The sequence below is a fragment of the Carex rostrata genome, chromosome 29 (assembly GCF_964058835.1).
Source record: "Carex rostrata chromosome 29, lpCarRost1.2, whole genome shotgun sequence".
NCBI lineage: Eukaryota > Viridiplantae > Streptophyta > Magnoliopsida > Poales > Cyperaceae > Carex > Carex rostrata.
Window position 1 is genome coordinate 6034155 of NC_135946.1, and position 106445 is coordinate 6140599.

Consider the following 106445-nt stretch of genomic DNA (forward strand, 5'->3'; position numbering starts at 1 on the left):
AAAAGGGCAAATCTTTATAAGATCTCTTTATCTCCAATTGTTCAGGTCATATAACTGCCATTTAATTATTTGAATCAAACAATGCACCACAGTTCAAAAAGTAAACCAAATAAAACGCCATATATATTCTCTGAATTCTAATGTAATGGTACCACATCAAACAAAACAAGTCTTAAATAATATGATAACAACTGCATACAGAGAATGAACAACATCACACAAAACAAAACAAGTCTGCAATCCAAAATATACCAATCCAAGCTACTGAAGAAACAAACTATAAGAAATAAATTATTGTCGATCACCTTATTTGAAAAACTAAAAAACCTACCCCAACTTTCTAAGATAATCAAAAGTTTTGTGGCAAACGGGGGGTCTAGGATACTGATACCCTTTTTGAATTACACAATGCTCGTAAACCTGAGTTTCGTAAATGTCAGATTGGTCAGGATTGGTGCAGTTCTTCGCCTCCACCCAGAGTAAATATTTTAATTGAATTTCAAAACCTTTAAATGTAAATATATAAGATCCATTGACGACCTTTATGAACTCGAGGTGTGCTGTTGTGCTTTTGTCATACTCTGAAACAGCATAGCTGCAAGAGATGGTGCATATAAGGAAATTAAATAATTATGACATGACAACTCTTTTAATTAAAAGAAGAAACTTATGGAATTGGGTATGTTACTCTGGTTTATATTATTTTTATTACAGAGTTAAAGGGGTGAATTCAATCTTAATCATTGCAGTGACTAGTAACTTACTCCTAGACAGAGAATATAAGGGCATCCTTCTCAAAAAAATCACAAATTTCATGACCAAAAATGGTTTAAGAAAATCATATTTTTCAAGCACAACTTCAATTGTTATCTTTTCGATAAAATGACCATTACAATTACTGAATTATGAAACATATGTGAGTGTGTAGAGAAAGAGAGAGAGAGAGACATACGAGCCATCTGCTTGGATTGTCGGGTGTGAGGCATTAGGAATAGGTAACCATGGGTCACTGGAGAAGTCTAACTTGCGAGGGGTTGGCCGAGCCATACTAGAGGCTAAGAAAAAAACATGAAGAATAAGAACAAGAAAAAATAAGCTTTTGTTCATGTTACTTATCTCTCTTGATGTTTTCTTATTGGGTTTGAGGTGAAGTCTATGAGTTCTACATATAGTGCTTGCATGTATATATAGTAACAGGAGCTCAGAGATGATTAATAAAACTACTGGTGATGTTATGTTCAAATTTAAGCATATTGATTATAATTTAATTAAATTGAAGGAATAAATTATATTACTGGTGCATGATTGAGAATTAGTCTTTGGTCCAATAGCAAAATAAATGTCTTCCATCTGAAAGGTCGAAGGTTTGAAATCTGGATAAAAAAATCATTTGTGGATATTAAATAGTTGAAGAAATAAATAATCTAGATGAAAGAACCTATTGGTGCATGATAAACTTGCGATGATAAATAAATAAAATTGAGAATGAATAATCAACAGTTGTAATTGATTACTAGTATCATACTCATGCCGGTATAATATATCCATTTGAATTATGTGCTCTCACAGTTGGGTATTGAGATTGCAAATTAATTAAATTTTTTTTCTGGAAGAAAAAGTAACAAATTGATCTATACGAGTAAATCACCTTTTTATATACTTGTAGATTTGTTATTGCACAAATGTCTGGTCCTTTTAAATCAGTTTAGTCTTTAAAGTCTTCCATTTATATCAAGTTGATCCTATTTTTATCATCAGTCAAAGCTACAGGGAGATTTACATTAAAATGCATGCATGTGAATATCATTTTTAATTAATTCAATGATACGAGCATCGATGTTAAGTCAAATCTAGTGCAAGATTCGAGGCACTGATGTTAATATACTTTGAGGTTTGAGCTATAGGGAGATCTATACGAGGTACTGGAAGATTCCGAAGCATCGACTTCTGTGATTCAAAGCTTTTAACCTTTTTTGTTTTCCAGCGTATCAGTATTATAATATTATGAAGGAAGAATGTCTTGTATACCTATCAAAAACCTTAAAATTATATATTTTCTGCTCTACAAAACCTAAAAAACTCACAAATATACCAAATTTATTGCTTCTCAAGTATATGGATAGTAAATTGCATGCATGTAAATATTAGTTTTAATGAATTCAATGATACGAGCACCGATGTTACTATACATATTTGATTGATATTTCTCTAGTCCATCTGGTTTACCCCAAATCCATGGTAGCTAGCTAACTAGCTGATCCACGCTATATAATATTAATTCTACGGTATGTGGTGCTTCCCTTGATTGGTTAAGAGTAGTATTAATTAGTTACAATTTAATTTAATTTGTCAGACTCCATTTTGTTAGCATCTTTGAATTTGTTAATTTTTAATCTTATCATGTTATGTTTTCAATTAATTGCTTAATGTAAAGATTCTGTTTCTCCATTTTATACGTAGTTTTACTGTTTTACATTTTTGTATATTTATTGGAGTTGGTTTATAACCTTCAAGGTGTTTTGTTGTTCCATTACTGTAGATTTGCTGGTTTATTTATTGGAACTGGTCTGGTGTAGCAGGTGGCCTGATGCCAGTATCACACAAAACTGAAACAAGGGACAAAATGTTGTAGTTTTATATTTACAAGGGCTTTTTGATGTAGATGTTGTGTTCTTTGGATGAGGTTGAGATTGAGTACACCATTGATAAAACTAGGGGGGATTAGGGAAATTATCCAAGAAAAATATCATATCAAGTACAAGAATAGAATATTAATACCCATGGTTTCAATTCTTTCTAGGGGTAAGCGATCATAAGTTATTCCTGAATAGGGGTGCAAACGGGTTGGATATTATCCGACCGTATCCGACTCTGTATCCAAAAATTTAATACAGATATCCAATATCCGAATATCCGTGCGGATACGGATACGGATATGGTTTTGAATTTTAATTATCCGTATCCGAATAGTAGATATATATTGTATAATTTAATATGAATTATGAAAAAAATTATGTTATTCACTATTATAAAAAGCGGATATCCGTATCCGGTTAATATCCGATCCGTATCCGTATCCGGAAAATAAAAATGGATACGGATATGGTTTTACCACTATCCAATCCGTATCCGATTCGTTTGCACCCTTATTCCTGAAGGATATACTTGGTAGTTTGAGCAGTGGTGACATCTCACTCACATCTTATTTGCTTACTTTTAAATGCAAAATTATGGCGATGTCAAATCCAATCTCAAAAGCAGGGGCGGAGTCAGAATTTCTGCCTATGAGTGTCAAACTAAATGGGAGTTAATCATATTCATGTTGCAACTTGTAAATGAGTTAATTTTACAATATATGTAACATTTTACTGTAAATTATTAAGAAAATTGAGTATAACTACAAAAATCATTAAGAAAGGTAAGCTTGTGCAACATAATTAAGACTATCAAAGTTTATTTGGAAAATCATGAAGACATGTATTTCTTCTCTATAATTAATGCACAGCAGGTGGAGAGATCTACATGGTGAGGTTCTCAATTTCATAATTGACAAGTACAAATATCTTTCCAATTGAAGAGCTGAGAATTGAGGAGAGAGAAGTATATATGGTTTGGTTTAGTGGCTGAGAATTGATGCATTCACATTTTATTCGCATGAACAATTTCTCTGTAAATATGCAAACGCACACATATAGCTAGAACATACCTACTTTTCAATGTGATTGTATTTCTCTTTATTAACATGGACAATATAGATAGTGACAGGGCTGCTAATTGGATCGGTTTGTTCATGGACAACCGGGCTGAACAAAGTTGGGCCGAAGTCTAGACAAACTATAATATAAATGGTCTTAAAATCAAGTTCATATTTAATTGAAAAGAAGAGATTCATACCGGTCACAGACTGAACATCACAATAACCAAACAATTGAGCGCTCTCTCTCAGTTAAGCAATCCAATTGAAAGCCCGATTGAGAGCCCATTTGAGCAACAATCAATCGATCCGACGATCTCTCACATTCTCTCTCCATCGCGCCGCAATATAGCATAATCACTCCATCAATAATTTACTAAAAAAGTTATTTGACTTTATAGAAACAATTAGAAAGCCGATATATTTTCTATTAATTAAGGCAGCGTAATATATCACTAGGCCCATTATATTTTATCAAAGGCTTAGGATGGGGTACTACGAACTTTTTTTTAAAAGTCCATACAACTTTTACGGGCCAAATTATTATTGGGCCGTAATCAAATCCATTTTTATAGAAGATTTTTTAGGCCCAAAATGAGAATGACTTGCCTATGTTCTATTTCACTCCTCGAGGGGTTCTTTTCACTCTGGATTCTTGATTTCATTTCGATTTCTCTTCTTCTATCCCATAGGATATAAAAACACTCGAAATCTTACTATTTATAATATCAATATCGGAATTTATTTCAAATATAGATCGGGTGTGTTGAAGAAATCTACACAGATTTATCCACTAAGTTCGAAACTCTTGATCAAGAGGAGAACCAAACAATAGATATATTTAAAAGAGTGTCAGTTTAGTAAACGGAATATCTGATTTAATTCAATAGTTCAATTTAAAAAATTTCAATTTAACCTATATTTGGGCTATGGTGATCGAGTTGCCAAGTAATAGTCTTGCTTTATTTCACGCTCACATTTTTTATATTTGAAACTTTAAAGAGACAATTTGAACTGCTCAACATAATCTTCATATTGAAATGTGCTAGAAGACCAAATTTATCATTTCTTTTCAAAATTGTTTACTATTTTTTGAAAATATTTCAAAATCACTTTTTTTATTGTCTAGAATCCGGTCAAAAACAACGGTTTTCTACCTATCTAAAAAACTAGAAAAAAAATTCTCAAAAATGTAAAATTTAGTCTCCAAGCACTTTTCAATATAGATATCATATTGAGCAATTTGAATCGACTATTTGATCTTTGACAATGAATATATGAGCATGAAGTAAAACAAGATCCTTACTTCGCAACTCACCACAGCCCACATATATATATAGAGAGATTGGTTATTCTACTTTCATAAGCATATGAGAGCATATTCTTATAATTCGTTTTTGCGTTTTTAATGTTTAAATGATTGATCTTAAGCGCTTAACATGTTCTCCATTTTAATACGTGTTTGGAGACCAAATTTTAGATTTTTTGAAATTTTTTTACTATTTTTTTAGAATTTTTTAAAACAAGGTTTTTCATATTATTTTTTTTATTTTTTTATGACTGTTTTGAAAAATTCTAAAAAAATAGTAAATAAATTTCAAAAAATATAAAATTTGGTGTCCAAGCACATATTAATATGAAGAACATGTTAAGCGCTTCAGATCGGCCATTTGAATATTGAAAACGTAAAAACGAGTTATTATTTATGGAAGTAGAATAGTCAACCTCTATTTCTCTCTCTCTGTATATATATATATATGCATCTCTTTTCAATATTGTGGGCTAGAATGAATCATCTTGTCTTGTGGGATCACAATTTCTACAACCAACGACACATGTTATATAACAAGTCTTCGTGCAAATCTACACAAAAATAATTCTCACTGCAAAAGTAACCCACGACCTTCACCTGATGGGTCCCACTTACCAGCCGATTAACACACAGTCACATATATACTTTCCTTTTTTTTGTTAGGTTGGATTAATTATTGAGTAAACAATTCCTTATGCATGGAGGTCCATAAAAATAAGCCCATTAATTGAAGGACTTGCAAGCCCATTGATCTGCAAGTACTAGTACTAAATTATATTAATTGCCAACTTTGACCTATGAACACTTTTTCATCTCATGACTAAATATTAAATTAGTTGTATAACGACATACTTATCACAAAAAGAAATTAAAGGAGAGTTAAAATGTACCATCCCTTTTGTGCACCTAACGTATACCCTCTTTTCATATCTTTATTTTCAAAGTTTAAATAGTGGATATATTCGAATCTTCCAACGTGTTCTTCATATTAAAATGTGCTTGAAGACCAAATTTTACATTTTTTGAAAAAATTTTACTATTTTTTCAGAATTTTTTAAAATCATCACTTTACTGAATTTTTATTATTGTTTAGTTTAATCAAAAATTCTGAAAAAATAGTAAAAAAATTTCAAAAAATGTAAAATTTGGTGTCCAAGTACATTTTAATATGAAGAACACATTAGAAGATTCGAATCCACTATTTGAACTTTGAAAATAAAGATATGAGGGGAGGGTGCACGTTAGGAGCACAAAAGGGAAGGTGCATTAAAAAAATTAATTAAAAGGTAAATTAATTAAAAGGGAAACGATAATGACAAAGCTACAATTAAAGCTGATCTTGCTTACATTACAGGGTTGATTTTAGCTACATGAAATCATGTCAGCAAAAGAACAAAAAGAAAAAGGAGCAACAAAATTAAAATACAAAAGAATGAGGGAGCTCCATATATCTAGAGAACGTCAGACTACACATATAGAAATGGGTGTGCAAAAATCTCTATATATAAGAATAAGAGTCATGCAATCTTTTTTCCTACCTGTACAGAAAAGCTTGTTTTCAGTCTTAAAACCCATATAACGAAAAATCTTCTGCACCAATATCATTATAACAAAATCAAATTACCTTTATTATAAATTAAATCATATTAACAAATTAACTATCAGATTTAACCTATCACATAAGATGAAAATTGTATTTTAAACCTATCAGATCAGATGAGACTAGAATAATAATGATAAATCAGATTAAATTTAACAAAATAAATAAGATTAACAAAGAATAACAAAAAGCAGATTAAAAAATTTGATCTAACTTAAGAATTACATTAATCATATTAAAAAACAGTTAGATCAGATTAGACTAGAATAATAATGATAAATCATATTAACAAACTTCAATAGATTAAATAAGATTAAAAACATTGCTCTATCTAACCTAAGAATAGTAGAATACAAATTAACAAAAAAATTTATCTATTATTCTAGTTTGATGAATAAAATGAAAAGGATTAATATTGTACCTAAAACTTATTAGATCATATGAGACTAGAATGATAATGATAAATCAGATTAATCAGATTAACTAACTTCAACCAGATTAAAATATTTGATATATCTAACTTAAGAATTACATTAATCAGATTAACAAACAAAAAGTTCCAATCAAATTAGATATTAATACTGAACTGGTCTGATTTAATGAGACTGGATCAGATCAGATTGAAACCGAATTAAAATCAAATTAAATCAAATTATGAGAAGGATAAATTGCAAATATATTTGCCTTCTGCACCACGTCACTCGACTTTTTAAAAAAATCAATCCATACTTTTTCCCTCTTGGATGAATAGTTGCTTATCATCATCCTCTCTCTCCCTCTGTATATTTTATGTAATATTATAAAAAATAAACATCAATTATTACAAATTTAACAAATTTTATTAATTAGGACTTTCATAAAAAACTTGATACAATAAAATTATTAAAATAATTAAGAAAAATGTAATGAAATTGACCAAATACGATTTCATTTAGTTATTAAATATTTTTGGTTTCCTACAAAATTTTATTTTTATAATGAAAACTTTAAAAAAAATCTTGAGGATAGTAATATTTGTTCAAACAAATTCATACATATGTAAATCACAGAACTTTTTTTTTTGAGAGCCAAATCACAGAACTTTCAACTGGCATAATTCACTTATAAACTATTATAATGAGCATTTTTTACATGAGTCTATAGCATTTTTTACATGAGTATATAGCATTTTTTACATGATATGGATTTATATTTTATTTAGAGTTACATCTTTTGAATGAGCGTATATTTTTCTTTGCGGAACTCTAGTTAACTACTAGTAATAGATGCAATATTAATTGTTACCATCTAATTAACTATGGAAAATTTATTATTTTCTAAATTAATTTAGCAAAATATTTCAACAAAGTTTTAAAATACTTGAAGGAAATTAATTAGCTATATGTTACAATTCACAAATTGAAAATATTATAATCTCAATTTTTTATAAAGACTATTTTATACAACAATGATTGTATCTGAAAATATTAAGAACTAAATTTCTTTTACAAATTCTGAAAAAAATGATGTACATAAAATTTTGAATGAAATGTATTATAAAATAATCAAATTTACAAGAATTATAATTAACGATGAAAGTATTTAGTAAACAAGAAGGTAGCAAAAATAAGATAAATTTTTGTTATAGAAGACATAGTTAAAGTTCAATTTTGAAACTTTGCTGCCTCCTTTAAACAATTTTTTTGAAGATATATTTAAAAGGACTTATATAGGTAAAATTCTTCAATTTCAAAAGTTTACAGCATCATTTCTACAAAACTCAGGGTATTTTTTTTTCTTCCGTTAGTAGTTACAGAGTACGTGGGGCACAATATAAAACTTTTTTGTAATGTTAACATAAAAAAATAAAAAATTAATTTTTAGTGTACTGATACAAATTTAAAATAAAAATAAAAAATAGTCTATTTCTCCGTAAAAATTGGGTACCCTAGATCTATGTTTTGCTTACCCTTAGATCTGATTTTTTTTTTTTTTTTTTTTTTTTTTTGGAGGAAAAGCCCTTAGGCATAGATGTGGGTTTTGACTATGAACCATAGTCCTAGTGAAATTGGAATTCGTATTCTCTGCATTAATTCAAAAGGAATCTTTTGAATTAATGAATCTTGACCATATAATATGTTTTAAGATTCATGCAGACTATATCTACACTAATATTAAAGGGCCCTCAATATCATAAGCAGAGGATACGCTCCGTTTAAAATCAAATGTTAAAATTCATTAACTAAAAAATATTCCTTTTAGAGTTAATGCAGAAGATACGCATTCGTGAAATTGGGCAAGTCGCTCCAAATTTGCTTAATAATTGATTTTCAGTGATTTAACGAAAAAGGGAGGGAAAGAAGGGTATGATAATGGAACTACAATGAACTTGTTATTTTAAATTTTTGAATGAATAAGTCTAATTTATTGTCCTTTATATTAAAACTCATTTTAAATTTATAAAGTTTCCAATTTCTCTTAATTTAAAAATAAATAAATAAATAGTTTGTGTAAGAAAAATGATCAATCTTCTAATCAGTTATTTTGCAAAGGTATATAGTTTATTTCTCAACTTATGATACATACATAATAGCATTTTGGCATACATTTGTGTGCATGTGACAAGTAAGAAAATAAACTACTTATTCTCACAACCGGCCAATTAGAAAGATTGAATATTTCCCGTAAAATATGTTATTTCGAGAAAATGAAAACTAAAATAAAATTATAGATATTTGTTTTAGTACGGTTAAAAAGCATTATTGGGTTTGTACTTCAATCATGTCCCACATCCTTGTCTCCATTTTCAAAGTCTGAACATTCGATCTGAAACGCTCAATATGATGTCAATATTGAAAAATATCTATTACTTTTCTAAAAATAAAATTTCAGGGACAATATGTACTATATTGCATGGCACAGCCCAAATCTTAAGTAAACATGAACTATATATATGCATCTCTTTCAATATTGTGGGCTAGAATGAATCATGCATCTTGTCTTGTACTTAGGCTCACAATCGCTACAACCAACGACACATGTGATATTCTTCGTGCAAATCTTCACAAAAAATAATGCCCACTGCAAAAGTAACCCACCAGGCCACCACCTTCAACTGATGGGTCCCACTTACCAGCCGATTAACACATGGTCACATATATACTTTCCCTTTTTTTTAGATTGGATTATTGAGTAGATATATAGCAATTCCTTATGCATGGAGGTCCATAAAAATAAGCCCATTAATTGAAGGACTTGCAAGCCCATTGATCTGCAAGTACTAGTACTAAATTATATTAATTACCAACTTTGACCTATGAACACTTTTTCATCTCATGACTAAATATTAAATTAGTTGTATAACGACATACTTATCAGGAAAGGAAATTAAAAAATTAATTAAAAGGGAAACGATAATGACAAAGCTACAATTAAAGCTGATCTTGCTTACATTACAGGGTTGATGATAGCTACATGGAATCATGTCAGCAAAAGAACAAAAAGAAAAAGGAGCAACAAAATTAAAATACAAAAGCAAAAGAAAGGAACTAATATATTATTACGTGACCCCTTTGCAAAACTTTTCTCTCTTCTCCTCTGTTAGCCTCTTTCTTCTTTTTAGTATATGTCTACATCACCTTCTCTCTCTCCTCTCTCTTCCCTCTGCATCAAGTTCTAACCTTTTGACCAAAAATCTAACTTTTTGCATGGAAATGTAACAAAGTCCATGAAACCCCCCACAACCCATTTTGAAATCATTCCATACCAAAGATTGGTACAGTCTGAAAAGCTGCCTGGTGGTAATAATAAAATGGTGCTGCTTCATAAGCACTAGTACTAGATCCTGACCCAAATGCAACTTGACTTGCATGAACGTTGGAACCATAAGTGCAACTACTGCTGTTGTTATCTGACTGCTGTTGCACTGTCACCCCATCACTTGTACTCCATGCACCACAACTGTTATTACAACCTGTTGATGCATTTGAGAAATCTAAGTTTACCCCAGAGGAGAACACACCAAACCCTAACCCCAATCCTAGTCCTTGGTTGGTCATGTTCTCTTGTTGCATTTGTTGGTTTTGAAAAGCAAGCAAGGACCAGTAATCCATGTCGGGTTTGGCCGGCAATGCCGTAAATGCAAGTGATGATGATGTGGTTGCATCTTGACCGTCCATTGTAATATTTTGCTTGATATTATTGGTAGTTTGATCTGATGAACAGCTAGGCATCTGGTCAGATGCCTTGGAGGCACGTGCGGCTGAAATCGAACCGGCAATCGGGAGATTGCTATTGACGATGCTGTCCACGTCATAACGGCTTATCTCGAAATTGGTTACGGCATTCAGGCCGCGGAATTTTATGGCAGCTATGTCGTAAGCTTCGGCTGCCTCTTCTTCGGTGCCTTCAAATTTATAAATTTTAATTTGGTTAGAGATAAACATCTCAATAAATTTTGTGTGATGATATAATAGGTTGCATTGATCATATGATGTGACTAATAATTGTTTAATTAACATTGACCACACCTTTGGAACAAAAATGTCAAGAGGGGGTCATCTCTTGCATTTAATCAAGTTAGAGAATCTAACAAGTTTCATAATAAAGTAAACAAGAAGCATGTGTGAGCTCCTAAGATCTTTAGGGATTTTGTTATTAAGCTATACACAGACAATTCATGCCATGCAATTTACTAATTAAATATATGTATAGTAGCGTCAAATAAACCAAACGTGATCTTGAGCGCCTCCAAATAATGCAAAATAAAACTACAGTTGAATAACATGAGCTAATATATATAAACATGCATGAAGAAATGTGTAATATATATGTATACTTACTAAAGGTTCCAAGATAGAGGTCTTTGTTTCCTGCCACCCTTCCAATTCTTGCTTGCCATCTCCCATGCTGATGGTGTCTAAATATAAAACCAAGCATTAATTATATATTAATTAGACGTCCAAATTAAATAAAACTAGAATTAATTAATTAATTGCATATATATGTGTAATTTATGAACTGGTTAATTAATTAATTACCTGGTGACTCCTCGGTAGATTGAAGCACCTCTAGAGAACCCACTACTCTTTCTGCATATATGCACAAAACCACACTCAGAAACTTTATTAATTTAATTATTTAATGCCCCTACTGCATTAAATTATTATGTTCAACAGTGTCAACAATGGAAATGCCTGACAATACATGCACAATTATTTTGGCTTTTCTTAAAAATAAGTTTGGATGCACATAAATGTGAATAGTTCATTAACAGGTCCATACATCTAGTTCATGCACATCATAGATGATTCAATAACAAATCATGAGACATGCCATGTGATTTGAAAAGCGTAGAGACTAGAAAGGATACATGTTATGTACGATAACTATCAAATAGGAAGTAACCTTCTGAGAGAAGCAACAAATTCCTGCCTTGTCATGTGCTTCATCTCCTCTATTTCTTTCTCGTAGTCTGTGACCTGACAACATGTCAAATCATACGAAATATTTCACATCAATCAATGTACTTGTTCATATTTCCTTAAGGATATATATATATAAAGAACAATGTAATGCATGTATTATTATGACTATATATATATATATGTAGGTACATTTAAAATAAATTATTAAGAAGAGGAGGACTTACTGGGAAATTAGTGGTGGTGGTGGGGCCCCAGTATTTGAGCGCTGCCAGATCATAAGCCCTAGCTGCTCTCTCCTCTTTGTCATACCCACCTGAAATTTACATTTTCAAATGTTCATTTCCTATGCTCAAAGCAAAATTTAAATTTGGTGAAAATATTAGGTTGAAATTGATAAATGTACATACCCAAATAAACTAGAAGCACGTCCAACGGTCCAAGCAACATTCAAGCAAGACAGCCACGTAGCAGAAAATAAATAATAAATAAAGCGCATGTTAGCAAATATGCATGAGATAAGGAAAAAATGAAAATGAGTAATTACTAATTTAACACAAGAAGTAATTAATTAATTACCTTGGCGACCTTTCCGATTTTGCCCCTCGCGTCGGCAGCTATTGTCCCACAGGTGCGCCTCGTATCTCCCAGTCCACCTGTGCCTTTATTCCCAAAATACCCTCGTTATGTCAGTAATTGTTATATTTATATTATATATATATATATAAACAATGCACAATGAGAAAATTAAGAGTGTTCAATGGTAAAGAAACTTCCTTATAGTTGAACTACCTTATTAATTAAAATGAATTTTAAATATTTTAAAGTCACAGGGGCATATATGCAAAAATGTATTACTACAACAAGTAATGTAACATTTATTAATTAAATAATTAATTACCGAGTAACACCGCGGTAAATGGAGGTCCTTTGACCGAAGGAGTCGACGCTCTTCTTCACCTCCGTTGGCTGCGGGAGCGGAGGCGGCGCTGAATGTTTCTCCGGGGAGAATCCGGCCGTGACGGTGCTAAGGTCAGAGCTATACAGTCCCTCCGACATGTGGGACCCATGAGCTGTCATTCTCTCCTCTTCCTCCACGGTACCTACACATGACGCATACATATCTATATAAATTAATATAATCATGCATGATTAATGTATCTAAGTGCATGCATGCAAAGCTTATCCAATCCAATGTGAAAGCAAACAATATTTTGCTTTCATTAGATAAGTTATATATATATGCATGGAGAAGCTGACATGCAAATTAATGAAGTTACTCAGCCATATTTGCATGCATGTGTGCTTCTTGTGTGTATATAATTAATAAAATAAATGAAATGAAATACATACTGTGGTGTGAGGGATTAGAGGAGAAAGTGTTACGAGGGAGATGAGAGAGAGAGAATGAAAGCCAAGAATTGTCGTGAGAAGTTGGATCCATCTCCAATATTTCTTTGTTTCTGCTTTGTTGTTGTTTGTGTGTATAGACTATAGAGAAGATGAGAGGAGTAAGGAGAAAGGAGTAAGGAGAGCAGAGCAAGTAGCAAGCAAAGCAATATATAAGAAAGAGTTAGAGAGAAACTAGTACTGGACCCACATTAATTTAATTTAATTTAATTTAATTAATTCATAACACCATTTGAGTTGGGGACTAACTACTGGCTAGTGCCTAGTAGGGAACAATATAAATATATAATATATATATATTAACCTTTGAAATTTGAAAAACGATTGAGTTGGGGAGGGAGGATGGATCATAAGATCATGTACACGAGGGGGAAGAAGTTGTTTAATTTTAATTTTGAATTATGTAATATATATATATAAAGTTAATTTGAAGTACACTGTCTGTAATCTGTATTAATTAATATATTAAAAAAATAATTGATGAATGTTGACTGCCTCGGTAACTGCGATCATGCATGCTCCCTCCTCTCATAACGAATAACTTTATTGCATGCATTGTCATGATCTCCACCGTACATTTGTAATCAGATCTGACTGTCAGATTTCTAATCGACGACCTCTGATTAAAGCCATTCAAGTTTCCTCATAAATATATACTGCATTCGTACAAGTCAAATCGATCTATGTATGTATCTATGCTATTAGTTAGGTCACTCGTCAGATAAAAAGATAAATGATAATTTTGAAAGTATCCGTGTGTGCGTGGGTGTGTAACTGTGTATGTACCGAAATTTTTAAATATACCACAACTTCAAAAAAGATAAATCAAATTACTATGTTTACTGAAAATTTTGAATTTTGATACGGTCGCATCTCCTAGATGCGGTCACTTTTCTGCGGGCCACATCTAGGGGATACAACCACCTTCTTTTTTTCTTTTTTCTTTTTCCTTCTCGTGCAGCAGTTCAATCTAAACAAAAAAAAAGTGGCCGCATCTAGTGGATGCAGCCATGACCGCATTCCTTAGATGCAGCCCAAAAAAGGTGGCCGCACCTAGGAGATGCGATCATGTGAAAATTCAAATTTTTCAGAAATCGTGATTGTTTGGTTTATCTTTTCTGAGAGTATGGTATATTTAAAAATTTCAGGTGTATGTATAGAGTAGAACTGAGATGTTGTAAGTTCGCCAAGTCTCTTTGTGAACTTAACTCTAAAATCTGTTGAATTGACTTCAAACGACAAATCTAAACTATTGAAATCATTCTACCTTATAAGTGATGCGCCTACATGTGAAAATATTAAAGTTTCGAATTAATTTAATATAAAATCAAGTGGTTAAGATTAGAAGGTTTATAAATTAATTTTAATGTATTCATTTTTTTTATACCTTAATTTTGATCATTAGACTCTACAAAATTAATTTAAAATTTTAAAATTTTCGCATGTAGATGCATCACTCGTAAGGTAAAAGGATTTCAACGTTTTGATTCGTTGTTAAAAGCCAATTTCCGATAGATTTTAGAGTTGAGTTCATAAAGGAGCTTGGTGAACTTTGGAACACCCTAGTTCTACGCTATATGTATATACCTGGTAATAATGGAGTGTTAGTAGCTAGCTAGTTAGGACTGTTAATGTATGTGGTAAAAGCTATGTTGTATGGATACGAGTACGGACGATACGTGATATCGTATCGGTCTATACGAAACGAGTATCGATGTGGTAATTATATAATGCGTATCAGACATATATGAGTACGGAATTATATATGAAGTATTGGGAATAATATAAGAGTAATATAGGGTAAAAGGTAAAAATTTGCATATATATTTTAGTTTTTTAGATTAGGATTAGCAACCTAAGAGATGCTGTTCATATTCAGTTGATTTTGCCTTTTTTTTTCACCTTTGACTGTAATTAACAACTTACATTAATGAAATAAACTTTAAGCCAGTTGGTCAATTTTTTTAATTGACAGTGGTAACAAGGTCAAATTTCTTGGAGGTGGAGATCCATTTGTTTATATATGAAAGAGAAAAGGAAAATGAGTTCGTTGGGTTTTTGAGCTAAATGATTAATTTTAAAAAAAAAATAGAAAGTTATTGAACAACGCAATGATCCCAATACAAACGTAATTAATGTTTTTTTTAAGATTAAGTCCGTAGGCAGAACGTAATTAATGTCTCTTCTAACTTTAACGAATTTGGTGTAATTTAGATTTTATTCCTTCAATAAAATAATATAAAGGTTTGAATCAAGTATATATATCTTGCCCTAGCAAGCTATATTAGAAGTAAAAACGGAACAGATACTTATATAGTAGTCAAGTCATATGCGTATTAGTTTTTACTTTTTCAGATACAAATTAATACGGATACATATATGTATACATATTGGATTGAATACTTATTAAAAAAATATAAAAATATTAATGAAAAATATTAAAGTTTATAATATTTATTTCAATATAATGGTGAATAACATAAATTTTTACATAGAATATATCTAATTGTATAATATATATCTACTATTCAAACTTGAATAATTAAAAGAGATGGGTTATGGTGAGTTGCGAAGTAAAGCGACTATTTTACTTCACGCTCATATTTTGCGATTTTTAAGTTCAAAACGTCGATCCGAACCGTTCATCTTGTTCTCCATATTGAAATGTGCTTGGAGACCAAATTTTATATTTTTTGGAATTTTTTTACTATTTATTAAGCAATTTTGAAAGTCGCTGATCTGATGGTCCAGAAAATTTTACTGTTTTTTACTGTTCACAGCAAAACAGCAATTTTTAAAAATGCTTAATAAATAGTAAAAAAATTCCAAAAAATGTAAAATTTGATCTTCAAGCACATTTCAATATGGATTAAACATCTAACGGTTCAAATCGGTCGTTTGGACTTTCAAAATAAAAATACAGCGTGAAGTAGAAACGCGTTTTACTTTGCAACTCACCGTAGCCCACCTCTCTCTCTATATATATATATATATATTTTATTATAATTATAGTGCATGCATAGCATACCAGCAAAGAGAAAAAAAACATGCAATTGGTACGAGAGAGTGCCTATAGTCTATAGCAAGATAAACCCGGGAAAAAATGCTTTTCTTTCTCTGCTTTATTTTTCATGAGAAAAGGGAAAAAGAGAAAGAAAAAAGAGGAACTGATGTATTGGTGGAGGGAAGCAAGAGTATAACCAGGAGACATGGTGGGACCCTTGTCAGTCAGACCAAACCGAGCTATTTCAATTTCCAAACATCAAAAATTAACATCTTTCTTTCCATCTTTTTTTTCAAAAACCTTGAACAAAAGTATACACAATTAAAAAAAAATTAAAAAAACTTGAATCACGCCGTACACTTGCCGCTTCCCACCACGTTTGATTGTCGCATTTTACATTTGTGCCACCTATATTTAATTTATCTCTCTTGATCTGTTTCATCAGAGAAGACTTAATTAATTAATTAATTTAAAACTTGACCCCTTGAAGGCTAATTTTGATTGATTATGTAGAAATGCTAGAAAGGAATTTTTGCATAGTACTTCTTTAAATTCTATTCTATTAGTTTTGATTTATTATTATCTACAAGAATGAAAAGAGTATCTGCGAAGGTATACCGACAAAAAAATATTATTTCTATTAGTGGCAATAGTATCAGCGAAGGTATCGCGGATATATATTGTCTCATTCTTTATAGAATTAGATTGGATAATTGGCCATAGTTAAATATACAATTTTAAGAGGATTTTTAAAATTGATACATAGAATTTTTCAAAACTGAGATGTGAGTTTATGAATTATGAATGCATTAATTGTTGAGCATTTATATAACTAATTGACTTTAGTAATTTTATACTATTGTATTAATGTTGGTTCATTTGACTTTGTAATTTTTAATCTAGCTTCCATTTAATCTTACAACAATTCAGAAAAGAAATATGTATAGCATATCTCAATTCTTTCCTTTCTATAACTATATTCTATTTTGAATTTGAAATGGAAACATTTGTATCAAATGTTATTTACCCTAACTGATATATAATAAATCGTTAATTAAACTGTAAACTATATATTTAATTATTATTTTACTATCTAAATGTATATATGTTATAGATTGCATAAATCTCATCTAATTGTCGAATACAAACAGGTCGGGCGAAGACATGCCCAATGAATGAGGTCAATTGACCCTCAATTTTTTCTATATTATTTTCTATATAATTCATAGTATAATATCATAAAACTTACTATCATTCTCAACATTAAAAATATATATATGTTGATTTTATTCACATTTGATCCTCACACTTTAAAAATCTGATTCTACCCCTGAATACAAAAATTTACATTTTACTTACATTTATGTAATTAGTCAAAGTAAAACATGAAGGTTTAGTATTTGCACATTAATTGACAAAAACATTGTACTAGAGAACAAAAATAGACTAACCGACTTTCTTGAATTGTAAATATCAAATGTAGCAAAGCAAATCAAATCATTTATTAGGGGAAATGTCACCAAAAAACCCCTGAAAGGTGAATAAATTAAAATTAATTGCTCGGTACAATTGTGCAAATTACAAAAAATAAAGTTAAATTGTAGAAGGAAAAAGGGGAGGAGGGAAAAAGAGAGGAGTGGGACAGTGCCGACATGATCTGATCGGATTCACATGACTTTGGTCAAAGAAATCGGACGGTGGTAGGACCTGCCACGTTGTCTCCCTTTTATCCATCATTCCTTTTGCCTCTTTTTAATTACATGCGGCCACAAAAATAGGGTTCATATGGGAACAAAACTTGGAATGGAATATACTCTATACAGGCTACACGTACCCCACTAATTTCACCTGATCTTAAGGCGATGCGCTGTGCTAGCTCACTATTTTTAATATATTCTAATTAAATCTTTTATTAATTGATTGTGTATCTATATATATATACTATCGGTATATTACCCGAAATATTCGCTGAGCTATTTAATTTTTATGGTCAAAGATGGACAAGAACCTACGTGGATTTGAGGGCTAGTGAAAATATTTCAGTTAATATTAATTAATATTCGATGAAAAATTTTACATGTCACAAGCTCATGACCTCTTCTTATCTCATGCATTAAATTCTCTCTAAATTTAGCTTCTATCTTACTATAAAAGTTTTTCCATCATTATTAGCAAGATATTGATATATGTACTAATGGCGTCATATATTCTTAGCAAAGATTGTTTTTTTTTTGCAAAAATAAATAATCATAAGAAACATAATCTATTGTGCAGATTAATTACAACAGATGGTTGATTTTGTACGAAATTCAAGCTTTATAATTTTGTTGTGAATGTATTATTTAAAAATAAAATAAAAATCAACGGTTCACATTTCATATTTGGAACTCAAAATTTAAAATTATAGTAAGATCAATATCAATTAAAGTTTATGTATGACAATCAAATCCTTTGTCATTAAATGAAGCATAATATATATATAGCTTAATTTGTAAGGTTCCATAAAAATGAGCAACACATTCAAATGTAATCAACTCTTGTACATGTATATTTACCAAATGTAGTTACTTTGTAAATTAAGTTAGAGCTAATTATGATAAACACAAAACAAGTCCACATGAAACATGGTCATAGAATTAAGATAATGTAGAATCAACCCAACTAACTTTGAGAATTATGATTTAATAAATTGAACCTTGATCATTAACAGCTTGGAGAAATTAACTATGATTCAGCCAATGTGAGGTCTTAATTTCTAACTTAACATAATACTACATAACCATCCAATAACAAATGGATCTCAAAAGATTAATTATACTATGGTTATATTAAATTATACATGTGTTTTGTCAAGTTTGAAAGATATTTCTGTGTTCATAACCAAGCAATTGGAATTAATATAGCGGTAAGAAGGGGTGATAAGAAAGTGGGGTTAAGAAGAAATGGTCCAAAGGTCAGAAAAGGTTGAGTTAGATTAATGTAGATAGCATTAATGGGACAGTAAAAGAATCATTAACCCCACACATTCACCAGTTGTTCACAGTTAAATTAGTGATGAAAAGAAACCCTAGTAAAAGATTCTTCCACAGATTTCATTGACCAGTAGTACACTTAAACCAAGTACGCACGCCAGCTCAATGCATTCTAACATGCATATATGGCCAAGCATGGTATTGGTGATCAAAATGTAATTAAAACCAAATGCAAAAAAAGAAAGTTTTAGATAAGAAGCTAGCTGGATAGATAGAGTTGAACTAAAAAGTAGGGAGCATGGAAATGCAAGTTGGAGGAAGAGGTCAAATTAAATATTAAGAGATGCTAGCTTCAAAAATATTTACTAGCTAGGTTAAGTAAGAGAGAGGTAAATATATAAATAAATTAATTATGTATTTCATATTGAGAGACTTGATTACACTAGCTAGCTAGCCTCTAATTATAAGTTACAAACCAATATTAACCAATGAAAATATTAGCAATTAACCTAAATAATTAAGCTAGCTTCTGGTTAGTGGCCAATCAAAGTACACTGTGGCCTGTCACTGCCTGTTAAAGTTTTAGTTTGAACAAGCAATCAAGCATGGTATTGGTGATCAAAATGTAATTAATTAATTAATTAATTAAAACCAAATTCAAAAAAAAAAAAAAGTTTTAAATATATAAGAATTAAGCTAGCTAGCTGTAGGAGGTAACTAGAGTGAGCATGGAAATGCAAGTTGGAGGAGAAGGTCAAATTAAATATTAAGAGATGCTAGCTTGAAAAATATTTACTAGCTAGCTAGGTTAATTAAGAGAGAGGTAAATATATATATAAATAAAGTAATATTGTAGGCTTGTCGCTTGAAGTGTACGAGTTGAGAATTAAGTCTATCAACCCCACGTTAACCCAATTACCATGCATCACTAACAAACAAATTAACAAACAAACGACTGTAATTAGCTAGCCAGACTAATTAATTAATTACTTTATAGTAATTAATTAAATTTAACCCCACCAGTGAAAGTGTGAAACTGTGCCACAGAGTGTGCAAGTGGGCAGTGGTCACGTGAGATGTATAGTATGAAACTGTGAATTGAAGAACAGCTGCCGCAATCCGCCTGTCACCGCCTTCCCACGTGCGCTTCGACTTAATAAACCGCTGTTCAAATACTACTATTGGCCAACCCTTTACGAAAATGAACGGTTCAGATTAATTTCAGTCAGATCAAACTCAATCCGATATTTATTTTGAAAATTTGTGTCAAATTAAAAGAACGGTCCACATTTATTACGGATTCTTTTTTATGACCTCGATCTGCAGGGAAGTTTAAAATTATTTTCAAATATAAATGCAATATATATTGAATAACACTCTTTGAAACACAGTGCCCGACGACGTACTTGTGAATTAAACTTTATTACTTTCTGTGTGGCGAATGATTCAATAACTAATAACCTGCTTCTTCACCGAACATTACATGTAAAAAACCATCAGAAATTCATTTGCAGAAGCCATCAGAAGAATCTTTCTTCTGTCACGTGTTGATTGGTTGAACTAAATTGCGTGGGTCCCACCTGCTCCAATGGTTTACACGAAACGAGTCATGATCAGAACCCAATAGCATGCTGTTTTGTCTCTGTTTCACCTTCGGACCCAGTTTCTACTACGGTTTTATTTTAAAGGTGAACATCTGTAGTTCGTGATTCGATTGATTTCAAATTGATACGAAAAGAAATCACGATTAATTCATTCGATTGAAGTTTGTTATGAAACAAATCGAACTAGTTTGGTTCGAATCTATTTCAAATTCAAACTCAATAAATTTGATTTGGTTCGATTCGTTTGCATCCCTAGTTGTGATTGGTTTTCGGAAAAGAGGAAAAACCAAAAAACATTCCGAAAAATGAAAAAAAAAATCCGAAGTTTTTGGATTTAAGTTCTTCTTTTTCGAAAACTCTCCCGAATTATTCTCTTTCCAGCATATTATATTATTTTATTTTTAAATTATAAGAACCCAAATATCATATTTTCTTCGAATAATGAAAGAGTGCTATTGTAGCTCTCTTCTGAATTATAAAATTATGTTTGATAATATTTTTTTAACAGTAGATTGTTGCCACGATATTAATTAGTTCTCAATTATCAATTTCATTTTAAATTGAGGATGAACAAATAAGATATTAACTGTTAAAAAAAGAGCCTAGTGTCAAAGTGTCAAATTAATTAAAGAACTAAAGTTCGATTTCATCCAGTGAGAAAAAAAAATATATATCCTTTTAAATATTAAATATTTAAGTTTGCTTAATCTCCAACATTTACTTTGAAAAAAATATCAATTTGATTCGATCTAGAAATATCAATTGTGATAATTAAATACAACATTAATATAGAGGTTTTGTAATATCTTTATTTTGAGATGACATAATATAATATGAGGGCAAGTATTCTCAGTAATACCGTATGGGTGGAACTTACTATTTTACGGTTCAAATTAACTAAAAAATGACGTATATTCGGAAGTAGCGCAAAACCAAATTTTATTTTTTCTTTGAGATTTCTACAAAGTTAAAAGAACAATTTAGATTCAATTACTCTACTGAACAATACCTCCGTAGTACTTGGAAGATACGATTATCATAACATAATAACATACAATTCACATTTTCTTCGTACCCAAAAAAGGAAATATTTTACAATTAGTGGATCCGTTCTTTTGAACTTGTCACGAATCTCAAAGCTCACTAATACTACTTCCGGAGCTAGTTCGAATTTCAAACCGACTGAAATTAATTCTCAAACCGTAAAGTGAAGAGGATCCTCTGCGGTATCTGAGAGGAGCTGGATCCAACATAATAGAGGTTATAGATAATATGCTACAATTTGCTGTTATTCTTGAGAAATAACAGAAATCTGCGATTCTAATCTCACCCGTTTACATCTTTATAAATGCGAATTAATTTCAATCAAAAAGCTTTTTTTATACGCGAATCTCAATCAATATCAACCGATAAAATTGCTCATTAATAACAGCTGCTTTATTTCCATAGAAAACTAAATTTTGAGGAACTTAAAACACATTTTATAATAAGTAAAAAATGGTTAACAGCGCTTAACACATTTTTGTACTGGTGCCGTGCCATTTGGTGTCAGATGTTTAGAAGAAATAAACAAAATGATTACATGTATATATTTTTTAAGGAAGTAACATGTGATTTTAAAGCTAGCAGTGCGTATCCAATGGAAGGGAAAGGAATCTGGTCAAAACGTTGAAGGGAGGGGGGGGGGGGGTCATGTACTCACGTGGCAGGAAAAGAGAATATAACTTTGAAATGATAGGGACACGTCATATTTTATAAGGATAGGAACAAGAAAAAGATGTCACACTGTGTGACTGCATCATGCGATTTCTGTATATATTATATTATTTATTAGTAATATTACTATATTAGTTAGGGGTTAAGTGAATGTTAGGTCTCTTTTGCTTCTCTTATAGGGGCAGCTCACCTTAATTTAAGGCATTTACTTAACAAAAGCATGGCCTCTTCATGTGCATTTTCCCTTCCTTTTTTGTGTCAATTTTGTCTTTCTTAATTTGATCCTTATGTTGCGGACATTTAATCAAATCTTTTTTAATAACATAATGCTTATAATGAATGTGAGATTAATTTGTACAACATTTAGGGGAATATTGTTTAATTTGTACTATACTTTTACCTAGAAAATGAGACCAAAACAATATATAATTTTTTTGTTACACTTTTTTTATATTGTGGGATAACAACATTTTGTGGAATATTGTTATCCCTAATTAACTATCTCTTATATTTCATCTACATTTATATGTTTTTCTTCTAAAATATAGTTATTAAATGTACCTAAAAAACATTTAGCTAGCACATTCTTTTTCTTATATATGAATATATAACCTTCATAATTATGATTTTGTGTCTCTTAATTATCACATGACCATAGGTGTGATATTTACTATACTAGTGACATATTATTTTATAATGTTAACATTTTTATATAATATAACTAAATGTCAAAAAAACATTGTTCTAAATAATCAATTAAAGGCAAACTTTCAAAAAAAATAATCAATTAAAGGCTAACATTTTTGTTCCAAATAATCAATTTTTTGTGGGCAATGATTAGCTCTATTTTCTATTTTTTTTTTTCTATTAAAGGTTTTATTTTCTTTCTATTCAATAGACAATGCATAATCGTTTCCATGTAAAATTTGGATGCTAAATTGAAGCCATACTCAAAGAGACGTTGAGGATCAAGAATTCATATCACCTAAGGTAACATCATATTTCATTAAAAGATCCCGTGCATTCTACTTTAAACTAAATTGGTCCGGATTATGATTCCAACATAAATAGAAGGAAGCTTATATGAGTACCCGCGCTACAGTATTCGCACCTAAACTGCCATATATAACTGTTTGTGGGGACCAAACTGCCATAACTGCACTTCAGATCTGTAACTTTTTTTTAATATTAATAGTCAAATCTTGAAGTATGTAGTCCAAAGAAAACAAGTATTTATATCTATATAGTAAATAATGTAAATGATAAATTAATTATTTTTAAATAATCGTACCCGCACTTTTTTTTGAAATTTCTAATGTCGTACCCGCACCTAAACTGCCATAATTGCTTGTGGGGACTGCAACTGTTCTAGATCTGTAAGTTTATTTTAAAATATTAATAGTCAAATCTTGAAGTATATAGTTCAAAGAACACAAGTATTTATATATATATAGTAAACAATGTAAATGATAAATTAATTATTTTTAAATAATCATACCCGCACCTATTTTTGAAATTTCTGACATCGTATCCGTACCTAAACTGCCATAATTGCTTGTGGGGACCACAATCGTTCTAGATCTATAACTTTTTTTTTAATATTAATAGTCAAATCTTGAAGTATATAGTTCAAATAACACAAGTATTTATATCTATATAGTAAACAATGTTGTAAATTTTACATAATTGCTTGTGGGGACCTAAATTGCCATAATCTTGTAATTGGATTCCTCCTCTTTTTACATATGACACTGAAAGTATCAACATCTAAGTATTGAAAGTATTTATATCTATGCACTGAAGTATTTTTTTTATGAGGTCAACTATTTTTGTTAGAGAAATGTTGACGCGGAATTAGTGCCGAGGCTTTGAAAGGGTGCTGCTAGGATTTTAGAATAATAATTAGTTGAGACTATATAATATCTTTTTAGAATAATAATTAGTGGGGACCATAATACATTATTCCTCTAAATGCAATTACTGTAGCACGGGTACTGTAGTGCGGGTACAGAAATGATTATTTAGAAATATTCTGTTATCTCATATGATACAAGTGATTACATATATATATATATAAAAAGATGTATCCCTTTATGATTCACATATTCATATAAATTTCTATTAAAGTTCTTTTACTTTTAGAAGAAAAAAAAATGAAATTTAAGTTTTTAAGATTCACATAATCAACAAAAAGTTTCTATTTGCTCTCAAGATTAGAAATTTAGCTTTGAAACTTGAAAATAGTGTCACCCACAAGGTAAATAGTAATTCTTAACGAATATAATAGGTAAATGGAACTCGTCCCAAGGAAGTTTGGAAATTACTTATGGGCTGTAAATAATTTATGGGCCTCCACCAAACATTACTTTTAAGGCTTCTTTATCTCAATCCATTTGCAAATCCATATGAGAATTATCAAAATTGTTGATGCTCTCACCTGCTTTTCTATTCTTACAACTAAGAACTGAATCTTGTTTTGATTAAAATTGAAACAAAATCTAAATGTCTTGTATCCACACAAATACCACTAATTTTACTAGAATTAGTTTGGCTAATACTTCTCCAATAGCTGTTCCACACAAAATTATTTTTAATTCCATTTTATTCTGCATAATTGCAACATTCTCAATTATAAATTAGTTGCTACATAAAATATTAAAATCTAGTAAACTCAATAGTAATATTGAATAATGCAGTCAAATTGCATCTACAATAATGGCAGATATATTGTAAATAGTTGTATGAATTTTTTATTGCTAAATTTAGGATATATATATTATTGTTCCTCCAAAAATTCAAACTAAAGCAAGATATACTCTCCAACGGTCACAATTTTGTTACCTCCATCTCATCCTAAACTTGGCGCCACAAAACCCTAAAAAAAGCAAACAACTTCAATCCAACCATGCATGCTAATCCAATTAGTCACCATACAACTCACAATCACCTTATATAGTTCCAATCCTCTCTTCCCCTTCCTCCAACCCAACAATTCACACACGGTATCCGATCCGTCTCGCTTGATCGATGGCCTCCAACACCATGTTTGCTGCTACCTTCATGGTGCTATGCCTCGTCTCTTGTGCCTCTGCACACAACATCACACGACTCCTAACGGACTACCCGGAGTTCGGTCTCTTTAACTCTCTACTCTCCCAATCTAAAATTGCTGACGAGATCAACCGACGCATGACTATCACTGTCATGGTCGTCGACAATGCCTCCGCCTCCGCATTGTCCAATCTTGAGGCCGACGACCTCAAGAAGGTTCTCTCGATTCATGTCATCCTTGATTATTATGATGATGCCAAGCTCTCGAAGTTGTCCAAGAACACCACCTTGCTCACCACCCTCTTCCAGTCGTCTGGTGTTGCTAACGATCGCATGGGCTTTTTGAACTACACAAAGCGTAAGGCCGACAATAAATTGCTCTTCGGCACTGCTCAACCTGGCGCTCCTCTCAGCTCCGCCTTCGTCAAGGTCGTCGCTGTTCGCCCCTACAATATCTCTGTTATTCAGGTAATTTTAATGCTTAGCTAATAAATTTATAATCTTATTATATTCAACACATCATACAGAAATAAATTGTTTGTTCGTATGTATTGTATAACTACATAGGTTACCAATGCTATCATCCCGCCCGGTCTTGGTGGAAATCCTCAGGCGGTCCCGGTTTCTCCTGCGTCTCCACCGCCAGCTTCTGCACCTGAGGCAGCCCCCGGTCCGGCAGATGGACCTGTAGCAGAATCACCAGATGATAGTGCGGATGCACCGACACCAAGTGCTGATGCACCAGCTGCTGATGCTCCTGCTGCAGATTCACCAGCCGATTCACCGGCTGACTCCCCGACAAAGTCTACAGCTGACAGCCCGACGGCTTCTGACGATGAATCCGACAAGTCATCGGCTGGGAAGGCGATGGTCGGTGCTGCGAGTTTGATGGGGGCTCTTGTGTTGAGCGCTCTTTGGTGAATTTAAGTTGGCTTTTGATTTGAATTGTTGGGTTCTTATATATCTAAGTTTGCTTCGATGCTCTAGCTAGATCTTGGATAATTGTTTAATTACCTTGTAATAATTCAGACTATAAATTTCAAAACATATGCACTCGCATTTCTTCATTAATTGTGGTTAAGAATTACTAGCAAATTTTAATCTAAGTTCATGAAATTATAATTGAATAATTAATTAACCTTGGATTTCCTCATCATTTCCTTATAATGTTATTATACAGAGTACGTGTCTAGCTACTTTTTTTATAATACATTAAATCTTCTAATGCTTTTTTCTCGCTTTTTTTTTTTTTTTTTTTGCTGTCTTTCTATTTTTTTTTTCCTTATATATTAACCACTTCAGTGAGGCTACGTACAGTGCTTTTTGCAAAGCACAGAACAGTCTTATTGTGTTATGGATCAATATATTTGTTTATAAAATTCAAACAATCAATTGTAAATTTTTATATATTAAAAACAGAGTAAAAAAAAAAAAACTTAAAACATCATTAATTTATCTTTGTAGGAAAATGGAATGTGAAAAACCAGTAATTGGTATGAACGAAAGAAATGAATTGAAACATCATTCTAAATTTGTATAGATTCGCTAAATGTGCATTCTTAGTAGGAATTATAGTAGGAGGCCCATAAACGGCCCAATAATGAATAGAATACAATACAATACTGGCGGCCCATATGTCTCCTTGTACTCGATTTCTCTTCTGCTCTTTCTTCTCTCAAAATTCCAACCCAAGTAGAAGTAGGGTTTTCTCTTTTCCTTCCTCATTTCCACCTCCATCCCTTGCTCTACCCCCATTTAGTGAAATGTACATCCACCCTTGTCTCAGCTACCTTGCTATTATTTCTTGACAAATTGTCAATCCAACCTGTTTCTTTGCATTGGAATGCATGCTTGTTTCAATTGAATGAGATTCTTACTATTAGCGAGGAGCTGAATATTGGAGGTAAATATATAGTAGGTTCATTCTAAAATATTGGATTGCATCTATGTTGTGAGCATATGTGGCCTGTTAGATTTGTTGGCAATTGATACCATGGGTAAATAGTACCAATTATGGTAATGATGAACTAACTGGCCATTATTTGGTTTTCAACGGAACCAAAAAAAGTTTGGATTAAATGGTTTGGTTTTTCAGTTTAAATGGATCGGTTCAGTTCAATTTTTGAATTACTTTGGTTTTCTATTGTGTAATATGCATATTGTTGCTGGTGGTATTGATCTCTCCTGATTTTTTTTTTTTATAATATTAATGGGGGCAATGATTAGAAAGATAAAGACTGGAGTGGATATGAAACTTGTTACCTCAACATTATTCAGTGAATCTGATTCTGTGTTAGATGGTGTGGTTTTCACCCACAGTGATAGTTTCTCCATTAATCTACACTTGATATGAGCCCCTTCCCCGCACACAGACACACAATTTTCTTTGTTTTGAAGTATTGCAACAATTGATTGTGTTGAAGTTCAATTTTCTCTAAGGAGAACATACTGACAAGCAGGCAATATATTTTGAGTAAGGCTATGGTACTATGCATAGTACAGATTGGTCCGTACTATGGATAAGTGTTGTAAATAATGATATGCGCTTGTCAGACGGATAGGTTACCACCAAGCGATTAACCTGCAATAATCGTGAATAATCTGCCATAATTGGGAATAATCGGCCGATTAGTCGGAAAAATCCGTGACGGTTTGGTCGCCACCAACGACAAATCGGCCGATTAATCTGCCTAAACGGCCATTTTTTACAACACTGCTATGGATCAAGAGCTCGTGAGAAGAACCCCCTAGTTCTACTCTACAACTAATTTTAATACTTGATGATGATGCTAGTAATAATAATAATAATAATAATAATAATCATGACAATAATGATATTAATTAGTAGGGGTGCTGGTGTTCTTTCATGAGCAGAGAAAGGCAATTTTATCTTTTTGCTTTAGCTCTTTTCTTCACTCCTGTTTTTTTTTTTTTTTTTTTATGGTATTAATGGGGCAATGATTAAAAAGATAAAGACTGAAGTGGATATGAAACTTGTTACCTCAACATGATTTTAGATTGTGTTGTTGTCTGAATTTGAAGGAGTCTCTTCTAATTCAATCCAATTTTTTCAAACAACACGAATCTGAGATTTTGTTAGATGGTGCGGTTTTCACCCACAGTGATAGTTATTAATATACACTTGATATGAGGCCCGCCCCCCTAAAAAAATCACCAGGTGATAGTTTTGTCTGTAATATTTTGATATGATGCCTTTTATATTACATCAGATGGGCTTTGATTTTTGTCAAAGCCAGAAAAGAAAGCACAAGAGAGATGAGTTTTCATTTTGTTAAAATCTGGATTAGTTTATTTGCATTTTTTTTAAAAAGGCACAATATTTGATTCAGTTTTCAGCATGACATAACTAAGAGAAATAGACAGGACTTCTATTTTCCTTGCTCAGTCCAGTTGAAATCTGGATTGGTTAATTTTCACTTTTAGAGTAATCATTTGATACTGTTAAACGAGGAAAGTAACATCTGAGTTTGCCAAATCCTATGATATGAAAAAAAAGAAGAAGATGAAACAGAGGGAATTTGAGTTTGGGTTATGTGTGTTGGTTTTAATTTGGCAATACTTGCATAAATCTATTATTTCCTGGTCCATTTTCTCCTTAATATTTTTTCATGAATATTTTTTTCTTTCTTTTATTATAGATTTCATTTCCAATATATCAGGTGATATTAGTGTCAGGTACAAAAACTGAACAAAATGTTTTTTTAGTTAATATGGTTCTGTTGTTCGGTTTTCTTTAAAGTTATGTAGTTTGATTTCTAATTTGGTTGATAGTGTTGCAACAAATGCCCATGCAACAGATTTGAGGAATCATATCATTCCAGAAAGCTAAATGGCATGGCTACTAAGACAAATTCTTTTTGTTTTTGTTTTTGGTACTTCTCTTTTCCTCCAAATAAGCTAAATGGTGTGGCCACTGTAACAAATTCTGTGGTTATTTTTTGTTCTTTTATTTGCCTCATTTAATTTTTATGATATTAATGGGGGCAATGATTTTAATAATCTGGTAACCTTCGCATGGGAACAGTTCAAGCTGCTGTTGCAAATTGGAGGAATGTCTAATCTTGGGTTTAAACAAACTGCCCCAAATTTTCAGGTGAAAACATCTTTTGCATATTCTCCCCAATTTTTTTTTTCCATATTTTCCATATTTTCTGAAAAGAGTATTACCCAAAATTAAGTTTACCGTCTAAAGTCTGGATGAGTTGAGTCTGCATCCTATGAGGTAACAGAATATTTGAGTTTAGATCCGGGCCATCCAATTAGAATCCTGACCAATCCAACCTGAGATGGAATGCATGGCCCCTTTACTATTCTGACAAAGCAGATCTGACGGTTTGGATCTAAATTCAAAATTTCTGTTACCTCAGGTGATGTAAAGGAAAGGAAAACAAAGGAAAGAAGAAGGGCCCATCTAGCAGCCTTCTAAATTATCTCACTGCTTGGTGGGACCTCTTGTCAGACATTCTGTCCCTCATGAGATGATATCTTACAAAAGTTTTAGACTTTTTGTTAGTTATTGGTTGTTTAACCCTATTGGTATCTTTACTTTACAACATGATTTTGTTGTTGTCATGTAGATGCACAAGTTTTTTTAAAGGGACGGATGACAGTATCAGTAGATTTTGGATACCATCCAGAAAAGGTATCCCCTCTTCTTGTTTTTCATTCGTCCGTTTTTTTTCCTTACACTGTAGTCATAATACAATACCCTCAACAGTAACAGTAACAGTACTGGTATTTTTTGTTGACCGTCAACAGTAACAGTACTGGTATCTGAATAAAACCACAGGCAGAAACAATTAATATCAATTTCCCAAATCAAGTCATGACAATTAATGGGTGAAGGTGAACTCAACAAGCTGTTGGGAGCATGGGCTAGCAAATTCACAATCAGGATCAGAATGATTCTAGAACAAAAAGGGCGGAATTACAGTGAAAAACTTTTGGATCATTTAAAACAGTGATTTTAAAACTGATTTAATAAATAGTAAAAAAAAATTCAAAAAATGAAAAATTTGGTCTCCAAACACATTTTAATATAGATTGAATGTTGAATGGTTTGGATCAATTGTTTGGACTTTGAAAATGTAAAGTTCCATTTGTTCTAAGATCCAAGAACAAATGTTTTGATATTAGCCATTCTCTCTCCCTAATATCTATATATATATCATAGCTTTAAAAAATCAAGAAAATATTATACTCACGCTGCATCGCTATAGTCAACTATTCAGAGCATTGACATGTTCAGAAAAGATAAATTGGCACCACCTACTTTGAATTACAAAAAATAACGAGGTGACTACTTCAGTGGGTCTACCGCAGAACAATATATAACATATGGAAGCACACATAATTCACCTAATACATACATATACAAGGAGAGTATATATGTTTACTATGGATGATGGTTATTTTGAAGTGTCCCGTGATCGCCATCTGTGCTGACGTGTTTTCTTCTCGCAGGACGATGTGGGTCGTGGTGCGGCTGCGGACAGATAGGATCACCTCTGGGGCCTACACTACATCCACTGGAACCACTGGAAGGAACGTTACCTTTAGGCGCTACTGCTGGCAGAGAGGCCATAAGAATGAGAACTGAAAGGAAAATAAACTTGACCAAGGTTGTCCTCATTTTAATAAAAGTATATAATTACCAATAATGGCTTTTAGTTTTCCTTTACTGCTGGGTGATGTGAGAAGCAGCTAGCAAGAGAAAACCAGCTGTATTGATGTTGGTCTATTATGCATACTGATGAGATGAATATTTGTATGGAGGAAAGTGATCATAAGTGGTTCTTGACTCAGAATAGCACTGAGAACACTGTTCATGCATGAGACAAATTCATGCATTTCCATCCCTTAAATCTATTCTTCACTTTTATCTTTCCCATCTTTTAAATCACTTTTTCGGCAAAAAAAAGAACCCCAAGGTCCCCAATACTGAATTGGATATGTTTAACTACTTGATAACAAATCTCGAGGAAAAAATATTGAGTGGCGGGCCCCACAGGTGGAAAATTATTGGAATATGAGTTGAAGATCTACTTGCTCTCCATGACCGTCAATTCTAAATTGGTTTACGATGGATACATTATTTTTTTAAGTTAAGTGATTTCAATGTTTAGATTTAGAGTGAGTCTATGGTACTATGCATATTACGATTTGTTACTGTTCTACGGCTCTATATTCGAGTTTTCAAATTTTAACAGTCGATCTGAACTGTTCATCTTGTTCTCCATATTAATATGTGTTTGGAGACCCAATTTTACATTTTTTGAAATTTTTTTACTATTTTTTTAGATTTATTGAAAATCACTGTTTTTGGATGGTCCAGAATTTTCAGATCAAGTGATTTTCTAAATATCTAAAAAAATAGTAAAATTTTTTCAAAAAATGTAAAATTTGGTCTCCAAACACATATTAATGTGGAGAACAAGATGAACGGTTCGGATCGACTGTTAGGATTTGAAAACTCGAATATAGAGCCGTAGCACGGTAACAACCCGTGATATGCATAGTACCATAGACTCACTCTTAGATTTATAAAAAAATATGTATTTATAATGTGATTCTAATTTCTAAATTTACTTCTTTATTCTCTAAATTACTCAATATTACACTACTATTGTACTATATCTACTCTTTTAATTCTATTTATATATCCTCGTAATTACTCTAATATCTTAATCTCTATCTCACACCACAGCCAGATTTGCTTTTTCGACCGCCACACTCTAATAACGATCGAATCTACTCACTATTCCGCTCCGATCGAGATAAAAACTCTGACCTCCAAACTCTAATGATACTGCACTCTCAATTTCAATCGGCTTTGCTCGACTCTGTTCCTTTCCCTCTCTTTCATTCTTCTCTCCACTCGAAGATGTAGAACTGAGAGAGAAAAATATATATGATGGATGCTCTAAAGTTTGCTTCTCTCTCCTCTAAGAATCGTTTTTTTCAAAAGAGCGAAAGTTGGCTCCAAGATCGATCGCGATGGATACATTTTATTATTAGAAACATTTCGTACTTTAGCTACCTACTTAAAATTATATCTATTTAAAATTTATTTAAAATGATAGTAAAGAAATAAAAATAAATATCAAAATTTGTTTTCCAAGCACATTTTAATATGGATATCATATTGAATAATTTGAATCGACTATTTCAATTTTGAAAACAGAAATAAGATCGAATGTGGAATAGGACTACGACATGAAAATAATAATGCATTTTAGTCCTCAATAAAAATTTAGTTGATATTATTATCTTAAAAAAATTAGTTCAGTTTTTGTAAAATATTAAATGTGTGCTTGAAGCAGCTAAATGCCATGGCCACTGTAACAAATTATTTTTAATTTCTAAATGACATTTCAAGAATAAAAAAAAGGGTCAATTTCACTAAAAAATGATTTTTTTTTGCATATTTGTATGTTTTTTTTTTCTGCCTTTTTTCTATTATTTATCTTTTCTAACTTTTTTATATGATATATCCCATTTAATTTTTTGTGCAAATACTAACTTCCTCAAGATCTTTATTAATTATATGATATCAAAGTTTTCACAATTAACATAAAATTTTGAAGGAAACCAAAAGTAATTGATAGCTACAAAAATCATGATTAAAAATAAAGAACTCATTCAAAACCTGTCACTCTAAATAAAATATGTTCTCGTATCATTTAAAAAGTAATATAGGCTCATTACTATAGTTTTCATCAACGGTTTCAAATACAAATATACACATTATATGTACTTAACAGCCAATTCATGTTAATAACAGTACTAAAGATAAATTCCATAGCTCGTGAGTTGACCTCATATTTTTCAGATTTTCAATCTGTCACTTTTTATCTCTCTCACCTCAGCAACTTCATTCTAGCTGAATTCAACTCCTTCACTACTTCTTTGATCCCAATGCGCTCTTTTGGAGACAACTTGGAGCACAAGAGACCACATCGAATCACCGAAACCAAGCAATTGTGAATGTTGTCTGCATTTTCATTCTCTCTTCCATCATTGATTGGGAACAATTTGTGATCGATAATCTCAATAACATGATCTGAGAAAGCCATCTCAACATGCATGTGGAGGCTCAATCCGTCTCTGAATCTTTCGTCAGTGGGGCATACGCCAGTAAACATCTCAAGCAGAAGAATGCCATAGCTATATGCATCTCCTTCAACCGATGCCTGACCTCCCATGCCATATTCTTAAAAAAAAACAAAAGACAAATTACAATCATACCCTTCTACAAATTATGCAGCAAGATCAGTAACATATAGTGTTGTTTTGCCTTTTCAATTCAAGCATACGAGCCGTGCCAAATATTGTGGGAAAAGGAATTGACCTCCCTTTTTTTTCACTATATATGTATGATTTAATTTGGCGTTCTGAAAGCTTGTGCTCACTTACTATTCACATAACAATTTAATATGTAAGAGCTAACTATAGGTTTGGTACCATCTATTAAGATAATTAAGAGAGAGAACATATGAGACTAAGCAAAATTTGTTGAAACTATAAAGCAAACTTTGTTGAAACTATTAAAAAAGTTAAAAATATATAACAAACACACAAACACTTCTGTAAGTTGGTACGTAACTACTTAATTACACACACACACACACACTAATACACAAAATTAATTTCTTATCAGAATATATAAGCTTGTACCTGGGGGAATATAACCGATGGAACCTCTAAGACCAGTTGTACTTCCTGTCAACAGAGAAGACATAGAATCAGGTTGAACCAGAAATCTGGCAAGCCCGAAATCACCCACATGTGCAGTCATGTCTTCATTCAAAAGCACATTGCTAGGTTTAAGATCACAATGCACAATTGGAGCGGGACCGTGGTTATGAAGATAATCCAAAGCTGTGGCGACATCGATTGCGATATTCAGCCTCTCGATAAGGCTGAGACTCCTAAATGGCCTATTTGTACACGTGTTGGGATGCAACCATGTTTCTAAACTGCCATTAGGCATGAACTCAAAAATCAAAGCTTTAAAATCATTACCTTGGTGGTCTATGCTAGAGCATGAACTTAAAACTTTGATAAGGTTTCTGTGTCTGACTTTTCTTAGTACCTCACATTCAGAGAAGAAACTTTTAGAAGCACCATGCTGCTTGAGATTTAGTACCTTCACGGCAACAGTTGTCACATTCTCAAATTTCATAGGAGCTTTGTAAACAGCTCCGAAAGTACCTCTTCCAATTAGATTCTCTGACAAAAAATGATCTGTATCCCTGAGAATGTCATTGTATGACACTTTTTGATACTCAGAATTTTTGGCCACAAATGGTAGGGGGTTATTCTGAGATCTCTTTTTCCAACAAAAACGGGCTATCCAAAACATGGTTATACAAAGGCATATAATACCACCTATGCAACAAATTATTACAATGATAATTTTGGAATGGTGCTTCTTCTTTTGGTTATCTAAAACGCATTTGGGTAGATGCATTTCAGGTACTCCGCCACAAAGTTTTGAATTTCCTCTTATGTCTACTGCACTAGCATTCCTGAAAACCCCATCTTTCGGCAATTCCCCCTCAAAATTATTGAAAGAAATATTCAAATATTGGAGTTTCATCTTACCCATAAAATCGGGTACTGGACCAGATAAAGCATTGTTTGAGATATCAAGATCTTGCAACCCTAGCATTTTGCTCAAAGAGAGGGGAATAGACCCATTCAATTGGTTTCCATCAAGATGAAGTATTTGAAGTAGATGGCACCCATCGATTGTGCTAGGAATTTGACCAGATAATTTGTTATTTGATAGGTAAACTTCTGCTAGATTGTTTAATTGGCCAATTTCTGGTGGTAGTGATCCATTCAAGTAGTTATTTGACAAGTCGAGGCTGATAGAAAGTGAATGAAGATTGAAGAGTTTCTTTGGGATTGAGCCCATAAATTTATTATTTGAAAGATTCAAGGTATTTAGTAGTTGCATATTGCTTAATTCCTCTGGTATACTCCCAGTGAATGCATTATTCTGGAGACGAAGCGCATTCATCAGGGTTAGATTACCTAAGGTTGATGGGATTTCACCAGATAACATGTTTTCGTTTAGGCCTAACCGTCCCAACTTCCAAAGATCACCTATTTCTTTTGGGATAGTGCCTTCAATAAATGTTAGACCTAGTTCTAAGGTAATAAGGTTGGTTAATTTTCCTATCTCGGCAGGAATATTTCCCGAAATTGGATTAAAGCCAAGCCCTAAAATTTTAAGACTAGTAGAGAGATTTGCTATAGAACCAGGTATCATGCCTTGGAGTAGGTTGCTTCCAAGATCCAATACTTGTAGAAATGTGCAGTTGGTTAAAGAATCAAAGAATCTCCAATCATCACCGGTGGCCTTAATTAGATTGCTTTCAATGCTAAACCAAGAAAGTTTTTGCAAAGTTCCTATACTATATGGTATTGTGCCTATGAAATTGTTGGAGCTTAAATCAATCATAATCATGGCTGAACAATTGGATATGGATATTGGAATCTGCCCACTAAATTGATTTCCGAACAGGTATATATGTTGTAGATTATGTAATGCATCACAAAAGTTAGAAGGAAGTTTTCCATCAAGCTGATTGAAAGCGAAATCCAACTTAACCATGGCTGAGAGGTTGTAAATGGAATGTGGTATCTTGCCCGACAAATTGTTAAAACTGAGGGTTAGGTGCTTGAGAGCCTTTAGTTGGCCGAGTGATGGAGGGATGAAACTATCTAAATTATTTTCATCAAGAAGAAGAGCTGATAGATGTGTAAGGTTGCCTAAGGTGCTTGGGATAGATTCTGTAAAATTATTAAAACTTATGTCCAATTCCTCGAGTAACTCTAGGAAACCAAACTGCGGAGGTATGGCTCCTTGGAGATTATTGGTTCTCAGAGAAAGAAATCCTAAATTGGAACAATTACCAAGAGTTGATGGAATGTTTCCGGCAAGGTTGTTCACACTCAAATTGAGAACTTGCAATCTACTCAAATGACCAAGTTCTATTGGGATGTTACCAGTAAGCTGGTTATTTGAAAGATTCAAACTTTTGAGAAATGTCAGATTTGCCAAAGATGGTGATATATGGCCTGACAAACTTAATGAACCCAGAGAGAGAACAGTTACTCTGTCAGGATGGCGGTTGCCGCACCTCACGCCTTGCCATTGACAATAGTGGAGAGAATCATTCCACGATGATAATGCTCCGAACAGGCTATTGGATATGAGAGACTTGAAGGAGAGAAGTGCAAACTTATCAGTTTCATTTGTTGCAAAGCAGTTTGATGGAAGATAGAAAGAGAGCAAGCATATGAAAAGTAAGAGATGTAAACCTCTCATTTTTTTTTTGGGGGGGTTTTGGGGGGTTATCAAGTGTTGTAAGAGGATATATCTGGTGGAAGAAGACTACAATCCTATTTATAAATCAAACAAGTTGGTGGAAGAAGACTACTAGAGTTGACCACAAGTCAAGATATGCGAGCCTATTGCCCATAATTTTCCATTATATCATTCTCAAATTAAAAAAATAAAAGTTAAAAAGTAGAAACAAGACTTGAAGAGAAAATCTATTGCCCATAATTTTCCATAATTATTTCAAACCAAATGTTATTTGAAAATTATGATATTCCTGCAATATTTACAAATAGTTTTTTTTTTTTTGTTAAATGCTTCATAGAGACTATTTTCATTTTCATTTTCACTACATACTGATAAATCTGACTTCAATCATTGAGCGGACGAAATTAAAAAAAAAAAAATCCAATATAATTTCCACCTAAAAAAATCAATATATATTTTTAAAATTTTACCTATCTCTTTAATTAAATATTTGAGAGCTTTATAAATTTCTTTAATTAAATATTTGAGAGCTTTATACATTGCTAATAGGTACATAAAGCTTTATACCACTTGACAGCCTAGAATAGATGCCTAAAGCATAGTAGAGTTTCCATATTGTTTAAATTCAGATCTAGCATTTCAGATTTATCAAAATTTATTCTCAAGCTTCAAAACCAGCTAAAGCTAATTTTGATTGGAATAGATACAAGGAGGCTAAATTTGATTGGAATATGCTTGATAATTTGATAATTAATTAATAATTTCGAGGAAAATTATTGACGGCGGTCCTCACACGTGGAAAATTGGGATATCACTTGAAGAGTTGCTCTCCAATAGTCAGTCAAAATTGGGATATCACTTGAAGAGTTGCTCCCCAATGGTCAGTCAAAACTAATTTGTCATGGATACGTTTTGTAGTCTACCTCCTTGCTTGTCTATACATCCAATCCAGTTCACTTGTCTGTTAACTTATCTGTTAAATTTTAGAAGATTATGAATAATTTTGTATCTATCTAAAAAAATAGTAACAAAATTATAAAAAAATAAATATAAAATTTGGTTTTCAAGTACATTTTTAATGTGGATATCATATTGAGTAGCTCGGATTAACTTTATAGACTTTAAAAACGAAAATAAAAATGTTGGATATGATTGAGACAAAAAAAATAATGAAGCATTAATTTGTGTCTTTCTCGATAAAAATTTAATTAAATTTTATTATCTTAGAAGCTTTTATATGGTTCAGTCTTTTCTCATAAAATATTAAATATGCACTTGTAACTTGATAACTTAGTTGTTACAGTTATATTTTTTTAATTATGAAAATTTTGATTAAAATTAATTCTAACCGCCAATATTATACATTTTACATTTTAGCCTTCTCAATCTAAATTTTATAATTTGATCTATGCTAGAAGACACAAAAATGATACTGGGCTTCTGGATGAAACAATTACCATGATTGAAACACGCAAAAAATGTTAAAATATATTTTAGTCATGTGATAAATCAAGAATATATTGACGAACTGAATACATTAATTCAACTTTTAAGATAATAAATCTTATTAATGGACTGAAAGTTAGTATTGTGTTTAGTAAATCTTGATTCTCATCAAATATTATAGTAGTTATATCATTACATTTATGTCCTTGTACGAAAATATTTTCATTCTATACATAAAAAGGATTACAGGGATGACCTGAAGAGTTGCTCAACAACAGTCAGTCAAAATTGGGATATGACTTGAAGAGTTGCTCTCCAACAGTCAGTCAAAATTGGTTTGTCATGGATACATTTTCTAGTCGACCTCTTTGCTTGTCTATACATCCAATCCAATTGTTCACTTGTCTGTTAACTTATCTGCTATCTAAAAAAAATAGTAACAAAATTATAAAAAAAAAAATATATAAAATTTGATTTCCAAGTACATTTTTAATATGGGGATCATATTGAGTAGCTCGGATTAACATTTTAGACTTCAAAATTTATGTTACCTCAGGTGATATGAATTCTGATGAGTTGGGACATGAGAGAGAAAACAATTTCAAGAATAAGAAAGGGTCAAATTTACAAATTACCTTCTTTTGGATATTTGTATCGTTATTATTTTTTTTCAGCCCTTTTCTATTATTTCTCTTTTCCAACTTTCTTTTCTCATCTGGATGTTAAGGAAAGGCAAACAAAGGAAAGAAGGACCTATTTTGTTCCTCATGAGATGATATCTTACAAAAGTTCTAAACGTTTTGGTAGTTATTGGTTGTTTAACTGTATTGGTATCTTTACTTTCTAACATCATTTTGATGTCGTCATGTAGATGCACAATTTTTTTTATGGATGGATGAAAGTATCAGTAGATTTTGGTACCATGCATCCAGAAAAGGTTTCCCTCTCTCGGTTTTCATTCCTACATTGTTTTTCCTTACACTGTACTCATAATACAATACCCTCTAACAATAGTCCAACACTTCTATTACCTTTGTCAACAGTAACAGTACGGGTATCTGAAAAAAACCCCATAGGCAGAAACAATTAATATCAATTTCCCAAATCAAGTGACAATTAATGGGTGAAGGTGAACTCAACAAGCTGTTAGGAGCATGGGCTCGCAAATTCACAATCAGGATCAGAATGATTCTAGAACAAAAAGGGCTGAATTACAAGTACCTTGAGCAGGATCTTTTCCAGAAGACCGACCTTCTTTGAGCCACAATATGGAACGTTGATTGTTCGGCTAATTGACGGACCTCTTGATCGTTAATTATTAATTATTGAGATATGTATATATTATTCACGAAAAAATAATGTTATTGAACTTGTTTTTGTTATTTGAAATTTTTTAAATAAATTTACTGATTTGTTGTTGGATATGTATGGTGTTATATGATATATATTTATATTGAAATTTATTTTCAGATAAAATTTGATACCATATAGCTATCAAATTGGATAACTTTAAAGTACCTATCAAAAAATATATATCTAATTAGCATTTATCAGGAGTAAACAAAGAATCTTATGGTAAGATTTACTTTTATTGTGTGAATATAATTAAGGATTGGAAGTCAAGTCACTCATCTATTTAATATTTACAAAGGATTTTTTTTCATGTTGGTTGTGTGAATAGAATAACTAAATATCAATATATTCTTATGTTAGTGGAGGTATTGATGTTTTCCATCAAACCTGTTAAGGATCAATTTAAATCATAATAGGCAGTTTGTAAATTAATATTTATATTGTACTCAAATGATCATGATCTTGTAGTTGAAAAAATCATTTTACTTCTTTCTTGAGAAATTTAAACAAAAAAAAAATATTGCAGCAATACTTGATAATCGAGTTTTAAATATCACTGCACATAGATAAATAGATAATCTGAAGCTGTTGGGAGCATATATAGGCTAGCAAATTCACAATCAGGATCAGAATGATTCTACTACAAAAAGAGCTGAATTATTACAAGAATTTTGAGTAGGATCTTTTCAACAAGACCGATCTTCTTCAAATTCCAAACAAATAGTAAAAAAAAATTAAATAGTGAAAAACATCTAGATTATTGAAAACAACAATATTAAAACTGTCTTAATAAATATATAAAATTCCAAAAAATATAAAATTTGGTTACCAACCACATTTTAATATAGATTGAATGTTGAACACCTTGCATCAATTGTTTGGAATTAAAAATGTAAAAATCAAAACTTTTGTTCTAAGGTTCAATAACAAACGTTTTGATATTAGCCATTCTCTCTCTCTCTAAACCTAAACCAAGAAAATATCATAGCTTTCAAAAGTGAAGAAAATATTATACTCAAGCTGCATATATCGCTATAGTCAACTATTTAGAACATTGATCAACATGTTCAGAAAAGATAATTCGGCACCACCATATGCATTCATGCATGCCTACTTTGAATTACAGAAAAAAAAATGAGCATGACTATATACTTCAGTGGGTCTTCCGCAGAACAATATATAACGAAGCACACATAATTCACCTATGATATGGAAGGAGAATATAAATGTTTCTATGGATGATCTTCATTTTGAAGTGTACCGTGATCGCCATATGTACTGACGGGTTTTCCTTCCAGAGGAGGAAGTGAGTCGTGGTGCTGCGAGCGACAGTTATTGAGACCTATACATCCTTTAGTCGCTACTGCGGGCAGAGAGGCCATAAGAATGACAACAGAGAGGAAAATAAACTTGACAAGGTTGTCGTCATTTTATAGATAATATAAGTATATAACCAATAAAGGCTTATAGTTTTCCTTTACTGGGTGCTGTGAGGAGCAGCAAGAGAAAACCAGTTGTATTGTTGGTCTATCATGCATACTGATGAGATGAATATTTGTATGGAGGAAAGTGATCATAAGTGTTCTTGACTGAATTGTTTCATCAAAGTTCAGATTATCACAAGTATCTCATCCTCTCATGTTTAATCCGAACCATCCGTTATAAATTGACACCGATTTCAAATCTGGCTATTCCTTATTAGAGGAAGGATCCACTTACAACATTTAATTCGTAAGTTACAATATTTTACAACAATTCGTTTTAGTGATTTTCAAAATTCAAACAGTTGATCTAAACCATTCAACATGATATCTATATTAAAATGTGCTTAGAGGTTAAATTTTATATTTTTTTGAATTATTTTACTATTTATTAAGTATTTTACAAAACTATTATTTTTCAGTGCTCCAAAATTAAAAATTACGAAATTAAATTATTATAAGATTTTATAACTTACAAATGTTGTAAGTTGATCCCTTCTCTCCTTAAAAATATGTCATATAAATTTTGATTACAAATGTTGTAAGTGGATCCCTTCTCTCCTTCTAAATATGTCATATAAATTATTATCAGGTTTAAATGTCCATTAATCCGATTTTAGATCTCATTCCTTCATATAATTAATTAAATTTTTTTTATTTCATCACCGTCCTTGCAAATGGAACTATCAAATTTATGTGCATGTTATCCACCGAAATTGTTTTATTTTAACATCTAAAAAAAACAATTAACTCTATTTTCATCAAAATTATATTTCATCAGGGTTGCAATTTGAAAATACGGTACCAGTAGAGAGAGACTGCAGTTTCTAACTCTTTTTTTTTTTTTTTTTGTTCTGAAATTTGAACTTACTGTTTGTCAATTTCAAACGCAAATTAGAAAGAATTTCGAGGAAATTTTGTAGCTTTTGTTTGGAAACTGAATATTATAATATTTAGAAGGCTAAATGAGCGGTCTCTCTCTCTCTTTGGTGGAATGTCTCTAAAATAGTTATCATTAGACTGATGGAAGACTAATAATAGAAGAGAGAAAATCTGTCTTTTGTTCTGATAACAAAGATAACATTTTCTGTGTATGCAGATTTGGAATTTAAAGAGAATATTAGTCTAGTTAGATAATTTGAATTCCAACTTTACTAAAAAAAAGAAGTAACAGAGAAATATAATAGGGTTATTAATGTGAGTTATTTATTTAAGGCACATGTTATAATTGAGGTTATGCAAGACTACGTGTGCAATTGCTCAAAAATAAAATTGCATTCTAGTCCACAAACTCGCCTAAAAAAGTAGAAAGGATCCATTTTTAACACACGAAATCCGAGTCAGTGCCATAGTGACAAACAAATAGTTCGGGTTCAGTTCAGTGGGGTCAAAAATTCATTATTCGGGTATAATTCGGAAATGATTCAGCACAAGAAAGGAAGCAAAAAAAAAAAAAAAAAAAACCCCAACCCAATTTTTTTTTAAATAAAAATTTTGCGTTATTTTCGTGTTTTTATCATGAATAATTTGTGATTCACGATTTATTCGCGAATAAAATGTATGATACGTTTTTTGCGTTTTATGCGGAGTTCTATTTAGAAACGTAAAAAAAAAGAATAAAAAACAAATTATTTGCGTATTAAACTCGTATATTGTCACTCTATAACTCCGTACTATTCTAATCTGGATAGTTAATTTTAACGAACGGATGAGATTGATCCGATTTAAAATTTTGAGATTTTTTATAAATTTGGTATGTACGTTTAATCATACTGTAGGGGAGTCGGTAGGTTTACTGGCATGGGGTCTCCTGACATAAGAAAAATGATAAATTAGCTCTCTAAATATTTAGAACACACTCGAGAAAGTGAGCATGAATTCACAGCCTGCAGTCAACCATCAAAGAAATTAAGTCACTAGTCTCTCTATTTATTCAGGCCATATATCCATGTTGAAAATTCTGCAGACATTTTTGTCATTTCTCGTTATGCAAAAGAGGGGTTATTTTCTTCGTAATTGCATTTTAAATGGGACTTATTCGTGGCTACAAAAACACTAATCATACACAGTACCAATAAATATACTGATTATTCACTGCTACAAAAAACACTAATCATACACAGTACTAATAAATATATTGATTATCCACTACTACAAAAACACAAATCATATACGGTACTAATAAATATTCGGCTCTACTCAGCTCTGTTCCTTCTCCTCTCCTTCATTCTTCTCTCCGCTCGAAGAGGTAAAGCTGATAGAGAAAAATATATACGATGGCTGCTCTAAAGTTTGCTTGTCCCCTTAAGAATCGTTTTTTCAAAAGAGCGAAAGTTGGCTCCAAGATCACGATGGATACATTTTATTATTAGAAACATTTCGTACTCTAGCTAGGTACCTAGTTACATATGTTCATACATCCAATTGTCACTTATTTGCAAGCCATCCAAAAATAAAAAAAAATTATATCTATTTAAAATGATAGTAAAATTATTTTTTTTAAAAAATCAAAATTTTTTTTCCAAGCAAATTTTAATATGGATATCATATTGAATAATTTGAATCGACTATTTAAATTTTGAAAACAGAAATAAGAATGTAGAATACGACTAGGACACAAAAATAATAATGTATTGTATATAGTCCTCAATAAAAATTTAGTTGATTTTATTATCTTAAAAAAATTAGTCCAATTTTTGTAAAATATTAAATGTGTGCTTGAAGCTGCTAAATTGCATGGCCACTGTAACAAATTTTTTTGAATTTCATTTTTGAATTTCTAAATGGCATTTCATCAATAAAAAAAAGGGTACGTCAAATTCACTAAAAATTACTTTTTTGGATATTTGTATCTTTATTCACGGCTACAAAAATAATAATCATACACGGTAATAATATATATACCGATTATTCACTACTACGAAAACACTAATCATACACGGTACTAATAAATATACCAATTATTCACTGCTACAAAAACACTAGCCATACATAGTACTAATAAATATACCGATAATTCACTGCTACAAAAATACTAATCAAACACTGTACTAATAAATATACCGATTATTCACTGCTACAAAAACACTAATCATACATGGCACTAATAAATATAATGATTATTCACTACTACAAAAATACTAATCATACACGGTACATTATATATGTTTTCTCAAAAATTCCATTAAATTTGTGTACAAAGCAAGAATGCATGTGTCCTTTCATGAAATATTTTAAATTTCTTAACTTGTTAATATAAGATATTAACTTGCCTAAAAAATAAAGAGTAAGGCTTGGGTGCTATGGACAGCATAAGGTCATCTGTGCTATGGCCCCAAAAACCTATCGTATAAACTTCAAACTTCGGTTTAAGTAGCTCAATAAATTGACTATATAATAAACTTGTAGAATACCAATTTTTGCTATTTTTGGAATTTTGTTACTATTTATGAAAGATGACAAAAAATGGTCTAAAATATTGACAATTTTCTTTTATTTTTAAGTCATTTTTTGCCATAATTCATAAATCATAAAAAATAGTAAAAAAAATTCCGAAAATAGTGCAATTATGCTACAAGTTCATTATATAACCAATTTATTGAGCTACTTAAATCGAAGTTTGAAGTTTAATTGATAGATTTTTAAGACCGTAGTACAAATGGACATATATTATCCACAGCACCCAAGCCTTGCTCAAAAATAAATCAAGGTCCAGCTTTTCACTCATTAACGGTTTCATTCAATATGACAGTGCCAAATAAAAGCTGAATTGAGTAATCCTTAATTTTATTACAAAAAATAAACTCACAATTGATTTCAGATTCATTATGAACTCACAATTGGTTTCTTAATTGTCAATTTCGGTTGATTTCATTTATAACCATTTTCCTTTGTTTTACTTTAATTGTTGAAAATAATTAGCTACACTGTTTATTTTGATATTGAAAATAGCCAGCCGGTTGTTGTTAAATTTCATTTGTGGATAAAATTTTGGACAGGATTGAGATATTATTCATTTTCATAAATGCATATTTAATGTGAATCAGGTGATTTATTCAGGCCATATATCCATGTCGAAAATTATTCAGGGATCTATCTATTGGACTGAATCAGGTGATTTAGTTGAGAGAACAAAGATATTTTTTGTCATTTCTCGTTATGCAAAACAGAGATTCACTTACAACATTTGAAAATTACAATATATTATAACAATTTGATTTTGCAATTTTTCAATGTCCAAATAGTCGATCCAAATGATGAGTATTTTAAGTATAGGATTTTATGTTTATTTTTATATTCTTTAGACTTTTAAATTTATAAACTTAAATATTCATCAAGCTTTTCGGTACTGTTGCCAGGGAATATCGGATAGATACCAGTTTTTACTTTAGAGATTTATTTCAGGTTTTTTTAATTTTTTTTCTTTCTTTCTTTTATTTTTTTTGAAAAATTCATCTTCATTCTTTTTCAGCACTTCATACTCGAAACAATCCGTGAAGAGGAAGAACAAGACATGGAGCATTTTAATGAAGATTCTTTGCAAGGCATAATCGGTGGCAAGATCTGAGACCGATAGATTGCAACAAGTGGATAAAGGAGAAATGAAGAATGTCCTAAATGGGAAACCAATCGGCGTGTGCAATTCCAATGCATGGAGTGGCAAAAGAATGCCGCCCAATCAATCCTCCTCCTAGTCCAAGAAAACGGGTCGAGCCGTAGACCTAAAACTAAGCGCTTCTTAGGAGGCAACTCAAGTCCTTCTCGTTCCTTCTCTCTCCTCTAACCGTCATCTCTCCGCCTCTATGACGGTTCTTCACACAAGTTAAGCTTTCATATTTCTTTTTATTTACTTTCTAGTTTTAGATTAAAGTATTTGGAGACAATGCTTAATTTAAGCTTGGGGGTATAGGAATAAATTGTATCTTTGCATGCATGTTTATTTTTTTGTTTTTCGAATTTTTAGGATTTATAACCTTGATTTTTACTTGACTATGAATAGAATTTATGATTTTGAATTTAATTGTTTGTCAAGATGTTTTATGCAAATTTGTCAAGATGTTTTATGAGGTTATGAAAAATAGAGTCTTGCATAATTGGACTTAATTGTTTGAAAATACATAAAGTATAAAAATTATGTTTTAAGTTTTTTGTGTTAAAAGTTGGCAAAAACAAACTTTTGATAAATTTGAGTGATTGTCGGAAAATTAGAGATTTTTGATACGAATTTTAACGAGTTTTTAGTAATACCCTTATTTGGAGACAATGCTTAATTTAAGCTTGGGGGTATAGGAATAAATTGTATCTATGCATGCATGTTTATTTTTTTGTTTTTCGAATTTTTAGGATTTATAACCTTGATTTTTACTTGACCATGAATAAAATTTGTGATTTTGAATTTAATTGTTTGTCAAGATGTTTTACACAAATATGTCAAGATATTTTACGAGGTAATGAAAAATAGAGTCTTGCATAATTAGACTTAATTGTTTGAAAATGCATAAAGTATAAAAATTATGTTTTAAGTTTTTTGTGTTAAAAGTTGGCAAAAACAAACTTTTGATAAATTTGAGTGATTGTCGGAAAATTAGAGATTTTTTATGCGAATTTTAACGAGTTTTTAGTAAATAAATTTAACGATAATGAAAACTTGGGAATTTAAATTTATTTTGAAAATACAACTTGTATGTGGAAAATAAATTTAGAAAGATCGGGATATCCATAGGTATGATTTAATGCCTAGGGATGTGTGTATTCATGATATATGCAAATGAATAAAAAAAATAAAGGAAAAAAATGGAGATAAATAAGAGTACTAGCACAATAAATCCTACAGGATGCCTTTGAGCTCATCTCTCAAAGTAATAAAAAAAAAGTACTGGCACAATCCTACAGGATGCCTTTGAGCTCGAAGAAAAATAATTTTTTTTTTAAACTTTTGCATATATCAACACACGAAGTCCGCGACTTTCTAACCTAAACTTGATCCAAGCTTGAGAGATTTTTAAAAGAATTTCCGCAAATAAGAGTGCATTTTTTGTAACAAATTTAGATATCCAAAATTTATAAATTCTAAGCCTTTAAGGAAATGAAAGTTAGAGTAATCAAATTGTGGGGTGAATCATAATTAGCCAAGGGTTGCACATTAGATTTGTAAAAATTTACATTAAGGTTTCTAAATTTTTGCAATATCATACAAATTTTTTGATTAAAGAATATACTTGATATAGGGTTAAATTAGAGATTGAATTGTAATCCAAGTTTAGATGTTGCTTGGGGATAAACAATGTTGAAGCTTGGAGAAATTTGATAAGGCTAAATTATATACATATTTGATCTGATTTTTATCATAAAATAACACCAAATATCTTGTATTTTGAATATAAAGATAATAGAATACACCTAGATCAAGTTACTGCGTTTGTTTGGTTTTAATTTGTAGAAAATGAAGAAAAATGAAGAAAAAGCCCAGTACGGACGCACGGTTTGCAATATGACCACACTAAGTACTTAGATAGATTTCTGGACACGCGCCAATTTTAAAAAGGTATAATGAGTTATGCATCAAAATCCGTGCGGACACACCGATCTCAATGCAACCGCACTCTGGTCACACAAAAAAAGTCCGAGCCCAGTGCGGGTGGCCTGGCGCATTGTAGCAGAATACAAAACTGGAGCCTAAACTTAAAATAGCCGTAGATTTTGACTCATAACTCCGTTTTGGTTATATGATACTTTTCAGAAAGCTAGTGAGAAGATCTATAACTTGAGAAGCATAGTATGAATGCACCTTGGTCACAGACAGCCTAAAAATGTATTTTCGACTCATTTTTCTATTTTCGGAACTGCTGGCCATGTTTCAAGGGCTAAAATTAGACATGACAAATCTGGGAAACATGTAAAAATGACACCCACTAACCCCATATTCTAGCCTCTAAATTGGACATGGTATTTAGCTATAAAAGAGGGGGTTCATTCTATATTCAAGGCATTTCTTCACAAAGATCTATTTTATCTCTCAAAATCTCTTCTCCACCAATACTTAGCATAAAATTCTGCAATCAAGGAAGCAATTCAAGAGGAAGGAGAAGACAATTTCAAGAAGAAGGCAAGATTAAGGGTTCTTTATCTAGAGAAGGGTGTAATCTATTTCTCTATTTAACTTCTTTTTGTTTTAGCCAATCTTTGTAATGAATCTTTTGTTGAATTCTTGCATCTCCATGAGAGGCTAGTTCTCTCTAGGGATTTAGGTCAATGCATAAACTTGTTTAATTTTATCTTATTCGGTTATTTGTTTTTGTTATGATTGTTTTATGGGATTTGATTGTTAATTTCTATAATTTATCATTTATGTTAATTACATAGTTTAGTACTTGAATTGGACAAGTCTCGTGTTGGATTCGAAATAACCAATATTGCTAGGATAAGATAGGAGAGTACCAAATTATGAACACAAATACCCTATGTTTGAATTAGGATCTAACCAATTTGTAATCTAAACTAAAACTACAGAAATTAAGGTTAGGGACTTGGTGAAGGATGTAACTGTGAAGTCAAATCCCTACTTAGGACACCTAGATTGATTAAGTATTGATATATATTTTGTGTGAATGTGATTGTCAAATATCTCTTTAGAATGGTAACAGCCCTAAAATTTGAGGAAAATTAATCCAACCCACCAAAATACTTGTATCAATAATTAGTCGAAATAGGCCAACAAGAGCTTAATGGGTCTAGATAACTAGGGTAAAGAACGACCGTGAAGTCCGAAACTATCTAGGCAATATTATTAATTCACGACCGTGACCCATTTTAACACTTTAGGTTAGAAACCTTATCAAATCAAACATGAATTTAAACAAACCGAATAGATAGAATTAACAAGGGATTGTAGACTGAATGCCCCTAGATCTTCCAATTCTTGAAAGCAACCAAGATTCTATTTTACTTTTATTGTTTTAAAACCTCCTCTTCTCGAGTATTGAACCCAAACCTTAGATTGTTAGATCAAAACCCCCATTTAATTTTACTTTCTTGCACAAATCTGAAACGAATCAATAGAGTTAAAAACTAACATTTTCTGATTTTCCTGTGGATCGATACCCAAAGTACTACAAGGATAAGTTGTGCGCTTGCAACTAACTTTTCTTTGAGTATTTAGGTTTATAAATTTAAAAGTCTAAAGAGTATAAAAATAAGCATAAAATCTTATACTTAAAATACTTCTTCACCAAGTCTCTAACCTTAATTTCTATAGTTCCAGCTTTGATTACAAATTGGTTAGATCCTAATCCAAACCTAAGGTATTTGTGTTCATAATTTGGTACTCTCCTATCCCATCCTAGCAATATTGGTTCTTTCAAATCCAACACGGGACTTGTCCAATTCAAGTACTAAACTATGTAATTAACACACATAATAAATTACAGAAATTAATAATCAAATCCCATAAAACGATCATAATAAAAACAAATAACCGAATAAGATAAAATTAAACAAGTTCAGGCATTGACCTAAACCCCTAGTACCTGTTCGGCAGATTGGATTTAGCTTCCTTAGTCTTCCTTAAGGCCTTAAGCGAGCCGAACAGCTGATCCTTACACAGGCTTAAGAGCATCTCCTTAGACCCAGATCTTAAGCTCAGCTTTTTGCTTCCTTAGAGCACGGCCCTCCTTAGGACCTCCTTAGAGGCCAAATTTACATGTGTATGGACAAAATTGCCCTCAAAAGCTGAGATTCTTAAGGAGGTGTCTCATTTCTTTTCATTATTCTATTCTCTTCTTCTCTCTTGAGAGAACGGTTCCCTAGGCGTGAGATAGATTGTCACGTTATAACAATTTTATTACAATAAAAATATTTAATAGATTTATTTAATAGATTTTCCTAAATTTATTTTGGACTTTTTTTTTTGTAATATTAGATATTTTAAAGGTTTAAAAGCAAAGATTACAAAACTTAAAAAAAAAAAAAGGGAAGGACAACGTGGCACCCATGCCATATATAAGGGTATTATGCACATTTAACCTTGTTGTAATTATTAAAAGTTGGAGGGTCTAATATGCAAAATTTCCAAAAATCACATGAAAACCTTTCTTCCTCTCTTCATTTCTTTCCACCGATATTTTTTTGCCCCTTTCGTGTGTGTGTGTGTGTGTGCTCCGATCCAAGAAAGAAAGAGAGAAGAGAGTGAGGGATTGTGGGAAATCGATCGGAAATTCAAGAAATTCGAAGTTAGAATCGAGCAGACGTCTGAAAATCCTTTCTGATTCATCGATTGGTATTTCCTTTACTTATTCTTTCTCTCGAAACCCTAGGTTTTCAATTCGATCGTGTTTTCGAAACCTTAAACCCTAAAACTTGATAATCTTGTTAATACTTGTTTGATTGTCATATAGCAAGTATTGATCAATTATTGGGTAATGGTTCATGTTTGGAAGGCATGCATAACATATGGGTATTGACCAAATACAAAGGGATAGATTGAAATTGATATAAATGCCAAAATTTGTATAACTCATAATAATATCCTCGGTACTAGGTTAACCAAATCGATCGGTATGGTGACAACCTATAGACATGAATGTAGTGTAATTTTAGAAAAATGAGCATGCATGAATCTTAAGTTGAGACCAGAGCATATCATGAATTTAATTGGTTAGTTTAACAATAGTTGAAAAATGATTTGGTTCACTTGATTGCTATTTTTCTTGATTATTGATTGTTGTTCTCCTTTTCGTTGGTCAGATTATATTTGAAATGTTTATATGGTCATATTTTTCCTAAGCTAGTACATGACATGATACAAAGCACTCCCACTAAACATGAGTTTGATTTAAATGACCCATTTGCATGATATGGATGCATAAGTATTTCTTCTAAATGCATGACATGAATACATAACTTTACATGTAAAGCATGATTATATTTTCTAAAGCTAAAAAAGAATTGTAACATGGAATGGTTATAATGGTTATTAAATAAATCAATTAAACGTGTAAAATAGGTGGTAACTTGGTAAGGCAAGAGATTTCCGGATCCTTCGAGACGTCCGATTCATAGGCGAGGGATACGTGACTCGATCAGGTGCGGGGTTTCTGGACTTGTTTGATATTTTATATTCAGAATTAAATTGTGTTTCGATTGACATGTTGTTTATTGATTAAATTGCATTATCGAATTGTGTTGCATATACATTGCATTGCCCAAATTAATTGAAACTCGAATTGTTTTATCTGATTGATCTGCATGCTGGTATGGTTATTATTTGTGTTGATCTGAATGATCTAATTTGGAATTAAAAGTCACCGTGATTTATTTCACCATCGGTTGGTGGATATGGTATTATTGTCTCCTATCGTGGCGACGTTACCCAGGGGGTGAATCCGGATTTGTCAAAGTCTATGCATGGACTTTGACGCCCAGTGTTCTAAAGCTTTAGATCGTCTGGCCCTCGGCAGTTCCCAGTACCGGTTGGGACGAAGGGTAAGTGACTCTGTATTATGATTTTGGTTATGGGTGACTTGTGTATCGGAGGCATTACCTAGGGGGTAATGCGTTTGGACGTTCAATTGGATTTAAATGGATTTTCCGAATATGAAATGGAACCAGACTTTTACTTAAACGGTTAAGCCTGTAACTACAGATGAGTGGGAACGAAATGAGTTCCAATTTGGTGGAACATCTGTAGTTACTACCAGATATTTTGAGCTCGAGTTAAACCAAATATTGTGTGATTGAATTTCATTTTGACAAATCCTGATTTGTGATTTCATTTGGCTAATTGATGTCGGGTTTATGCGTTCATGTTTATATATTATTATAAACTGATCTGAGCTTTATTTGTGTTTTATTTTTGAATATAATCTGTGATTGCAAGTCCAGGAACGAAATGTGGCAAATTTATCGCACTGAGAATTTATTTCTCATCCCCTTTTTGGGTTAATTTTTCAGGTTCCGGTTCGGCAGATCCGAGAGAGGCACGAGGTCGGTAGGCCTGGTTTCACCGCTGCTTAGACTGTCTGGTATTTTGACATTAGAGATTATGTATATAGTTATGTTTTGATTGTGTATATATATAGTCTCTATGTCATTTTGTGATGCGTATCCATCGAGATACGGGTTTGTATGATATTACCTGACCAGCTGGGATTTATGTTATTTGTTTGTTTGGTTGTTTGTTTGTGTTTTTATTTTCTATTATATCGTAATTGCCTTGTAGGCATACGGGCAACCGTATGTCTACGGCAGAAGCACCTGTCGCGCCTCGTTGGGCCGCGGGGTGTGACATAGATGATTGCTTACCATTTCCGACGAAGATTGACGGCGATCTAGTCACCGGAATTTCAATCCGACGGCTCCAAGACGTTTGCACTGAGAAGCTCTCTTCATTGACACCTCAAACTCCATGAACTCTCTTGTTGAGCTGTCAAGGTATTATTCTCTGAATTTTTTTTTTCTCCCCTTTCTATGGTGCATTTTACTATTTTTGTTCAATCTTTGAGAAGGGTCTTGCTCTCCAAGCTACCGAAAGATTTGATTTTGAATATTTTATCGTATTTCAATATAAATTTCTCTCAAATAACTCCTCTAAGTTGGAGGGTTTTAGTGCTGTTTGCCTGGGCTTGTTCCCAGAGAAACATCGTGCGTATGATTGATTGAATTTGATTGTTGGGTAATAATTCGTACTTGGATGTTATTGAGGTTTATTTTCAGAAAAAAGCATACAAAACAAGGATTATTATTATTAGCTAATATTCTGCATTATAGTTTTGTAGAAGTAAATTTCTTTACTCTGTGTTCATTTTCAGTAGCTATGTTCCTTTTCAATAACTTTTGTAGAGAGATAAAATAGATAGAATTGGATGAGTATAGAAAGGATGCTAGTTAGAGACTATAGCTGCACATGATCGGAGCAAAATTATTTTGGCTCTATGTTCATTTTCACTTCATTCTTGTATGAATAACCAATTTTTTATGCATTGAAATTTTCCTGTATGCAGGTTATGATATAGAGGATTCCAATCCCCTTAATTCCAGTAAATCTAAGCCATTCGTCCTTCAATGAGAGACAATTATAAACCAGAAGATACGAAGGAAAATAAGAATTATACAGCAAAGGTTGTGTGTTGTTTAGAGAAGTTCTCTTTGGTATCCAGTGGAAGCACTATTTATTATCATCTTGTTGGTAAAATTAAGTTGAATTAGTGTGGCGCAGATGAATGATTGTAATATAGTTGACTGTAATTAGTTGAGCATGTTTGACAAAGGGTAGTTCGGTCTTTAACATCTCATGTCATAAAACAATACATATTTTATTATATTTAAGCTTTCATTTTTAATCTTGTCTCTACCGAACACTCTCTCCTTAGTAAAGCTTAAATCCTTAAGCTGCACTCCCTTAATCTTGCTTGCCGAACACTACCCTAGAGAGGAAACTAGCCTCTCATGGAGATGTAAGAATTTAACAAAAGATTCATTACAAAGATTGCCTGGAATAAAGATAAATTAAATAGAAAAATAGATTATACCCTTCTCTATATGAAGAACCCTTAATCTTGCCTTCTTCTTGAAATCTTCTTCTTCATCCTCCTTGAATTGCTTCCTTTATTGCATAATTTTACTCTAAGTATGGATGGAGAAGAGATTTTGAGAGATAATATTGATCTTTGCGAAGAGATGCCTTGAATGGAGAATGGATCCCCTCTTTTATAGCTAAAGACCATGCCCAATTTAGAGGCTAGAATGTGGGGTTAGTGGGTGCTATCTTTACATTTTTCCAGATTTGTCATGTCTAATTTTAGCCTTTGAAACGTGGCCAACAGTTCCAAAAATAGAAAAACACATCGAAAATACATTTTTAGGCTGTCTGTGACCAAGGTACATTCACACTATATTTCTCAATTTGTAGATCTTCTCACTAGTTTTTCGAAAAGTGGTTATATGCCCAAAATGGAATAACGAGTCAAAATCTATGGCTATTTTATATTTCAGGCTCTAGTTTTGCGTTCTACTATAGTGCAGCTAGGCCATCTGCGTTGGGTTCAAACTTTTTCTGTGCGACCAGAGTGCGGCTGCATTGAGATCCGTGTGTCTGCACGGATTTTGATGAATAGCTGATTATACCTTTTTAAAATTGGCACACATCCAAAAATTTATTTAAGTACTTAGTGCAGCCGTATTGCAAACCGTGTGTCCATACTAGGCATTCTTCTTCATTTTTGCATTTTCTACAAACTAAAACTAAACAAACGCAGTAACTTGACTCTAGGTGTATTCTATTATCTTTATATTCAAAATACAATATATTTTGTGTTATTTTGTAATAAAAATTAGATCGAATATGTATATAATTTAGCTCTATCACCAAACCGATCAATATGATATTTATATTGAAATGTGCTTGGACATGAAATTTTACATTTTTTTTTAATTTTAACAATTATTAAGTATTTTACAAAACTATTATTTTTCAGTGATCCAGACTTGTCTATTTATTAAGGCCATATATCAGGGTTGAAAATTCTGCAGGGATCTATCTATTGGATTGAAAATTGTGCATACATTTTTGTCATTTCTCGTTATGCAAAACAGGGGTTCTTTTCTTCACAATTGCATTTTAAATAGGACTTATTCGTGGCTACAAAAACACTAATCATACACGGTACATCATACACGTTTTCTCAAAATTTCCATTAAATCTGTGTACAAAGCAACAATGCATTCATCTCTTCATTAAATATTTTAAATTTCTTAACTTGTATATATAAGAGATTAACTTTCCTAATAAATAAATCAAGGTCTAGCATTTCATTTATTAACGGTTTCATTCAATATGTCAGTGAGAAATAAAATCTGAATTGAGTAATCCTTAATTTATTGCAAAGAATAAACTCACAATTGATTTCAGATTCATTATGAACTCACAATTGGTTTCTTAATTGTCAATTTCGGTTGATTTCATTTATAATAATTTTCCTTTCTTTTACTTTAAATGTTGAAAGTCATTAGACTGTTTATTTTGATATTGAAATTTGCTAGCCAGTTATACTTGACAGCCACTGTTAAGGTTTCAAAAAAAAGAAATTTGCCAGCCGGTTGCTATTAATGTTCATTTTTGGATAAAACTTTTGACAGGATTGAGATATTATTCATTTTCATAAATGCATATTTAATGTGAATTCAAGTAATTGGTGTGATTTCAGTTCAGGATCAGTTTAATTTTAGAGAAAAGGTATTATTCCCCGTCTCTCAGTCCCCATAAAATCCCCGCAGCCATCTTATCCACTTTCTAACAGAACTATAACGGTACTACGGCCATTTATAAACCTCTGATCCATGTCTTCATTTTGAAAATCCGATTAAAAAAGGCAGGAAAAGAAAAAAAAATGAATGGCTGCTCCGATCAACCTCCCCACGGCGAGATCCTCGCGCCGACGCCACCGTGTTCGCACCGGAGGCTCCAGCGCAGATCTCCTCCGTTCCTTCGTTCCGATCTCTCTCTCCTTCCTCTACAGATTTAGCGATCTCCCTCTACAACAATGAACCCCTCTCCTCACTTGCGCCGCCGCCGTGTTCCCACCGGAGGCACCAGCACAGAGGGTGAGTCTCCGCCTTCGTCTCCCTCGCAGTCCGACGCCACATTAGCAAGAAGCCTTGCTGCCGCTCTGTGGAAAATGCACCTTGCTTCTGACTTTCACTTCCAGGTAGGTCCCGCTTCTCGAGATCTACCCTTTTTATAACTTCATTATCTCTCTTTCTTCTTTGTCGAAGTTTAATCGAGTGCGTAACTTTACTAATTACTTAGGTCATGAACAATGAGCTATATATTGTTCCTAAGTTTTGATTTGGGAATTGTCGCTTGAGAAAATTAGAAAGCAATTGTTCTGAACGAAATGTGTATTGTCTCTAATGTCGATATATTCAGAAATTGTGGTAACAGGAGCTGCTCCTTAATTTCTCCAAATTTGCATCTTGTTTTGGTTTAGTTTGAAACTAACGTGCATTTTGGTCAAAATTTATCATCATTTCGTTTGAATTTGTTCTTTTGTCACTTCAATTTCCTTCTGACTATATTGTGCACTCCATTTACAAAATTGTACATTTTACAAAACAAATAGCGGTGACCATTTATCAGTTTTTATTTACTCAAAGAACCCTGATCGAAAGAAGTGTGTGATTAGCTCAGGCGGCCATGGCGTTTTCTTCTCGTATCCTCTCCAAATCTCGCCAAGTATCATCTCTCTCGAGTAGAAATTCACCTTGTCGCCACTAAGTATCATCTCTCTCGCCACTGTGATCAATAACATAATCATGACCATTGTGGGCATTCAGCATTCCATTATGGAATTCTGGTAAATGTTCTTCACATTTCAATGATAGTTAGTATTTGGAGAATTTGATCTTTACATCGAAAAATAATTTTAAAGTGACCAATGCGAAATTCTGATTGAAGAAAATTATAATTTTGATTACCCTTGTGCAGGGTATATGGGCTATTACTTCACATATTATTTCTAAATATATCCAATTGAGTAATTTGTTGTGAAGATTGGCTTATGCAAACACAAGTATGTTAAATCTGGAATTTTAAGACATGCTCAGAAGGAAGCAATTGGTCGCTTGCTTAATGAGAATGGGGAATCTAATATAGCTGTCATTCATACGTAAGAGAAAAAATAAATAACTGCAAATGAATTTCTCTACTGTACCAGTAACTTCTAATCAGAGATTCAGAATAGATGCTCGACCAATAAATTAATCAATTGGAACTCCTCTGATCCATGTCTTCATTTTGAAAATCCCAGATTCCTGATGGAATTCCACTGTTAGTTTCTCGCGATCAGAATGGAAAGAATACTTTGAGTTCATTTTCATTTCCCAACCTCAATTAATTAATCAATTGGAACTGAAGAGTTGTTTTCTAATCTAGGCTGTAAGGGCTACCACTTACCTAGAAAAGACGTCGGAGATGACGTCATTGTTGCCGCAGTCTTCTCTATCTCTTTCTCTTGGTTTTATGGCAACAGACAGCCATAGCCTTGTGGAGAGAGTAAGATTCTTAACTATAATTTAACATTTTTTGCCTTGCGGGGTCAAGCAACTCTTGGATGTGAACTCGAGTATGATTAGAAGCTTATGCGTAATTATATCAGTGTTGTTGTTTGGATGTGTATTTGTGCATCTCTTGTATTCATATTTATAAGATTTATGTGATAGGTTTTACATGTTTTATATGATATGTATAAAAATTTATGTGACAAGTTTTATCTTTCATGTTTACAGGATTTATGAAGCACGTGCAGCTACACTGGTACTTTTACTATGGGTACCGAGATACATTAATTTCTGTAAGTGACTGTTTGACTGTTTGACTGCAAGTGTTGTTCCCAAAATTAGTCTCCAGGACCTATTATTAGATTACAATTTGAAGTACCAATTTGGTGAAATTCTATGACTGTTTGACTGCTCCGATTAAAAACTTTGGAGATTGTTGAAACTGTTGGGGTTAGGAGGAAGTCATTCTATTTGGGCAAATAATCACTCCATAGGATAATTTATATTTTTTTTTGTGGACCCGACTTGGTTCAAATAAAATTGTGTAGTGGGATCCATCAGTCAGTGACAATGATGATTGTGTTGTACAACTTTGTCATGTAATTTATAGAAGAATCGAATGCAATATTATTATTATTTTTTTCCAATTTCCATTTTTTGTGTTCTGGAGCAGAATTTTGTATTATTTTGATTCATCCATTTGAAAGGTTTGAATGTCACTTGTTTCTGGATGAAATTGTAAATAGGATCATCATATTATTATTATATAATTTTCTTAGATAATTTGTAATTTAGTAAATATCTGGTTTATTTTATTTTATATATAGCCTAGAACCAATGATTTCATTAATCGGTTCAAGAAGCAACTCAAGTTTCAGAGGTTAAATTCAATTTTGAATTGCAAGGAGATGTTTAATCATGGTTGATGCCAGAACTGATGTATAGGTTGAGTGAATAATTTATAGTTTGTATACATTACATGCTTGTACTTGAATTCATGTATTAGATTTACAGTGTTCAAATAAACAATTTATGGTGTTATGTAATAAGATTTACAGAATTCAAAATAATTTGAAGTAGCATCTAAATGTAGAATAAAAAAATTGATTTTTTTTTACTGGTTTATAGTATTCAATGAAATTGTCTACAAAGTCATGTGATAAGGTTTATAGAATTCAAAATAATTGGAGTTGGGGGACTTTATGTGAATTTTGAAAAATAAAATTTGAAAAATAAAATTTGAAAAATAAAATAGAATTTTGAAAAAAAATTAAAATTTGATTATTTTTTTTTTACTAGTTTACATGATTCAACGAAACTATCTACGGAGTTATGTGATCATGTTTACAGAATTCAAAACAATTGAAAATATCATTTAGATGTAAATTTAAAAAAACAAAATTTAAAAAATAAATTAAAATTTGAATTTTATTTTTACCGGTTTACCGGATTAAACAAAACTATTTACAGAGTTATGTGATAAGGTTTACAGAATTAAAAAAAATTAGCAGTAGTATCTAGAAAGAGATTTAAAAAAAAAAAAAAAATTTGAATTCTTTTTTACATTTAAAAAAATAAAATAAAATATTGAAAAAATTTAAAAATTTATTTATTTTTTAACCGGTTTATAGGATTAAACGAAACTATTTACAGAGTTATGTAGTAAGGTTTATAGAATTTAAAATAATTAAAAGTAGTATCTAGAAGAAGATTTGACAAAAAAAATTTAGAAGAAAAATTTTTAAAAAAAATTCGAAAAAAAATTTTGAAAAAAAATTTTGGAAAAAAATTTTGTTTACAAGATTCGTTGAATTAGTTTACAGGATCTTTGAAAATATTTGGGGATTTTTGGAGGACTGGAGTTGGGGGATCTTTGAAAGGTAACGTCCCCCGGGCTACAGTCCTCCGAAAATCTCCGTGTATAAGAGCCTTCCCTTTTTAGGTTAGTTCTGACGCGCTTTCAACTGTCATAATTTCAAGTACAATATGTATGTTCACAGAATAATATGTGTATGTTTACAGAATAATATGTGTATGTTCACAGGATAATATGTGTATGTTTACAGGATAATATGTGTATCTAGAAGGAGATTTGAAAAAGAAAAAAAATTTGAAAAAAAATTCGAATTTTTTTTTAGATTTTTAAAAAATAAAATAAAATATTGAAAAAATTTAAAAATTGAATTTTTTTTTTTTACCGGTTTATATGATTAAACGAAACTATTTACAGAGTTATGTAGTAAGGTTTACAGAATTCAAAATAATTAAAAGTAGTATCTAGAAGGAGACAAAAAAAATTTGAAGAAAAATTTGAAAAAAGAATTTTGAAAAAAGTTTTGAAAAAAAAAATTGAAAAAAAAATTTGAAAAAACAATTTGAAAAAAAATTCCGAATAAAAATTTCGAAAATAAATTTTGGAAAATAAAAATTCCGAATAAAAAGTTCAAAAATAAAGTTTTGAAAAAAAAACTCGAATATTTTTTACATATTTTTGTTTACAAAGTTTTAATGTAGTCATGGTTAGTTTTTTGTTTTAAAAAGCTGTTAGAGATCTTCTAGATGTGGTCCTGGTCAAAAGTTTAAAAGTGGTCCCAGTCAAAGTAGTTAAAGTGGTTAAAGTGGTGGTTAAAGTGGAAGTTATTGGAGACCAAACATAATTGAAAGTTTAATTTTGACATGATTTGTTTAATTAGTTTACAGGATTTAATATTGATGTTTACAGGATTTAGTATTGATGTTTACAGAATTAGTCCGGAGATTTTTGGGGAACTGGAGTTGGGAGACTGTTAGCTGCTTAATTTTAATACCAATGTTGGTTGCACAATTGAGCACCAATTACAGTTAACTTTTTTTACTTTGAAGAACCAGTCTTTGATTTAGTGGCAAAAGCAATGCTCTTTGTGTGAGAGGTTATAGGTTCGAAATCCGGAATAGATATTTTTTTATGAATATTAAATAGTTGGGTGGCTTCACCACCAATATTTACTAAAAAAAACCAAATATTTTTTTTACTATGGAGTTTGTTGCATAATTGTGGGGGGTAAACTCTAAAGTTAGGTTAAGAAAAGAAAATTGGTTGTGTGAACGAGAGATTCGTAATGTTGGTAGTTTAATTGCACAGCTGAAGATTGTTTTGGTTTCGAATTGATTCTAATCTATTAGCAGATTAAATGGGGAAAATTGGGGACTAGCACAAAAGTCTGGTATACCAATGTTACCAATATGAACTTTTAGGCACTGGGGTATATGAAACATTTCCTTGGTGAGTTACCGTAACATAAGACTGACCTAACACCTAAGGCTAAGGCTTTCCGTAATTTTAATATTTAAACATGGTAAATAAAATAAATAAAAAAATGCTGCATTTCTTATTGATTTGAGGGACCGTGACCAGTTGGGCTTAAACAGGCCGTAAGGTCCAAAATTTAAGGGGAATCTCCATCTTTTGAGTTTGATTTTCTTGTACACCGTCGCCTAATAGTGCAATGTTTGATGACTTTGATGGCTTTGGCGTATACTAAATTTCTTTGGAAAGTCTCAATAATAGCTGAAGCTTTTCTTTTGTGATGTTGTGAATATACTAATTTACGTCCATAAAATTTAATGCAAGTGATGAAGACTTGGTCTAATTGGGAATCTCTCAGATGCTTTATCTAGTTTCACTACTAGAATTCACTCTTTTTTCATGCTCCCGAAAATGGCTTTTACCAATGGATTACCCTTGAAAAAAGCCCAAAAATTGTCATTTTCAAGCGCTACCGTTGATAATACCCTCCTTGGAAATAGTCAGTATTTCCAAGGGGACCGTTGGAAATACTTTTTTCTAACTTTTTTCAAGAGACTACCCTTGAAAAAAGGGCCGTTGGAAATACTTTCAAATTTGGCCACTGTCTACATTATTTTCAAGGGGAGCATCGTGGAGCCCACCAGATTATTTTCAAGGGGAGCATCGTGGAGCCCACCAGATTATTTTCAAGGGGATGGAACATGGGTCCCACTTGAACATTTCCAAGGGTGACACCCCTGGGACCCACTTGAGTATTTTCAAGGGTAGTTTACGGGGGACCCACCCCAGCATATCCATGACCAGCGAAAGTGGGCCCTACTTGGTCAGAAATTGGCGCTATTATTTGAATGGGCCCATGCATTTTTTCCATAGATATACCCCTGGAATTACTAGCCTCCTATTTTTGGTACAAGAATGCTTTTATTGGACAATCCTCCCGGTACCAACCCAGTATTCCTTTACAATCCCCAATTCCCATTCAAACTGAGAACACATCTTACAAATCAATAGAAAACACATTGAGAAAAACATCATAAAGCATTTAATAAGCATAAACCTTTTAATAAGAATAAAGCATTAACATAGCATAATCAACACACATTGTATCAAAAAATGTCGAAAACCCATTACAACACAACACCGTGTACTTGCACATTGATATACACCCAAAAATATTATCCCTTGGAAATATTAAAGACAGTATTTCCAAAAAAAAAAAATTCAACACCTTGCAACACAGTATTTCCAAAAAAATTCTGGTTTTTTCAGAATTTATAAATATATACTGGTACAATTTTACCAGTGAAAACATTTTGCCCTCACCATTGGATCATTGCGGCTTCACTCCTTGCAACCTCTTATCTAGTTTGAGCTTGATACTCACAAATCTTGTTACTCCACCTGTATCTTTTCAAAAAAAAAGGGTACTTTCATTTAATAATTTTTTTTTAATGAAAAGTGATAGGCCTAAATTATATACATATTCTATCTGATTTTTATTACGAAATAACACCAAATATCTTGTATTTTGAATATAAAGTGAATATAATACACCTTGGATCAAGTTACTGCGTTTGCTTGGTTTAACTTGCAGGAAATGAAGAAAAATGAAGAAAACCGAAGAAAAATGCTTATTGCGGACACACGGTTTGTGATATGGCCAAAATAAGTACTTAGATGGATTTCTGGACGCGCGCCAATTTTAAAAAGGTATAATAAGGTATACATCAAAATCCGTGCTGATGCACGGATATCGATGCGGACGCACGGATCGCGATGCAGCCGCACTCTGGTCGCACAGAAAAAGTCCGAGCCTAGTGCGGATCTCGATGCAACCGCAGTGCGGGTGGTTCAGACGCAGTGCGGATCCTAATGCGGATGGACTGTAGCAGTGCGGACGCACTGTAGCAGATGGTGAAGACGCAGTGCGGATCCCAGTGCGGATGGTACTGTAGCAGTGCGGGTGGCCTGGTCCGCACTGTAGCAGAACGCATAACTGGAGCCTGATCTTAAAATAGCCATAACTTTTGACTCGTAACTCCGATTTAGGCTTGCGACCACTTTTTGGAAAGCTAGGAAGAAGATCTACAACATGAGAAACTAAAAAAGGAAATTTGGAGTCAGTTGGACGCACAAAACTCGCAGACAGCCAAAATTACACGGTTTCTATTTTTGGCGCACCAAGGACACGTTTTTACAGTCAAATGTGGACAATGCAATCCTGGGGAAACAATCCAAATATAACACCCACTAACTCCACTTCCTAGGCTCTTAATTGGGCATGATCCTTGGCTATAAAAGAGGGGTTTTATCATCCATCAAGGACATCCATCCTCATCTCTTTTCTCATCCATTTTTTCTCTCTACATACATACCATTCTTAGCGATAAAATTCTGGAGAAAAGGAAAGCTTTCAAGCAAGGAGAAGAAGGGTTTCCTGAGCAAGAAATCGGCAAGACAGAGGTTTTAGATTTGTCAAAGGGTGTATTTACTTCCTTTATTTCATTTCTTCTTACTTTGCCAATTTTTGTAATGGATCTCTCCATGAGGGAGTAGATCTCTCTCTAGGGGTTTAGGTCAATGCATGAACTTGTTTAATTCTATTTTATTTGGTTAATTGTTTTTATTATGATTGTTTTATGGGATTTGATTGTTATTTTCTGTGATTTATCATTTGTGTTGATTACATAGTTTAGTACTTGAAATCGTTGTAGTCCCGCTTTGGAATCGGTTTGTTAGGCAAAAGATCCAAAGAAGTTAGGATGAGAGGAGAGTACCAAATTATGAACACAAATATCTTAGGTTTTAGGTTAGAAGCGACCGTACTTTGATACCTATAACCGGAACTATAGAAATTAAGGGTTAGGGTTTGGTGAAGAACGACCGTGAAGTCAAACCCCTACTTAGGACACCTATATTGATTAAGTAATTAGTCAATATAGGCTAACAAGAGCTTAATGGGTCTAGATAATTAGGGTGAAGAACGACCGTGAAGTCCGAAGTTATCTAGGCACGTTATTAATTCACGACCGTGACCCTTTTTAACATTTTAGGTTAGAAACCTCATCAAATCATACATGAATTCAAACAAATACCGAATAGATAGAATAAGCAAGGGATTGTAGACCAAAGACCCCTAGATCTCTAAATCTTGAAAACAAATCAATTCTTTTTCATTCATTTACTTTTATTGTTTTAAACTCTCTATTCGGGTATTGAACCCAAATCTAGGAATTGTTAGAACAAACCCCCCCTCATTTACTTTTATTGCACTTTACTTTATTTTATTTTCTGAAATTTACTACTAAGGTTTAAGCATAGTAATTAAACATTCTCCCTGCGGATCGACACCTCAAATACTACTTTGATATAATTGTGCACTTGCAATTTAACTCAAACGTGTGTTGAAGGTTTAAAAAGTACATCTTTGTACTGAAACTTGTGCATACGCTTTGCGCGCATCAAGTTTTTGGCGCCGTTGCCGGGGAGTATAGTTTAATTCTAAGTTTTTACTTTACAATTTATTTCAGATTTTATTTTCTTTTGATTGGGAACTAACCTTCCTTCTTTTTCAGCTTTCTATGAGCTTTGGGAGAACCCCTCTAGGAACGCTTAATCTCGAAGACGAAGAATACTCAAACATGGCTACCCGATCTCTACCCATCAACTTCAACCACGTAGAGAATCCGGTTTTCGAACATAACGACCGAAACGCAAATGACAACCGAGATGATCAATCCGTTCATGATGAAAGTTCCCGCGTACGAGGAGTAACACTATCTCCTAGGAGCCACGACAACAACCACAATAATAATGGAAACGGCAATGGCCGTAACCGTCAACAAGGCCCCCGCTTCGGTTTCATCCCTCACAACCAAGATCCACGCGACATCAAGCCCTCTCTCATCCACCTACTTAGCCAAAATCAATTTGGAGGAGCCCAAAATGAAGATCCGCATGCTCATTTGGCGGTCTTCGAAGAGCATTGCGGCACTTTTGCGCGAGAAGGAGATGAGCTAGACAACCTGAAACTCAAATGCTTCCACTTATCCCTCCGAGACAATGCAAGAACGTGGCTAAGGACTGTCAACCGTGACTATATAGAGACATGGGACGACATGAAGAAGTTATTCTTAGGAAAATACTTTCCTCCATCCAAAACCCAACATTTCCGAACAAAGATCACGACGTTCAAGCAAGCCGAGGGGGAGTCTCTAACTGAGGCATGGGATCGATGGGCGGAGCTCCAACGCTTGTGCCCTAACCATGGCCTTGACATGTGGTTGCTCTTTCAATTTTTTTATGGGGGTTGCACAATAGCAACTAAAACTCATTTAAATTCAGCTGCAGGGGGTAACATGTCACGAATGGATCCGGCACAAGCCATGGCAATGATTGAAGATATGGCAATCAACCAACGGGAGTGGACGGCCGAGCGAGGGGCACGAGCCCAAACCACACCGGGCATGGTGAAGGTCGACGAAGTTACCGTTTTGAGAGCACAGATGGAAGCCTTGCAACACCAAGTGGTACAAATTCACAGTGCCAAATCTATGACGAAGAAGGCTCCATGCGGCATATGTGGAGAGGTGACCCATATCACCGCCGAGTGTCAAGTCCTTATTGAAGGGGACGAAATAGAACAAGCAAACGCTATGTTCTATAATCAGGGAGATAAGAGGAACGACCCAATCTATAACAAGGTTAGGCAAAATGATAATTTCAATTCAAATTCTTATAACCCTAACAACAGGTGGAACCATCCGAACTTCAAGTGGAAGACCGAGAACAACAATTCCAACCAATACCAAAGCCGGCCCAACCAAAACTCTTATCAAGGAACCTCTCAAAATAGCAACATAGAAAAGATGATTCAAGACTTGATGACCCAAGTAAGCGACTTTACGGCATATCAAAGGAACACCAACACGGAAGTTTCGGATTCCTTGAGGGACTTGACCAAGAAGTTTGAGTTCTTAGACACCAAGACCTCGATGCTAGAAACACAAATAGCACAACAAGCATCTTCATCCTCTCGTCAACAAGGGACACTTCCGGGCAAGCCCGACATCAACCCGAGGGAGTACGCAAATGCCATAACCTTGAGGAGCGGCACGGAATACCAAGGATCGAAGATGCTGAGCATAGAAGAGCAACAACAACAACCAAAGGAGACACAACCGCCTCCGGCTCCTCTCAATGCAAGCACACCGGCATCAAATCAATCTCAAGAACCGGGTAATTCCAACCCGGCCAAGGTAAAATCTATTGAAACTCCTAAGTATATTCCTCCACTCAGGTTTGTACCCTTTCCCCAAAGGTTAGTGAAGCATAAACTGGACCAACAAGAAATTTTGACCAAAAAGCGCACAATAGAGGAAAGTAAACATGTGATATTAGATGAAAAATGTAGCGAAATCTTTTCTACCGATTTACCTCCCAAAATGAAAGATCCGGGTAGTTTCTCGATACTTTGCTCTATAAACACAACTAGAATTGAAAATGCAATGTGTGATTTAGGAGCAAGTGTTAGTCTCATGCCTAAATCGGTTTATGACAAACTTGAGTCGTGTACTTTAGAACCAACCAATATGACACTAACTCTTGCTGATGGGACGACACGATCTCCACTTGGTATCTTGAAAAATGTGGTTGTCAAAATTGGTAAGATTCAAATTCCTGACGATTTTGTTGTCATTGAAACGGATGATCATTCGGCCGTTCTCTTAGGTCGAGCTTTCTTAGCAACTGCAGGTGCAAACATCAATGTCAAAGAGGGGGAACTTTCTTTCTCCGTTGGGAAGAAGAAAGAAAAATTTTATTTTCATAAGCCCTTGATACCTCCTAATAAAAATTTAGTTTGCATGATAGAAATTTCACAGGTTAATAGAGAATTTGTGCAAAAGAAGTCGGTGGCAACATCTGAAACCGACAAACCTCGAGAAGTCGACAAGACAAAACAAACTTGGCTCCCAAAAAGCAAAATCCATGAAATTGATGGAAATATTCAAAAACAGGAGTGAGAAGAAGAAGTTGACCAAAACGGAGCAATGGGGAGGCCGCCCTCCCGATCCTCCACCTAAGCATTGAGGCGCACCTCCACCACCTTCCGCCAATAGAGTAATCCATGTTTCTTCCTATTTACTTTTGTTTATTTTTACGCATTGGGGACAATGCTTAATTTAAGCTTGGGGGATGGGAAGAAATTGTATCTTTGCATTGCATTTTTTTATTTTCTTTCAGTTTTTCAAAAATTTAGGATTTATAACCTTGTTTTTACTTGACCATGAATAGGATTTGTGATTTTGAACTTAATTGCTTGAAATTGCGAATTTGTCAAGATGTTTTATGAGGTTATGAAAAATAGAGTCTTGCATAATTGGACTTAGTTGTTTGAAAATGCATAAAGTATAAAATCATGTTTAATTTTTGTGTTAAAAGTTGGCAAAATAATAAAACTTTTGATAAATTTGAGTGATTGACAAAACATTAGAAATTTTAGTGTGAATTTTTATAAGTTTTTAGGAATACCCTTGGAATAATTAGAAATAACCCTATACTTTGGCGAAAAACTTTGTGGAAATAAAGATTTATGAAAATGAAAACCTAGGATTTAAATTTATTTTGAAAATGCAACTTGTTTGTGAAAAATGGATTTAGAAAGATCGGGATATCCATGGGTATGATTTAATGCCTAGGGATGTGTGTATTCATGATATATGCAAATGAAAAAAAAAAGAGTGAAATAAAAGATAAGATGGAGATAAATAAGAGTACTGGCACAATAAATCCTACGGGATGCCTTTGAGCTCATCTCCCAAAGTAATAAAAAAAGAGTACTGGCACAATCCCACGGGATGCCTTTGAGCTCAAAAATTTGCCAAAACTTTTGCATGTATCAACACACGAAGTCTGCGACTTTCTAACCTAAGTTTGATTCAAGCTTGGGGGGATTTTAAAAAGAATTTTCGCAAATAAGAGTGCATTTTTTGTAATATTTTTAGATATCCAAAGTTTACAATTTCTAAATCTTTAAGGAAATGAAAGTTAGAGTAATCAAATTGTGGGGTGAAGCATAATTAGTCAAGGGTTGAACTTTAGATTTGTAGAAATTTATATTGAAATTTTTAAATTTTGGCAAGGTCATACAAATTTTTCAATTAAAGAAATATACTTGATATGGTGTTAAATTAGAGATCGAATTGTAGTTTAAGTTTAGATGTTGCTTGAGGACAAGCAATGTTCAAGCTTGGGGGAAAAAGTTGTATAGCTATGTTATTTTTACAACTCAGTGACTTACTAATGCAAGAAATATTCTAAACCCCTTGAATTTTAAAATAAACCTCTGTTAGTATGCACCAATTATGCTTCAGCCACACACCAGCATTTTAGTACCCATTTTGCATCATAAACATTTCCATTTAATAATTACCTACCAATCACTCCAAATACATGAAATGCATGGTTATCAGGAGAGCTTTGTTTTTATGCTCCTCCTTCAAGAATTAATGGAACTCTAAATCATGTGAACTTTTGTGTTGCCTTCCAACTACAAATTAACAAATTATAATGTTGTGTCGTTGGATTAATGAGCAGTAGTCAAGGTTAATAACAATTATGTGCTTGCTTACTCTTGTTGATGGTTGGTGCTATTTTCTAACAATTGATAGATCTCACCATCTACATTCCAGCACCTCGTGCAGCTAACCACAATGCAATGCCTATATTCAGATCATGTTTCAAAAATTACATCCAGTAATTAATAGTATATATTTATATTAAGGTTTTTGTACTTTTAGAGAGAAAAAGGTAAAGTAAATACCATGTAAGTAAAGTAGCAAGTTCTGCCTTGCTTTTTTCTTCCAATTGAAGTCCCAAAATATCCTATAGAAGCTTAAAAAAAATAACGAGTTTAGCTGCACATACTTATAATAAGGTTATATTATTAGAAAATATAAACATTGAAGAGTAATAGAACTAAATCGGTACAACAGTAACTATCAAGTAGCTCACTAATTAGATATCTCAATTAACAAGGAAACCTAATAAGCCCAATACAACAAAAGAACATGATTTTAAAGATGTATAGCAGAACTGAAACATGCACCATTCGAGGCTCAAAGAAAAGTTCAATTGTAATGTGCAAGTAGTTAGTAAGACTATGAATTAAGAGTAGAAAGCTCTTTAGAGATTTCAACAGTACCTTACGGCTATATATAGCACATTCTCAAGTGAAGCTTCATTGATGTAATTTATATGCTTTCTCAAGAGATTTTAAATTTGCCTTCAACATCTGAAATTCAAACTAATATGCACTTATGTTTAAAATAAATGCAGAGGAAAGCAAACTGATACCTTTCCAAGATCCCAACAAAGGCACTTCTTCCATTGCCATATTGTTTGAATAAAACTTTTAGTAATTTAGTTACACCTTGGAAATCCAATCCCACCCTTTCCATTAAAAAATTATGTACAAATTAACAAGTATCGTATCACAGGTCTATTTGTATGAAGGTCTGTAGTTTTTTTCAATGAATGTGCACAGTAAAATGCACCTTGTAGATATTAAAACAAAAGTCTTAAGAATGAGGCAACTGACCATGAAGTGAAAAATTAATGAAAATTGAACATTAAAAGAGAACTTACCAATGGGAGCGCATGCAACCAACTTAGATGTTTCTATTAATGTACACACCCACACACACTTGCCTAAATAAAAAGAAAATAAAATGGAAGAATATTGTAAGAAACTTATATTAGTCGCTCATTTCAGCTTTTTTAGCAAAATCAGTTAAATGAGATCATTTCAACTTTGTAAGATAATAAAAGGGGAAATTTGTATGATAGGAGAGAAGATAAATCTCAATCTTTAATGCCAATTAGAAGGGGTTAAATTATAAAATGTATTGTGCAGGAATTTTGTATACTAGATCTGGAAGTGGAATAACAGTCGAACTTTAGCTAATAAAATTGCTACTTTAGTTTAGTTTAGTTTAGACCACAGTAGAAAGAAGAGGCTTGAATTAGAAATGTGGATAAAAGAAAGCAAAATTCGAAATGAATCAGTACTATATAGTCTGATTGGAGCACAAACAAGTCAAAATCTAACCATATTTCTACCAAAATTAGTGAAAAGTTCAGATTTAACAGAAACCATGAAGGTGAGCAATGAATAGGTTCCAAATTTTGAGAAACATAAAGCCTATGTAAAAGCTAATTAGATGGCATGAAACGGAATTTGATTGGATTGGATTGGTTTAGTAAAAAAGAGCAGCAAGGTTGAGATTTGAGAGATTTGCTGACCTGAAGGAAGATGCGTAGATCCGATGGGCAGAAAGATTGAAGGGACAAGCCTTAGATCTGATGAGTGGAGAGGAGGAGATTGAGAACGGCGAAGTCCTGAGGTTGAGAGTCAAAGCATGAGTAACTAGGTGCGGCTGTAAGAGGAAGACTGGTTAAACCCTAGACGAAAGTTCTAATGGACTTGGATAAAGCGAGGAGAGCGGCGGCATAATGAAATTTCGGGAGGGAAGTGAAAATGGGAGAGCGGGATAGTGAAATTTTAGGGAGGGAAGTGAAAAAAACGAGAGAAGAGATTCTCAGATTGAGATTTGAGAAAAGAAACGAATTCATATGCTCTGAGGTAACATAATATTTGCTTTTAGATCGAAACCATCTGATCATTATTATGCACAAATATTAAAGAAGCATGTGCATCATCTAAGGTTGGATTTAAACAGAAATATTATATTACCTTATAGAATACCCACAGCTATTCAGTGAAATGTATCAGGCATCGGAGGGAAGGAAAAAAATTTCGGATCCGGACAGATCAGTTTTAGCTTCGTGAAGCACAGAAAACATAAGAGCAGTCTTCAATTGATATATTTGGTGCGCTGTTTATAGTCTAAATTGCTCTGTTCCTATGAAAGAAAGAATCTCCTCTGACTTTTTGAAAACATTAGACACCCAATACAAATTTGAGTACATTTTGTATTTTAATTTTAGTTTAATTGATTTATAAATTGAAATGGCTTCAAAATAAATTTTTTGCAAGATATTAAATAAAATTTTTTGCAAGATTTTTTCAATAGTGAAAAAAAATTATGATTTACATGTGTATAACCAACTTTTTAGAAAGATATTATGAAATGAAACAAAATAAATTTAGGTAATGCATACACAATAAATAATATGAAAAAAATATAAAATATATATTTTCAAATTTGTTACGATTTTTATAGTCAAATCATATTTATAATTTCAATTTTATAGAATAGCATCACTATTTTCTCTTTCATCATGTGCTAATATTTGTGGACCATTTATTTTCACGTGAGCGATAAACGGTTGATTTGAAATGAAATGGATCCAAATTTATTATGAAATGATCAAGGGAAAATATTGAACATAATCAATGGTTCGGATCGACCAACGGACGATACGTTCCCGTACATATTCATGAACTCATGAAGCAAGAGTTTATGTTCTATGAAACATAAACTCTTGCTACGTGAGTTAATGAAGACTCACGGGATTGTATCTTCCGTTGATCGATCGGAACCGTTGAAATGAAAATGAACTGGATTTATTTTATCATAGCAAAATTTGATGAAATTTTATTTTCATTTGCACATCCATCAAGTTGACGGAATATTGCAATATCGAATGGCTATAAACACTTCACGTCGGATCGAAGCTCATACGTGATCAAACTTCATAAGTTTTATGTTGGTTATGTTCAATATTTTGTCTTGATCATTTCAAAATAAATTTAAAATCATTTTGTTTCAAATCGACCGTCAATTACTTATGTAAAAATGAACGGTCCATAAATATTGACTCAATTTTAAGAGACAAATAATGATGAAATTCTATAAATTTGACATTTATAAGTATGATTTCGTCATAGAAGCTATAAAAATATACATAATATTTTTCAAATTTTTTTCATATTATTTGCTGTACAATTATTATCTAATTTATATATTTGCAAATCAGACCCGTCCGATGGGTGATGAAGAGTCCCGATTTCAAAGGATATCTCCATTCTAGAAGCTGTACAAGGGATTCAATATTCTCTACTGTAACATAATATTTCTGTTCAGATCCATTCTAGGTGAAATGCAATGAATCTTTCAATATTTATACGAAATCTGATCAGACGGCTCCAATCTAAAATGGAAAAATTATGTTACCTCAGGTGATATGAATTCACGAGTAAGAACGCAAATATGCCATACAGAGAGAGTTGATACACAGATACTTGGGCATTTTTTTGCAAAACCAAATTGAAACCTTTCTGCTCTACTCTCTCTCTCTCAACTCTGTAAGCAAACAGATCCGAGCCCCTTCTCCAACGCCAACCCCGATCCCTTCTTCTCCAGTGCTCACTGTCTCGATCCCAACCTACCCTGTCAAGTCCCGCCGCCGCTATTCCTTCTCCATGTCGGCCTCGATTTCTCCATACCCAACTCCAACTCCGCCGTTCCTTCTCCATGTCTACATGTCCGTTTAAATGGGAAATGTGCAGAAATTGGGACAATTGGGTTAACCAAGGATTTTGGGTAATTATTTTCTATTTTATTTTTTAAAATTATTGTGATATTCTTTGGTAAATTCTTTACAATATCGGATCTGTGTTAATGAAGAACAAGGAATTGATACATTAAAATTGGCAATTAATTGTTGGGCAATTTCATATATTAGTTGCGGCTACTGCGATTGGGGAGAAATTGAAGCGAGATTGAAAGTAAGTTGGGTTACTGCGATTGGGTTAACCAGTGCACTGAAAGTAAGTTGTGAGCTTGTCAGGATTTTTGTTGCAAGTGTTCATGCTTTCATTTATTTAGTTCAATAAAGGTCACGAAAGTTATTTACCCTGATTCATTTCACAACAGATAGAAACAATACTGTTTTTAGGTTGGCCTTGTAATTATGGATTTGGATTAGTTTATAACTTCAAATCACTATCAAATTTTGGTTTATCTTCTACTGGATTTTGGGCAGGTCGATTTTAAGTTTCATTTGGTCTGGATTAGATTGTTTGATCCTTGCCATGTTTTGATTTATCTCAAATTGGGTCAGGTCCAGAATTTATCAATGACTGCCAAGTGAATGCTTTGTATTTGTCATTCTTTTTTAATACTGGGTTTTCTGACATGACACCAAGGAGCAAACAATGAGGCATACTGCATAATTTTACCATTTTTTTTCTCTGAAAGGCATACTGTTAGTTGATTATTTTCATGTCCTATTACATAAGCTACAATTAAAAATTAAGTGCCATACTTTCTTACAGTATGGTTTTAGTATTTCTGATACCTGATGATACCAGTAACAGTTGATGCAACATGATTTTTTTTATATGGTAGACGTGTTCAAAACACGGCTTCAAATGTAACTTCATGTTTCAGAGGAGTCAGTTAGTTAGAATGGTAGTAATAATGTGTCTGTATTGTTCCCCTGCACATCAAGAAGTAATGTTTCACCAAGGACTTCTTCTATTTATATGTTTCTTATCTATTTAATGCACTTTGTTCTTAATGTTTCCCAAATGCATCACATAGAGACCATTTTCTAGTAATAATGTTTCTTATCTATATGGATGCCTTAGATTGGGACTCTATGAGATTTTGCAAACATGCATGTGACTATGTTATTTGTTTATCGAATTTCACATTTATGTTTGCATCTGGTGCAGTTTCTGGTGCACTTGCCACTGCTCTTACAAACCCAAATAAAGTTTTCAAAGTATGCTAATTATATGCGTAAATTTGTAACTTTTAGATGACCTGTATGCAAATTATCTAGAGGCAAACTGAACCAAATAACTTATTGTCACCAACAGTTGATATTAATTTCAGAACTTCTGTGCATATATATAAACAACAGTTGTGACAGGCAGCCCCAAGAGTTCAAATGAAGAAATGTGAAATGCACTAGCTGGGGCAAAGCTCTCTCTAAGGAAATGGACAAATGATCAGATTACGAATAAAAATAAGGAAATGGACAAATGATCAGATTACGAAGAAAAATTGTAGGTGGATTTTTTTACACTTTTCTTGTTTTGAGAAATTGCAGGTGAAATTGTGTGTTGAATATGTGAAATTGTAGGTGGACAAATGATCAGATTACTAGATATGTGAAATTGTGTGTTGAATAATGAGATACTTTGATTTTATAAATATGATATTATTATTGTGTTATTTAGTAATCTTTTTATATAATTTAGTATTATTAATTGAAATTGTGGGTGTTTATTGTTGTGATTTATTATTTTCATTATTCAAAGGGGCATCTCAAATAAACAAAAATGTTTCTATCTCCAGAAGCTAAATTTTTTCAACGGTAGTCTCATGGAAATATTATGTTTAACTATAAAATAATATAAATTGAATCAATAAAACATTTCCAAGGGTGTGCTCCAGCATTTTCATGGGCCTCAGCATAAAATAATATAAACTGAATTAACAAAATATTTCCAAGGGTATTGTGCTCCAGCATTTCCATGAGCCTCATTATAAAATAATATAAACAGACTTACCAAAACATTTCCAAGGGTAGTTCCTTGGAAATAATATGAGTTCACAATAAAATATAGTATTCGTTCTGTTTAGCGGGTCATGGGTCGTGCAAAAGTATTTTCAAGGGTGGATAACAAGTATTTTCAAGGGTTGGCATCAGGGATTTCCATGCGCTACTATTTTCAATGACCTAACCTTGAAAATAGTTAAATGTGTCAGCAAACTCAATTTTATTTCCAAGGGCCCTTCTTACTCTTGAAAATACAGATGCTACCCTTGAAAAAAACGAAAATTCTAGTAGTGTTTCTTCACTCAATTTAGGGTTTAAAAATTCATTGTATATATTGTAATGAAGACCTAATGATGTTTAATAAGTATAAGAATGGAGATCTGAAAATAAATTTTTGTAGATGGAAACTTTCCCTTGAATTTTTTTTTTTTCTGTTTTGCTCGACTACGCCTGTTCGGAAAAATTTGACCATTTTTATGCAAATAATTAATGCATTAAAATGCACGAATTATTAGATTGCATTGTGATGATTTCTTTATCTCTCATTCTTATTAAGGAGCTTAATGTCTAGATCCTGCAAGGATCCTGATTTACTGTTTTTTTTTTTCGGAATGATGCTCAGCTGTTGAATTTCCAGATCGTACATAAATGAATTTTTCAAATTATGAGTTTCAACACATAAGTATGCATTGATCGCGCCGCATATGATCCGAGTGCCTGTAGACCGCGCGCCACACCCGTGAACCGCGCCTCTGAACCACGCACGGCACGCACCGCGCACCCTTTTTCCTTTTTTTTGCTGAAGCTGGGATTCGAATCCAGTTGGGTTCTGTTGGTGCCAAAATTCTTACCACTACACTAGAGTTTACATGTGTTATCTTGTAGATAAATATAGTATTTAACTATTTTTCTCTACAAATTTGATTTAAATTATCTCTCATCCTTATTAAAGAACTTAATATTTTCTACTACATAATTTGCTCCTGTTGCTGTGCACGGGCACGATTATAGTATTAATTATTGCTGCCACTGAGGCACAATAATAATTCTTATTTGATCTTCATGTGCTGTGCTATTGGTTGACTGCTTTTTTCTACCTTTAACTTTTGCATTGTTGTTGCCTTGTTGAGTTGATGGTTCGATGCTGCACTACATTATGTTGCCTTTACTAAATGTTTGCTATTCTTTTATTCTAATAAATTACTGGCCTAATGATGTAAAGATATGGTAAAAGAATACCTCAAATTTCATGTCACTCTTGTAGCTCAATATATATTGTTGTTGGATGGATAGATATGATAGTTGAGTGTCCCCTGGTTAAGAACCTAATGGGAATGTAGGTGGTCCGCTTTTAAGTCAGCCTACCATTTTTTTAATTAAATCTTAAAAGGGATGCAACAAAGGTACTTCCCAGGAGGAAGTACACTTAATTGCAGAGTTCTGATGGGATACGGTGCTTTAGTGTGTGTATGATCGCATTCTTTAGACTACCTTTTTAAAAAAATTCAAAACTTAGTCTAACAATCAAGTTTGATGTTCGTAAATCTAGTTTCGTGCCAAAGCAGATCAGATGGTTTGGATCTAACTTAAAATTTGAGTTACCATAGGTGATATGAATCCCCCGAATTCATACCACTGGTTTCTATAATATTTGTGCTGATTTTGATCGGATGGTCTCTATCTACATATAAATATTTTGTTATCCACATTTTCCATATATCTACTCAAAATTTGATATATCAGAGGATGCGAATTCGACACCCTGCCCCCTCCTCATTAGCGAATATATCTTTTATTTTTCTCGAAACAGTAGTATAAACACATTTATGAATTATCTGAGGGCCCAAATATCTTTTATTTTTCAATTTTTTTTCTTCAGTACGTAACATACATCTCCTTAGAATTTTGATGTTTGTGTGTCTGCACTTGTTGATAATATTGTTCTCTGATGCCTTCTGAACATTTTTTTTAAACTTGGGTAATTATAAGTTTCGTATCTATTGCTCTGCCGTACTTTTTTTTTTTTTTTTTTTTTGTGAAGAATTATAGTTAGTATTTATCCATTTGTATTTTGAATCTCCTTTATTAGTGAAACACTACCAAACTTGGGTAATTATAAGTTTGAATTGACCGTTTGGACTTCAAAATCAGAAAACCAATTAATTACACCACAGATCTGGAACAAACATTTTAATACTAACACATATATATATCTATCATAGCTTTCAAATATAAAGAAAATATTATACTCACACTGCATCGCTATAGTTAATTATTTAGAACATTGACATCTTCAGAAAACATAATTCGGCACCACCTTATGCATTAAGGCATGCCTACTTTGAATTACAAAAAGAAAAAAGAAAAAAGAAAAAGAGTAGGACTACGTACTTCAGTAGATCGACCGCACAACAATATATAACATATAGAGGCACACATTCACCTAATACATACATATACAAGGAGAAATATATGTTTACTATGGATGATCTTTATTTTGAAGTGTGGCGTGATCGCCATCTGTGCTGACGAGTTTTCCTCCCAAAGAAGGGGGACACTTAGCACTGCCGAGGCCTCCAGTACATGTACTGGGACCACTGGGAACGCTACCTTTAACCGCTACTGCTGGCAGAGGGGCCATAAGAATGAGAACAGAAAGGAAAATAAACTTGACAAAGGTTGTTTTCATTTTATGGATAATATAAGTATATAACCATTAATGGCTTTTAGTTTTCCTTTACTGGGTGTTGTGAGGAGCAGCAAGAGAAAACCAGTTGTATTGTTGGTCTATTATGCATACTGATAAGACGAATATTTATATGGAGAAAAAGTGATCATAAGTCGTTCTTGACTGAGAATAGGGACACATAGATGGCAGTCGTTTTTGATTGCTAATTTGTACATATGTACAGCACTGAGAACACTGTTCATGCATGAGACAAATTCACTTTTATCTTTTCCATCTTGTAAATCACTTTTTCGGAAAAAAAAAGGAACCCAATACTGACTTGGATATGTTTACCTACTTGATAACTAATTATCTCGAGGAAAAAATATTGAGCGGCGGGTCCCACTGGTGGAAAATTATTGGAATATGAGTTGAAGAGTTGCTCTCCATGACAGTCAATTCCAAATTGGTAGAATCGCAGGACCCCCATTTTTTAAAATACACGCATCCCAAAATCAGTTGGTTTTAAGCACGAAAAAAATAAAATTACTTAACACAAAAGATTTCAAAAAATAATTTGCTTTTTACACAAAAATTCATTCTACTTACAAAAAGAATGAAATTTTGTTTAGAATTGAATAACTGCATGAAATTTCTTTACTTTATTTCATATCAAACAAACTAATTCCACATAATTATTTTAAAAAAAAATTATGTAACACAAAAGACGACACATAATTTTTATGGGTTTACATATTAGTTTGGTCTTTTATCAAAACTGATATCCAATCCTGAATCCATTTTTTTTCTTATCTAGCTGCAGGTCTGGTCTAGTTTTTGTTTTTTTTTTTTAATAACAATGACTAGTAGTTAACTAGAGATCCATAAAGCAAAATAAAGAACTCATTAAAAACATGTTACTCTAAATAAAAATATGTTCTCTTAACAAGTAAAAATTGCCATACACTCATGTATAAAATGCTCATTATAATAGTTTATAAGTGAATCACATCAGTTGTAAATTTTGTGATTTGCATATATATATGATATATATACTATCTAAGTTTTTGAGCAAATACTACTGTCCTCAATATATTTTTATTATAATATAAAAGTTTTCATAATTAACATAAAATTTTGAAAGAAACAAAAAATAAGTAATATCTAAATAAATCATGATTAAATACGTAGTTAGATGTCATAGTCTAATTCAAATATAAAGGCTATGGTAAAGTGGAAAAGTTATGACATCCACAGCCAGGAGGGACAGTTAATAGCACCGTTACCAGCTTTAGGCGCTACTGCTGGCTGAGAGGCCATAAGAATGAGAACAGAAAGGAAAATGAACTCGACAAAGGTTGTTGTTAAAAACTAATTAGGATTAGGGACTAATAATAGCCTCAGATTATACTATTACGGTATTTTATTCATCATAGGCTAGTATGAGCATTAAAGGGAGCAACTAAAGTCAATAAAGTTACTCAACCTTTATACCTCATTTTTTCCAAAAAATTACCGTTATGTTCCAACAGCTCTTTGTACATCACATCTATAAAAGCTCACTGTAAAAATCAACGACATACAGTTGTTCATTTCTCAATTCATTGTCTCATTTATTTCCATCACTGTTCCGCAAAACCAACATGGTATCAGAGCACTGATCCATCAGTAAAACAATCAAGAGCCTCAAAGAGGCCACCAAAGAGCTGTGCAGAAAATACTGACACAGTCACCCAAAAACAAACTCCAAAGACTGTTTCAATTCAGCACCCATATCAGAAAAACTGAGTTTCATCAATATGTCTCAACAATTTGATAATTCCAAACTCACATCCATAACCCTCAACGGCAGCAAAAACTACATCCCATGGTCCAGATCAGTAACCATAGGTATCAGTGGCAGAGGCAAACTGGGTTTTGTCACTGGTACTAAGAAAAAACCAGTGGCAGCTAAACCACTGGAGCCAACTGCCGAAGAAACAGAAAAAATTGAGGAATGGCAACAGACAGACCACATGGTCATGTCTTGGATAATCAACACAATGGAGTCCCAAATTGCCCAACCATTCATGTATGCCGACTCATCAAAAGAGGTATGGGAGAAAGCAAAAAAACGATTCGGGCAACAACGTAATTTTGCTCACATATTCAATCTCAAGCAAGAATTAGCACAAATCAAGCAAACAACCCAGACAAATTCACAACTTGTAACCGAAATCACCACAAAATGGGAGGAACTCAAAATATACCTCCCACCAACAGATGATCCCGATGAAATACAAAAAAGAGCCGATCAAGATCTGATATTTACTTATCTGGGGTGCCTTGATTCGAGTTATGAAGCAATTCGGTCACAAATTCTTCTCACAACCGAAATGCCATCATTTGATGAAGTGGTGGCAACAATTGATCGAGAGGAATCTAGACGACTCCTAATGAACCCGCAAGAACCCCAAGCTTCTGAAAACAAAGCCTTCAAAGCACAAACTCAACCCACTCAAAACCCTAGAACGGAGATGAGAGGAGATCCAGCCCTCAGGTGCGATCACTGCAAGAAAGAAGGACATCGGCGGGAGGGATGCTGGTTCCTCTACCCTCATCTCCGACCTAATCGCAGGGGGAACGGGGGTTTCAACAAAGGGGGAGAGAAGAGACAGTGGGAAGGTCGCGATGAGAAGAAGGAGAAGAGGGGATTTGTGGCATCGGCGACTCAATTTGAGTCGGGCTCAAGTCAGGGGAACGGGTCGAACCAAACCGACTCAACCACATCTACTTCGGATCCTATGAGGCAGTTGCTTGAGTCTCTATCTGTGCTGCTAAGGAATAATAGCAAAAATTCTGGTATGGCAACACACTTAATTCATAGTTTAAATTCAACAAATTGGATCTTAGACTCGGGTGCAACTGACCACATGACCGGTAATAAGACCTTGTTAAAAAATTTTAAGGAATGCACAAATGACAAGTATGTTACCGTAGCAAATGGTGATAAAATGCAAATCAAAGGGATAGGTACAATTAACATTTTTTCCAAAGAATTACCAAATGTGTTATATCTAGAAAATTGTTCATCGAACTTGTTATCCATTAGTAAAATCACAACCGAATTGGAATGTGAAGCTATTTTTACATCTAAGAGTGTGATTTTTCAGGAATGGATAACGAAGAGAGTGATTGGTAAAGGAGTTTTAGAGAATGGACTTTATATGTTGAGTCAAGAAAAAATTAGTCTAAGTGCCAAGAGACAAGATGATCTAAGCACTCTTTGGCATAGACGAATTGGGCATCCTTCCGACAAAATCTTAAAATGTATTTTTAATTTTTCAAAGATAGATTGTAGTAATTGTGAGGTGTGTAAATTAGGAAAACATACTAGACTACCATTTTATTCTTCAAGTTGTAAGAGTGAAAAACCTTTTGAATTAATTCACTCGGATGTATGGGGACCGGCACCCATAGAATCATTTAATGGTAACAAATATTTTGTTCTCTTTATTGATGATTTTACTCGCACAATTTGGTTGTACTTAATGAAAAATAAAAGTGAAGTTTTTTCACATTTTCAAGAATTTTACAATTTCGTAGAAAATCAATTTAATGCAAAAATTAAAGTATTTAGAACCGACAATGGAACGGAATTTGTAAATCAAAATTTTTCAAATTTCTTTAAACAAAAAGGAATTTTGCATCAAACTACTTGTGTATATACACCCGAACAAAATGGAGTGTCGGAAAGGAAAAATCGTCATCTTCTAGAGATGACACGAGTTTTATTATTTCAAAATAATGTTCCTAAGAAATTTTGGTCGGATGCCGTTCTTACCTCAACATATCTAATAAATAGATTACCAAGTGCTATACTAGAGTATAAAAGTCCATTAGAACTCCTTTATCAAAGAAAAATCAAGATAAACCATTTGAGAGTATTTGGTTGTACTTGTTTTGTACACAAACAAAGACAAGATAAATTGGATTATACGTCAATTAAAACAATTTTTTTGGAATACTCATCACAAAAAAAGGGTTATAAATGCTATGATCCAATTAATCACAAGTTTTATATCTCTAGAGATGTGACCTTTTTTGAAAATGAACCATATTACAAAAATGTTGAAAAAGAAATCAACATTCAAGAACCACAAAAATTATCCATAATTCCACAAATCGAATTCTTGGAGAAAGATAGACCCCAAATTGAAAATGAAAGGGAGATAGAAGAAACCTCACAAAATGAGACCAATGAGGAAACTATGGAGGGAACTAATGAAGAGGAAACTCCACTACGAAGATCAACGAGGCCCATACAACCGTCAACAAGGTTAAGACACTTTGTAACATACAAGGTACAATATCCTATTGAGAATTTTATTTCTTATGATGGAATTTCAATTCCACATAAATTATTTCTTACCTCTATTTCTAAAGAACCCGAACCAAATAATTACCTTGAAGCCGTAAAAAATCCTATTTGGATTAAGGCCATGAAAGAAGAATTGGAGGCACTTGAAAAAAATGAAACATGGGTAATTGTACAACTACCAAATAATAAAAAACCCGTAGGGTGTAGATGGATATATAAAATTAAGTATAATAGTGACGGTACCATAGAACGGTACAAGGCACGCTTGGTTGCCAAAGGGTACACCCAAAGTTATGGTATAGACTATTATGAGACATTTGCACCGGTGGCCAAAATGAATACCGTAAGGATTTTATTTTCTATTGCGGTAAACCAAAATTGGAAACTATACCAAATGGACGTAAAAAATGTCTTTCTTCAAGGAACACTTGAAGAAGAAGTGTATATGAATTTACCACCCGGCCATGAGAAAGAAAATGAACATAGATTAGTTTGCAAATTGAAGAAGTCAATCTATGGATTAAAGCAATCTCCAAGGGCATGGTATGGCAAACTAAGCTCTTATTTAATTTCTTGTAATTTTAAAATTAGTGATGCCGATCACTCATTATTTGTAAAAAATTTAGGAACCAACACCACTATTGTATTAGTATATGTAGATGATCTTATAATTACCGGAAATAATCAAGAAGAAATTCAAAGGATAAAATCTCAATTGAGGGAACAATTTGACATTAAAGATCTAGGTTATTTAAAATACTTTTTAGGTATAGAAATAGCTTACTCAAAAGAGGGGTTATTTATTTCTCAAAGAAAATATATTTTAGATTTATTGAAAGAAACCGGTAAGATAGGGTGCAAACCGGCCTCCAGACCAATAGACGGTAGGTACAAGTTAAATATTGAGGATGGAGAACCTTTAGAAGATGTTAATCAATTTCAAAGACTTGTGGGAAAATTAATATACCTAACCGTAACTCGTCCGGACATTTCTTTTTCGGTAAGCCAAATTAGTAAATTTATGCACTCACCAAGAACACCTCATTTAGAAGCAATTACTAGAATTTTAAAATATCTAAAGGGGACCCCGGGAAAAGGAATTTACATGAGAAACAATAATTCTAACAATGTGTGTGGCTATTCCGATGCAGATTGGGCCGGTAGCTTCGATCGAAGATCGACAACCGGATTTTGCACATTTGTAGGCGGAAACTTAGTCACATGGAAAAGCAAGAAACAAAACGTCGTGGCACGATCAAGCGCCGAAGCAGAATATCGTGCCATGGCGTCCACCGCAAGTGAGTTGACATGGATCAAGCAACTGCTTTCGGATTTGGGAATTAAAATTAATACGCCAATGCAAATGTTTTGCGATAATCAATCGGCTCGCCACATAGCATCAAATCCAGTATTTCATGAGAGAACTAAACATATCGAAGTTGATTGCCATTTCATTAGAGAAAAAATTCAAGCGAAAGAAATTGAAACTCCATTCGTTAGAAGTGAGAATCAATTAGCGGATGTCTTTACAAAAGGGTTAGATCCGAAATTATTTGAAGAAAATATAGGCAAGTTAGGCTTGATTGATATCTATACGCCTAACTTGAGGGGGAGTGTTAAGAACTAATTAGGATTAGGGACTAATAATAGCCTCAGATTATACCATTACGGTATTTTATTCATCATAGGCTAGTATGAGCATTAAAGGGAGCAACTAAAGTCAATAAAGTTACTCAACCTTTATACCTAATTTTTTCCAAAAAATTACCGTTATGTTCCAACAGCTCTTTGTACATCACAACTATAAAAGCTCACTGTAAAAATCAACGACATACAGTTGTTCATTTCTCAATTCACTGTCTCATTTATTTCCATCACTGTTCCGCAAAACCAACAGTTGTCCTCACTTTATGCATAATACAAGTATATATATAACCAATAATGGCTTTTAGTTTTCCTTTGCTGCGTACTGTGAGGAGCAGCAAAAGGAAACCAGTTGTATTGTTGGTCTATTATGCACATACTGATGAATATTTATATGGAGGAAAGTGATCATAAGTCGTTCTTGACTCAGAATAGGGAGACATGTATGGCAGTCGCTAATTTGTAGATATGTATAGCACTGAGAATACTGTTCATGCATGAGACAAATTAATGCATTTCCATCCCTTTATTCTATTCTTTACTTTTATCTTTCCCCTCTTGTAAATCACTTTAATTTTCGGAAAAAAAAACCCCAATACTGAATTGTATGTTTACCTACTTCATAACTAATAATCTCGAGGAAAAAATATTGAGTGCATGGCGGGCCCCACAGGTGGAAAAAAATTGGAATATGAGTTGAATATGACAGTCAATTCCAAATTGGTTTACGCAGGATACATTATTTTTTTAAGTTTTGTTATTTTGATGTTTAGATTTATAAAAAGTGTATTTATTCGGTGGTTCTAATTTTCAAATTTACTTCTTTATTCTCTAAATTACTCAATATTACACTACTATTTTACTAGATATACTCTTTTAATTCTACTTATATATCCTCATAATTACACTAATATCTTAATCCCCATCTCGCACCACAGCCGGATTTGTTTCTACTCACTATCTTGCTCCGATCGAGATAAAAACTCTTTAACCTCCAAACTCTAACGATACTGTACTCTCAATTTCAATCAGCTTTAATCGGCTCTATTCCTTCCTCTCTCCTTCATTCTTCTCTCCACTCGAAGAGGTAGAGCTAAGAGAGAAAAATATATATGATGGCTGCTCTAAAGTTTGCTTCTGTCTCCTTAAGAATCACTTTTTCAAAAGAGCGAAAGTTGGCTCCAAGATCGCGATCACAATTTTATTATTAGAAACACTTCATACTATCTAGCTACCTACTTGCATGTTCATACATCCAATTGTCACTTATTTGCAAACCATCCAAAATATATATATATATATATATATATATATATATATATATATATATAGAGGTGGGCTACGGTGAGTTGCGAAGTAAAACGCGTTTCTACTTCACGCCGTATTTTTATTTTGAAAGTCCAAACGACCGATCCGAACCGTTAGATGTTTAATCCATATTGAAATGTGCTTGGAGACCAAATTTTACATTTTTTGGAATTTTTTTACTATTTATTAAGTATTTTTGAAAATTGCTGTTTTGCTGTGAACAGTGAAAAACAGTAAAATTTTCTGAACCATCAGATCAGCGACATTCAAAATTGCTTAATAAATAGTAAAAAAATTCCAAAAAATGTCAAATTTGGTCTCCAAGCACATTTCAATATGGAGAACAAGATGAACGGTTCGGATCGACGTTTTGAACTTTAAAATCACAAAATATGAGCGTGAAGTAAAATAGTCGCTTTACTTCGCAACTCATCGTAGCCCAGCTCTATATATATATATATAGAGAGAGAGATAGGCTAATATGCTTTCGGTAGCACTTCGGCCGAAGTGCTACCGGTCCAATTTTCGATTTTTAAAATTCAAACGGTCGATCCAAACCGTTCATCTTATTCTCCATATTAATATCTGTTTGGAGACCAAATTTTACATTGTTCTGAATTTTTTTACTATTTATTAAGCCACTTTGAAAATCGCTAATCCAACGGTTTTACTGTTTTGTGCAGCCACCGTTGGATCAACAATTTTGTAAAATACTTAATAAATAGTAAAAAAATTCAGAAAAATGTAAAATTTGGTCTCCAAGCAGATATTAATATGGAGAATAAGATGAACGGTTTGGATCGACCGTTTGAATTTTAAAAATCAAAAATTGGACCGGTAGCACTTCGGCCGAAGTGCTACCGAAAGCATATTAGCCTATCTCATATATATATATATATATATATATATATATAGAGATGGGCTATGGTGCATTGCAATGTATGGAGGGGTTTGTGCATTGGACCATAAATCTAAAATTCAAAATCCAAATGATCGATCCAAACCGTTCATCTTGTTCTCCATATTAATATGTGCTTGGAGACCAAATTTTACATTTTTCTGAATTTTTTTACTATTTATTAAGTATTTTACAAAATTGTTGATCCAACGGTGGCTTAACAAAACAGTAAAATCAGCAGCCACCGTTGGATCAACAATTTTGTAAAATACTTAATAAATAGTAAAAAATTTCAGAAAAATATAAAATTTGGTCTCCAAGCAGATATTAATATGGAGAATAAGATATGGAGAATAAGATGAACGGTTTGGATCGACCGTTTGAATTTTAAAAATCAAAAATTGGACCGGTAGCACTTCGGCCGAAGTGCTACCGAAAGCATATTAGCCTATCTCATATATATATATATATATATATATATAGATGGGCTATGGTGCATTGCAATGTATGGAGGGGTTTGTGCATTGGACCATAAATCTAAAATTCAAAATCCAAATGATCGATCCAAACCGTTCATCTTGTTCTCCATATTAATATGTGCTTGGAGACCAAATTTTACATTTTTCTGAATTTTTTTACTATTTATTAAGTATTTTACAAAATTGTTGATCCAACGGTGGCTTAACAAAACAGTAAAATCAGCAGCCACCGTTGGATCAACAATTTTGTAAAATACTTAATAAATAGTAAAAAAATTCAGAAAAATGTAAAATTTGGTCTCCAAGCACATATTAATATGGAGAACAAGATGAACGGTTTGGATCGGCCATTTGGATTTTAAATTTTAGATTTATGGTCCAATGCACAAACCCCTCCATGCATTGCAATTCACCATAGACCATCTCTATATATATATATATATATTTTTTTTTTTTTTAAAATGATTGTAAATTTTTTTTTAAAAATTATCAAAATTTGTCTTCCAAGCACATTTTAATATGGATATCATATTGAATAATTTGAATCAACTATTTAAATTTTGAAAACAGAAATAAGAATGTGGAATATTACTAGGACAGAAAATAATAATGCACTTTAGTCCTCAATAAAAATTAGTTGATTTTATTATCTTAAAAAAATTAGTTCAGTTTTTGTAAAATATTAAATGTGTGTTTGAAGTAGCTAAATGGCATGGCCACTATAACAAATTATTTTGATTTTTTTTTAAATTTCTAAATGGCATTTCAAGAATAAAAAAGTATCAAATTCACTAATTTTTTTTTTATATTTGTATGTTTTTTTTTTTCTGCCTTTTTTTTCTATTATTTCTCTTTTCTAACTTTTTTTTTCCCATCTCAATGGAGAAGAAAGTCAAACAAAGGAACGAAGAAGGGCCTATTTAGCAGCCCTTCTTAATTATCCCACTGCTTGGTGGGATCTCTTGTCAGGCATTCGACCCCTCATCCTTGGTTTCCTGTGCATCAAGGACCAGCTCCTCTTGCCTGAATTCGGATACCCCTAAAGTAAATCAATTTCTGAGTTTGAGTTCAATCTACTCTGGTACAAATATTGAAGGGGTTACGTGCATTTTAACTCGATCTGAATTAGTGCGAATTCTAATGGAACAGCCGGATTCAAACCCAAAATTTGAGTTACTTTACGGACCCGGAGACCAGGCTATTAAATTAATTTTATTTTTTTCATGTTGTAATTTTTTTTTTTTTATAAACTCATACTTCTGATGTGTGGTTCAATGAAATTTAAAAGTGTGACATTCATCTTTCTTTCAAACTAAAAGAATTATGGTACACTCTGAATAACTTTTAGATATTTTTGACGAGAATTGAACATACGTCTCTATGTAGAGGGACAAAACTCGTGCCATTATGCAGCCTATGCCAAGTCTATAGTTCTTATAGCAAGATACGTAATTTAGTTGTATATCACACCACAATTTGGTGATGGCTAGAGGTGTTATTTTTATCTAATTATTCAGTTCCAATTCGAATCTGACCAGATCCGATTAAATTGATGGAGTGTCATTTTAAAACTGTATATAAAGGATGTAGTAATAATTTACTTCATGCTAATTTATTCATTTGTATAGATAAATTTAATATGTGATTTTTTCTGCACATAATTATGATCATAGTCATCAGATTCGCGAATTAAACCCGAATTAAACTCAAATAACTTTGTTTTTGGTGATGCCGAACTGAATGCTGAATTATTCAGTTGATCGAACTTTGATAGAATTAAACCTGAATAATTTGCGAATTTTACGATTAATTTCTGAATTTTACGAATTATTCCCGAATTTTTCCCATAACATTTTTTTGGTTTTTTTTTGCTCTCTTGCAGGACTGAGATCTCTAATCCGGATAATTCCGAATCATTTCCTAATTATACCCGAATTATTCCCGAATCAAGAATTTTTTACCTCACCCAACTGAATCCAAATAATTCATTTGTCACTATGATTATGATCATGATTATATTAATAAATAAAGGATATAAGAAATCGTAGTGGTATAATGAGTATCATACAAAAAAGGAAATGAGGTTCAGTTTGATTAATTGTATGGGTTATTGATTCTCTTTTTTACAATGAGATGAGGGCTAAATAAAAAAAAAAAAAAAAGATAACGTCAAATTAAAAAATATATATTACGTAACGCAAAAGTTTTCAAAAATTAATTTGCTTTTCACACAAAAAATATCATTCTATTAATTACAAAAAAAAATTATAATTGAATAACTGCATGAAATTTCTTTACTTTTTTTCATATCAAACAAACTTCCTCGTAATTATTTTAAAAAAAATATGTAACACAAAAGACAATACATAATTGTCTGAATGGTTTTTTTTATTTGTTTCGGTTTACACGTTAATTTGGTCTATTATTCAAACTGAATTGGATATGTTCCCGAATCCGATTTTTTCTGATCTAGCTGTCGGTCCAGTCCAGTCCTTTTTTTTTTTTTTTTTAATAACAATGACTAGTAGTTAACTAGAGGTCCAGTCCAGTCCAGGTCCTTAAAAAAAAAAAAAAAAAAAAAAAATCATTCAAAACATATCACTATAAATAAAAATGTGTTCCAGTATCACGTAAAAAGTATATAGGTTCATGTATAAAATGCTTATTACAATAGTTTGTAAGTGAATCACATTAGTTGTAAATTTTGCAATTTGTATATATGATATATACCATCTAATTTTTTGAGCAAATACTACTTTCCTCAGGATCTTTATTATAATATCAAAGTTTTCACAATTAACATCAAATTTTGAAGGAAAACAAAAGTAATTGATAGCTACAAAAATCATGATTAACTACAAAAGAAAAATAAAGAACTCATTCAAAACCTGTCACTCTAAATAAAATATGTTCTCGTATCATGTAAAAAGTACCATAGGCTCATGTATAAAATTCTCATTACTATAGTTTCATCAACGGTTTCAAATGCAAACATACACATTATATGTAATTAACAGCCAATTCATGTTAATAACAATACTAAAGATAAATTCCATAGCTCGTGAGGCATGATCTCATATTTTTCAGATTTTCAATCTGTCACTTTTTTTCTCTCTCATCTCAGCATCTTCATTCGAGCTGAATTCAACTCCTTCACGACTTCTTTGATCCCAATGCGTTCTTTTGGAGACAACTTGGAGCACAAGAGACCACATCGAATCACCGAAACCAAGCAATTGTGAATGCTCTCTGCATTTTCATTCTCTCCTCCATCATTTATTGGGAATAATTTGTGATCGATAATCTCAGTAACATGATCTGAGAAAGCCATCTCAACATGCATGTGGAGGCTCAATTCATCTCTGAATCTTTCGTCGGTGGGGCTTACGCCAGTAAACATCTCAAGCAGAAGAATGCCATAGCTATATGCATCTCCTTCAACCGATGCCTGACCTCCCATGCCATATTCTTAGAAAAAACAAGACAAATTACAATCATACCCTTTTACAAATTATGCAGCAAGATCAGTAACATATATAGTGTTGTTTTGCCTTTTCAATTCAAGCATACGAGCCGTGCCAAATATTATGGGAAAAGGAATTAACCTCCCTTTTTTTCACTATGTATGATTTAATTTGGCGTTCTGAAAGCTTGTGGTCACTTACTATTCACATATCAATTTAACAGGTAGGAGCTAACTATAGATTTGATACCATCTATTAAGATAATTAAGAGAAAGAACATATGAGACAAAGCAAACTTTGTTGAAACTACAAAGAAACACTTCTGTAAGTTGGTACGTAACTACTTAATTATATACAGACACACACACACACACTAATACACAAAATTAATTTCTCATAAGAATATATAAGCTTGTACCTGGAGGAATATAACCAATGGAACCTCTAAGTCCAGTTGTACTTCCTGTCAACAGAGAAGACATAGAATCAGGTTGAACCAGAAATCTGGCAAGCCCGAAATCACCCACATGTGCAGTCATGTCTTCATTCAAAAGCACATTGCTAGGTTTAAGATCACAATGCACAATTGGAGCAGGACCATGGTTATGAAGATAATCCAAAGCTGTGGCGACATCGATTGCGATATTCAGCCTCTCGATAAGGCTGAGACTCCTAAATGGCCTATTTGTACACGTGTTGGGATGCAACCATGTTTCTAAGCTGCCATTAGGCATGAACTCAAAAATCAAAGCTTTAAAATCATTACCTTGGTGGTCTATGCTAGAGCATGAACTTAAAACTTTGATAAGGTTTCTGTGTCTGACTTTTCTTAGTACTTCACATTCAGAGAAGAAACTTCTAGAAGCACCATGCTGCTTGAGATTTAGTATCTTCACGGCAACAGTTGTCACATTCTCAAATTTCATAGGAGCTTTGTAAACAGCTCCAAAAGTACCTCTTCCAATTAGATTCTCTGACGAAAAATGATCTGTATCCCTGAGAATGTCATTGTATGACACTTGTTGATACTCAGAATTTTTGGCCGCAAATGGTAGGGGGTTATTCTGAGATCCCTTTTTCCAACAAAAACAGGCTATCAAAAACATGGTTATACAAAGGAATATAATACCACCTATGCAACAAATTATTACAATGATAATTTTGGAATAGTGCTTCTTCTTTTGGTTATCTAAAACGCATTTGGGTAGATGCATTTCAGGTACTCCGCCACAAAGTTTTGAATTTCCTCTTATGTCTACTGCACTAGTGTTCTTAAAAACCCCATCTTTTGGCAATTCCCCCTCAAAATTATTGAAAGAAATATTCAAATACTGGAGTTTCATCTTACCCATAAAATCAGGTACTGGACCCGATAAAACATTGTTTGAGATATCAAGATCTTGCAACCCCATCATGTTGCTCAAAGAGAAGGGAATAGACCCATTCAATTGGTTTCCATCAAGATGAAGTATTTGAAGTAGCTGGCACCCATCGATTGTGCTAGGAATTTGACCAGATAATTTGTTATTTGATAGGTAAACTTCTGCTACATTGTTTAATTGCCCAATTTCTGGTGGTAGTGATCCATTTAAATAGTTATTTGACAAGTCGAGGCTATTAGAAAGTGAATGAAGATTGAAGAGCTTTTTTGGGATTGAGCCTATCAATTTATTATTTGAAATCTTCAAGATAGCTAGTACTTGCATATTGCTTAATTCCACTGGTATACCCCCGGTGAATGCATTGTAACCGAGATAGAGTTCATTCATCAGGGTGAGATTACCTAAAGTTGATGGGATTTCACCTGATAACTTGTTTCCCTCTAGGCTTAACCATCCCAAATTCCAAAGTTTGCCAATTTCTTTTGGGAGTGCCTTCAATAAATGTTCCACCCAGATCTAAGTTAGCAAGGCTGGTTAGTTTTCCTATCTCTACGGGAATATTTCCTGAAATTGGATTCCCACCAAGCCCTAAAAATTTAAGACTAGTAGAGAGATTTGCTATAGAACCAGGTAGCATGCCTTGGAGTTGGTTTTCTGTAAGATCCAATAATTGTAGAAATGTGCAGTTGATTAAAGAATCAAAGAATCTCCAATCATCACTGGTGGCCTTAATTTGATTGCTTTGAATGTTAAACCGAGAAAGTTTTTGCAAAGTTCCTATGCTATATGGTATTGTGCCTATGAAATTGTTGTTGCTTAAATCAATCCAAATCATGGCTGAACAATTGGATATAGATATTGGAATCTGCCCATTAAATTGATTTGCGTACATGTATATATATTGTAGATTTTGTAAGGCATCACACAAGTTAGAAGGAAGATTTCCATCAAGCTGATTTAAACCGAAATCCATGGCAACGATGGTTGAGAGGTTGTAAAAGGAATGTGGTATCTTGCTTGACAAATTGTTTTGACCAAGGGAAAGGTACTCGAGAGCCTTTAGTTGGCCGAGTGAAGATGGGATGAAACCATCTAAATTATTTTGAGTAAGATAAAGAGAAGATAGATGTGTAAGGTTGCCTAAGGTGCTTGGGATAGATTTTGTAAGATTATTTGCACTTAGATTCAATACATTGAGTAGTTCTAGGAAACCAAATTGTGGAGGAATACTTCCCACAAGAAAGTTATTTCTCAAACTCATAACTCTCAAGTTTTTACATTGCATTAGATTGGAAGGGATGGTTCCTTGGAGATTATTGTTTCTCAGAGAAAGAAATTCTAAATTGGAACAATTACCAAGAGTTGACGGAATGTTTCCGGCAAGGTTATTAACACTCAAATTGAGAAATTGCAATCTACTCAAATGATCAAATTCTATTGGGATGTTACCAGTAAGGTGGTTATTTGAAAGATCCAAACTTTTGAGAAATGTCAGATTTGCCAAAGAGGGTGATATACGGCCTGACAAACTTAATGAACCCAGAGAGAGAACAGTTACTCTGTCAAGATGGCGGTTGCCGCACCTTACGCCTTGCCATTGACAATAGTGGAGAGAATCATTCCATGATGATAATGCTCCGAACGGGCTATTGGATATGTGTCACACCCCAAATCCACGGGGGTCTGACAGCCTGCCGCGTGTATAAATCAAGCGGCACATATACACGCAAGGCAGTGGATCTTTTATATGCATTGCCAATATCCTCATCTGCTGCGTCCGAGCAACAAACCTGAAAATAATCGGGGAGAGGGGGTGAGAATAAATTCCCAGTGCGAAATTTGCCACAGTTTAGATTATTGGACTTGCAATCAAACTCTATATTCAAAGATGAAACCCAAACAATAACAATGCAACAGTTATATAAGAAACATAAATAACAGAATGCCACTACTCGACAACAGTTAATCAACCTGAAACACAGTTTACGGAATTTACAATATGGATTTCAAACACAACATATATTTTGGCTTAACTCGATTCCTAACTCAGTTCAATTGGGCTTGTAGCAATTACAAATGTTCTCTCGAGCTGAACCGTTATCAAACCCACATCTGTAGGGTTACAGACGCCTACAGATGGCCAACCGCTGGACCCTTTATCAGACACCCATCTGCAATTGCTGTTGGCTTAACCATTTCCTAAGGTCCGGTTACAAGTCACCAATACAGGTCAACTTGACACAATGCAACACACGGAATCAAAGTTACCTATACCGGTCAACTTTGCTTAATCTCAACAAATATATTTATCAAAGCCACACATATAGGTCAGTCTCGCAAAATCATAACAGGTCAACGCATAAGTCAGCAGCGTCACCTTATCCAGCCACCTAAACAGGTCGGTCTGGCAAATTCTAACAGGTCAACGCATAAGTCAGCAGCGTCACCTTATCCAGCCACCTAAACAGGTCGGTCTGGCAAATTCTCACAGGTCAACGCATAAGTCAGCAGCGTCACCTTATCCAGCCACCTAAACAGGTCGGCCTGGCAAATTCATAAACACAGGTCAACGGATAGGTCACCGTTACCTTATCCAGCCACCTAAACAGGTCGGCCTGGCAGATTCATTCACAACAAGCACAAGTCATGGAACTAAACAATTAATAACCGTACCAACATGCAAATCAACCTTAACTAAAACAATTCAATCATTCTCATTTATGCAAGAATCAATATGCAGTATGAATTCCAAAGTATGCAACAATTAATCATTCAACATGACAAACGAATAAACAGTTTAATTCCTGAAAATAAAGTATCAAACAAGTCCAAGAATCCCGCACCTTATTATGACGAGCGTACCGCTTAATTTAAAGATCAGGCGTCTCGAATTGCCTTGCGAAATCTGGCTCGACTGAGCCTACACCTATATTATACGATTACTTGGTTTAGTTCGGTTACATTCTCAAAACTTAATTTCCAAAAGCCGTCTTTCAATTCGTCAATTCTTTTATACCTTTCGGCTCATTTATAATCATTTTAATTCAAGTCCAATTCAAATTTTACATATACACATCATGTCATATCCATTTCAATATTTACAAGGCTTATGAAATTACAAGTCCAATTTATTAAGGCCCAAAACAATCAATCATTTCAATTCGATTCAAGTATATCCCAAGGCTTGTATTTTGCACAAAACAACCCTCCATTTAATTTATTTACATTTTAGAGCCATATAGGACTTCATAATATCAAGCCATGCATATAATATGTCACATCTATAATCACCCTCAATCTGGATTTAATTTAATAACAATACATCATTTATAAATAAGAACATGGTTTATCAATTATTATATTATTTGTTTCCTTTATATTTATTTTAATCTAATAGTCTAAAATCACGTCCAATAAATCCACTCCAATTCATATTCACTCTGACAATCCATATATGTACAGTCCAAATCATTTTAAATTAAAACCGTCCAAATCTAATCTAAATCTTGAGATTCATAATTCATTTTTGAACTATGTTATATTTCAATTTCAACAATTCAGTCCATGTAACTTCAAATAATTAATAAACTAATAACACAATTAAACTGATACCAACACTTAGAATATTTAAGGTGTTCAATACCAATTCAATATAATTTCACATATGGCCGGCCACCATTTCAAACAAATCATTTCTTACATTTTAGCCCCTTTAATTCATACAAATCACCATGGTTCTATATTTTACAATTCCGACCATTAATAAAATAATTTTGCAATATAACCCCTTATACTTAATTTATTCGAGCAATTCGATCGAGTCGGGAAAATCAACAACCCGTGCTCGAAACTTAACAAATTCACATCCTACGACATTAATCAATTCATCAAAACACAAATCAAGAATTTTAGAAATTAACCGAAAGAGAAAACATCGAATATTGTCCCGTCTCACGGCCGTCGGAGCAGATCAACACTACCAATTTCATGCGTCTTCAAGCACCAATTTCGCACAGGGACAGCTCCAATCAAACACCGAGGCAGCACCAAGCCTAAACCCTAGTTTCTAGGGTTTCAAGGGAGGGGAGGGGAGGGCAGAAACCGAGAGAGAGAAGGGGCGGCTGTGGCTTTTCCGAACTGAGAAAGAGAGAGAGAAGAGCAGTGGGGCGGCGGCGGCTCTGCTGGCCGTGGCAGCGGCGGAAGGGGAGGGGGCGGAGGCCCCTGTTTTTGGCGCTGCAGAGAAGAAGGGGGCGGGAGGGGCTGGGGCTCACGGACAGGGAAGGAGAGGAGAGAACGGGGGCGGTTCCGGTGGGGATCGCCGGCGACGGGAGAGGGGAGGGCGGGGCCCTCTTGGCTTTGGCGTAGAAGAGAAGAGAGGGGACGGGATGGGGAGGGGGGTGGGTCTGTCACGGGTTGGGAGGGAGAGGAGAGAAATAGAGATGGAGGGATTAAATTGGGTGGCTTTAAGATTCGTGCTGGATCAAGATGAAAGGTGGATATAATTCCAGCATTTAAATTACACTATTAAGATCCGTGTTAGATTAAATCCAAAGGTCCAAACAATTCAGAATTTAAACATTGTTTCTTTTAAATGGGTTTTAATTCTGTTTCTTTTATAAATTCGAGTCGAAGTTTCATAATATTTTGTAACTATATTTGTACATATAATTCGTATATTTATTTCTCAATTTAAGATTCGAATAATTTGATTTTCCTTTTATATAATTATATATATTAAATTTTTGAATTCGAATAAATCGATATCGGATAGTATCTATGTCTATATATATATAAATATCAAATCAAGTCCTCAACATTCTCAAATAAATGAAATTGGTAACTTTTATATAATTTATCTCGTACGAATTATTTCGTATAATTATACTCTTATTTTGGAATTTAATTTAATTATTTATTTACACGAAGCTAATTAAATCAATTTCTTCTTTCCTAAAACTTAAAAAGAATTGTAACGAATTTTCTAAGTTTCTAATTTACCGAATAATTATAATTTTATTCCTAGTGCTATATTTTATTTTATTTCTAATCTCTAAATTTTATTATACATATTTTCATACATTATTAATATTACGAAATTTTAGTTTCGTTTTAGTCGGTCAGAAAATTTCTGAACGATCGTTAAGTTAATTAAACTTTTTATTTAAGCTAATTGATTGATTTATCAATTTAATCAAGTTTTAAAATTTCCGAATGTAACAATATGAGAGACTTGAAGGAGAGAAGTGCAAACTTATCAGTTTCATTTGTTGCAAAGCAGTTTGATGGAAGATGGAAGAAGAGCAAGCATATGAAAAGTAAGAGATGTAAACCTCTCATTTTTAAATTTTTTTTTTTGGGTTATCAAGTGTTGTAAGAGGATATAAGCTGGTGGAAGAAGACTACAATCCTATTTATAATTCAAATAAGTTGGTGGAAGAAGACTATCTGAGTTGACCACAAGTCAAGATATTGGGAGTCATTGCCCATATATTTTCCATTACATCATTCTCAAATTAAAATATAAAAGTTAAAAACTAGAAACAAGACTTGAAAAAATCTATTGCCCATATATTTTCCATATTTATTTCAAATCAAATGTTATTTGAAAATTATGATTTTCCTGCAATTAATATTTACAAATAGTTTTTTTTTTTTAAATGCTTGGTAGAGAGTCTAGAGACTATTTTCATTTTCACTACACTTAGAATTTTCATTTTCACTACATTTATAATTTTCATTTTCATTACATATATAATGATCAATCTAACTTTAATCATTGAGCGGACCAAATTAAAAAGAATCGAATATAATTTCCACGTAAAAAAAAAATCAATATATATTTTTTTTTAATTTTACCTATCTCTTTAATTAAATATTTGAGAGCTTTATACATTGCTAATATGTACATATGTATAGCACTGAGAATACTGTTCATTATTAAAAAGGGCCCCCAGATATTGAATTGGATATTTACCTACTTGACAGCCTAGAATGGAAGCCTAAAGCATAGTACTGAGTTTCCATATTATTTAAATTCAAACCTAGCATTTCAGATTTATCAAAATTTATTCTCAAGCTTCGAAACCAGCTAAAGCTAGCTAATTTTGATTGGAATAGATACAAGAAGGCTAAATTTGAGTGGAATATGTTTGAAAATTTGACAACTAATAATTTCGAGGAAAATTGGGATATGATGACTTGGAAGAGTTGCTCTCCATCCGTCAAGTCAAAACTGGTTTGCCATGGATACATTCTGAACCATCCAATTGTCCACTTGTCCACTTGCCATGGATACATTCTGAACCATATATCTAAGAAAAAAATAACAAAACTATAAAAAAAATATAAAATTTGATTTTTTTAAGTACATTTTTAATCTAACAATCATATTGAGTAGTTCAAATTGACTATTTAGACTTTAAAAACGAAAATAAAAATACGGAATATAATTGAGACATAAAATTAAATAATGAATCATGTATCCTTCTTGATAAAAATTTTATTATCTTAAAAGTTTTTATATAGTTGAGTTTTTTCTCATAAAATATTAAATATATACTTGTAATTTGGTAACTTAGTTGTTAGCATTACATTTTTTTAGTTATGGAAATTTTGATTAAAATTAATTCTAGCTGTTAAATATTATACATTTTAGCCTTCTCAATCTAAATTTATAATTTGAAGAAAAAATCTATTGCCCATATATTTTCCATATCTATTGCCCATATATTTCCATATTTATTTCAAATCAAATGTTATTTGAAAATTATGATATTCCTACAATATTTACAAATAGTTGTTTTTTAATTGCTTGGTAGAGACTATTTTCATTTTCACTACACTTATAATTTTCATTTTCACAACATAATGATCAATCTGACTTTAATCATTAAGCGGACCAAATTAAAAAGAATCCAATATAATTTCCACCTAAAAAAATCAATATATTTTTTTTAATTTTACCTATCTCTTTAATTAATATTTGAGAGCTTTATACATTGCTTAAATTCAGACCTAGCATTTCAGATTTATCAAAATTTATTCTCAAGCTTCAAAACCAGCTAAAGTTAATTTTGATTGGAATAGATACAAGAAGGCTAAATTTGATTGGAATATGCTTGAAAATTTGATAACTAATAATTTCGAGGAGAAATTATTGAATGACGGGCCCCACTTGTGGAAAATTGGGATACGACTTGAGGAGTTGCTCTCCAACGGTCAGTCAAAACTGGTTTGTTATGGATACATCTTGTGGTCTACCTCCTTGTTTGTCTATGCATCCAATCCAATTGTTCACTTGTCTGTTAACTTATCTGTTAAATTTTAGAAGATTATGAATAATTTTTTATCTATCAAAAAACATAGTAACAAAATTATAAAAAAAAATATCATATTTGATTTTCAAGTATATTTTTAATATGAAGATCATATTGAGTAGCTCGGAATAACTTTTTATACTTTAAAAATGAAAATAAAAATGCAGGATATGATTGAGACAAAAAAATAATGAAGCATTTGTCCTTCTCGATAAAAAAATTAATTAAATTTTAAAATCTTAGAAGTTTTTATATAGTTCAATTTTTTCTCATAAAATATTAAATATATATTTGTAACTTGATAACTTAGTTGTTAGAATTATATTTTCTAGTTATGGAAATTTTAATTAAAATTAATTCTAACCGCCAAATATTTATAGATTTTACATTTTAGCCTTCCCAATCTAAATTTTATAATTGGGTCTATGCTAGAAGACACAAAAATGATACTGGGTTAATCTCTACGTGAAACAAAAACCATGATTGAAATACGCAAAAAAAAAAAAAAAATATATATTTTAGTCATATGATAAATCAAGAATATATCGAAAAATTAAATACAATTCAACTTTTAATTAGATAATAATAAATCTTATTAATAGACGGAAAGATTGTATTATTTTATGTTTAGTAAATCTTGATTCTCATCAAATATTATAATAGTTATATAATTACATTTATGTCCTTGTACGAAAATATTTTCATTCCATACATAAAAAAGATCACAAGGATGACCTGGCCGGTTTAATTTACACGGCAGCTGCAAGTAGCCAAGGGAAGTGTATATTTTATTTAGATCAATGAATGACTACGTACATACAATTTCTTTATTTTTATTTAGATGAATCAAACTTGTGACGATTCATATAAAAAATTTAGTATTTTGAAATTTTTTATAAAGAAAATAATGTTGTGATAACGAGGGGCAGAACTAGAAATTCATGATAGAGACACTAAAATTTAAAATAAACAATATATTGTTGTTGAAAATTGAATCCAAACTCTCTACAATTATAGTTCTAACAACTATGTTACAAGTAGACATGTGATATTTTATGAGAGGAAACTAAGCTATATAAAGAGTTCTAAATTCTTTTTTAATTAAATTTCAATATATATATAACTGAAGTTTTAAAATCATAGGGTGACTAAGCACCCGTACAGATAAATGTAGATCCACCCCTGAGGATAACTATTTGATAATGCACAAACAAGTTTTAAAATCATAGGGTGACTAAGCACGTACCCGTACAGATAAATGTAGATCCACCCCTGGGGATAACTATTTGATAATGCACAAACAAGTTTTAAAATCATAGGGTGATTAAGCACCCGTACAGATAAATGTAGATCCACCCCTGGTGATAACTATTTGATAATGCACAAACACACAATTATTTAAAAAAAAAACAAGTTGCACAACACAAAAGACGAGACATAATTTTCCGGCCAGTTTTTTTATTGTTTCCGGGTTTAATTATAATTACATGCTAATCTGGTCTGTCATCCAAACCAAATTAACCGGATATAAAGCCCGGATCCAATTTTTCTTGCTTTGCTATCAGTTCGGTCCGATTTTATTTTTTAATAACAATGACTAGTAGTTAACTAGAGACCCCTAAAAGAAAAATAAAGAACTCATTGAAAACATGCAATCTAAATAAAAATATGTTTTCATATCATGTAAAAAGAATAAACATGAACTGGTGCTTGTACTCTAAAAACATGCACTCTAAATAATCATGCACCTTGTTTATTGTTTTCCTATTCTAAAATGAACTGAGGATATTCATTAGTATTTATTTATATTTTGTTTGCTTACCAATATGAGAGTACAAGCAGCATCCAAGTAACCATATTCCTTTGAAATTATTTTATATTTTTTCTGAAAAGAGTATTACCCAAAATCACGTTTACCGTCTAAAGGTTGGATGAGTTGATCAGTCTGCATCCTATTGAGGTAACAAAATATTTGGGTTTAGATCCGGATTTTCCAATTATAATCCGTACCAATTTAGCCCGAGATGGAATACATGGTCCCTTTAATATTCGTGACAAAGCAGATAAGACGGTTTGGATCTAAATGCAAAATTTCTGTTACCTCAGGTGATATGAATTCAGATGAGTTGGGACATGTGAGAGAAGACGATTTAAAAAATAAGAAAGGGTCAAATTTATAAATTATCTTTTTTTTGGATATTTGTACCTTTATTCTTTTTTCAATCCTTTCTATTATGTCTCTTTTCCAACTTTCTTTTCTCATCTCGATATGAAGGAAATTATGGCAAACAATGGAAAGAAGAAGGGCCTATTTAGCTGCCCTTCTTAATTATCTCACTGCTTAGTGGGACCTCTTGTCAGACATTCCGTCCCTCATGAGATGGTATCTTACAAAAGTTTTAGACTTTTTGCTAGTTATTTGGTTGTTTAACCGTATTGGTATCTTTACTTTTTAACATGATTTTGTTGTTGTCATGTAGATGCACAAATTATTTTTTTATGGATGGATGAAAATATCAGTAGATTTTGGATAACCATCCAGAAAAGGTTTCCCCTAGCCTCTTGTGTTTACAATACCCTCCAACAATAGTACAACACTTGGATTATCTTTTGTTGACCGTCAACAGTAACAGTACTGGTATCTGAATAAAACCCCATAGGCAGAAACAATTAATATCAATTTCCCAAATCAAGGGACAATTAATGGGTGAAGGTGAACTCAACAGGCTGTTGGGAGCATGGCCTAGCAAATTCACAATCAGGATCAGATTGATTCTAGAACAAAAAGAGCTGAATTACAAGTACCTTGAGAGCAGAATCTTTTCAACAAGACCGACCTTCTTCAAAGTCCAAACAAATAGTAAAAAATGTAAACAGTGAAAAAATTTTGGATCGTTAAAAACAGTGATTTTAAAACTAATATAATAAATAGTAAAACAAATTCAAAAAATGAAAAATTTGGTCTCCAAGCACATTTTAATATAGATTGAATGTTGAATGGTTTGGATCAATTGTTTGGACTTTGAAAATGTAAAAATCGAAACGTTTATTCTAAGATCTAAGAGCAAACGTTTTGATATTAGTCACACTCTCTCTCTATATATCTATATATATATATATATATCATAGCTTTCAAAAGCAAGAAAATATTATACTCACGCTGCATCGCCATAGTCAACTATTCAGAGCATTGACATGTTCAGAAAAGATAAATTGGCACTACCACATGCATTAATGCATGCCTACTTTGAATTACAAAAAAAAATGAGTATGACTATATACTTCAGTGGGTCTACCACAGAACAATATATAACATATAGAAGCACACATAATTCACCTAATACATACATATATAAGGAGAATATGTTTTCATCCAATATATTTTCTATGGATGATCTTCATTTTGAAGTGTGGCATGATCGCCATCTGTGCTGACAAGTTTTCCTCCCAGAGGAGGAGGTGGGTCGTGGTGCTCCGGGGGACAGTTAATAGCACCGTTGGGGCCTACAGTACATCCACTGGAACCACTACCTGTAGGCGCTACTGCTGGCAGAGAGGCCATAAGAATGAGAACTGAAAGGAAAATAAACTTGACGAAGCTTGTTCTCATTTTGTGGATAATATAAGCATATAACCAATAATGGCCTTAGTTTTCCTTTACTGGGTGCTGTGAGAAGCAGCGAGAGAAAACCAGCTGTATTAATTTTGGTCTATTATATGCATACTGATAACATGAATATTTATATGGTGGAAAGTGATCATAAGTCGTTCTTGACTGAGAATAGGGACACATATATGGCAGTCGTTTTTTGACTGAATTGTTTCATCAAGATTTTCCTATTGCTGAGTTACGGCCCATATATTTTTCTATTGCTGAGTCGTTTTTGACTCAATCGTTTTTTTTCTTTTGTTTTTTAAATAAAAATTTTGCGTTATTTTCGTTTTTTTATCACGAACAGATTATACATTTTTTGTATTTTATTCGGAGTTCTATTCAGAAACATCAAATAAACGAATAAAATGTGAATTATTCGCGTATTAAACGCATATATTGTCACTATGGTACTCCGTACTATTCTAATCCGGATAGTTAATTTTAACAAACGGATGAGGCTGATAAGATTTAAAATTTCGAGATTTTTTATATAAATTTGGTATCTACTTTCAATCATACTGTCCGAATTGAAATAGTAGGATCATAGTATTTTGTTTGTGATACCAATCCAATAAATCTGAACCCTTTTAATTAATTCTAAGGGAGTCGACATAAGAAACAATGATAAATTAGCTCTCAAAATATTTAGGACACTCGAGATTGTGATCATGAATTCACAGCCTGTCAACCATCAAAGAAAGTGCCTAGTCTCTCTATTTATTCAGGCCATATATCCATGTTGAAAATTCTACAGGGGTCCTTTTCTTGGCAATTGCATTTTAAATGGGACTTATTCACTGCTACAAAGACACTAATCATGCACAGTACTAATAAATATTATGATTATTCATTACTACAAAAACACTAATCATACACGGTACATCATACACGTTTTCTCAAAATTTCCATTAAATCTGTGTATAAAGCAAGAATGAATGCATCATTCCATTAAATATTTTAAATTTCTTAACTTGTTTATATAAGAGATTAACTTGCCTAAAAAATAAATCAAGTTCAAGTTTTTCATTTATTAACGGTTTCATTCAATATGTCAGTGAGAAATAAAAGCTGAATTGAGTAATCCTTAATTTTATTACAAAGAATAAACTCACAATTTATTTCAGATTCATTATGAACTCACTATTGGTTTCTTAATTGTCAATTTCGGTTGATTTCATATATAATCATTTTCCTTTGTTTTTACTTTAAATGTTGAAAGTCATTAGACTGTTTATTTTGATATTGAAAATAGCCAGCCGGTTACTGTTAAAGTTCATTTGTGGATAAAAAATTTGGACAGAGATATTATTCATTTTCATAAATGCATATTTAATGTAAATTCAAGTGATTTGGTGTGATTTTAGTTCAGGATCAGTTGAATTTTAATACCAACGTTGGTTGCATCCTTACACCAGTCCGTTCCGGTAACAATACGGTACCAATGTTACCAATATAATCTTTTAGGCACGTGGGTATATAAAACATTTCCTTGGTAAGTTACTGTAACATAAGACTTACCTAACAAAGTAATACCTAATAAGGCTAAGGCTTCCGTAATTTTAATATTTAAACATGGTAAATAAAAAAATAAAAAATGCTGAATTTGTTATTGATTTGAGGAGCCGTGACCAGTTGGGCTTAAACAGGCTGTAAGCTAGGTCCAAAATTTAAGGGAAATCTCCATCTTTTGAATTTGATTTTCTTGTACACCGTCGCCTAATAGTGCAATGTTTGATGAATTTGATCGGTTTGGCGTATACTAAATTTCTTTGGAAAGTCTCAATAAGAGCTGAAGCTTTTCTTTTGTGATGTTGTGAATTTACTAATTTAGGTCCATAAAATTCAAGTGATTTTGTCATGCAAGTGATAACGACAATGTAGACAGGATTCTGTACTCCCTCTTTGAATTTTCAAAAAGGGATGAAGACTTGGTCTAATTGGGAATCTCTCTGATGCTTTATCTGGTTTCTTCAATCAATTTCCGCAAATCCTCTTTTGAATTTTCTATTTGATCTTCCCATAGTTACAAATTAAGGGGGTTTTGTACCTCATAGTTACAGATTTGATATTTCACTGTAATATATTTCTAAGTTGAAAAGCAAGTAATAGTAAAATATAAGTTGAAAATATAAGAATTTTGTATGTAAATACATCATTAATAAAGTAAATCGGTAAGTAAATCGGTTTGAACGGTTCATATTAGTTGTTTAAAATTTATCCAATTAATTTTGAAGTTGATGCCATATGACACTGATGTTAGCTAGCCGAACTCGCTTTTATATTCTTTCATTTTAATAAAGGAATACTAAAAATACGACATAGTAAATATATATTTGTTGTGTTTCGCCATTAGTTACATAACAAGAGGTTCCAAAAAATTAGTACAAATACGTATTTTAGTTTTTTGGAAGATGTACATCATTTATTAGTTATTACGCAATTCAATTCATAATTATTTTTTGGGAAATTCTCGATTATTTTTCATTGTGAAAGGCCCGGGAATCAAAACCAGTGTTGTAAAAAACGTATGTTTAGGCCGATTAATCAACCGATTAGTCGTTGGTTATAATCAAACTGTTACATACTTTTTCAATTTATCGACCGATTATTTTCAATTATTCCTGATTACTCAGTTAACGGTACCCTGTCCGTCCAATAACCGCATACCGTTATTTACAACACTGGTCAAAACGTGGCATTCAAATGGGAATATTTGATGTGTACTTCTCAAAAATTTCAAAATTACGTATTTATCATTCTAAAATTCATAATATCATATTCATCTTCTAAATTTAAAAAACTCACAAATTTACCAACTTTATTAAATTTTCTATTAAAACTAATTTTAAATTTATAAACTATCCATTTTGCACTTTATTAAAAGGGGAGTGCTATACTAAGAGCAACGATTCTAATTTTGAGAGCTGAGAGAATTTTTTAATTCTAAATACCCAAATTACCCTTACTTATTTAATAAATTGATTGATTACCGGATCCACTTCCTCTCTCTCAATTAATAATATAACTAATTAAAGGAAAGTTTTGTCCTTGACAGCATGAGGATTTCCCAGGAATAGAAGGGCAAGGATATTTTGTCCTATAAGAAATTATTTAATATTGGAGACTCATATTAATAAAAGAGGAGAGTTCAAATGCCTTCATTTTTTGTACCTCCATCATGCCTCTATTTTTAAAAACTTTAATAACTCAAAATTTAAATCTTAAAATTCAAAATAAAACCGTTGGATATGAAATACATCATTTTATCTATGCACGTGTAAAAAATTATGACATTTCAACTTTGGTTTGGTTATCATCTTGAGCTTATAAAAATGTATACTAATGTGGATAATTTCTAGACGTTGATTTTTCAACTTATTGATTCATAATTTCATATAAAAGCAAAATCAAAATGTGATATTTTTTTTATGGACGCATAGAGAAAATAACATAGATCACATCTAACGGTTTTATTTTGACATTTAAGTTTTAAATTTTGAGTTATTAAAGTTTTTAAAAATGGAGGCATGATGGAGGCACAAAAAATGGAGGCATTTGAACCTTCCTCTTAATAAAAAGAGAAGTTTAAAGGACCTTTTTCACGTAGAGAAAAGTATTATTAGTCAACCAACTTAGTTGATATTTAGAGATAATTTATGTATATTGTACTCTACATTTTAATACTAAATGGTCAAGCTATTATTTTTTCTACTAATTTAGAAGTAGCTAAAATCATTAAAAAATTAGAAATATAACTATATATCTATGAGACACAATATTTTTGGAAATATAGAATTCACGGAAGAAGAAAGGATTTTTTTATTTTCTAATGAAAGGAACTTTCCTTAAATAAGTTCTATCATTGAGAGAGATGAAGTGGATCCTTTAATTAAGCAATTCATTTAAAGAGCAAGGGTAAATTGAGTATTTAGAAACAAAAAATTCTCTCAGCTCTCAAAATTAGAATTGTTGCTCTTAGTATAGCACTCCCCTTATTAAAAATATATCTCCATTCTTATATTATGCACGTAGTTGTCCTGATCCGCCAACGGCTGAGATTGAAAGATGAATTTTTGAATTGAATATCAACCCTTCAATCACATAATCTATCTTCTTTTGATTAAATATATCTATTTAATGTGTATAAGTCTAAATTTAGTTAAAAATATACTCGCCACACAGACTGCTACATGGTTTATCACATTAAAATTGAATAAATTCCTAACGATCTGTTTCCTTATTTCTCTTTACAGTTATTTTCAATTCTTGCAATTAAATTATTTCCTTATTTCTCCATTTCCTCAATTTCATTTCTCATCTTCCTCTATAGTTTCGACAATGAAAATGGAAGCAATCATATCTTTTCGGATTTTTGTTTAGGGCTATTGTATCTTTGTGAATAGATTAATAGTAGATCTTATCATGATGAAAACAATCATATATTTGCGATCTGAAGAGAAAATAAAGAATATCTAAAACTTTCGTGTAGAGAAATGATATGTAGAGAAATTTCTATTTTTAAAATAATTTTCATAAGAATATATATGTGGAGGCACAAAATTAGTCCAAATGGACCATAACTTGTCCAAATAGCTACTTCACTGTATGATACTATTTTCATTTCTGATCTCCTCAAATCGTATTAAAACTGTTCAAATTAAAAATGGAAGTACATTCAATCCATATGGCTACTGGATCCAGTACCTAATCAAACAGAGATCTGCATCCTATGAGGTAGCAGAATATTTGAGTTTAGATCCGGACTGTCCAATTAGAATCCGTACCAATCCGTTAATATTTGTGACAAAGCAGAGCAGACGGTTTGGATCTAAATTCAAAATTTCTTTTACATCAGGTGATATGAATTCGGATGAGTTGGGACATGTGAGAGCAGACGATTTCAAGAATAAGAAAGGGTCAAATTTACAAATTACCTTTTTTGGATATTTGTATCTTTATTTTTTTTTTCAGCCCTTTTCTATTTTTTGTCTT

The 106445-nt window shown here is 32.5% G+C and overlaps 3 protein-coding genes, 3 long non-coding RNA genes and 2 pseudogenes across 8 annotated transcripts; 4 read left to right on the forward strand and 4 right to left on the reverse strand.

Moving 5' to 3' along the window:
* Window positions 1-9997: 9997 nt before the first annotated feature.
* Window positions 9998-13569, reverse strand: LOC144546509 (AP2-like ethylene-responsive transcription factor AIL5). The gene is made up of 9 exons (XM_078295058.1): window positions 13362-13569; window positions 12910-13111; window positions 12588-12670; window positions 12419-12427; window positions 12236-12324; window positions 11992-12065; window positions 11625-11675; window positions 11427-11503; window positions 9998-10990 (listed from the first exon to the last, which is right to left on the reverse strand). Exons 1-9 carry the CDS (start codon window positions 13450-13452, stop codon window positions 10341-10343), a joined length of 1326 nt encoding a protein of 441 aa, XP_078151184.1. The 5' UTR covers window positions 13453-13569; the 3' UTR covers window positions 9998-10340.
* A 12119-nt stretch (window positions 13570-25688) lies between these two features.
* Window positions 25689-26832, forward strand: LOC144546390 (fasciclin-like arabinogalactan protein 14). Its single transcript, XM_078294925.1, has 2 exons — window positions 25689-26233; window positions 26333-26832. The coding sequence occupies exons 1-2, from the start codon at window positions 25742-25744 to the stop codon at window positions 26684-26686; spliced, it is 846 nt and encodes a 281-aa protein (XP_078151051.1). The 5' UTR covers window positions 25689-25741; the 3' UTR covers window positions 26687-26832.
* A 640-nt stretch (window positions 26833-27472) lies between these two features.
* LOC144546058 (uncharacterized) lies at window positions 27473-30568 on the forward strand. The gene is made up of 3 exons (XR_013508686.1): window positions 27473-27668; window positions 29811-29879; window positions 30154-30568. It is a non-coding gene; the product is annotated as an uncharacterized LOC144546058 (long non-coding RNA).
* Window positions 30569-31034: 466 nt separating this feature from the next.
* LOC144546059 (uncharacterized) lies at window positions 31035-77057 on the reverse strand. The gene is made up of 2 exons (XR_013508687.1): window positions 76723-77057; window positions 31035-31144 (listed from the first exon to the last, which is right to left on the reverse strand). It is a non-coding gene; the product is annotated as an uncharacterized LOC144546059 (long non-coding RNA).
* LOC144546484 (uncharacterized) lies at window positions 33466-37157 on the reverse strand. 2 transcript variants are annotated; one of them, XM_078295037.1, is made up of 2 exons: window positions 34463-37157; window positions 33466-33998 (listed from the first exon to the last, which is right to left on the reverse strand). In XM_078295037.1, the coding sequence occupies exons 1-2, from the start codon at window positions 37125-37127 to the stop codon at window positions 33646-33648; spliced, it is 3018 nt and encodes a 1005-aa protein (XP_078151163.1). In that variant the 5' UTR covers window positions 37128-37157; the 3' UTR covers window positions 33466-33645. The 2 variants fall into 2 exon arrangements, 1 of the variants encoding a protein (XP_078151163.1); XR_013508793.1 differs by lacking the exon at window positions 33466-33998 and adding an exon at window positions 34007-34286 and having other exon boundaries at window positions 34365-37157.
* On the forward strand, window positions 51542-52579 carry LOC144546372 (uncharacterized). Its single transcript, XR_013508754.1, has 2 exons — window positions 51542-52036; window positions 52092-52579. It is a non-coding gene; the product is annotated as an uncharacterized LOC144546372 (long non-coding RNA).
* Window positions 77058-88516: 11459 nt separating the features above from the next.
* On the reverse strand, window positions 88517-92136 carry LOC144546243 (receptor kinase-like protein Xa21; annotated as a pseudogene). Its single transcript, XR_013508729.1, has 2 exons — window positions 89519-92136; window positions 88517-89104 (listed from the first exon to the last, which is right to left on the reverse strand). The product of XR_013508729.1 is annotated as a receptor kinase-like protein Xa21 (transcript).
* An 11173-nt stretch (window positions 92137-103309) lies between these two features.
* LOC144546550 (small nucleolar RNA R44/J54/Z268 family) lies at window positions 103310-103412 on the forward strand (annotated as a pseudogene).
* The last annotated feature ends 3033 nt before the right edge of the window (window positions 103413-106445 follow it).

What these genes read in the sequence shown, in the direction of transcription:
- LOC144546509 (XM_078295058.1), bottom strand. Translation starts at nt 13,452, where the DNA reads ATGGATCCAACTTCTCACGACAATTCTTGGCTTTCATTCTCTCTCTCT. An exon ending in CCACCACCACTAATTTCCCA is followed by an intron (nt 12,066 to 12,235) that starts GTAAGTCCTCCT and finishes ACATGTTGTCAG; the next exon opens with GTCACAGACTACGAGAAAGA. An exon ending in CCTCTATCTTGGAACCTTTA is followed by an intron (nt 10,991 to 11,426) that starts GTAAGTATACAT and finishes ATAAATTTGAAG; the next exon opens with GCACCGAAGAAGAGGCAGCC.
- LOC144546390 (XM_078294925.1), top strand. Translation starts at nt 25,742, where the DNA reads ATGGCCTCCAACACCATGTTTGCTGCTACCTTCATGGTGCTATGCCTC. An exon ending in ACAATATCTCTGTTATTCAG is followed by an intron (nt 26,234 to 26,332) that starts GTAATTTTAATG and finishes ATAACTACATAG; the next exon opens with GTTACCAATGCTATCATCCC.
- LOC144546484 (XM_078295037.1), bottom strand. Translation starts at nt 37,127, where the DNA reads ATGAGAGGTTTACATCTCTTACTTTTCATATGCTTGCTCTCTTTCTAT. An exon ending in CATCGGTTATATTCCCCCAG is followed by an intron (nt 33,999 to 34,462) that starts GTACAAGCTTAT and finishes TTTTTTTTTAAG; the next exon opens with AATATGGCATGGGAGGTCAG.